General features: G+C 39.4%; 1 protein-coding gene across 1 annotated transcript; it reads right to left on the bottom strand.

Moving 5' to 3' along the window:
* Positions 1-37,525: 37,525 nt before the first annotated feature.
* Positions 37,526-113,504, bottom strand: ITGB3 (integrin subunit beta 3). The gene is made up of 15 exons (XM_032237339.1): positions 113,041-113,504; positions 97,489-97,574; positions 77,870-78,059; positions 75,236-75,488; positions 73,539-73,710; positions 72,177-72,338; positions 71,770-71,865; positions 71,412-71,501; positions 68,239-68,373; positions 64,489-64,918; positions 60,192-60,420; positions 48,537-48,637; positions 42,924-43,043; positions 40,286-40,452; positions 37,526-39,724 (listed from the first exon to the last, which is right to left on the bottom strand). The coding sequence occupies exons 1-15, from the start codon at positions 113,105-113,107 to the stop codon at positions 39,656-39,658; spliced, it is 2,367 nt and encodes a 788-aa protein (XP_032093230.1). The 5' UTR covers positions 113,108-113,504; the 3' UTR covers positions 37,526-39,655.
* Between the last annotated feature and the right edge of the window lie 30,675 nt (positions 113,505-144,179).

The following is a 144,179-nucleotide window of genomic DNA, read 5'->3' as shown; positions in this document are numbered from 1 at the left end:
GCTGTCCCTCCCACTCCTTCAGATCCGGCCAGTTCAATGCTGGGCAATGAATATGATAGAATAAAATCTGAAGTCTCTGACTACTTGTGGCTCATTGAAAGTCTCTGAAACACATTCCCATTAACACAATCCCGGTTGTAGTATTTTTTTTTTAAAGGATATTTGTTTTGATGCAGGAGCAGAATTAATATACCAATTCAAATAATACATTTAGGAAATAAAAAGGTGCCATATATGTTGCACATGTGTATGCAATTTTAAAACTCAAGACAATTATACTTATTAAAGTATAATTTTGTTTTGCATAATAAAGTAGCTGAATTTTTTTACAGATACAAAATTATTAACCTTCCATCTTTCTTGAGTGGGGTGTCCATTCTTCTGAATAAAGTTTTGTTACTTCCTCATCAGTAGTGATGTCCAATAAATTCTTCAAAAACAAAGTCCCAATGAAAACATCTTAGCTGGAGTGTAACAGAAACTACTATCCATTTCTGACAGCAAACTTTCAGCCAGAAATGGGAAGCGCAAACAGAAATACTTACAGCAAAATACTGTAATAGTTGCCACAGTTCTCTTGGCAAAAAGTTTCTGGGATTAGCAAGTTTGCTGGCAATATCCAAAAGGTTAGAAATTGAAATATGACAGTGTCGAACAGCTAGGACAATCAACAAGAGTGTAGAAAGTTTTAAGATTTCTGATCTTCCCCTGGCAACATAAAAGAGGTCTTATGTTTCGTGCCAAATAGTTAATAGGAGGGTCCAAGAGAGTTTGATGGAATTTGCTCTCTGGAGATGGATATGCAGCCCTCCATCACACTAGGTTCTCCCCCACTGCCTTGATCTTAGTAGTTGTGTGGAGAAGTTCCAATCTAATGATGTCATAGAATAGGACATGACCTATGTGATATAAATATCTCTCCAGTTGGTGGAGAAGGGAAAAAAAGTCTCTTAATCATTCATTAACATTAAAGGTCCCAAGCTGTGGAATAATGAATTGATTCAGAAGGATGAATTAGATTTATTTCAACCCTACTAACAACCAAGACACCAACAAATTCCTGTTTTAAGTTCTGTTTGAGAGCCTCCAGGAAGTAAATACTCATTTGTAGATAAAGTGATCTGTCTCATTATTCAAGTATTGTTCATATTAGAGGCAATCTTTTTGATATTTAGAAACACAGCCACATTTTTATCTCTGAATGTTGCTCCCACACACACACAATAGAAGGCATGGATATGAAACCATATGTATGAATCTACTTGTCCTAAAGCAATCAGAAATTATAATTCTGTAATGACAAAATAAGTAAGTATATATTACATTTCTCTTTTACATTTTTCTTTTACTAGTAACTTATGATACACTGGTCTTACTTTTTGGTACCTGAATGAGGGTACAATAGTAACGGAGAAAACAGGGTTTGATAGACACCTGACAAACAAGAGGAATAGTAAATTGGCAGAAAATATACATGGACATAATGTTTATTTATAGTATTTATCTACCACTTCATTCCAACCAGCTCCAAATGATGTGTATTGACAGCAGAACTAAAATAGCAAAACCCAGATCACAATGTTGCAATAGAGTAATGGTCCCGTTGGAGCAGGGCAAAATGTAACATTCTGCAGCCCTGTATTTACACCACTGTAGTATCCACTGGTGCCGCTGGAATTATGAAGGGGTACTATGAAGCTGTTGTAAAATCAGACACAATATTCTCAGCCCTCACTCAGGCAAACTACTCTTGGAGATCCTGCACCATATATTAGCAAGTTAGATTAAGGCTCTTTTGATAGATTCACAGCTGGTTGGGCAGCTATATTGGCCAAAGTTTTCAGCACCATGGAAAGGTCTCAATCTTTTACAGGCTGGATGTGTAGTATTTAATTCTCAGGACATTCCAGTCAGTGTGGCCATAGCTAGGAAGCTGAGAACTAAAACCTGATGTGCAGATTTGAGAATGTTGCTTTATCTATTCTTTATCCTTGGTAAATATGATTTACCATCAATCTTCACAATGAAGATTGTGAAATCTTAAAGGGTTAATCCTGCTTCTTTTCTTCTGCCTGGCACCTGCTGTTTTATTATGTTCCTATATAGCATGAGTATAGTATAGTATGAGACTAGGCTGAAGTTTCCATAACTAAAAATGAAGGAGGCATATAAGCAGCGAGGACAATAAGCAAGGAACATTGTCTAAAAGATTCCTCCAGGGAGACAGAAAAGGAGGAAACAAATTCTTAAAGAAAAAAGGGAGAGAAGAGATCCCTGAGCTAATCAAAATAAATTTGGGCCTAAACACTTGTTACACCCCTCCCCAGCCCCAGCTAATTAACAAAGCAATAACTTTTGGGGAATCATCTTTGAACTAGATCTCACAGTTTCCATCCCTCTTGCTAAAGTCTGGCAGCTAGTTGAGAAGGATAAGGTTAAGTGTGGCTCAATGTTTATAAGTATGTGAGAAAGAGCAAAAATGCATTGTAATCAGCCAAGTTTTGCTGTTACTTTAAATTTACTGGCTTTCCAAGTATTCCAAAGAACCTGATGTGCCTCAGTATTCAGTTGAAAATAGATATCCCTAATTATTTCCATATTGTTGACCAGGGCTCTGGATCTTTTTGCTCTAGTCACAGCTATTTGAACACCCAGGCAGCAAGCAAGGAGTGCTTGACAAGATCTGCATGCCTTAACAGGCTGTGAATGTGTGAATGCAACAGCAGCATGAAAGAATTGCTTCCTCAGCCAAAATGACCTCAGGAGAAAGCAGCCTGGCATCCATTTTTCTGGTTTCTAGACCATCACTACATCAAATTGGAACCAGTGATGGGTTTCAAATTTTTTTGGAACCTCTTCTGTAGGTGTGGCCTGATTTCCGGGTCCACTGGTGGAACCTCTTCTAACTGGTTCGGTAGATTTGACAAACTGGTTCTACCGAATAGGTGCGAAGTGGTAGGAACCCACCTCTGATTGGAACCTACAATGCACGCATTATGCATGAGATCCCCTTAGGTAAAACATTTACTACTTGAGCTTTCTACTAGATTCTTGAATTGTTCCAGCCAATAATGTGTTGTGTAATGTACATATGTTCTTATAAATATGTGTGCTTTGGAGTATGTGTGCATTCATCTATAGGTTTCCATAATTACCTTATGCCCCTCCCACTATTGGTAAATGCACTATTTATAAAAGGGTGAGGAATGAAAAATTCGTAATAGATATTAAGGCCGTACATATATACTAGAGTTCTCTGGCTTATATTGTTGCTTGTTGTTTGAATTGCTTCTGTGAAAGATTTAAAAAAGTATGGAGGTATTTTATCCTTTATAGGGTTTGAACTGTCAGTTCTCAGAACTCATTTCTGGACTTGCAGCTGATTTAATAGACAACACATTGCTCATCTGATGGCTGATTCTTCTCTTCATATTGTTTTCACTGCTAGGACTTGGTGACACAATCTTTAAGTTAAATCTTTTTTGGTTCTAACCAAAGTGATGGCATTCCTTTACTTTGAATAAGATCAGACCAGCAGGAGGAACAAGAGGGATGTCTTAGGAAACAAGCTTATAGCATGTAAGAGTAACTTTGCAATTCCTTGAGTTTGTTTATGGTTTATTTGACTCTAGGTCAGTGTTTCTCAACCTTGGCAACTTGAAGATGTCCGGACTTCAACTCCCAGAATTCCCCAGCCAGCATTCGCTGGCTAGGGAATTCTGGGAGTTGAAGTCCGGACATCTTCAAGTTGCCAAGGCTGAGAAACACTGCTCTAGGTAGTCCTTGACTTACAACCACAATGGATCCCAAATTTTCTGTTGCTAAGCAAAACAGTTGTTGAGTTTAGCCATTTTGTGGCTTTCTTATCATAGTTATTAAGTGAGCTGTTAAGCTAGTAACATAGCTGTTAAGGGAATCTGGCTTCCCCATTGAATTTGCTTATTAGAAAGTCACAGAAGGTGATCATTATGACCTCATACAACATTCAACCATCATAAATATGAACCAGTTGCCAAGCATCCACATTTTGATCAAGTTACCATGAGGCTGGTCATCAATGTAAAAATGGTCATAAGTCACTTTTTTCCAATGCTGTTGTACCTTGAAAAGATTACTAAATGAATGGTTGTAAGTCAAAGAGTAACTGTAATTGCAATTGAGTGAAGTGTCTGCTCTATTCCGTTGCATAAATAAAAATGCTGCAGAGGGCATTTTTTATATATATTTAAACTGGATATTTGAAATTGAAATAAAAAAGTGTAATCCTCTTTTACCTGAGATTTTTTTTGGAAAAAAATAACAAAGTTTTAGAATAAAAAAGTGGTAAAGATAATTTCAACTTGCTAATACACAGAGGACAATTAAGCAAACAGGGCTGAGCTGTGCCCAAAAAAGTGAGAGAACAAAGGCAGAGAAAGAGAGAGAACAAATTATAAGAATGAATGGAAGAAGAGATGCTTGAATAGAAATCCAAGGAGCCAGAATTAGAATAGAAAATGCAGCAGAAGACTTTAGTGCACTGTTTTAGCAAACAATAGTCAATGAAAAAGGTAATTTGAATATATCAAAATAAATCCTGCTTTAACTAGTGACTTAAATAATCTTGCACTAGAAATTACCGACTTTTCTTTTTTTTAAACAACTAGTTTATGCATGATACAATTTTGTTTGCTGAATTAATTTTAATTATATATACACACAGACGTATATGTATAGGTATATGTATAATTAAGACATGTGTGTGTTGTGTATATGTTTGTGTGTGTATATATATGTGTGTGTGTATATATATATATATATATATATATATATATATAGATAGATAGATAGATAGATAGATAGATAGATAGATAGATAGATAGATATAGATATAGATATAGATATAGATATAGATATAGATATAGATATAGATATAGATATAGATATAGATATAGATATAGATATAGATATAGATATATAGACATAGACATAGACATAGACATAGATATAGATATATAGACATAGACATAGACATAGACATAGATATAGATATAGATATAGATATATAGGTAGATGTAGATGTAGATGTAGATATAGATGTATATAGATGTATATAGATATAGATATAGATATAGATATAGATATAGATATATAGATATAGATATAGATATAGATATAGATATAGATATAGATATAGATATAGATATAGATATAGATATAGATATAGATATAGATATAGATATAGATATAGATATAGATATAGATATAGAGGCACAGTGGTTAGGGTGCAGCAATGCAGGCAAACTCTGCCCATTGCCAGGAACTCAATCCTGAATGGGTCAAAGTTGACTCAGCCTTCTATCCTTCCAAGGTTGATAAAATGAGGACCCAGATTTTTGAGGGCAATATGCTGACTCTGTAAACCACTTAGAGAAGGCTGTAAAGCTCTATGAAGCAGCTATAAGTCTGCTATTGCTACTGCTATTTTGGAAAAACTGTTCTTGCCTACATTAACTTAGAGAATAGTGGAACTTCGATTTCACTGTGTCCATAACCATTAACTCCATGGACAGCACCTAAAAGCCTTACATTGAGTGCGGAGTTAATTTTTTTTTTTTAAATAAGAATTTAAAGCAAATATGCATCAAATTAAAAACATTTAGGCATATGGGTTGGTTTAATTTTGGGCTATAGGACATAGATAGTCTTCAACATATGACTACAATGGTCCCCAAAATTTATGTTGCTAAGCAAGTCAGCTGTTAATTGAGTTTTGCCCCATTTTATGACCTTTCTTGCTACAGTTATAAAGTAGGATCACTGCACTTGTTAAATTAGTAACATGGTTGTTATGTGAACCTAGCTTCCCCATTGACTTTGCTTGTCAAAAGATCGCAAATGGTGATCGTGTGACCCCGGGACACTGTAACCATCATAAATATGAGCCAGTTGCCAAGCTTCCAAATTTTGATCTCCTGACCATGGGGATGCTGCAGTGGCGTGAAAAATGGTCATAGGTCATTATTTTCAGTGCTGTTGTAACTTTGAATTGCCACTAAGCAGATGATTGTAAGTCAAGGACTACCTGTACTCCTGTTTCCTCTTGGGCACTAACAGCTTGATCCTAGTTAGAGGCACATGTAGGGTCTCTTGCTTGGGCAGGGGGTTGGACTAGATGACCTGCAAGGTCCCTTCCAACTCTGTTAATGTGTTACTTCAAGTTTGCAAACCAATAAGGATCTTTAAAACACTAGAGTTGCCAGGCAGCAATAAAAAACAAATAAGCACATTAAAATGCTTTAGAAAGACACACACTTGCTGAATTTTATTCAGGTCTGCCAAGGAATCATCCACAACGAGTCACATAAAATAACCCTGGATCCCTCCCCAGCTTATTCCACTTTCAGGAGGAACTGACTCCCTTTCCTAACATCTTCGATTTAGAAATTTGCTCCCTCTGATTATATGGCCGGGCAAAGGATGCACATAATATCAGAGAAGCCTTGAGATTTCCTTATACTAGATTGGTTGGTGGAAATTCAGAAACTTCAGAAAACCCAACTTCTCTTAACACGTAGATCGACTAGTAATGTGTGGAAGCCAATCAACCTGAATTGTAGAAGTCTAAGATATTTCCTCTACGATGACAGGTTCTGTATGTTTGCCCTCTGCATTATCTGCAAGTAGAATATTTTGATCGGGTGTTATATTTTGATCAGGTGTGATATTTTGATCGGGTGTGATATTTTGTTCGAGTGTGATATTTTGATCAGGTGGGATATTTTGATCGAGTGGGATATTTTGATCGGGTGGGATATTTTGATCGGGTGGGATATTTTGATCGGGTGGGATATTTTGATCAGGAGTATCAGATATGTATTTTGTCTCCTCCATTAAGTCATCTTCAACTTTGGTGATTTCTATAATAGCAACATCTGACTTTTTCACCTCCAAGTTGTCAAACTCTTTAGTGTTGCATTCATAAAAGTCTAAAGAAGATGTAGTGCCAGGGTCCTTTTGGTCAGAAAAATCTGATTGCAAAATTTTCACTAATGTGACTTTTTGATCTTCATCTGCCTTTGCATTTTTCATGATACTCGGTCCTTTTCTGCAGATGTCAGTGAAATCACTATATGCAGCCGAACTTGACTGTCCTGAGAAGTATGGGGTTGTGGATTCAGATATGTCATCATCAAAATAGCTTTGGTACTTTCTTCTCCATCTAGAATCAGCACCGACAAGCCCAGTCACATCCTGAAAAGGCTTCCGTTCCAAGAGGGCATATTCACTCGGAAATACTGTCAGGAGAAATAGAGACTTTCAAAAGATAAGATATGATGGCATAATCATAATAATCAACTGTAGGAAAACAAAGGTATAGTTGGCATAATAATAATAATAATAATAATAATAATAATAATAATAATAATAATCAACTGTAGGAAAACAAAGCAAAAGAAGTACCAATAATAATAGGTTCCTTAGGTACAATCCCAAAAGAATTGGAGCACCACTTGAACATCATCAGAATTGATAAAACCACTATCAGTAAATGCAAGTTTACTTGGAACAGCTTATATCTGTGATGATACCTTTAATACAGTCAAATAATGATATCTGCCTATCCCCAAGTCTTTGGGAAGGACTTGATAAGTGCATAAAAATGTCAAATCCAGTCTAAACATCTGGCTGACTAATAATACCTCTAACTAAAACAGAAGAATTGAAATAAAGAATAACTGAGCATTTAGAACAGTACAAAAACAAACAGAATAAGGTTGCCTGCCTTGAAACCTATTCCAAAGAAACAGGTGTTAAAAGAAGCCAATACTATAATATCAAATATAAGTACCAGCTCACTGCAAGAAACAAATCAACTAATGTAGAGTGCAGCTGCTGTTGTAATTGAGCCCCTTGGGTGCAAAATCAATAAACAAGAGGGGAAAATGGAGAACAGTTTGCTACCAAAATGGCAGATCAGACTGGGAAATAAAATCAGCATGCTAAGATCAGATGTAGGTGAATTAGAACAGATGAAAGAAAGGAGATTCAAGGTCAAGAAGACCAAAGAATATCTAATCAAAAAATATAACCTAGAAACACAGAAGAATAAGAAAGCACTGGAAATAATAAAGCAGCAAATAACAGCTTTAGCCAAGAAGATTAGCAGATAAGCAGCTCAAATTGCATAATACAATCAAAATGTCAGTCTGTTTCTACCAATCCATCAATAGAAATACTGCAGTGAACCAGTCAATAGTGAAAAAAAGAAGCAGTGAAGTTTTGGGTGCAGCTATAAGGACAACCCAAAGAAACACAGTGAGAATTCAGGTAAAGGGGGTGGATAAGAATAAAAAAAGAAGCTGAAATAAATGAATTTGTAATAATAGCAGAAATGGTGGAGAGGAGAGCAAGGAAGATCAAGAATTGGTCAGCTTTGGGTGAAGGTGAACTGATCTACACCCACTTATTGCCAAGCAGTTTAAAGATATAGATATGGCAAGGAGTTGAAATTGAAGCAAAATGTTCCTTATAATTAAAGATCCAACAACAAAAGTAGCAGCACCAGGCAACTATAACCCACGTCTCTGCTTACCAGCAACTTTCATATGGCTAAATTATGTGGTAGCTGATGCAGTCCAACCTGAGCACAAAGGAACCCTCCCAAACAGCAGAGGAACAAGATAGTTTTGGAAAACTGAAAGAGAAGGAAGACCCGCTTGAAGGTAGTTTGGATTGAGTGCAATAAAGCATTCAACTCACGGACATAATCTTGGTAATTCAAATGCTTAAAATAACAGGAGTCAACAGAAACATCAGAAATTTTGTGCAAAGATCTACAGCACAATGGAAGACACCGTTGCTGGTCAGTGGTGATCGACTGGAAGAAGTTAACATCAAGAGAGGAATCTTTCAAGGAGACTCATTCTTATCACATTACTGTTTGTCAATCCACTGATTCCTGTGTCAACAATACTGAGCAAGGCAAGCCATGGCTTTAAATATCAAAACCTCCTTTACATGGGCAATCTTCTGAAATAGAATCATTGCTCAATGTCCTCTATATATTTACAGAAAATATATTGCAATCATGTTTGGACTGAACAAATATGCCACTCCCACCATCAAAAACTGAAGGAATCAAGAGGCCCTATGGAAATAACATTAAGAGTTTGGAGGAAGATTATCACTACAAAAATACCTGAGCATCCTTCAAGGTGACAACATCAAGTGCACTAAAGTCAAGAAGAAGGTTAGAAGTGAATACTTAATGAGAATGAAGGGAGGAAAAATCCAAACTCAGTGGATAAAATACCACTGAGGTAATTAACATTTAGGGAGTTCTAGTCATTAGATACACAGTTGGAATAGCAGACTGGATTGAAGCAGAACCAAAAGGGCTGAACGGAAGGTGAGAAAAATAATGACAAGGAATCATGGCTTTCATCCATGCAGCAATGTTGACAGATTTGTCTTATTAAAGAAAATAGGTGGGTGTGAAATGTTATAAGTGCACCAAACAGTTGAAGAAGAAAAGGGATATTAGAAGAAAATGTAAAGGACAGGAAAGAAGATACACTGAAACTAATATATAATGAAGGATTGCCAATTACTAAAAATAGCAAACTGGTTTATGAGAAAGACCAAAGAGGGTTACAATAAAAGGACCACATATTTAATCTTACATATACTGACAGCAGCAAGGATTATATTGGCCAAACACTGGAAAAATGAAAACACTCCACCAGACGAGGAAGTAATTCAAATTTTTTAGAATGTGCTGAAGTGGATAGGTTAACTTTTAAAATTAAAGATAAAGAAGACTCAGAATACAATCGGATATGGAACATTTTTTATGAATGGCTAGACACATTGGATAGGAATTAGTGGAAAAAAGACTATAAATGTCTGTATTAAAATACAGGTTTTTTCTCTAGTCTTTGTCTGTGTAACTGACATACACTGTATTAAAAATGCTTATAAATTACACACACAAAAAGAGAGAGAGAAAGAGAAAGAGAGAGACAGAGAGACAGACAGACAGAGACAGAGAGACAGAGAGAGAGAAAGACCAAATGAAGAGTAGCAAAGAAATGTGACAAGTGAAAGTATTATGTGGCCAGTACATTAAAAAAAAGCAGGCAAAGTAAATAACAATGATATCTGTAATGATTAAGAGCAGATAAGTTGATGAAAGAGAAAGAGGAGCTAATTCTGGCTGCAGAAGACCATGCTTTAAGAACAAATGTTTACAAAGGCAAAATTGAGATGGCAGCAATGCCACTTCTGGAAAGAAGCTGAAGAAACGGCAGTACCGCCTGACTACAAATAACAGTAGCAACAATGGTTCCTTGGAATATCTGCAAAAAGTTCAATTTGCCTGCAAGCAAGAACTGGTGAGACTATAAAGCAGACAAAGTAATAGAAAGAAAAGAAGCTAAAGTGATCTGGGACCTAGAATTCAAACAGGTAAGTACTGCTACACTAGACTTAACAAATATTTGTAGATTTGTAGATTTTATTAGTATTTGTAGGCCGCCCTTTTCCCTGAGGGGACTCAGGGCGGCTCACATAAAATCGGGGAAGGGGAATACAGACGTTAAGATAGAGACATATAATAAAATAGTAAGCAACATACATTCATCATTCGGGAGGGGTAACTATCCTTGTCCCCAGGCCTGACGGGCGAGCCAGTTCTTAAGGGCTGTGCGGAAGGCCTGGACGGTGGAGAGGGTGCGAATCTCTACGGGGAGCTCGTTCCAAAGGGTCGGGGCTACTACTGAGAAGGCCCTCCTCCTTGTAGTTGCCAGCCGACATTGGCTGGCCGATGGAATGCGGAGGAGGCCTAATCTATGTGATCTTATTGGTCGCAGGGATGTAATTGGCAGAAGGCGGTCTCTCAAGTATCCAGATCCACTGCCATGTAGGGCTTTATGGGTGACTAATAGCACCTTGAAGCGCATCCGGAGATCAACAGGTAGCCAGCGCAGCTCGCGGAGGATAGGTGTTATGCGGGTGAACCGAGGTGCACCCACAATCACTCGCGCGGCCGCGTTCTGTACTAGCTGAAGTCGCCGGATGCTCTTCAAGGGCAGCCCCATGTAGAGCACATTGCAGTATTCCAGCCTAGAGGTCACAAGGGCCCGGGTGACTGTTGTGAGAGCCTCCCGATTCAGGTAGGGTCGCAACTGGCGCACCAGGCGAACCTGGGCGAATGCCCCCCTGGTCACAGCCATTAAATGGTGGTCAAACGATAGCTGTGGATCCAGGAGGACTCCCAAGTTGCGAACCCTCTCTGAGGGGTATAAAATTTGACCCCCCAGCCTGAGAGATGGAATATTGGTCGAATTTTTGGGAGGGAAACACAACAGCCACTCGGTCTTTTCTGGGTTGAGCACAAGCTTGTTAACCCTCATCCAGTCCATAACAGCTTCAAGGCCTCGGTTCATCACGTCTGCCGCTTCATTGAGTTGGCACGGGGCGGACAGATACAATTGAGTATCGTCCGCATATTGATGGTATCTAATCCCGTGCCTGCGAATGATCTCTCCCAGCGGTTTCATGTAGATGTTGAATAGTAGGGGGGATAAGACCGAGCCCTGAGGCACCCCATAAGTTAGGGGCCTAGGGGACGATCTCTGCCCCCCCACTAACACCGACTGCGACCTGTCCGAGAGGTAGGAGGAGAACCACCGCAGCACGGTGCCTCCCACTCCCACCTCCCGCAGTCGTCGCAGAAGGATACCATGGTCGATGGTATCAAAAGCCGCTGAGAGGTCAAGGAGGACCAGGATGGAGGAATGTCCTCCATCTCTGGCTCTCCAGAGATCATCGATCAATGCGACCAAAGCGCATTGTATCAATAACAAACAAAGCAAAATGAAAAGCTGGAAAGTGGAGATAGTAATATCTGAAGACAGCAGAATAGGAGAGGAAGAAAATAACAAAGACCTGAAAAAAGAGGTGGCAAAAGAAAGCAAAGATAGTATCAATAAGCACTTTGCATGTAATCCCACAACACCTGGAGCACCACCTCATCACCATTGGCATTGACAAAATCCCCAGCAGTCAATTGCACAAGGTAGCTCCCTCTGGAACCATTCAACATCCTGTGATAGTACACTTCACACCATCAAGGAACATCTGCCTATCCCACGTCCTTATGAAAGACTGAATAGGTGGACAAAAATGCCAAACCAAGTCTAGTTGGCTGTGTGATAAACCACAATAATAATTTATTAAGTTGATATGCTGTTCAGTTCCCAATGACTCTGACCAATTTACAAATTCTTAAAAACCTTTAAAATTGAATTAAAACAACAACAAATCACGCCTTCCCCAAAGGAACAAAATGCGGAAAGCAGAAACCTGGATCTAGAGAAGAAAAGGGAAATCAATCATCCTCATCAAAGGCTTGGGTGAAGAACCCCCAAATACTGTATTGTAATGAGAATTCAATATATTTTTCAAAGATAGGGTTTTTTTTAAGGATTGGCCAGGATTGCAAAGGATTTTAAGGAAAGAAGACCTACAATAAAGAAAACATTTAAATATCAACTGTTGCTAAGAGAATTGACTTGCCAAGACGAGATATGACCAATTACTGTAAATCCTGTCCTGCTTATCAACCAAAAGGGGACAAAATAAAATTCAATGGCGATAATAACTTTTATTCCCAGCCCCTTTTCTAAAATACTCCTGGTTTTGAAGGCTTTGTCCCCAATCCAGTAAAGACAATGGATATATCCTAATTGTATGTGACTATGCAACTCTCTCTCCAGGAGCTTTTTCATTGTGGAGTATGCCAGCTAAAAGAATGGCAGAAGCATCAATTTGTCAAAAACCTTAGGAGGATAGGCATTCCTAAGGAAATTCTCACAGATCAAGGATCCAATTTTCAGTCAGCTCAGGTTAAATAACTTTACACTGATTCAAGGACAAAAGGGGTGCATATCAGCCCTTATCATCTGCAGGGAGATGGTCTAATAATTGAAAGAATATATCAGACCTTTCAGAAATATGTGGGTCAAGGTCTAAACAATTGAAAACCTTTTTTCCCTTTCAATCCAATATGGATTTGGCTACCATTTCTATTGCTTAGGTATAGGAAAATCCCACAAACACCCACTGGATTTAGCCTCTTGAAGTTACTCTACGGGAGGCAGCCTCAAAAGAGGTTAAAGAAGGCTGGTAGTCTTAAGAATTGAATATAATACAGGGGGGGGGGGGACAGACGGACGGACCAAGTTTTGTGCTGCATATCTAGACAATTTCCAAATCAAAACTTGGGAAGAAGACCTCCAATACTTGAAGTTAGTAATTGGCAGCCTAATAAAAGCCAATTTGACCATCAGTCTAGAGAAGTGCCATCTGGGGTATCAAGAAACCAAATACTGAGGATTCCTAGGTGGAAAGGGAGAGATAAAATCAGAACAAGGAAGGCTTAAAACCTTAGACCAAGTAGTAGCCTTCAAACAAACAAAGAAATCTGATCTTTCTTAGGGCTAGCAGGATATTACCAAAAGATTTTTTCCCTTATTTTTCTATAGTACTAGTTAAGGTGTATAGAAGAGCAGAGGGCTTAGCAATATTGCAGGCCCTTGTTCTACCTTCTTTCTCTCTATTTAAACCTTTCCCCCAGAATCAGCACATCATAAAGCTGTAATCTTGACACAAGTGTTAGAAATGTGCCTTTTGAAAATTTGCACCCACCAGAAATTTAGTACAACAGCCAAATGAAATTAGGCATTTTCCCTTCAGAAGCAGTGGATGGTCCAAAAGGGATAAAAAAAAAGTATAGCGGCCTATAGCAAGACAAAGCTATAATATAATATAAATAAAAAGACTTAATATAAAAATATAAAATTTAATGTAAATATAAAAATATAACATAACATAACATAATATAATATAACCAATTTTGTTGTATACATATGACAATAAAGGCTATACTATACTATACTATACTATACTATACTATACTATACTATACTATACTATACTATACTACATTACACTACACTACACTACACTACACTACACAACACTACACAACACAACACAACACAACACAACACAACACAATACAGACTTCTACATGCTATCCATTAACAGAAAAACAAGAAATCTCAGAGAGAGGAAATTTAAGAAAGCACAGGTTTAAGAAGGAATGTTTAATGTATTTTAGCAATAGTACCAAGCATAATACATAGATAATTTTAATATAGTAATAGGTAATAGTTGTAATAGTTGTAATATACTAATATGCTAAATAATAACAGTATAGAGTATAGTAATTGTCATAATTATTATAGTTACTATCATAGTTACTATGATAATTACATAGTAATAGTACAGAGATAGCAGCAGAACAGAATATAGGAAGCATTCATGTATCAAAGCATCATTTTTTATGTTTGTTTTTATAAAATCTCCCCAACCCATGTAGGAAAATGTTAAGAAACCACCTCTTGAAAGTTCAGTTCTTTTGTGTCTCTCTTGAGTCTGGGTCACTCTAATTGTGTACAGTTTAACAAAGAACCTATGACATTCTGAAAGACAATTTCTCTGTAAAAAAAACCTAGAGAGTTAGATTTAGGATAGAAGTTGCAAAGGTCAACATAGTATATTAATTCACTTGCAAGAACAAGATGGAACTGAGCACCAAGAACTGATTCCACAGATTGACTAAAAACCATCAGACAACTCACTTTCTTCTTCAGGACGCCTCTGTAGTTCCTTTACAGCCAGAAGAAATTCCTTGAAGTTCAAAAGCCTATTCTCTGCACAAAGAGAAGAAGGAATGTTGTCATCCCTAGCATTTGCTTATAGCTCTAATAGATTTCCGAGCATGATTAAAAATCCTACTTCAAGCTTTTGCAAACCTAAACCAACTGAGACCAGCATAACATAATTTACTCAGATTAACACTGGATGGTCTACCCTGAGATACTATTTTGATACCAGATTCCTCTTAGGCAGAATGATCTGAGAGGTGTCTGTGTGTCAAATGGAGATACTCACTATTAAGACGAGTGCATTTTAGTGCATCATGCATAGTTTCACAGGTCAAGTGGACTTCAAGGTTTTCCAGGACTAACCTCAGGTCATCAAGACAAACCATATCTTTCTTTATTTTCCTAAAAGCCCAGAGGGTATTCTGGAAGCCTGGAAGAAACACAGAAGAGAAAGACAGCAATGATTGATGCCTCCATGCATGAAGATGAAAGTCCTGAAATCATACGCTTTCAACCTTCTTTAAAATGAGGTGAATTAAATATAGGGTAGGTATGATGCATATAAAATCTGTAGATACATCATACCTATCCTATATCTAATTCATCTCATTCACAGAAGCATGAAGGATTTAGCAAGTGTTTGTCTGATTTTCATGAGGCAGTTAAGGGGAAGAAAGGGACTGCAATGATATTGTTGATAATGCCATGATCAGGCTGACAACTAGTGAAGAAAATTTCAAAGAGACTTCATACATTTGTGTATCTAATCTGTGTGAGAGAATGAGCTCTGCAGATTACAACTTCAACTCATAGCCAATAGCTTCTATCCTAAAGTGCCTTTCTAGCATGAGTAGCTCCCAAAGGAATACAGATTTGAAATGCATCCCAAGAGTTCAGCTTCTTGTTCAGCACTGCAGCAGAGGGCATGATGGATAGTTACTTCAGCTGAAAAGTAAAGGATGGGATAACTCCAGGAATCTGTGTTCCATCAACTTCTGAGGCAGAAAAGGGGAGGGGGGGGACTCCAGCTTCTATAGCAATTATTAGTTGCTGTAGCTAAGGGTGAAAATGGCATAGAGGGCAAGCCAAATGACTTCATCCAACTGTTGCCATGGACACTAGAGTGTAAAGTATGAGCTGGGGTGAACAAAAAAGAAATTCCATGGAGCTGCTACTGTGATTTGACTACTAGACAGATACAAATATAAGGCACATCAAAAGGCAGAAGAGAAAAATGAGAGAAAAAGCTTGCTTTGCTTTCAATTAATTCCTCATAAGTCAAGAGATGAAACATGAAATATGACTTTTATATGCAGGCTTCCTTCTCCCAATTGAATGTCAGAAATCTATAGAATACATTTTCAAAAATCTATAGAATAATTTAAGATGTGCAGAAACACTTATTCTTAATTTAGCTATGTCTAATATTAGAGAGTTGGGTGATTATTCCGTCACAAATGATATTAACTATGAAAGCAACCCAATATCAGAATGTAATTCATGTGACATACTTAACAAAATATAGCAGTCAATCAGAATTTCCTCTTTGCTCCTACTGAGGGAGAAACCAGTTTTTATTCTCATTCAGGTAAAAACATCAAATAATACCAATAGCAATAGCAGTTAGACTTATATACCGCTTCATAGGGCTTTCAGCCCTCTCTAAGCGGTTTACAGAGTCAGCATATTGCCCCCAACAACAATCCGGGTCCTCATTTTACCCACCTCGGAAGGATGGAAGGCTGAGTCAACCTTGAGCCGGTGAGATTTGAACCGCCGAACTGCAACTTAGCAGTCAGCTGAAATGGCTGCAGTACTGCACTCTAACCACTGCGCCACCTCGGCTCTAAAACTAATATGCACATTATCACAAGAATGATGTTTGTTTATATTTAAAAAATGAAAAGCAGCAGATATTTTTCAGATGATGTAAGTACAGAGAGAGAGAGAGAGAGAGAGAGAGAGAGAGAGAGAGAGAGAGAGAGAGAGAATTATGCTATACAGTAACAATGGTGTAAACATTTCCCTTGTTATTGCCTCAGTTTTTCTTCTCATACCTTCTGATTGAGAAAATGGTGAGGTTTTATTCACAACATCCAGAAATTCTGAAAAATTCACAGTCCCAAGTACTGTAAGAGAGAAAGAAGACTACAAGTGGGAGTGACATAAATACATTCAGATGAGCAAGTTGATAGACAGAGTAACATTTGGGTTTATAACAGGTGTACAATATATGACCATTCAAACTTGAGCCAGAATTTTGAGCATCTCAAGCCAACTTGCCCAATAGTTGTAGCCAACACTCTCTCCGGCAAAAAATAGCTGATGGACTAGTAATACCTACAAAGTAAACATAACAGGATAAAAGGAAGGCTAAATTGGGGGATCTATAGGATCATTATAAGGTTAGGCTTGCATGGAACTTCATAATAATATAAAAATGGAGTGTGGCTTCTGTTGCAATGTTGCATATATGCTTTTATCAGTTTGAATGCATGCATGCACACACACACACGCACACACCTGCTCTCTTTAGAAGCCACTGGCAAAATATAGAACATATATTGGATGACTTGGACATTTTCAGTCAGCATGGCTTCTCAATTGGGAAGGAGCATATCAAAGAGTGTATATGTACATATACAAAGTATACAAAAATTATAATGGCTGAACATCATATGCACAATCAAAATGTGATATATTTGGTTCTGACTCAATGGATTTTGTAATGCCTGACAACAGATGTGTTTCCACAATACAGTTAGCCATATCAAGTAAAGATGTATTTGACAATTTAGCACAACACGCTAATTTGGATTAATGTTAACCTTGTTTTGGTTCAAAATGTTCAGTGTACTCACTCAGATTGTTTGATTAGTTTATTATTCAGTTTGCAAATTTAAATACCATAATAGATTAATCCAGGCATCAAGTTAAGCATGTTGCAGAAGCAGTCCAAGGTACCAGGTAGCAGTTCTAACAATTCTACAGCAGGTTAAGTTATTTTCTTCTCCCCAGGCTGTAGTTTATTCAGTGATCTGAGTATACAGGAAATCAGGCTGCCATTTGCATGACCTCCATTGCACAGGGCTAAGTCAGACAAACGGAAATTGGTGCATACATTGACTTCCACATAATCTTCTAATTTCATGAGGATATCAGCTTTCCACAGATAGCATGCACTGTGCATTAAAAAACTGCTAAGAACACAAAACCCTCTAGATCACATACCATCCACGTTCATTAACTGAAGAGCACAATACATCTCATCTCTGGTCACTAGGATCTTGAGAGTGTGAAGTACAAATAGGAGTTTGCTGACAGGAACTCTGCCACACTTCAAGACATTGAAAACGGTGCAAGCTCTAGAGAGCCCTGAACACACTATACAATCTGAAAAGTAAAATACCATGCATTAATTATTCCCACAACTGGCTGAAATTGGATAGAAATGCAAAGCTACACAAAGAATGGACAATGGTCTGTTCTGAGTCTTGTGAAAGCCTCTTGCTCAGTAATAGTGCAGCTCTACAGTAGAGCAAGAGATGTGGACGTCTTGTGGGCGTATTTTTTGAGGGCAAAATAATATTTTTAAAGGCCTGTGGTAGCAGAGATGGTCCAGATCTCTGGACTCTGCAGATGGCAAGTATTTTTTCAGAAGAAAAGAGCCACAGAAAGAAACTTCTAGTTCAGTTTTCTCTGAAGACTTGATCAGACTGTGAGAGAATTAGTGATATATACAAGAGTGGCGACAGCTTTTGAAAGTTTTGGTAGTATGAATGAAAAGTGAAAAAAATATATGAGTGAAAGTAGAATCAATGCAGGAAAAACAAATATGTTTATGAAAACATATCAAAGATAGACTCATCTACTAACAGGAGTAATGGAACAGAACACAATGGAATGAAAATTGGCAGGAGAGAGATGTTTCTGGAAACCACATAAAACAGAGTAAACAGAATGAAGTTAAAGAGTGCCTCAAAAGTGTGTAGATTCAGAGCTCATTGATTGATTATTTTGGTATTTACTTTTTTTAATGCCACTTTAAACATTTTTTGTGCTGTTCACTGCCCCACCTTTTCTTTTTTTGCTGTAATTTTGCATGTTAACTTTTTATTTTTTGAAATTTAATTTATTTATTTTTTAAATACTTCCAGAAATGAGACAAGGAGAGAAGATTATCACTAGCACTAAGCACAAGTTATTTTAACTGAAGTCCAAATCAGTGAATTGATATAACGGTAAATTATACTGTACAGTACACCCACGTTCTAGGCATCTCCATCTCACTTTTCTCTTGGACCTCAAAAAATGTTTCTAGAATCCTGTCATAATTACAATTTCTCTGCTAAGTCTGTAGTCTACAGTGTTGACCATAACTGAAACACTCTTGCTCTCAAATGGTTCATGTTTTTAACAGCAGTATGTGTTATTCCTGTGTCCAGTCTAATTTATTCTGTTGTGAGGAAGTTTTACAAAGGAATGTGTGCAGGGTTTCAGTTTAGCAGTGCTTGAATGAAGAAATACTATGCAGGTCATTCATTGTCATGAACCTCTTCACAAACAAAGCAATGTTCAATTTAAAACTATACTTAATTATACATGAAGACTATACCCTACAGATAGTCCTTGACATACGACCATAGTGAGCCTAAAATTCCCAAGCTAAGCAAGACAGTTGTTGAGTTTTGCCTCATTTTGCAACCTTTGTTGCCACAGTTGTTCAGTGAATCCTGCAATTATTAAGTTAGTAACATGGTTAAGTGAATCTGGCTTCTCCATTGTCTTTGCTTGTCAGAGGTCATAAAAGGTGACCTCAGGACCATGGGGCACTGTAATCATCATAAATACAAGCCAATAGCCAAGTGCATGAATTTTAATCCTTTGGCCATAAGGATGCTGCAACAGTGAAAACGATGAAATACAGTCACAAGTCACTTTTTTGAGTGCCATTTTAACTTTGAACAATCATTAAATGAATGGTTGTAAGTCAAGGACCACCTGTCTAGCATTAATGGCAATTTAATATGAATCATTTAGCATAAAGGTATATTTAAAAAAATATTTAATAAGATGGACTGATTAGGATTTGTGTTTCAAATAATGAATTAACATATATATATATATATATAGATATAGGCACATCTGCCTAAGAGGCAATAGAGCACAGGTTCGATTCCCAGCAAGGGTATGGCTAGCTGATGAGAGCTAAATAGCTTGAAATAGATCTATACTAGTCTCCCTTTATTTATTTATCAGCATAAATATAACAAATGTAACAAAAAGGCAACAGTAAAAAATATTGGGTTTCTGTCTGGATGGTCTCTTGTGACGAGCTGAAGGACAGAGAATGGAAGTGTGACCTTCCTCCCATATTTGGGCATACCAGGTGTTGTGACTTTATATATATATATATACATACATACATACATACACACACACACACATATGTTAACATACACACACACACACACATACACACACACACACACACACACACACACACATATTAGGTGATAAACAAACAAAGCAAAAATTAAAAAGGAAATAATTGTAGCTTGCCGAGTTGTGCATAACACAGACTTCTTTGACTGAGGCAAGAGCAGATCACATGAATTACCTTCCCAGGTTGTATCCTTGATGAATGGGGCATTAATTTCTCTCCCCCTGTCATACACTGTTATGTGGACATTGTAGACAACATTAGGCTTCCTGCCAAAATATGGATAGAAATCTGATTACCATTATAACCTCTGCTTATCTTTGACTTCAACGCTGGTATATCTCCTAAATTTTAAAATGTTCACATCTAGAAGCAAGTCTCTATAGGAGTTTCTAAATTATGGTGATAGTTGGGGTAGTTGGCATTCCTGTCCTTAACATATACAATTGTAAAGTGAAATGTCATGTGGCCACATTTATTAGCAGCAGCAATCCCTACAGTCTCTACTGCTGTAATTAACTGAATGTCAGCAGTCACAATGTGAGGACCCACTCTGATCCTCCCTGATCCATGTTATTCTCAACTCATCCCTTTCAGCCCTGAAATTTGGTAAGATAAGGGACTGCCTCACCTTCCTCCCCATTATTTCTCTCCATTTGCCTATCTCCCCTCCTCTCCCACTCCCAGGAGATAGGCAGGTGGGAGTACTTGAAGTGGGCATGAGTTTCTACAGGCTGCCAAGCACTTGAATTTTGATCCCATGATTCTGCGGATAGTACAATGGCTGTGCAGGTGACTGGGTATAAATACCAGTCATTCAGTACTGTTGTAAATTTGAACAGTTGTTGAATGAAAATATATTGAATGTATCTGTAGCATCATAGTAGATGAACTTGTGATTGTATAAATGTCCTCATCTCTAACAGCTTTGATTGTTCTCATACTTGGTATTAAGAAACCCATCCATTGCTGCCTTTTTCTCTCTCTTTCTCTTCATCCTACTGTTTTTCACAAAAATTCCTGACAGGTTACAAAGTATGAAGAAATACACACCACAACTGAATAATGAATACGTGAATTAAATAAATTAAAATGTACACAATAAAAATAAACACCAGCATTGAAATTTAATAACGAAATAAATAATACGTAACAAATTACTTCCATTATAACCAGAGCTCAAAGCAAGATACTCTCTCTGGATGAGTTTGTTTTTTAAACGTTTCTGGAAAGCAATCAGCAGTAGGACCAGTCTAACTTCTGGATGAAGGATATAGAACTGGGGCCATGAATAAGGTCTTCTGGACTTGACTTCCATAATATGTAGAGGTGAGGGATCACCAAGAGATTTTCTGCAGTACATCACTTTTTGAACCATTTGTTCCTAACTTTAAAGACCCAAAGTAATAAATGTAGGTCATTAAGCCACAATCCGAACTCTGCCCTTTTTACTTGCATTGCAACATTGCACACAAATAAATAAGGGATAGAGTTTGCATTACAATGCCTTAACACTTGTCCCTTGCCCCTTTTGATTTGTATGCTCAATACCTCAGCTTTCATGTCCTTCCACTATGCTCAGATATAGGTACCTGTCAGATTTTGGAATAAGAAACATTGTGCAGAGTGCTGAAAAGAAGAAATAACCATCCTCACAAAAATAATGAATGCATGACAAGAAACATATCTACGGTATATTCATTTACTACACCTCAGTACTGTTTCACTCTTGCAAATCATCCTTATTAGAATTATATGCAGATACCATGACGTTTTCTCTCCTTCCTTACCTACTAGGTATTTCTTACTATTTCTTACCTGTCCATTCACACCTTTATAGTTTTGATTCCTGAGAGCTATTGATACATGCATGCACAATTCATTACAGAAAAATTCCAGGAATGGAAATGAGGGATCATAGAGCCTCAAAACTGGGAAAGCCAAAGCAGGAAGAGCAGAAAGAACATCACAGAGGACGAAAATAAAAGGAGGTAGAATGGAGCGTAGGCAGGGTGCCACTCACTTGCTCTTTTTCGCTGATGTGGATCGTGAGACTTGGCTGTAGAGAGAATAAAAATGATTATTGAGCTGCCCCTCACAATTCATCATTCAAGTACTTTTATGTAAACATGGAACAACAGGCCCAGAATAATTAGTGTACCACAACTATTAAAGGCTGGCTTTAAACTTGCTAGTAAGTCAAATGTTAATGTGTCTTTTGCCTTAGTATATTCTGGGAATTCAACTAATTTGGACTGTTTTTCTCCCCAGCATTTGTTGGTTGAGCAAATCATGGCATAGCTTGATGTGAAACTCCAACCAATACTTGAGATATGTGCCTTGTATGATTATAGATTTTGTTATGTGCCTAAAGATGTCTGACTAAGAGAACGAGTAATCCTGCAAATCACTTTAATTATGCAGATAAAAAACTATTTAGAATTACAGAAATGGCTTAGGAACAATTACAATATCAAGAAGCAGGACAGTGATTTGATTTCCTCCTTTTTTTCTGCTTACACCACTAATCTTGCAAAATATTGTGCAAAATCAGTTATGGAGAAAACATTAAAGAAGGGAAGGGAATTACCAACTAGAATGTCTTGAAAGAAAAAGAAAAAATAGATGTACATAAAATCCATTAATGAAATTGTAAAATACCTTTAAAGGAAGATTTTACACGGATGGAAATGTAAAAAGCAAACAACCCTCCATCCCCCACACACGTTACATTTACTCCCCATATTTAAGTATTCAACTGTTTCTCCTTTTGTCAAGGAAAAATCTGGAGCAGAAAAAGCATCAGGCAGTGGAAGGAGGAAAGAATGGATAAGTTGGCCCATTACAAGGATTTTTACCTGCCAGAAGAGCTGGTACTTTTTCTGCGTGAAGAGGACCGGCGAGCCTTTCTGGGAGCTTTGGTTGTAGGGATCTTGGAGACGGCCCTACTCTTCGCCTCTTTTTTCTTCTTCTCCACTGCAGTTAGTGGTTTCCTCATGAATGTTTCAAAGGAAGTGGTAATCTGATGGTGAAGACAGGAGGATTGAGATAATGCATGTTTCTTTATACAAAGTCAACACATAGTATAGTAGTACAAAGGAAAACTCTCATTGGCACTTGGCCAATAAAAGTTAAATTCCAGTTAAAGCATGGCATCCAAAGCTTGGAGTTAAATCTTCAAAAGGTTGATGCATGCATACACACAATTGGCTGGATTCACATCCGTGTAAGCTATGGTTTGCTTCATCTTTGCATGCAGGTGATGGAATGCTGTACAATCAGGCCAGAAACATATTAACAAGGGGGGATCAGAGCAGAAAAAATAAGCTATTCTGAAAAGCTAAGGGATAAGTTCTCAGCAAACATGTGGAAAACTCTTAAAAATATCACCGATGTGATTCCTTCCCAGGCTGAAGGAAAACAACAACTGGCATGCCAGTTTTACTGCAGGTTTGAAAAGAAACTACATATATACAGTGCATCGGAACTTCATGTTCCTTCTTATAGCAGTTTTGAGTCGGTACATTTTTATATACACTAGATAAAATAGTTCTTTAAATTGGGAATATTCCTCCCGCTTTTCCAAGGCTGTATCAGCACACCAATCTTTTGGCCCCCCTCAAGTAATGGAAGGCTGAACCTCACTCTACTCATCCTTATGAGAGGAGGTTGAAAGGAAGACTCAGAACAAATCAGACAAGGGTAAACAGCTGGAGACTTCAAGAATTCCTGTGATTAAAAATATGCATGAAAACCTAATGGGGGAAACTTACTTTTCAGGACAGCAGAATCAGTTTTAAGTTTTTGTTCACTTGTTATAAAAAAGCAGTTATTGGAGTTAGAAAACCAGACAATGAAAAGCTCTTTGAAGATAATTTATCCAAGGAATCTTTTTAGGAAGAGAATCACTTTACGCATGGATGAGAAAGTCTCACCTGAGTATCTTTATCTTTGGTTTGTGTGATTGTTTTGGGGATGACGACTTTTGGAGGGGCCGGCTTCCTAAGTGGTGTCAGGCGTCGCATGAGCATCTTATTACACTGTCCAATTCAAAATAAATGTCAGTTCCAAAGTGAAAAATGATATCAAAATGTATTCCATTGTTTAACATAGGAAGAAGTCTGCTACAGTACTTGATTTCAGTTTCTATGACACTCTCTGTCTCTACCTTTCCCATGATGGTTAATGTGTACTGAGGGTAAAGGCAACATTGCATTAATTATTTATTAAATGTATTATCCTTCCTTTTGTTCAGGAGCTCAAAACAACATACATTCAACCCATCCACCCCCCACTCCCCCGTTGCCCGTTTTCTCAGAGCAATTCTGCAAAGTCAATTGGGCTGATAAAGAATTCTGCCCAAAGTCACCCAGTAAGCATTCAGGACTTAAACTGCGATATTACCTAAAGCAGTGGTCTCCAATCTTGGCAACTTTAAGACCTGTGGACGTCAACTCCCAGAGTTCCTCAGGCAGGTTTGAAATTGGCCAATGTCACAGAAATATTACTAATAAACTGATGCCTTCCTATAAACCTTTTCATAGTAACATGTGAGAAAACATGGTACATGTTTTGGTACATCTCAACAAACTTGTTCCTGTATTTGTTTATGCTTAAACATATTCAAACATCTAAATCCTTTATGCAAAATACTTCCAATATTGCTCGCAGAGAACACAAGCAAAAGATGGGATGCTTTCTGGAGGCATCCAGTTGGTTATGGTGAGAAGGTCATTGGAGACTAAATTTAGGATGACTCTTTCAAAATTCTGAATTTTGAAAGAGTCATCCTAAATTTAGTCTCCAATGACCTTCTCACTACAACCAACTGGATATGTTTATGTAAACCTGAATGTTTTTGCAAGCCTATCCAGATAAGGATTAAATGAAAACAGCATTTAATTTAAGGTTCTTTTCACGTTTACCTAAATTTGCCCTAAAGTTCAGTATTGTTCATTGCAGTTGGTGTTCTTTGAGCATTCAGTCATATTTCAGAATCATGCTTTTTTCCCCCTTTGTTGACTGCACTGATCTTCTGGTTTGATTAATTGTAAGGACACTATGATGCCATTCATTGGTAGAGAATAGCAACCCTTAAAGCATATGTATTGATGATGTATGAACCTATGTACAGCAGTTAAAGACAATGAACTTGTCAGCAGAAAGCTGTGGAAGAGGGTGAGCTCCTGTTGTTACCCCAGTTCCTGCCTGGTTTGAAAACATGCAGATGTGAGTAGATAAATAGGTACCACTTCAGAGGGAAGATAACAATGTTCCATGGACCTTGGTGTATAAACCTGCTGGCCGCATGACCATGAAAATGTCTTCAGACAACACTGGCTCCTTCAGCTAAGAAATGGTGGTGAGCACTGCCCCTTGGAGTTTGACATGACTGGACTGGGGAAATCTTTACCTTTAACCTTATTGCAGAGATCATGATTCTCACCTGAACTGCTTTATCAGATGTTTGAGGCAGACTAATTCTGGGAAGCACTGGCCTATGGGAATTAAAAGAAGGCAGTCCATGAGATCATGACTTCTGTCCACTTTTTGTACAATAAATTGAACTCTTTCAAGAATAACTCCAATAAAGTAAGTAAATAGCTTGCTGAGAAAATCAATAGATGTTTCAGATTTCCAAGACTCAGAATACCCTTTTGAGGCATTCCTAATTAAGAATGCTGGGCAACTGGACCTAGTCACAATTTAATCTCCAGCAGGCTTGTAATAAATAGGCAATCCTCCATTCCCAATGTCTTTCTTTCCCCAAATTCACTCAAAAAACAGAGACACTGTGGACATAAAAGCAGAGCTACATGTTGGGAGGATGCAACAGCATCAGATCCATGAGATATGATGGGTTGAAATAGTATGGCTAGCCAATTGAGTTTCCATACTTTGAACCTGAATACCCCATCTGCCACTAGGTGTTGATGACAGGGGAGATACCTAGTCCAAAGCCCTGCTTTGATGGGGCCCTAGAGCTCTCCCCATTTCTAGCATTTACTTGAAGCCACTGGATAAGATCATCAAGCATCATGTGAAGCATTGTAGGTCTTTTTCTCAATGTCTACAGGGGTCTGAATAGAAAAGAAGCAGCTTTAACTTCAGCAAGGATTTGGATTTTAGGGAATCCTAGGTCCATCTTTTCTGGAGAGGTAAACAATTTTGGGTTCCTCCTAGACTTGTGACTCCTCTTTGAAGAGTTGGTGACATGACCAGAAAAAACTTTTGCACTTCATCTTGTGTGCCTATTGCTTTTTTCCTGGACTGGGAAGCTCTGCTCATGGTCAAACATGTTTTAATTACCCCGCTCTCCCCAAAGTGAATTATTGCAATGTGTTCTATATGGGCTGCCATTGAAGAGAATCCAGAAGTGCTTCTGGTTTGATGTTGCGGCAAGATTGGATTGGATGGAGTGGAACTCTGCGAACTCACGCTGAACCCTCCTGGCATCCTGCAGGTCCCGAAGAGTGGCAGCTCTCCAGCTGGACCCAGGGATTCCCTCCCAGCCAATGATGAAAAGGAGAGGCAGCCATTATGACTGCCGTGAAGCTGGGACAGCCAAAGAAACAAAGAATGTGCTGGAGCAGTGTAGATGAACAGTGATTGAGGGTGGGGTGATTTTTTTTTAAATCTAGAACCTATTCCCAAAGAAAATAAACACTGAAAAAAAGACTCTTTAAAATGATTGTCAAAGCAGTGAATAATTACAGAGAGAAAATTATAGATTCCCCCCCCCCCAAAAAAAGAAACTAAAGGGAGAGCACAAAATATTTTTAAAATAGAAGAATTGGATTTTTAAACTTTAGTAGCAATATTTTGGTAAGGCATTTTAAGATGCTGGAATTATTTGTCTGGATATTTGCAAAAAACTGAAATAAATATGTCAGATTTTGTGCAAGTTGAAATTTAAACTGAAGGCGACATCTACCGGTGAATGGAATATATACTAAACTCCTACAACCTTGGGAAGTACTGATAAGAGAATGGAAAAAGGTAGAAATAAATAACAACTGGAGGACTGCTGTGCTATCTACTATATCTATATCTATATACTATATTAGAGGTTTAACTGTGAGATTATGGAAAACATATAAAGAAAGCGACTTTTAAACACCAGTTGAAAATGACTGAACTTACAGAGTGGACTTAAGCAGACATTTGGAAATTTTCCTGGATTACCTAAATGGAACTAATTCACTAACTGTGGAACACAAAGAACTTTAACTATTGCATTCCCATAAGGAGCAACGCTAGGATTGAACAAACGGTTTCTAAGCTGGCTTTCTGAGGTCATAGACAATTGAGACTTTGGGGTGGTGACAAATTACTGACAGGCAATTAAGCAATATTTGGACCTATCAAAATAAGAGAAGATTTTGCATCAGGGGAGTTGAATGGATTTCAAAAAGAGATTGTGTTGATGCTCTAAAGTACTTATGATATGTTGATAAAGAACCACAGGGAGATAAAAGACAATGTACGACATTGTGGGGGAAATTAGAAAATGCTCAACAAGGGACAAGGAATAAAGAGCATCAAGCACATGAAATAGAAGAGATAATAGAAAGACCAGAGGAAAAGACAGAACAGATAAATCAACAAATAAAACAAGAAAAGAAGAAGACAATAAAGACTTATGAATCAAGCAAGGAATAATATATATTTATATGTAAACTATCTAACCTGCAACCGATTTTCATAATGAACAAGCAACTACATACTAAGGATGCTAACAAAGAACCAGCATCTTCAACCAACCCTTTGAAATATTATCATCTTAATTGACAAATGCTTGTATGCTGTCTCACATATAATCCACCTCTGCATAAGTACCTTCCCTTCCTTTCTTGTCCCAATTGAAATCCAAATCTTTCTATTGCATTTAATGAAATTAGTTGCTGCTCTTGAAAGTATGTATCTTATAATAAAATTAATTCATTTGAAAATGTGCTACTAGATTCCTTCTGATTTCTGGGCTTCACTGAGAAGCCAACTTAACTCAAAACTCATTTGTTTGCTTGCTTACTTGGTTTGTTGATAATAAATTCTGGGAATAGGAGTAGCGCTGTCATTTTTAGTACTAACAGATTTCCTTCTGGGTTTCAGTGATGAAGTTTCAGTGGCAGATAGATAAGACTCTTTCTCCTTAGTTATTTCTGAGAAAATCTTACTTCTCTCAATCTTCTTTATATCTTGGATTTTGCTGTCTCTTTTCTCAAACTGAGAGCTAATATTAAGAGAGGAACAAATCATTTTTCAGAAGGGGCAATAATAGAAAATACATAAAGAGAAATATAAATAAATATTAAATAAGTATCTTATGCTTTAAAATGTTCCTTCTCAAGTTGTTTTGCTATTCTTTTCAAAATGTTGAAAATGATGTTTGATGTGATTAACATGAAAGTGATTTAATATCATTCAATATTGAAGATGAATTTTTCACTCCATCCAGGAGTAATTATCTGAGAAAGAGTTTAAATATGATATATGCATCCATCTATTCATTTACTGCAGGCTTTCAAATTTAACTGTATTCTAGGACTGAGCTTTAAAAAAATAGTAAACAAAGAGCAATATTCTATCTGATTCCTGAAGGGAGGAGAAACACAAAAATTTACTTCAATAAATTTTCCTAAGCCAGAAGTGGGCAGCATGTTGTTCTACAAATTTTGTTGAATTATATCTCTCAGATTCCCTCCACGCTGGCTATATTGGCTAAAACAGTATGACTGAACTTCAACCGTATGTCCTACAAAACATACTTCATGTAGACAGTTCCAAACCTACTCCCTGCATTTCTATGTGCTAAACCAGGCTAATATTAAACTTAAGTCAGGTGGTTTTCTTTTGGTGGTTTAGTGTGTCGTGTGAATACAATCCTGGACTTCAGCTGAATTGCTTCAGTATATTAGACAAATGATTCAGGAACCAAGTTAAATATATTCTTAAAAAAAAATTCAATCTTTACTAAATCTTTACCAGAAAACACGAAGATGAATACTTAATGAAATATTTTGAAACAAAGTTAAGAAAGTTTGGATGAATACATTAAAATAGGAGGTTGCACTGAAAACTTGAGTTCAAGTTCTCCCTCAACTGTAGAAATTAATTCAGCAACTTTCTCTCAGCCAATCTGTTGTATTCCACATAGCTTCTAGAACACGGGTCAAACTCACAGAGTTACGCAGCATACAGTCATGTGACATTTTGCGACATTCCTTCCCTTCATGGAGCTAGGGTAGGCGTGGCCTGCACGTGATATATCTGGCCTGCGGGCCACCAGCTTGACACCCCTGTTCTAGAGCATGGTTGGCTGGGCAATTCTGGGAGTTGGAGTTAATACATCTTAGTCCATATATTTATGAGATTGATAAACACTTTTCTGGAGAAGAGGTGGGATATAAATCATATTACCTATCTCTCTCTTCCCTCTCTCCCCCCTCTCATCCATCCATCCATCATGGGAAAAACCCTGAAAATATAAGTAGGTAATCGCTTTTCAATATATCATCAACCAGCGTGGCAAGTGGGAAGACATTTGATTATTGAACCTGACTATCCTAAGTCCATGAGACAGCAGCAGAGAATTTAAAAAATCTTTAATTTTGCTTTTTGCTTGTTCCTCTGCTTGTATACCACATTGCTAATCTCAGGCTACTTCCGTTTGTTTCTGTTCTCGTTCTCAAGCACACATGCAAAGTTTTTACTTTCTGATTCTCTTTCTGACAGGGTATAGTCAAAAAGGCTTTGCTTTTTCCTATCAAGTATTTTCTTAATTTTATCCCCTTTCTTATAAAATCTCTTTTATTACCGTAACGATCAGTTAGATTTTCCCTCCAGGATTGCTCATATGCATCCACAAATGCCTTTTTTTTTTCTTAGCAACCAGATATTAAGGCTAAAATCTTAATTCTGCAATGCCAGAAGATTACTTACATATCAAATTTGGATTCTAGGGCAGTTGATTCATCCTGCTTTTCAGGAATAGAAATAGTCATGTAATCAATAAAAGAGGGTGTAGATGGGTGTTCTTTTTTCCTTATTTGTTCATCAGCAAAATATGTGAAATCGTGAGGCTCAATGTCCTTGAATTGTTCAGTGAGATATTGTAGTTTGCTACCTCCACGTAGATCACTTATATCTGAGGGCTTTCCCTCTTCATCTGGTTCACTCAGTTCTTGGAATTTGTCCTCATCAGTTTTTTCACTCAATTCCTCAAGCTGTGTCTCTTCACCCTGGTCGCTCAGTTCTTGAAGTTGGCTTTCTTCACCCTGGTCGCTCAGTTCTTGAAGTTGGCTTTCTTCACCCTGGTCGCTCAGTTCTTGAAGTTGGATTTCTTCACCCTGGTCGCTCAGTTCTTGAAGTTGGATTTCTTCTCCTGGCTCGCTCAGTTCTTGAAGTTGGATTTCTTCTCCCGGCTCGCTCAGTTCTTGAAGTTCTTTGTCCAGCTTGCTCAGTTCTTGAAGTTCTTTTTCTTCAGCCTCACTCAGTTTTTGAAGTTGGTTCTCTTCACTCAGTTGGCGTAGGTCTTGAGGTTGCCTCTCTTCCTCTTGCTCTGTTAGCTGTTGAGTTGTGCTACCTCTGAGTGACTCTTTGGGGCCTTGGTTTTCCTCAGTTTGTTCTTTTGGGCCTTGGAGACCGATGATCTCTTCAGCCTGCTCATTTATGTCTTCGACTGTGTTGTCATCAGGTTGTTCATCTGGGCCCTTGGGCATTATGTTTTCAGCCTGCACAATCTCATTTTTGGATTCTCTATGAGCAAATAAGCACAGCACAGGTACAGAAAAAAACATAATAAATAGATAACAACAAATCCTCTTATAGGAAATGCAAATAAATAAATAGGTACAAATAAATGAATTGATAAAAAAACATTTTAGAAATGCATAGGATGCTTCAGTTATCTTTTTAATTAATTATTAGATTATTTATTCATTCATTTAGAATAACAGCTCAACAGTTTTAACAACTCAAGGTGGCTTATACAATTAAGAAAAGGAAGGAAACAATCAAAACAAGACATAAATATTAACAAAGCTAGAGTACAATACCTTTGCAATTTAAAATGTTAAATACAAAGACAGATATACTGAAATTTAAGACCTGGGTTTTTAGAAAGAACAATTTGAACATTTTCTACAAATCGTTTGTTCCAGATTATGGGTCTTGAACTGAGAAGGCAGAATTAATTGCAGATATTCTCTCTCTCTCTCTCTCTCTCTCTCTCTCTCTCTCTCTCTCTCTCTCTCTCTCTCTCTCTCTCTCTCTCTCTCTCTCTCTCCCCATCCATCCATCCATCCATCCATCCATCCATCACACATAGTAGATATGTAACTATGTAGATATAAAATAGATGTCAAATATGACTCAATAGCAGTAAGTGTGAGAGGGATCTGGATGTCCTAGTGGACAACCACTTAAATACCCTTACTCAGCCAAGGGAATAGTATCAAGATCATGTGAAATGTTAGTACTACTTTATAATTCACTGATAAGACCACACTTGGAATACTCTGTCCAGTTCTGGTTACTACAATGCTAAACAGATGTTGGGACTCTAGAAAGATTGCAGAGAAGAGCAACAATGATGTTTTAGGGAACTGGAGGCTAAAGTGCATGATAAATGGTTGCAAGAGTGCAGGTATGTCTAAGCCTAATGAAGAGAAGGATTAGGAGTGACATAAATAGCAGTTTTCCATATTAGGGGGCTGTCACAGACTCTCCAAATCATCTGAGGGCAGGGCAAGAAGTAATCCCAGTGTTTCTGTCACATAACTTTCTCCTAGGGTTCTCTTCATATGGGCAGAAGAACTTGCTTCATCTGGCTCCAATCTTTAAATACAAGGAAGGATGGACATCTTTCCTGCAACACCTTCCTAGCAACTGTTCCCATGAAGAATAACTTCTAGTTAGTCAGCAACTTTCAGTCAATGAAAAAAAAATGATACAGATAGTGGCAAGCAATGTAGAGTACAACCATCTGTGTTGATTTATTCAGATCAGCTATAAAGTGACTTGAATCTTGGACTTCATTTGGCAAACCTAATTAAGAGTCTGTGCTTTGGAGAAACTTCTTAATCATCTGGGCAAAATCCACATTACCTGCCAAGTTCGTGCTCCATTTTTCAGGAATTGTAAGTGAGGTTCACTCTTTCCATAAGAGCACAGGTGCAAATGTCAAGAAGATTGCATAAAGATCCTTGCTGGAAGAGGAAAAAATAATAATGCTAATAACCAATTACACAGAACCATGCCCTCCCAGTTGAGGAAAAAAAGAGCATGAAAAGATGCCAAAGAGTGCCTTGCTCTTTTCCTAACCCCTTCCCTGTATGAATGACTCACTTATGATGCTGTAGGGACCAGCAGTACAGTTGGCAATGCCAGAGGACCTGGGATGAAATAGCCAGGCTGGGAGAAGTGGCAGCTAGAATCACAAACATAAAGGACAATAATTCAGAACTTCCATTTTTTCAGCTGAACCACAGGAACAGCTGAGGTTTTAGATCTGCGGAGGGGAGGGCTTCAGTTGTTTGGAGAGGGGGAAATGATTCTCAGGTGAATTAAAGAATCATCTCTTCCCTTTGCCAGGGTCTTCCACCTCTGCCTGGATAGCAGTTGTTGTAGGAGAAGTTCCAGCCTGATGATGTCACAGAGCAGCTGGTGATCCAAACAAAGATTACACTGTAGAAAACAACTCATCCCCACCCCAAAGGTGCAGGTTTCTGCCAAGATGCCGATTGTCATCCTAGGGAACAAAGCAGCACAGAGGAACCAAATAGGGCCCCCTCCGCTGGCTGACAAGGCCAGCATTGTTGCTCGATCCCACACATTAACACATGTGCCTATTCCAGCCAAAGACATTAGTGGGTCTTAAAACACATGAAAAGGCTTGGCACCAATGGAAACAAAACAGCTAGCAATGAAATTGTAATTTAATTAATTGTTCTCATTCTCAACATCTTTCAGGATCTTTGTAGTAGCAGTGGCAGAATAACTCCTAGCATTTAATTAACAAAGAATGTCATACTGGATGACTTTGAAGGGTGCAACCCGTGGAACTTTTGCCTGGATAGGCTTCTGGCAATTATCATTATCATAACTGTGACTAAAGTTCAGTAAAGGATAAACAGAGTAATATACATGTCATATGGATGTATGAATAACGGCAACATGGCATTTAAGAGATTTGGGCCAGAAAACAAAATATCTCTGCAACTGTGATTTGAATCTCCTCCTACAAGCTCCCCTCCCCCATCTGTCATGAAATTATACAGCAGACAACAGCAGTTTAGCTTTCTCTAGTTTAGGACTTACATATATACTACGACTAGGGATGTAGTATATATGTAAGTAGGGATGTGGTAGCTCAGTGGCTAAGACACTGAGCTTGTCGATCAGAAAGGTTGGAAGTTCAGCAGTTCGAATCCTTAGCGCCACATAACGGAGTGAGCTCCCATTACTTGGCCCAGCTTCTGCCAACCTAGCAACTTGAAAGCATGTAAAAATGCAAGTAGAAAAAAAAACACAGGAACCACCTTTGGTGGGAAGGTAACAGCGTTCCATGCATCTTCGGCATTTAGTCATGCCGGCCATATGACCACGGAGATGTCTTCGGACAGCGCTGACTCTTCGGCTTTGAAACTGAGATGAGCACTGCCCATTAGAGTCGGGAACAACTAACACATATGTGCAAGGGGAACCTTTACCGGTCATGTGCTAAGACTACAACACACATCAATCTCAACTAACAAACCTAGGAAAGATATAGGTTCCAACTTACATGAGGTCAATAGGTTGGGAAAACTCTGCATATATAGTCAGATGCTTTATGTATGTCAGTTCTTTAATTATTATATTTGTTTAAGTGCCCAAAACAAAACTACATGGTTCATTTCTGTAATATCCAATCAGCCTAGGTTTCCTTTATTCATCTCCAGCCGAAAGGGCATTGAACTGGGCATCCAAACCAGAATGTTATATTTTGGGCCCATTTATTGCCATGCATGTGTATAGCATGCCCCACCACTTACATTTTTGTTTAATATTGATCATGCAAGGTATACCTTCTATGTCCTGAATCTGATCTTTCAATGAGTTCTTTACCACTCACCTTTGTATTGCATTTTCATGTTACACAGACTGCTGTACTTCCAATGTTCTTAGGTTTTCCATTTTATAAACCCTGGTTATTGCTGGTATTCTACAAGTATGGTGTTGAAGACACTGCTCTACCTTTGACGTTTCCCATGTACTGTGTTAGCTGCCTATATTTCTGATGCAGTCCCGCAAAGGGCCTCTAGATGTCACTGTCCACCCAACACTAGACTTTTAAAAATCTACGGTATCTGGCTTCAGCTAAGCGCCTCAAGCTAACAAGTGGCTTGCTAAAAGACGACGTCTGAAATGCTAATGAAAAAAGGGCAGCATGTAGGAAATAAACTAAGTTTCATGTTGAGCTTCACTCACTTTATGACTGCCCTGGAGAACATGGGTTGTGCTTTCTGTGGAAGCAGTTCAGTTTTCTTTCTAGTTTTATATTACAGTACAGGGAAGTCACAGGAAAGGCAAACCAGTACATATACATACGATACATTCCTGTCACCTTTAATCATCACGCTGAAAGAAATGATTTGGCTGGAGTGCCATAGAGCAAGGAGAGAAGGAAAAAATAAATTGTATTTCATAAAACATCTTTTCCTAGACAGCTGTAACATGCAAAGGATTCCGCTCTCTTTCTGTAGCTGGCTGACTCCTCCATCTAAGCAATAATATGTGATTATTTTCTGATTTCAGCTAGGGGTCTCTCTCTTTCATCTAAAATATTTTTATAAATATATGCCATAAATAATTTTTTCAGTGTATGTGTGTGCGTGCATACATATGCATGCATGCATGCATACATACATACATACATACATACATACATACTGTACGTACAAACACACACACACACACACACACACTTACGGATTCAGGCTTTATTTCTCCTTTTCATCTAATACAGGCAAAGCAGTTAATCTTCTAGTGTAGAGGTCTCCAAACCTGGCAACTTTAAGACTTGTGGACTTCAAGTCCCAGAATTCCTCAGCCAGCCACATGGCCTGAGAATTCTGTGAGTTGAAGTCTACAAGTCTTAAAGTTGCCAAGTTTGGAGTCCCTTGTTTTAGAGGGATAATAGATGGGAAGAAGGCTAAATCGAGGCTCAATCCAGACAAGGCAGAGATATGTGTGGCTCATCTGTCCAACTCAGTAGTGTCCATTCTGTTGTGGAAGGGGGTACAAACAGGATGCTAACCCAAAATTAGAACCAGAAAATTAAGAGGCGTTGCTGAATGCATAAGCTGACCGTACCTGGACAAACGTAGCTCTAATAGCCATTATTCATGCTCTGGTAAAGAAATTAAGAACTCATCTTGGGAAAAATCTGAGTGCTATTTGGAGTTGGAGAGGGCACGGAGAGAGGGAGATGTAAGATGTTAACATACGCTTGAACAAATCCAGAGGTAGAAGGAAGCCTGAGAGACAAACTAATCCCATTCTGATTTTTTGTTGTTCTTAGTACAAGATGGAATATATAGAAACATGAAAAGTCCCCCCTCCTCTCCCCAGATTGATGTCTGCACTTAGTAGACCAGATCACAGGGATTCCAGAAATGCTGCCTTGTTGTTGTGGAATATGAGAGAATCTTGAAAGCTGCTCAATTTTTTCTCTGTCACATTTTATAGTAAACAAAATCAAGGCATTTTTAGAGTTTGTCTGCTTTGTCCAGTCCCTCCTTAACAGCTCAATCCCTACTGCACCACCCCTGATTCTCACTCCATCCCCAAGGTCAACCCTATGTTCCTTTACTGATAATCTCGCAGCTGGATTACTGTAATGAATTAGACAGGTAGCTCCTTTGGAAAATGATTTAAAAAGTTTAGCAGTTCACAATAGACAGATAGACCATTGGGTTTCACCAATCCAATAGTATTAGACCAATTCTTTGGCATCTGCATGGACCAGTTCTAGACCTAATTTAAAATATGTTTAGTCTATGATATACAAATAACCTGGGCACAGATCACTCAAAGGAACATCTCCTCAGATATTATCCTACTTTGACTCTGAAATGTTCAGCAGTGGCAATCAATCATTTATTATCGAATGGTTACCCAAAAAAAGGAGGGTTTTTTGGTGATGACACCACTAGGAACCTTAGAAGCAGGGGTGAAATTCAGCAGGTTCTGGAGAACCGGTAGAGGAAATTTTGAGTAGTTTGGAGAACTGGCAAATACCACCTCTGGCTGGCCCCAGCCTGGGGTAGGAATGGAGATTTTGCAATATCTTTTCCCCAGGAGTGGGGTGGGAATAGAGATTTTGCAGTATCCTCCCCCTGCCACGCCCACCAAGCCACACCCACAGAATTGGTAGTAAAAAAAATGAATTTCACCACTGCTTAGAAGTAAATGATTGCTGTTACTAATGATGATTTCATATTGAAAGTGCTGTTTGTATTATTTAAATAATTTCCTGCTATGATTTATATAGTTTTTATATTTTAACTGAACTAAAAGAGAACTTCTAACATTTTACAATAAAGCAAATAGAATAAAAATAATATTGAGAAAGATTAGTGAATTGAAATTCTTTATTTATGTATGCCACAGGCACTCTTTTACTTATACAAATGACCACATTGGCCTCACTTTTAAACCAACACTACTCAAAATAATTCTGCCCTTCATTTTGATCTCAGTTCAGGAAAAAGCAGCCTCACTTCTTGGCTGCTTTCCATTTCCTTTTCCTTTTTGTTAGGATTCCACAAATTTGAAAATGAGAATACATTGACTTTGGAATAATGGAACTAGAAGAATGACTGTGGGAAACCATAAAAGATATACCTCAAAGTTGGTTCAGTGCAAATCATTATTCCAGAGAAAATCTTTTTACAAAAATATTTTAGTATTTCTAGGAACAAATTTGTTTTCAACACTTATTAATAGGAGAATGAAATCTCATTTTTTTAAAATTACAGAAGCAGCTATTTCTCATGGAAAGGTGCTACTCTTCAGCCAGAGAGATCCATAGGTGCTACGTATATTTATAGAAAGTGTTAGAGCAGCAAAGTGCTAATGCAGTTGCAGAAAACAAAAGAGAACGGAAAAGCACATTTATATTATTCTGCTCCCGAGTTTCAATATGGCCATGAGTCTCTAGATCAGTGGTAGTCAACCTGGTCCCTATTGCCCACTAGTGGGCGTTCCAGCTTTCATGGTGGGTGGTAGGGACTTGCTGTAACTCTGCTTTATAAATTTTATAAAGTAAAGTTACTTCCCTACTTTATAAATCTCCATTACTGTGGAACCAGTGGGCAGTTAATTTTTTTTACTACTAACAGAGATACAAAAGTGGACGGTAGGTATAAAAAGGTTGGCTACCCCTGCTCTAGATGGAAAGAACTGCAAGATGAAAAGAGCTGTTGAAAGTCAGGCATGACAATACTTCATCCTATCAAATATCTTCCATGCTTTACCTGTGTTAGAGACTCTATGATATAAAAGATCCCAAGAATTTAGCCAGGTTGTTTCAGCAAGTCACCCCTGCTTCAGAAAACTTGAGGGAGAATTTTCTGGTCATCTAAGACCCTCATCTAGGTGAGCATTGATTCCCTGAGTGAACAGCAGGACCTGAGGAGAACATATCCCAATGCTTTGGGTGAAGCATTGTTAAGCAAGTGGCAAATCCTACCTAAAATGTCATTTACTGATGAGGAGATTTCTGACTTTACATGATGCATGGTATGAACCTATGTAGCTACCTTGCGTTGTACTGTTAGGCAGCAATGTTCAAAGGGCTCACTCTTGTTGGATAACAGACTTTTAGACTGGCATGCTGGTGATTAAATATGGGACCTCTGGTATGTAAAGCATGTGCTCTATGCCTGAGCTACATTTTCTTGCCAAACTTCCCCCATGAAGATCAAGTAGTTATGTGCTCATGCACTTAGGTGTTCATGTCCACACATTGCAGTAAGGATTTTAAAATTACAGTTTGTTGACTAGAATGATAGGCTGTAAGGTGTGAAAGGCCCTTTGGGCACCATCTAGTGCAACTCCTTATCCAGTGCTATTTCTATAGAAAAGACTAAATTACAGTAGCCCAGTTTATATACAATATCAATACAGTGAATTAATTTGTACATGATGCTAAACCAATAACAAAAATTCCACATTGGAACTTACCATGTGTGAACCCTACCAAGATATTAATGTTATGTGAAATATTATCTAGGAGGTTATTATTATATTATCTATAATCTGAGCCAGAAACTTAAAAATATGTGGTCAGCATGCAAAGGGATTAATGCCGAGTTCTTTTTTTTTTCATTAGAGAAAGCAAATCATCTATAAACACTAGGAACTCTTTCCTTCTAAAAATTAAAAGCAAGGAATTTATTATATCATAGTCTTGGGATAAGTGTAACAAAAAGAATAGTCTTAACAATATTGGAACTCTGCTGTAATATGTAAAACATTGGATTTGAAAATGTATTTTTCTCTAAGCCTCCAGTAGAACATGCCTTATTACTGAATTAATTTGGAAGTTCAGGTTTGCAATTGCATTGACAGAAAAATAGAACTGGACAGGTTCCTAAGCCTCACAAGGAACTCCCTTTCCTGTACTCCAGGGGTGTCAAAATTTGGCACTGTGGGCTGGTCCTGTGCCCCCTGCTGCCTTTTTTGGCTGGCAGAGTGCTGCAGGAGGCATCTGTCCTATCTTCCCACTCCCCTTGCCGGTCCATGGAAGAGAACTACAATGCTGATCCGGCCCTCGAAGAAATCCAGTTTGACACCCTGCTGTACTCCCTTCCCCTAAACTGTTTATTAGGAGCAGGGATTTTTGAAGGAAATCCTGCTTCCTTGCATGTTCTGTGTTAGACAGCAGTGTGCAAAATGTAATGAAGGATTTTCAGCACACTGCTCCCTTGGCCAACCCAACCCGTGTCTTGTATGTTTGGAAAGGTAAAGGAAAGGGGCAGTAGCAACAGCACAAGCAACCAGCTGAACTCCTGGAAACTTTGCTTGGATGAAGGACTTTGGGTTCAACTTGCAATGGACTTAGATATCATGAAGCTCCTCTACCCCAAATTTCACTAGTCCATGTGTAAGTTAGATTATAAAGCTCAATAATCATGACCCCTGATTTTGTTCAGATAGAAGCTTATCTTAACCCTGGATTTATGCAGTGCTGCTCATACTGAAGAGCAAGTCCTGCTTTCTTCTTCAGTATATGAGTCCAGGCTGTAACCTTGGGCAAGCTGAGGTAAAAAAAAAAGAGAGTCTTTGAAGAATCACAGTGCAGATACTTTCTTGTGACAGCAGAACAGTGAAGGCTCTTGAGCAATGGCTGTTTTTGTTTGTTTGTTTAAAAAAAAAAACTCTCTCACACCCATAACAGAGGCAGTTCTGTAAACATGAGTGGAGAAGACCTTGGAAGACTATAATCTCATGAATTCCCACGGTATGTAATGTTGGTAAAGGTGGAGGTAGCTCCTTTGTACAGGGGATTGTTGGCCTAAAAGACAAAACAGATACAAGTTGGAAAATATATACTTGGCAACTGATTTAACAGTTGCAAAGTCATCCTAGTAACTTAAAATAGGATTCTTTAACACGGTGAGGCGATTCCTGGTGCTCTCAAAAGCCATAACTCCAGAATTATTTAAGAGGTTGCAACAGGCATATAGGCCTATGGTGAAATTGTATATCTCCTAGAAAGATGTAAAAGAAAAGTTATTGCTCCATCGTGTGTGTGTGTGTGTGTCTGTGTGTGTGTTTTCATAATCACTTCTGTGCAACCATTAACCAATAAAGCAAAGGAAAGGACAGGAAATGCTGATGCAATGATATTCAGGCAACAGTTTTTCCCCCCAACAACATACTATTGAGAGAATGCTAACAACACACCCTTAAGGTGCAATAAAACTGATATATATTGCAGTATGGATGATTCAGAATGAGCAATAGGCTGCTATGTCAGGGAAATAAAACAATAAGTCATTGCAACCTCCCCTCCTCTTAGGATGAAGCAAAATAGTTACTTTTTGTCCCCTTACACTCTTCTGGTATTTCTTACCGTGTCCCATCTAGCCCTGGCACGCTCTTCTTCGAATTTGGCAAATTCTCGCCTGTCGTGGATGGTAATAAGCAGTTTCCAGATGAGCAAAGCAGCCAAGCCAATAAGTAAGATGGCTCCAGTTACAGAAAGGAGAACTACTAAGACATCAGGTCCCTTGGGACAATCTGTAGAAAACATTTGTATCATAAAACAGAATTGCAAGCCATGAATTACCCCTCTGATTGTTAAATTCTTGTCTTGACTTCACCTAAAGGCATAAATCCATGCATTTGATCAAGCTGCTATGCCAAAGGAAATCCTGACTAAGGAGCAGCTATCAAATATTACTCTTGAACTTTATGAGCGTATAACTCAGAGGTCTTCAAACTTGACTACTTTAAGACTTGTGGACTTCAACTCCAGAGCTCTGCTGGCTGGAGAATTCTGGGAGTTGAAGTCCACAAGTCTTAAAGTTTCCAAGTTTGGGGACTCATGAGAAACTACCAGAAGACTTATTCTGCAAGCATCTTTTGGAGCGCATGTTCTCTAATTCTGCGCCATGAAAGCCTGAACACATAATTGTTATAGAGGGAAAGACGGATGTTCTGTAGCAAAAATGAACCATTTATAAAAACTCTTTTATGCTCGGCTTCCATGTCAGACCTTCCTTCATGCTAAGTGGTGGCTAATAGGCATAAATAACTCATCAGTGGCTTTCAAATGACTGCACAATTATTCAGGAATTAGTCTGATGTATGATTTAAATATTTCAGTTCTTTTTTTACAAAATGTTATTCTAGAGCCATCTGCTCTTCAGCCTAAAGGGACCATTATAGTTTGACAAAAAGAAAGCATATCTTTGATCTGATCCTCTAAACATAGTTGGAGAAAATATCCAATTTTGATATTAGCAAACTCTTTCTGACAGCAAAGTCAATACAACAATAGAAAAAAATATATGTCCAAGATGAGAGCAGCAATACTTCCTGTGAGAATTTAAAGCGGAATTAGGGAAAGCAATTACTTTTAATGACCCAGGAAGGTTACAGCTTACATCCTATCAAACAAGTTTTGAGAAATCAATTTCTTCCATCATTTCATTTCCAGAAATTTTTCTAGTTTCTGAAATACCTCCAACCCTCCTGACTGCATTATTCTTTTTAATATTGACTCAAGGGGAAGAGATGTGTGGCAGCTTTTGTGGTTTCCCCATGTGGTATTAGCTGGATTCAAATTGCTGTCCGAGGAGTTCTGGCTAAGCTCCTTCAAAATCTGCCCAAGACTCCATCGTTGTCAATCTTCTAAGTGCAGTGTGAGTCATCGGCCAAGCTAATACCCTGTGGTGAGGGTATATCATTTATTGCATGCTTTTGGCAACTAATGAGAGCTTTATCACCCTCTTTGGGTTTAGAACACACTCTTTGAAGGTTTCTAGTGTTCCCTTCATGCTCACAAGCACGCAGAAAGAGATATTGTCTTATTAGAGTTTATGGCAGAGTCAGTGTCTGTGGTCCTGTTTGCTCATCTCGCAGCAAGCAGAGACAGGGTTCGCATTTAGTCACTTAAGTCAAATATCAAAGCAGACAAATCCAGCAGCTGGCTTAAAAGAATATTTCCATCTATGAATGATGGATGATGTTTTTTAGTTCTGAACTGAAAGTTGCCAGATTGAATCACTGCTCTTTAGTCAGAATTATATTCATGTTGAACTAAAATAATGTTGCAATAAGAAATACCGAATCCTGCCATCATTATGAATTATTGAAATCAGACATATGCGTAGGTGAATTTTGTTTAAAGCATCTGATAATTCCAATTTTTTTTTTCAATATGAGTTCAGGTTGGGGAATGAGTTTGCCTTACTGTCTTTGATCTACCTTGCTGTTCTAGGCTAGGGGGAAATAGAATCTTCCAGAAAATTTCTAGCAATGATTGATTGGGCACAAGTTATGATGATTAGATCTGTCTCCTCCTAATCCTTTTGTTCTGTATATGTTAATCCATGAACCATTCCTATATTGCTTTCACATGATTATGTACCATGTCAAAAAAAAAAAAGTAATCTGAATGGAAAATTGCGAGTTTACTAATTTCTACTGAGAAATTAGTAAGGATCTTTCCTCCCTGCCTTTTGAAAGAAAAAGGTGGGGAAAAACTCATTTTATAAAGAAATAACTGCCCATTTTTAGATGACTATCTTTTTCATCTCTAAAAATCTCTGAAGTCCCTGCTCCAGTGAAAATGGGGATGCGTCTGGTGAAAGTTGGGACTGGAAAAAGGAAGATAGGATGTCAACTAGCTCTTATCTTATTATAATATGAACCATTTTCAGTTTTTGTATTCATGTTGAGCTTGTACAATTATGTCCATAATTAGTTTTAAAGATGTTTAATATAATGAAAACCAAGATACTTCATCCCATGTCTCAGTTTTAATCTACATTTTTCCAAATTGTTATTGTTATATTGTTATAACATATATTATTCTCAAATAAAGTACCTCTAAGCATGAATTTAAGAATCTTACTTGTCACTATAATCATCTCTCTCATACATTCCAAATTAATATGGGATCAGTTCTGGCACTTTTCATCCTGCAAAGTATCAACTGGTCATCCAAAGTGAAGATTTATTTTAATGGCCCTTAGCCCTCTCACCTGGTTCCTCAATAACATAGAGGATAGATTTGCCACTGGAGTCCTCATAATATTGGAAGTACACTACACAATCATTCTCATCCTTGTATGTACAATTCACAGCATCTTTCCCCTTGTCTCCTGCAGAAGAAGACAAAGGAAAGAACATTTAGTTCCCTGACACTATTCAAGAAATTGTTAACATTTAGATCTAGAAATGTCAGTAGGGGTGTTAAAGAAACAGGGTGACTCTGACACATCTCAGAATCTATGTAAAGACTGTCTTGCCAGACAGGTGTCCATTATCATTGATCCATGTGGCACATCACATTTTGTATCTGCTATTCTCAAAAGAAGTGTGAAAATATAGAAGCATTTCTTTTAAACCCATTCTCGAGTTGCAGATCTTCAGCCATCATTCACTTCTCCCAAAGCGATGGGCCCATTAGGATGCTTCACCTGTAGGCCAATTAAATCCAAATATATTCCTGGGTGCTATTGGAATAGTCGACATGATTGGTACTAACATCAAAGTTCCAGTTTTGCTGCAAAATATGCAGCTGACTTAATAGAATCAGCCTGAATTTTCTTCTGTTCTGCAAACCCAGGATAGCTTTCTGGTTTTCCAATAAGCAGATTAAAAATGAAAGAAATTAAGAGTAGAGCAAAATTCTCAGGAAATTATATTCATTATATAGTCTACTTCCCAGCACCAATAATTGTGGATACTTCACCAACATCCTTTCATCCTTATACAGTAATATTTTCTGTTTTCTCAATAATTCTGGCCTTACTCTGGGTAGATAGAGTAAGACATTATTAAGAAACTTTCAGTATGTGAGCAGTGATATATCCGAAGAAGAAGAAAATCATGCAAATCTACCACAAGCAAAATGTTACACCATTATTTACTCAACCCAGGAATATGTTCAGAACATAAACATTTCACCCTTTGTGGGGTTATTTTATTCTTGATTGCTGCAGCACTGTGGCCTAATTCATGACCTTTTAAAGCCTTTCTTGACTAATTACATGTAGCTGAAGGCAACTAATTGACTGCTTCCAACAGGCAGTTAAAATGCCTGTAAATTTACTTCTTGAAACAGCCTCCTTTTCTTTTAATCTTTATAAGCTAATTTGTATTATTTTATTTTAGTAGGCTTCTCGGGCATTTTCTTGTAGACTAGACCATTACCAGTTGGTTTCAGGCTGGATTCTAGCATGGAAATTGCTGGTGTTGTCTTAATGAATAACCTTTTGTTGGAAGATAACAACAAATGTATTTGGATGGGTGCCAGTTTCATTTCCAGCCTCCTACGTACTTCCCTGGTATCTAGTCACTGGATTTTAGAGATTTAGAGATTTTAGAGATTTATTAATATTTGTAGGCCGCCCTTTTCCCTGAGGGGACTCAGGGCGGCTCACATAAAATCGGGGAAGGGGAGATACAGACATTAAGATAAGACATATAATAAAATAATAAACAACATACATTCATCATTCGGGAGGGGAATTATCCTTGTCCCCAGGCCTGACGGGCGAGCCAGTTCTTCAAGGCTGTGCGGAAGGCCTGGACGGTGGCGAGGGTGCGAATCTCTACGGGGAGCTCGTTCCAAAGGGTCGGGGCTACTACTGAGAAGGCCCTCCTCCTTGTAGTTGCCAGCCGACACTGGCTGGCCGATGGTATACGGAGGAGGCCTAATCTATGTGATCTTATTGGTCGCAGGGATGTAATTGGCAGAAGGCGGTCTCTCAAGTATCCAGATCGACTGCCATGTAGGGCTTTATGGGTGACTAATAGCACCTTGAAGCGCATCCGGAGATCGACAGGTAGCCAGCGCAGCTCGCGGAGGATAGGTGTTATGCGGGTGAACCGAGGTGCACCCACAATCACTCGCGCGGCCGCATTCTGTACTAGCTGAAGTCGCCGGATGCTCTTCAAGGGCAGCCCCATGTAGAGCACGTTGCAGTATTCCAGCCTAGAGGTCACAAGGGCCCGGGTGACTGTTGTGAGAGCCTCCCGATTCAGGTAGGGTCGCAACTGGCGCACCAGGCGAACCTGGGCGAATGCCCCCCTGGTCACAGCCATTAAATGGTGGTCAAACGATAGCTGTGAGTCCAGGAGGACTCCCAAGTTGCGAACCCTCTCTGAGGGGTGTAGAATTTGACCCCCCAGCCTGAGTGATGGAATATTGGTTGAATCTCTGGGAGGGAAACACAACAGCCACTCGGTCTTTTCTGGGTTGAGCACGAGCTTGTTAACCCTCATCCAGTCCATAACAGCTTCGAGGCCGCGGTTCATCACGTCTGCCGCTTCATTGAGTTGGCACGGGGCGGACAGATACAGTTGAGTATCGTCCGCATATTGATGGTATCTAATCCCGTGCCTGCGAATGATCTCACCCAGCGGTTTCATGTAGATGTTGAATAGTAGGGGGGATAAGACCGAGCCCTGAGGCACCCCATAAGTTAGGGGCCTAGGGGACGATCTCTGCCCCCCCACTAACACCGACTGCGACCTGTCCGAGAGGTAGGAGGAGAACCACCGCAACATGGCGCCTCCCACTCCCACCTCCCGCAGTCGTCGCAGAAGGATACCATGGTCGATGGTATCGAAAGCCGCTGAGAGGTCGAGGAGAACCAGGATGGAGGAATGTCCTCCATCTCTGGCCCTCCAGAGATCATCGGTCAATGCGACCAAAGCGGTTTCTGTGCTGTAACCGGGTCTGAAGCCTGACTGGAAGGGGTCTAGATAGGTGGTTCTGGTTTCTGGCTGCTGCTCTTTAATGCCAAGACAGCCTGTAATAAACCCTATTCACAACTTAATTATGGAAGGGAGCAACTTTGATATGTTCCACCAAGATTTGTTTGTTGGGCATGGGGAGTTGGGATATTCTTCTCTGAAATGTGCCCACCTAGTTTTGGGTATGGCATCAGTCACCGGTGGGCTTCAAAGTTTTTAGCAAGAGGTTCTCTGCTCAGTTGCTGGGTGGGCGTGGCCATGATAGGTGTGGCCTAGTTGGCTTCCTGCACCACAGAGGGGAGGGATTCCCCTCCCTTGGCTCCAGAGGCTTTCCTCGAGCCTCGAGGGCAAAAACAGCCTCCCGGGCTTCGGAGGCCCTCTGGAGGCCAGAAACAGGCCTGTTTCCAGCCTTCCCAAATTTCTGGTAGGTCCGTTTTTCACCTTCCCCGAGCCTTTGTGCACACCCTGCACTTACCTGCATCCAAAATGGGCCACATGGGGATTCCTGGGAGGGGAGGAGTGGGTGGGGCCAGCCAGGATTGGGATTTAGGGGTTCTCCGAACTGCACAGAATCTTAGCTAGAGGTTCTCCCAAATCACTGCGGACCCACAGCAGCCTACCCCTGGCATCAGCCATTGTCAACTTGAGGGGCAGACCAGACAGGAAACACAGTCAGATGAGCTAATTATATTTTATTGTAAAGCTATATTAACAGAATCTTGCAAGACCGAAAGTACATTCCCCCCCCCCTGCACATGGAATGTGAATTTAACTGAGCACGGAGAAAAGCCTTTATTGATTGTTTCATGGCAATGGCAGTGAAACTAAATATTTCTTCACCCTTATTGTTTTCACATATTACTGGCTGGTGACCTCATTTAAGTGACCAACTTATCAATAGGGAGGGAGGGAGCAGGAAGCACCTACAAAGCTATTATGAATGCCTATTCCAGGCATTATCCAGATAAAGTTTCTCTGAGAGTTAGGCAGCCTACTAATCAATTAAATAAATAAATAAATTGGGGAGCCATCTCTCCCAGGCAACTCTGTCCATCTCATGAGGTTGCACAGAGTTGGCATGATCTGGTTCCCCCTCTGACCTAGGAAGCATGCCTACTTTGCTGTGGCATCTGAATTTTGGAATGAGCTTCACCCAGGGTTCTAATAGTCCTGAATCTTTTGGCCTTCAGAATTACTATAAGGACCTGGATTTCCTGTGTATTTGGGCCAGGATGCTAGATGAAACTGTTCTGCAACATGTGTTCATATTTTTATTGTTGGCCTCAATTAGGGGCTTATGTTTTTCACTTTTCTGGTTTGGGATAGGTTATCACTGTAGTTATTCTTTCTTTAAAAAAAGAAGTATCTTTTGTATGTCACCCAGAGCCGCAAATTATGAGAAAAGCAACTTTATAAATCTTTTGATTCTTTTTTTTAAAAAAATAACTCCTGTGACATTTGCTTGGTTTACAGTAATCACTGGTACTATGTATTATGTTATCTTTCTGGCTAGGTTCTGGAGGTGGGAACAGATGGAATAGTGACTCTTAAACTAGCTATGAAGTCCGAAGATAAAAGACTACAAGATCCTTTATTTAATTTTTTAAAAATCCTTATTTCTGATGCAATTTAACATCTATAGGGGTAAATCGATGTGACATCACTGTTCTATTTTTTCCCCTTAATTATGAACAAGAAAGGAAGATATGCTGGTGAAAGTTTTCCAATATTAAAAAAAAGAAATAGTAGTTGCCAAAAACAAGCTACATATGCAAAATGCGCCTCCTTCACGAAAAAGACAAACCTCCTTCCCTATTACATAAAAAAGCAACGGGAAAGAGCTCTGCTGAGATAGTTTGTCTATTTATAGGTGTCTCCTTCAAAATAGAGTTCTTGCTTGAATTCTTGTGTTAAAATCTTAATTGTCTATAATGATGAATACTCTGACATTGACTGCTTCCAGTCCAGATTGCAAGGACCAGAAGTCTAATATCCTATAATTTGGAAATGGAATTAGACAGACAGACAGACAGACACACACACACACACACACACACACACACAGAGAGAGAGAGAGAGAGAGAGAGAGAGAGATGTCTAATTCCGTGTCTCTCTCTGTGTGTGTGTGTGTGTGTGTGTGTTTGTGTGTGTAGATATAGATATAGATATAATCTTCATAAAGCCCTGAATAGGTTTGGTTTCTTGTTTGGGTAAATGGTGCTGAAACTCTGTTCAACACCACAGGAAGTCCTCAGCATACAATCACAACTGAGGCAAAACTTCCATTATTAAGCAATGTGATTTTTAAGTGAGTCCTCCTGTGACCATGCCTGATTTTACAAACCTTTTTTGCCATGGTGGTTAAACTAATAATTTGGTTGTTAAGAAGGTCTGGCTCCCATCCCCGCATTGACTTTGCTTGTAGGAAGCTAGCTGGGAAAATAAAAAATAGCAATCATGGGATCTTGGGATATCGTGACTCTATAAATACATGCCACTTGCCAAGCACCTGAATTATGATCATGTGGCCATGGGGATGCTGTGTCAGTTGTAAGTCCAAAGGCAGGTCGTAACTCACTTTTTTCGGCCTCATTGTAACTTTGCACAGTCGCTAAACAAATGATTGTAAGTCAAGGACTTTCTATATCTCAAGCAGGCAATATTCACAGCTTAACCTTGGCTTTGTCATTGGAGATCTAAATGCTCTCCATGATACAAGTGCCTTCCTTTAACTTAGCAACTGAATCATCTGGAAAGTCAGAAAAGGGAGGAGGAGGAGGAGGAGGAGGAGGAGGGTGGGAGGAGGAGGGTGGGAGGAAGAGGAAAGGAATTTAGAAGAAAACAACAATAGTTTTTCCACAAAAAAAAAACCTGCCATAGTTTTTACATACCAAGTTCCTGCACCAACTCAATCTCATCCCGGCAATTGTGGTTGCAGGTGTCTTGTTCTATCAGGATCCCTCTCTCAAACTTCTTGCATTCCACACATTCCCTGTGCAGAAGAAAGAGTCATGAGCAAGGAGAATGGGGAGCAATAGTGATTATTGTTGCCATGTTCCGTCCCTATAAAACCAGGAATTTGATGTCTTCTCTCTAGTCTAGGTCTTCTTCTGCTCTCACAACTCTATGATGTCTCGCTCTGCTACCTGTTAGTTTCCTGGTTGCATATAACTAGATGAGGCATGCATTTTATTTTATTGAGGATGCACTCTTTATTTGAAAGACTTGCTACCTAATCACACTTGGTTAAAGAACATTTCAAAAGAACATAAGAAATCTGTGTATTACATCTCAATAGCAGTTACCACAATTTCCCTCTTTCTCAGTTTTAGTTAGATGTAGCTACAGTACAGTTAAGTTATTACTTCTAAATGTGCACCATATATATTATTTCAAATTGTTGCTGCTGTTGTTCCATGAGTCCTAGGCTCTTGGTTAGAATCATTGAAAGTAACCCAACTGAAAAAGTTGTGATATCTAATGCAATAGTTACAGCAATTAAAATACAGTAGAGTTCCTGCCATACTTGACTTACTTGCCTCATGTTAGTGCTTTTTTTAAATGAGATAGCATCTATTTAGTTTTATCATTGAAAAACCTATGAGAGAAGCAGTGCATTGAAATGAAGATGCAAAATACAATAACCACATAGAGAATGGCTACCAAGTTCAAAAAAGAATTACAGCACAGGACACTCAGAACTAGAAGCTCTGAACCACTTCAAAGAGAGGAACTGTTCCATTTAGATTGACAAGTGAGTTGCAACTTTTTAAAATTCTTGAACAATTTGCACTATTGGACTGGGATGGTGAAATGCCATCATTCCTGAAGAATGAAGAACAACAAAGGAAAACAATATCCATTGGTTAAGCTCAGATTTTTTTTTTACTTAATACTGTATACTGACATTGTTATCTCACTTTCCCCTGAACCAGGCATGAAATCCTCTTATCTTTGCTACCAGTTCGGAACCTTCTGGGCACGCACAGAACGTCCATGGTGACGTCTGGGCAGGTGACTAAAGCCTCCCACCGTCGCCGCTACCGGTTCGCCTGAACTAGGGTGAACCAGCAGAATATCATTTCTGCCCCCAATTCATAAACACCAGTGACAAAATAAATGAGCTTATGGGGAAAAAATAGGATAAATTATAGGAGAATGAGAATTATAGCAAATATAATGAAAAGATCTGGGTCAGGGTGTCACGTTCTGAGCATGTGCTGAAATAAAGAATTCAAGCGGGAAGCACTCGACACCTGATTGGCTGGTCATTTGACAGCTCCTGTATAAAAAGGGAGCTGTCCAAACGAGCAGTGAGCATTCCTGTCTAAGAGCCGGTTCTGAAGTTAGCCTGTATTTGTTAGGGAATAAAATTTGTTAGCCTTTTATTCCCGTCTCCGCCTTAGTTCTTCTGGCTACCCACGGTCCTTTGGTATACACCACTGGTGACGGTGGGATTTGCCAACTGAGGTGTGAGTAGCTGAAGTCACTTGCTGAGTCACTAGAACCGCGCTTCCCTTATAACCCTGCTGCGAAGAGACGTCGCTGAATTCACTGACAGGAATGGCCACGTTAAACTTCGCGCCATTCAACTATGGCTCCGAAACGTGGGAGTCATATACCGCCCGTTTTGAATGTTTCCTGGTCACCCACGACCTCACCGAGCTGACGGATGAAAGGAAATGCGCATTTTTCCTGTCAGTATGCGGCTCAGACGTGTTCCACACTGCCAGGGCTCTCACAGCCCCTGAACCTCTCAAGGCCGTGCCATGGCCTGTCCTGATGGCAAAGCTGACGAGCCATTACGCCCCGTCTCCGTCCAAGATAGCCCGCCGACATGCATTCCATCCACGCAGCCAAGCCGAGGGAGAGTCAGTCAGCGCCTATGTTGCCGCCCTGAGATCGGCCGCCCTCCACTGCGAATTCCGTTATCTCGACGAGGCCCTCCTCGACCGCCTGGTGTGTGGCCTCAGAGACCTCAAACTGCAAAAGCGGTTGTTGACGAAGGCAGACCTCTCCTTCCAATCCGCATTCGATGAGGTTCGGGCTTCCGAAATGGCCACGGCATCCCTAGCTACCATTGCGAAGAGCCGGTCTACTCCAATCGCACAGCCCGCCAATACATTCAATACAGCTGCCGGCCTACTGGATACGGAGAGCGATGAATCGGACGCCGAAGGGCAAGAGGAGGACATCAACCGCCTTTATGAGGCAAACAGAAAGAGCTTACCACCGCGGAAGGGCGACCCTAGATCTGCATGTAGTGGTTGCGGAGGCAACCATGAGAGAGCTGAGTGCAGATTTAGGCAAGCCCTCTGCCAGCGGTGTGACAGAAAGGGCCACATCGCTCGGGTGTGCCGAGCTGCGCAGCCCATGTCCTCCTCAGAGTTTCAGGCCGATCGGTCCTGACAACCGCGGAACCGGACGGAGGGCCCGAAGAAACCTAGGATGGACTGCCAGGCCATCCTCCGGAATGCCAATCAGGGCCTCTCATGCCACAATCTGCAGAAAAAGATTCAGCTGACTGTCAACACTGAAGGGAGGCCCTGCGAAATGGAGCTGGACACCGGCTCCACTACATCCATTGTGTCCTGGAGCACGATTAAACGCCTTTTGCCCCAGCTGTCAAAGCGCCAACTACAAGACTGTAACCTTACATTACAGGACTATCAGGGCAACCTGGTTCCAGTGATTGGCACCCGCAGGGTCAGAGTGCAGTTTAAGAGGTTCGATGGCTGGTTACCCCTCATCATAGTCGAGGGCCGGTTGCCCAGCCTTCTTGGCCTCGACTGGTTCCAGTCCCTCGGCCTTCAGATCAGCGGCATCAACCACCTAAGCACGTCGGCCCTAGACTGCCTAGTCAACGAGTTCCCTGCCGTGTTTGATGGCACCCTTGGCAAATACACTGGCATGCCCGTGTCGTTCAACCTCGACCCATCCGTGCAACCGGTGCGAATGAAGCCACGCCGAGTACCCATCGCGCTCAAGCCGAAAGTGGACGCCGAGCTAGATAAGCTCATGGCTCAGGGCGTCCTGGAGCCAGTGGACCATGCACGATGGGAAACACCCATCGTGTTGCCAATCAAACCAGATGGCAGCGTGAGAATTTGCGCAGACTACCGCTGCTCTATCAACCGCGCTCTGCCCTCCAACGCGTACCCGGTGCCAGTGGTTCAGCATCTTCTCCACACCTTGGGCGAAGGATCTATCTTCACAAAGCTAGACCTCGCCCAAGCCTACCAACAGCTAGTGGTGGACGATGAGGCAGCTGAGGCGCAAACGATCGTCATGCACCAGGGCGCATTCCGATGCCGCAGATTACAGTTTGGGGTCAGCATCGCCCCAGGACTTTTCCAGAGTTTGATGGAGTGGCTGCTGCAAGGACTCCGAGGCGTCGTCCCTTATTTTGACGACGTCCTCGTATCCGCAGCCTCCCTCGACGAACTCATGGCCCGCCTGCGGGAGGTTCTCAGCAAATTCCAACAAGTGGGACTCAAGGTCAAAAGAGACAAGTGCCAGATCGCAGTGCCCCAGATAGAATTCCTAGGGTTCCTCATTGATGGTAGTGGCATTCACCCCACGGCTGCCAAGACCAAAGCCATTGTGGAAGCCCCTGCACCTACCAATAGAGCTGAATTACAGGCCTTTTTAGGCCTACTAAACTTTTATGCTGTGTTCCTGCCGCATAAGGCGTCTGTAGCTGAGCCACTTCACCACCTCCTTGACTCAGGTATGGCCTGGATTTGGGGCCGCCGGGAAGCCTCCGCATTCCTGGCGGTTAAACACCTCCTCGTCTCCAACGACGTCCTCGTCCAATATAGCGAGCACTTGCCCCTCGTGCTCGCTTGCGATGCTTCACCCTACAGGGTAGGCGCTGTCCTCTGCCACCAGCTACCCAGTGGGGCAGAGGTGCCCATAGCCTTTTTCTCCTGTACCCTATCTGCCTCCGAACGCAATTACGCCCAAATCGATAAGGAGGCTCTTGCTATTGTAGCCGGAGTACGGCGTTTTCACCATTACTTATACGGCCGGCCATTTATGATTGTCACCGACCACAAGCCGCTGCTCGGTTTGCTGGCCGGCGACCGCCCTGCCCCACAAGTTCTCTCTCCGCGGATGACACGCTGGTTTGTCTTCCTTGCCTCCTATGAGTACCAGCTGCACCATCGCCCAGGGAAGCAGATCGTCCATGCCGACGCACTCAGCCATTGCCCCCTGCCAGAGGCCCCTGAAGACTCTGCTGCTGTCGCCCCAGTATTCCTGATTGACGACCTCAACTTGCCAACTTCTGCCGCCGACATCGCCCGGTTGTCCGCAAGGGATCAGGTAATTTCCTGGGTGCTAGACTGGGTTAGGTGAGGGTGGCCAAAAGACCCCGTGGAGCCTGTTTTCCTGCCCTTCAAGTCTCGCCTGGCAGAGCTGTCCATTCAGCGCGGCTGCCTGCTCTGGGGCCACCGAGTAGTGGTGCCGGCCTCATTGAGGACTACCGTCCTGCAGCAACTACATCACGCCCACCCCGGCATTGTCCGGATGAAGGCCCTGGGCCGTAGCTATGTGTGGTGGCCTAAGCTTGACCAGGACATAGCAGCCCATGTCGCGGGGTGTCCACAATGCCAGGGCACCCAGGCTTTGCCTCCCAAAGCTGAGCCCCGTACATGGGAACCCCATCCACATCCTGGTCCCGGGTGCACGTCGATTTCACGGGCCCCATTCAGGGCCGCATGCTTTTCATCGCTGTGGACGCCTTCTCGAAATGGGTTGAGGTCATCCACATGCCATCCACCACTGCCGACGCACTTGTCGTGACCCTCCGCCACCTCTTTGCCACTCATGGCCTTCCCGACGTGCTGGTGTCTGATAACAGTTAACGTCTGCCAAATTTGAGGCGTTCCTGGCTGCCCAGGGTATCCGACACGCTCTCACCTCCCCCTTCCACCCGGCTAGCAATGGCTTGGCGGAGCGTGCTGTGTGCTCCGTCAAAGAAGCCCTTGCCAAAATGGATCACCTTCCCTGGCAAGAACGCATAGACACGTTCCTGCTGGCCCACCATTCAACCCCCTCCCCGGACTCCAATACCAGCCCGGCGGAGCTACTCATGGGTCACCGGTTGCAAACAACCCTTGACCGCCTGCACCCAGCCTACTCCAGCCCAACCCCCTTAGATTCCCATGGGGGTACCCGCTCCTTCGGCCAGGGGGAGGCAGTGTATGCCCGGAATTACGGAGGGCATCCCTTGTGGCTACTGGGCATTGTGGTTGACCAGACCGGGCCCTGCTCCTACAGGGTCAGGCTCGACGACGGCAGAACTTGGAGACGCCACTGCGACCAGCTGCGGAGCAGACACCAGCCGCCAACCGACCAGCAGCCACCAACCGATCCACAACTTCGAGCAAGCGACGCGGGGCCCAGAAGCGAGGAAGCCGCGAGACAACATACAGCCAGTGCCCCAAACCAAAGCGGCGACTTACTTGGTGGGCCGGCACCATCCTTGGCTCGTCGACGACCCGAGCAATCGCCATCCTGCGAAGAAGAGTCCTCGGCCGGGCATCCAGGCTCTCCAGGCAGCACCGAAGGGCCTTGCACGTCCAGCCGAATCAGGCGTCATCCAGCGTATTTGCAAGACTACGCATGCACGAGCTTAGGGGGAAGGAGTGTCACGTTCTGAGCATGCGCTGAAATAAAGAATTCAAGCGGGAAGCACTCGACACCTGATTGGCTGGTCATTTGACAGCTCCTGTATAAAAAGGGAGCTGTCCAAACGAGCAGTGCGCATTCCTGTCTAAGAGCCGGTTCTGAAGTTAGCCTGTATTTGTTAGGGAATAAAATTTGTTAGCCTTTTATTCCCGTCTCCGCCTCAGTTCTTCTGGCTACCCACGGTCCTTTGGTATACACCACAGGGAAATCTAGGTTGGGAATTTAAAAAAGTAAGCAATAAAGAATGAAAAGAGTTATTCCCCATTGTCTCTTCTGGTACACAAAGATGGCAATTCATGTTCCTGAAATGAGAAAATTTCAGAATAAAATAACTCTAGATGCTGCACTTGAACAGCATCAAACTACAGGTAGTCAAATTTCAAATATTAATGTGGGGTAAATGCCATAATAAATTTGCATTAACGAACAGGTGGTCCTCATTTAACATATGCCATCTTTAGTGATCCTGCAAAGTTAGGATGCTGCTTAAAAAGTAATTTTACAGCTGGTCATTGGACAACTGCAGCACCTCTATGGAGCTATGAATACTGTTTGTGCTCTTCACAGATGGCTTCTGACCAGCAGAGTCAATGGAGAAGCATAAGCCATGTTCATGGGATGTCTCACTTAATAACTGTGAGTGATTTGCTTAATCATTGTGGCAGAAGTGAGGTCATAAGTCCTTTATGATTATGTTTGGAGACTACATGTATGCACTTGCCTGTCTTCTATGATGCCAAATTCACCATAGTAATCTGAGAGAAATGACTTGGCTTCCCAGAAGAGTCTATTAAAAAAAAATCGTATGACTTTTAAATGTCCTGCTCTACCATTGAAATTGTTTGTTTCCTGAGGAAATAAACGACTATATACTTTCTTTTATTGAAGCATGCAGATGACATATGGAACAGGAAGTGATATGTTATCAGGTTTGGTTAAGACATGGGCTACAGTCAGACTCAAGGTCATATAAATAGAAACCTGAGCAGAAAAGGAAGGGGAAAGAAGAAGCAGAAGAAACTCTGATTGACTCTTAAAATTATTTCCAACTTTGAACAGGAACAATAATACAAAATCTTCATGAGTAGAGGCACTAAAAACTATGCTGACTCCAGTTGTAATTGCAACAAAATCATTCTAAAAATGTTGTACCAACAAGAAATAAACAATTGGCAACATTCAGCAACCAATGATTATTAACGCTGTGAATCAGCATGCAGGATAAGGTTTCCTATCAATTAAAAAGAGCAGATAATAGCCCAGTGCAATCCAGTGGGTGTTATGTACTCGGAGTTACGACACTGCCCAAGAGTGTGCTGGCCAGGAGATGGTGCTGATTGGCTAAGCCGCGCAAACCGCTTGGCGGGAGAATGCTGTATTGCCATTGGTTGCCCCATCTGACAGCTGCTATATAAAGAACTGTCAGATGGGAATTCTTTGTTGCCGGTTCCGGAGTTGCCTTGCTGTTAGTGCGTTTCTGCTAGACAATAAATGGTTGTTGTTTCATAACCTGTCTCACCTCAGTTCCTACCTGCCTGGTTCTCCGAATAGACCAGTGGGGAACGTAACATAGGGCAGATAAACATGGAACAGGAAACAGAACAGAAAATAATGAGCATTCAGATTCATCCAGAGGATAAGCAGACATTAAAAAAAATGAATACATGCCTACAAGTGCTCACAAGATAATGATTCTGATTCAGAAGGCATAATTAAGGGATGGGAAAACCCACAGTAAGAATCAGGTGATGTGATCAGACTCCATTTCTCATACAATTTGACTGCCAGCTCAAGTCTTATGAAAGGGCAGTAGACGTGGTAGTAAAGCACTGGAGGCACCAATGGATTACTTGAAGAACAGATCTGCATGCAAGGGACAATAAAGGCTAGGAGGCAATCCTAACAAAGATAACAAGAGCTGCAGGTTACTAGTGTGCCTACTGAAGCACTGCTGCAGCCACATGACCAGCAATCAAGTCGATTTATGTTTAAGTTACAGCTGACACATGTAACATACAGATTTAAACTTTCTTAATTTAAACATCCAATCTTGAAGATCCTATAGTTACCACCAGGAAAGGTTCTGTATCATACAACGAGCAAAATTACAGCGAGAGATTTTTATTCCTGATAATGATTTCATTTATTCAAACAATCTCCTCCCCCCCCCACACACACTTTGGTCAATAAAAGTAACAAAATGAGGAGAGATATAGGCTGCCACTGCTCACCTGTTCCCAGCCCCTTCATTAGCACCAGGACAGCCCAGCTGCCTATCAAGCAGCAGAGACCCGAGAAGGGAGGGGACAAAAGTTTTCTATTTTAGAGCTTGATAGTCCCAGCCACAGAATGAGCAGGCAGAATAAACAGATTGTTTAAACAGAATAAACAGAAACCAAAAAGCCCAGGAATAAAAGTAAACTATCCCAGCAATAAGTAAATAGAAAAAAAATGACCCAAACAATAAAGACTCTGATGGAGCACAAATAGAAAATGTGTGTATGTGTGTGTGTGAGAGAGGGGGGGGGGCTGTCCTCCATGTGGACAAAGTAATTGCAGATTGTATTATTGTAGGACAGTTCCAGCACTTCATATCTTTCTTTGCTTTCAGCAGAACTTCTTATTTCCATATGTAGCAAGACAGTGTAAGGATTACAAAAAAAAATACCGTTTAACCTATTTAACCTAACATTGTTAATCCACATTAACTTACTCTAAATTGTGGGTTCAACACTAAATGTGTTGAAGCAAAGATAGAAAAAAAACTTTTTGCCAGCTGTAATTATATGACCTTACATCACACCCCCAAAAAACCCTTACGTTTGTCCTTTATTTTGATCATTTAACCTGTACTGTAGCATTATTACCACAATGCACATTCTTTCATATTCATGTGAAAAATATGGAAATAGAATTGTCTTTTAAAAATGAATTTACTTACATTGTCTGAGTTTAGATATTTTTATTAGAATATGCATTTTGTTTTATTTTTTCTTGCTTTTGTTCCAGAATTTTCTTTCAAGAAGCACAATTATAAACAGTTTAAAATTTTGATTCTTTCAGATTTGCCCCCTTTTTGGTTTTTTTCCCTTTATTTTTTGCCAAGAAAACACGATCACCATGGATGTTATGCATGTGAAAAGAACACAAAAATAATGCACTACCTGCTCAGAATCTTCTTAAGTAAAACAAAAAACTATTTAAGAAATTGATTTACTGCTAGGAAAAAACTACTGTAAAAAACAATTGGCACAGAACTTTTTCAGACAAGTCAGAAAAAATTCCCAGCCCTATTTTAGTACCTCACTATAGAAAATGAGTTATGGATGATACAGGCAGTTTTACTGTTATATAGTCATTTTGCAGTGAGATGGACAGCAAAAATATGTAATATCAAATTAACAAACAATTAAAATATTTTACCAGAAACCTGAGAAAGACATTTCAGTTAATTCTACAAAGAGGAGATACTGACTTGTGAATGTTATGAATGGGATTTAGACAATTTACCTGAGTGGTCATTAATAATGTCATCACAGGCTAGGAATTTGATTAAGATTGTTAAGACTTTGGAAGGCTCCTGGGATATGATCTAACCTGATTTGAGCAGATAAAAAACAATTCAGAGCGTGCATTCCAATTTGTTCTTGCTCTTCACAAATATTGACATTCACAAGCATGGCCAGATCCCCAATGATTTGGAAATAGGAGCCATTGTTTTAAAAAGATCTGAGGGATGACTCTACAGACTTTATTCCCATTGGCCTTTTCAAGTATAGACAGAGCGTGTCACTCCAGGCCCTCATACTATCAATTTAGGGAGAGGCGTGAACATAATCTTTCAGCAGAACAGTTTTAAAAGTTTTAAGTCTCTGCAACTGATCATCACTTATTATGCATTTAACCCACAGCTCACTATTGCCACATTTACAGGAAGAGCAAGAGGTATAGAATGAAGGAAGTGTTGTGTCATTGCAATGCAAAGCCTGCTTTTTTCGCACGCATGGTTGCGCCTATGTATGAAAAGGTTTGACTTGCAGCCTGATTGTGCAACATTCCTTTCCTCATTTTGACAAAAGCAGCAAGATCCTACAGATTCCATGTGTCAATACAGTATATTCTTGAAAATGAGGCGCAATCTTCAAAAACATTTATCGACTGCCATTTTAACTTATAATAGTTATCCTAGGAAGGTACCTGATCTTATTAAATGCTGATATTACCAATGGGAGGGTACCTCAGTGTCCCTGATTCTGAAAATTGCCAAATGATCAGAAAGAGGTTTTCTGTGCTCATTTCAGCAGCACATACACTAAAATAAGAAATACACATCTCATCAGACTTGTACGTTTGTAGCTACAGCTGATGTGATAATTTGAATTTCAAGGAATTTTGCTGGCTATGTATCATCATCCCTTATATCATTGCCATTGGATTTCTCCCTTCCTGAATTTGAATTGTCAGTGGAAAGGGGTGGGGGGAGAAAGTGAGGAAGGTTTGACTATATTGTGCGCTCATTGAGTTCGAAAACCCAAACCATTAGTACTTCTAAATATCCTGAATTTCAGACCCTGTGTTAGAGAAACAGGGCATAACTAAATATATAATGCATCTGAAAGCTTGGGACTATTTGAGAACAAACTTGTGCCGAACTTAATCTTTGTTTCATGTATGGTAATCCTTGGGGCCATTTTCTAAGGGTTATAGGCAATATCACAGGCAGCCTTCTTAGTGTTCTTTGCTGTTGAGAGGACCAAGGTAATTTGGTCAGAATTCCAAAGTTTCAAAGCGTTTTCGAAATTTAGTTAAGATAACTAATTTTAAAATTAGGTCAGGAATAGTCACCTTTTGGGCCTGAATAAAAATCAATTTCTTTCCTGAGGAATGCATTCTGTCATCTGCACCTCTATAACTGTCTGGTTTGGTTCTGCAACCCAACAAGACGGACACAGACTTCAGAGGATAATTAGAACTGCAGAAAAAACAATTACTACCCACCTACCTTCTATTGAGGATCTGTACACTGCATGAGTCAAAAAGAGGGCCATGAAAATAGTTACAATAGCAGTTATAGCAGTTAGACATATACCGCTTCATAGGGCTTTCAGCCCTCTCTAAGCGGTTTACAGAGTCAGCATATCGCCCCACACAGTCTGGGTCCTCATTTCACCCACCTCGGAAGGATGGAAGGCTGAGTCAACCCTGAGCCGGTGAGATTTGAACCGCCGAACTGCCGAACTAGCAGTCAGCTGAAGTGGCCTGCAGTACTGCACCCTAACCACTGCGCCACCTCGGCTCTTACAGAGCCCTCGCATCATGGACATAAATTGTTTCAACTTCTACCCTCAAAGCGATACTATAGAGTACTACACACCAAGACAACTAGACACAAGAAGAGTTTTTTTTCCAAACTCTACTAAACAAATAATTCTCTCACCACTGTCAAACTATTCACTAAGGCTGCATTACTATTACTATTAGTCTTCTCATCATTCCTATCACCCATCTCCTTCCAGTTATAACTGCAGGACTGTAACTTTGTTGCTTGTATCCTTATGATTTATATTGATATTGATTGTTTCCTGATTGCTTATTTATGACTATCATTAAGTGTTGTACCTTATGATTCTTGATGAATGTATCTTGTCTTTTTATGTACATTGAGAGCATATGCACCGAAGACAAATTCCTTGTGTGTCCAATCCCACTTGGCCAATAAAGAATTCTATTCTATTACCTAGGATTATACCTGATACCATTACCTATGATTATGAGTAATTGGTAAGTCCTAAGGCTCAAACCCTAATAACTGGTTTCTTTCTCATGAAACTAAATCAGAATTTGGCACTCACTTTTTGATGGTGCAGGCATCAGGACAGGTTGGGCACTTCTCACAGGTATCTCCGTAAGAGCCAGGCTGAGTACAGACACATTTCCCACAGGAGCAATATCCACGGCCTTGTCCACTGCATATCATCCCATTGCTGGACATGCAGGTGTCTGTCCGAGTTGTACAGTTGCAATACGTTCCCGTCCAGTCAGGGTTGCAGGCACAGTCTCCACAGACGCATTTCCCATGTCCTACAGGCAAACAATCATATGAAAATGGGTCTGTATTGTAGGCCATGGATGGGACGGGATACTTCTCAGAAAGCTTTATTTTTTAATGCCAAGATCTCAATTTTAGCATTAAAGGAGTCAATTCCCTTCTACTTCCCAATCTTTCTCCTCAATAACATGTGGAAAAAAATATATAAAAGTTAAACAGGATAACATACTGGAGATCATTGACTGAGTTTAGGGAAGTGGTTATTATTTACTGATCCTTTTTTTTCTCATACAAATGTTAGTAACCAGAAAAGTTTCTTATTTTTATTACTTTATTATAGACAATTTCTCCCTATTTTCTCCAAAGAACTCCAAAGGATTCTGCCAAAGGTTGGCTTCAAAGTCTTTCAGGATTCCTTTCAGACATTCCAAGCAGGGCTGACCAAGTTTCCCAGGGCTCTGGAGAAAGACATTTCACCAACTCCTCTTCATTTTATGCAGTTAGAGCTGAATCATATCTCAAGTTGCAGTACTGCATGTTGGTGTGTGTGTGTATGTATGTACACACACACACAATTAATTAAAAACACAACAAGGCTGAAAAGTCAGATTCTCAAGTATGTAAGGGAGGCCGTCTTGCCTATCTCATTTTTGACTCACCAGCTTCTACCCACCAAAACGTCTGTAATGGTACAACAGAATCACTTATTTTAACAGTTCTGATATCATCCCAGAAAAGTTGAGATATAATTGTCAATTTAACCATTGTAGATAGTGCAAAATTGTGTCTCTAGAAGAGTGTTTCTCAATCTCCTCAGCAATTTTAAAATGTGGGGACTTCAAATCCCAGAATTCATCAGCCAGCTCTAGGATAGGGGAAGGCAATGAAGTGTCTGTGTTTAATAGTAGCCAAATAGCTAGGACTTGCCCTTGCATGCACTTTGTTCAGCTGTGCACTGACCCTTTGAAACTACTGAAGCAGTGAAGTCATTAGAATAGGAACATTATTGCATTAGGAGAGGAATGCTTAGAGGCCTCTACAAAAAGTTGCCATTAAAATAACCAGCGGAAGTATTTTTTTTCTATAGTGTTATTGATCTAACTAGTAATACAAATTCATGAACGGCGGGAGGAAGGGAGGAAGAGGCAGGCAGATAGGCAGGCAAATAGCCACACAGACAGCAGCTCCCTCTGAAGAGGACGAATGATCATGAAGAAATTTAATGAGAAATTCCAGTGAATCATGGGGAAAATGAGCTGAATGAGCAGTTGGCTAGAACAAAATCTCTAGCAATACCAGGAAAATGTATACAATATGAGGAACATTTTGTGAGTTTGTCACATAGCTAAGAAATAATTACTTGTCTGGAATAAACCAAGACACAACAGCTTCATCAAAAGATATTGAAGTGGAGGGTTGGAAAGTAGAATAGCAACAATAGAAAAGGTTCTCGGAACAGTTACAGATGTCCAATTAGATTTTGGATTTTCCTGCTAAACTCCACATCTCAGAATCAGATTTGCAAGCCATTTCATCTGACTTGCTCTCATACACAAGATTAATTATAGCCCCATGTCACAAAGAAATGTAATGTAGTAGGGAAATATTTCCCAGTTGGGGAACATCTTTATCTGGACGACAGATTGCTCTTAAAGTATAGAGTAACACCAGGGCCACTAAGGGATATGGCAAAACCATTCAGAATTCACATTCAGATTTGAGCAAACTCCACTAGTTTTCTGATGTTGTATAGTTTGATAATGAAACATCTGCAGGAAAATAACCAAGATCTGAGAGCATTAAGAACCCCACATTCATTTTTGGTCATATTTCTAAGACAGCTATTGCCCCTTAGCATTTTTCTCAGAACAAGTTAGAAATAGTTGCACAAAGGATTCTTAAGGAAAGCAAGCACCTTCCTTCTTTTTGTAGTACCAAGCTGCAATCCTGAGATTACTATGTATAAAACTGTGCCCTCCAGCTGTGTCCTGGCTGTTTATTATTAAGCAGAAGAAGCCATGGGTGTGTTCTTCAAGTGAAAAATTAGGCCCAAATGACTTTGCAGCCCAGATCAATTCTAACTGTTCCAGTAGCCACTGAACAGACTTAACAGAAAAAAAACCCAGTATAATAAGTTTCTGGGAAAAAAACCCACAATGATTAAGTTGTGTGATGTGCACCTGGCTAGCCTATTTTAGCAATGTTTGAGGAACATCCTGACATCTCACATTGCACAATAGTTGTATTTTATAGCACGTACAGAAACTTCCATGAAATAGAAGGAGTTGTTGTTCTAGACACAAGCATGTACCCACTTCCTATAATCAAATCACAGCAATTGTTTCGTTTAACACTGAGTCACACACACAAAGCAGTCATGAGTTCCAAACAGATAGCTGCTTCTCACACTTTCCCCCTCTTTCATGAAAGCAAATTGAGTCCTCTCTGGATCACCAAGTTAATGGTTATATTGTAGGAAACAATGTTTAACTGTTTTTTTTTTTCTTAAGCAGCAAGTTGCTTTTGGAGGCATACAAACACAAATGCTTTTTGCTAACTCCTACTATACTAAGGTTGTGATTTAATTAGTTCCTAAGGAACAGATTTTTCCGTTCTATTCCAAACAATTTGGTAAAGCACAAGTTTGACAAATTATATGTGTTTAGTTATTCCAACTTGCTTTGGCAAACATAAATAACTTCGCATCTGTATGTTTATAATCCCAATGATAATTAAATATCTGAGTTATCCTTTAGCCAGAAGGAGAATGAATAATCTGTGATATATTTACACTCCTGCACTTGCTCACAGCCTAGACAAAAATAGAGAAATAAAAAGATAACACCTTCTATTATTTTTCAAACCACATATGATTATGCCATAAAACACTTGAAATATACCCCAGAATGAGGCCCTTTAGATCTCCAAATGTTGTTGAATTATCCCTCTCAGCCATTGTTATGAATTGGTTATGTGAGCTGCTGAGGATGCTATGAGAGACTGCTATTCCTTAATAAAAATGTAAAAGCCTAGGTATTGGAAAGGTGTACCAAATACTAAATATTCCTTATCCCTACATACATATGTGCAATGGCATGATATACATGCAAAAAGAATGCATTGTAATAGAGCAACATGTTTTTTGTTATTTGCCTCCTTTCAAACTCCTTGAAGATGTTTTTGATCCTATTTATGATTATTAATTATGAAGTGTTTTCTAAAGAATTTACATTTTTGCAGATATGTTTTGAGAACACTGCAGTTTCCCACACTTTAAGCACATGCATCATTTTTTCAGTGTCAGTTCTAATCAAAAGAACTTTACAAGGGCTCCTTCCTTCCCTCTCTCCCTCCCTTCCCTTCTTGTAGGGGAAGAGAATTATAAAGAGGAATGATGGGACAATAGAAGGAAGGATGGAAATCATGATATTTTCTTTCTTTGCTCTTTGCCTTTTTTCATTTATCTTATCTCACCTTTAAATATAAATTGTTATATTTAAATATTATACAGGTAGTGCTTGACTTTGTTTAGTGATCATTCGGAGTTACAATATCGTTGAAAAAAATGACTTATGATTGTTTTTCACAGTTATGACCATTGCAGCATTCCCATGATCATGTGATCAAAATTCAGAGGCTTGGCAACTGGTTCATATTTATGACCACTGCTGTATCGCAATGTCATGCGACCTTCTGACAAGCAAGCCAGTGGGAAAGCCAGATTTACTTAACAACCAGGTTGCTAACTTATCAACTGCAGTGATTCACTTAACAAGTATAGCAAGGAAGATCATAAAATGAGGCAAAATTCACTTAACAAATGTCTTATTTAACAGCAGAAATTTTGGGCTTGAGGACTACCTGTATTGTTATACTAGTATTGTCCGGCCTGCAACCACCTTTTCTTTTGGATCTTTGGCCTGCCACACCTCGCACTCTGATTTAATTTTGGATGCTATTTGGAACCCTCACAAGTATTGTATTTAAACATTGTAGTGTTGTTTTTTTAAGACAGAAAGAGGACTCTCTGGGAAAAATCATTCTTCTTTGCAGGTATGTACAGCTCTTAGAAGCCCATCCCACTCCCTCATGCTACTCACCTGAGCATAGTTCCCCTTTGAAGCGAACACAGGAAAAGTCATCACATTCACAATATTTGCCCGATATCCTGCCAAAGTCACTGCTGTAGCAAACACATTGGCCACAGATGCATTCTCCGCGCTGGTTGCAAAGCGGTTGCCCCTGACTGGGGCTGCAATTGTCCTGCTGGGATGGGCCATAGTCTTCCTCTGAGCACTCACAGAGGGAACCCAGCCGGCCTGGGTAGCAACGGCACATCCCACATTCAAAGGTGCCATTCCCATTGCTACAGATCTTGCTATAAGGTTTGGCAAACTTCTGGCAAGCACAGTCACAGTTAAAGTTCAACAGAACCGTCAGGCTGTCTTCAAAGCCCACTGGCTTAATGGTGAAAGAGGTCTGCCGGTCCTTTGGGCAGCCACGGATCTTCGCTTCAACGCTGAAGCTCACCTGGGAAGAGGTTTAAGAGAAAGAATTACTCAGGTTAAGGAAATATCCTTAAATATGTCGCATTCAGTTTAGATCTATACACAGAGAAAGAGATAGAAAAACCAATCAGAATGATGTATAATTTTTTGAATGGAGTTACTGGTTGCAAAATCAGCATGGGAATAGTTTCCTTGTAAGGCTAATGTACCTGCAGCAGGTAATAGAATATATCAGCTTGGATGATCTGTACCTACAAAGTAATTTAATGAGAGACCACTCACAAAAAATCCAGGGCTGCGTGCTATGCAGAAAAGGTCAGAAATAACAACGAAACCTTGAGAAACCAATTGTACATGATTGCAAACAAAACTATATGGATATCTTGTCTTTAGGTTTGTCTTTAATTAACCTATTACTAATAAAAAGGGGAAGATATATTCATTAATTTCAGGAGGAAAATTTGTGGATGGAAGAAAAGTGTTTAACTGTTGTTCATCTTCACATCCCTTCCTCAAATCAAGTTCAACTTCTTTTTACCACCACCACCCCACCCCGCAAAGTTGGTCTCCAAGGTCCAAAATAAGCCAGGCTGAGATAATGAGGAAATTATCTTAAGTGTAAGGTTGTGTAGTGGACAGCAAAAAACTAAAACAAAAAACTATTAAGTATTTCTAAACATATAGTAACCATTGATTTATTTTATTTTGTAATTTCATTATTAAATTTAGACACCATCCATCTCACTATCCAAGTGGCTCTGGGTTGCTTACAAATACAAACAATAAAATCAATTAAAAGTGACTTAATTAAAAGCAAAATTAAAATTGAGTAAAGAAAAACATAAAAACAGAGTTAAAAAGGTTAAGTTTAACATCGTTAAAAGGTGGAGGGAGCATCCTCAGGTCAGCAACCAAGCCCTAGTTAGCCTGCTATCCTTTAGTTCTTGCATCAATTGAGAGAGCCAAAGTCATCATGTTCTTCCAAAATTCTTCAATCACAACTGCCTATACATATCTCATCTGCCTACTGGGCGGGATGGATCAATGTAATTGGGACAACCCAGTTTCTCAAGTAATTTGGTCCCATGCCATGAAGGGGTTTAAATTCAATATTTTTAATAGGACCTGGAACCAAACTGGTAATCAATGTAGCACATAAGGTAAAGATAAAGGTTCCCCTTGCACATATGTGCTAGTCATTCCCGATTCTAGGGGGTGGTGCTCATCTCCGTTTCAAAGCTGAAGAGCCAGCACTGTCTGAAGACGTCTTTGTGGTCATGTGACTGCATGACTAAATGCCAAAGGTGCACAGAACACTGTTACCTTCCCACCAAAAGTGGACCCTATTTTTCTACTTGCATTTTTACATGCTTTCAAACTGCTAGGTTGGCAGAAGCTGAGACAAGTAATGGGAGCTCACTCCATTATGTGGCACTAGGGATTCAAACTGCCAAACTGCCGACCCTTCTGATCAACAAGCTCAGTGCCTTAGCCACTGAGCCACCGCGTCATTATAGGTACAATCTTCAGAATGTGCAAAATTGGTAGTGTGCCCATATTCTGAACTAGCTGCAGCTTCCAGATCGGTTCTATGTAGAAAGCCTTGCAGTAGTCCATGTGGGAAATGACCAGGATATGAATGATTGAGAGAAGGACCTTCTAGCCATGATTGTCACATGATTGTTATATTACGTGTGGTGGCTAATATGAAATTGTTGCTTTTCTTCTGTTATGGCTACTTTCTGCTACTGCAGAGACAATGTACAAAATTTCTGAATTTGCAGAAAGACATTTTCTTCTCACTATCTACCCAAGCAATCTTTTTCTCTCACTTTGTGTTTCACAGGTCTACTAAGGCAAAAGCCCCATACCAAAGGAGAGACTAAGATGCTACTGACACAGGTGGATGCCTTTTATGTAATATAATTCAACCTCCCCAACAGGAAGAGGTTGGATTCTTAAAATGTGCATTCACACTGGGAAGAAGAGAGAACGTGTCTAGGAATTTAAGGTTCATATAGCTCATTCAAACAACAAATGCTTATTAATTTTAGCTTTGACCATTATACAGACAAGAGTATTTGTGAAAATAGATTATTTGGCTGCCCATGTCAAAATGGACATGGTGGGCAATACCATGCATAGAAGGCAGCTTAAAGTAGCCAACAGGAGTTAGGCAAATTGCAGGTGGCCATTGGTGCATTCCCAACCTCATTGTCAACGAAACACCTTACATTCTCTCTCCAATAACAATTGTGTCAAGAGAAGAGAGAAATTGCTTTAAAGCTAAAATAGCAGCATATTACTTTAAGCTGCTTTGAGTGTGAGGGAGAGGAGTTGAAGGCAATGTCTTGAAAAAGCATTACATAAAAATGGTTCCTAAGCCTGAATTTTGTACTGCACCTAGGAACATGTGAGGATGAGCTCTCACAAACAAATATTCAACGAATGTTTTGAACTGCCCAGATTCAAGGTCCATTTTGTGTACAACCTTTCCAGAAATATATTGTGGGTCCAATTATGCTACTCTCAAATCTCTGAGTTGTGTGTCTTCTTGCAAAACTTCAGAAATGTCAAAGTGTTATTGATTCTTTATAAACAGGTTGTTCATAAAGAAGGAAGGAAGCAGGTTTATTGCAATTGTTACAATAAAAAAATGTACTGTCCTATAATTGAAGTCGTTTTGACCCATGATTCCTTGGCACTTATCTCTATTTTTTGCTTCTTCCTTGTGGTTGGCTATTTTGTGTGACTGCGGGGGCTGAAGTGGTGTTTCTTGTTATAGCAATACATTAGAGAGACACATTTGCTGCCCGAATGCAGATACTAAAAAAATACAAATTTTGTGTTGATATTTTTTTTTGCTACAATGCAGAGAGCAACTTTAAAAAGGGACAGCTTTTTGACCAGAAAATCTACCTATCCATTGCAGAAATTTAGGTTTCTAAATTTAATTAAAATTTATTAAGGTTAATCATAGCTGAGCTTTTTAAAACAATTATGGCCCCTTTTTCAAGAAGACATTTGCTAAAATAGGACTGATATCAAGTGGTCATTTCCAGATTGTTAACTCAGGAAACAGAGACAAAAACCCAGCTTGATAATGGAAAGATGTATATTCTATTCAGGAAATGTTCCTTTAAATACCTTGGAGCAAAACTTACAATAAATGTTTCTCAGAGCTCTTGTGGGGTTAATATTTAACCCTATAGCATGCTTACGGTACCAGTAGTAGAGTATGACATTCCTCTTAAAAGTGATGGAAATCACCATCTTAATTGTAGCTTTAATTGCAACTCTATACAACTATTTTTGCCTTAATATAGTGCACCCATAACTCACTGTATCGCCGATCTTGAGTCCAACACAAGACTTAACTCCAGGAATGACTTCATTATTAAGGCAGGTGGCATTAAATGAGAGGGACAATTCCTCTGGGAGATTACGGACTTCTAGTTCAACCTTGGAACGGATTTTCTGAGGAAGGACATAAAGATACAATCAGCCTCTATCCAGTTGCAGACCTCATCTAAAAACCCAACTAATCTTCCCAATTTAAATTTGACAGGCTCCAACTCTTTTTTTTAATAATCATGGTTCCAGTATCTCCTTCAATATACTTAAATTAGTTAGTTGATGTAGATAAGTTGGTAAGAGTGGTTCAATTGAGCTTAAGCGGGGGGGGGGGGATTTAATAGCATTCCATGGCAGAGGGAGCTAATGGGAAAAGCAATTAAATATGGATGGGAGTTTCTAAAATAAGGCAGTATAACAAGTCCAGTGAGAAAAATATTAGGGGCAGTAGAAAAAGCCTGGTATGGTAAATAATAGAAAACAAGAGGGGCATCTAAGTAGCTCAGACCTTTAGACATGGACTTGGGGAAATTAAAGCTCAGCAGGATGTTGGCAAAGGAGGCTAAGAATAATAAAAAGAGCTTCTTCGATATACTCACAAGAAAAGAATTAGTGCAACAGCTGCTCTGTAAAGATGGCAAAATGCTAACAAAGAGCGAAGAAAAGGCAGAGCTACTCAACTACTATTTTGGTTCAGTGAAAAACATCTTGGAATAGAAGTTGTTTACACACTGAAAATGTGTCAGCAATGTAACGTTGCTGAAACAAAAAAGGCAACTGCAGTTTAAGGCTGCATTAACAGAAGGAGTATTTCCAAATTACAGGAGACAATAGCTTTCCCTTAATCTATGGCAATCAGATTCTCAATACAGTGTTCCATTCTGAATAGATGAAGAGGGATTAAGACCAGGGGAATGATTAGGTAGCATATGTGGCAAGGAAAGCCAAATGGCATGTGTACCATCTTTTTAATACAAATGACATGACACCTACTTGCAGTCAGAGAGAATAACACGACTGACACAATCACATTATTGTCATTTTTTGCCCATCGTGGCTAATAGCAGAGCCTTATGATTCAGACAAACTAGAGTGGATGAAGTGAAAAGCACTAAGGGATTGTCAGGGGTCTAAGAACTAAGTCTCATGAAAAGAGATGGAAATAAATGGGGATGTATAACCAGGGGTGGACTGCTGGGAGCTTGCAGGGGTTCGGGAGAACCTGTAGCTAAGATTCTGTGCAGAGAACCCCCAAATCCCACTCCTGGATGGCCCTGCCCACTCCGCCATGCCCCTCCCAAGAGTCCCCACGTAGAGCCCATTTTGGATGCAGGTAAGTGCAGGGTACGCACGGAGGTTCAGGAAGGGTGAAAAATGGGCCTACCGGAAGTTTGGGATGGCTGGAAACTGGCTTGTTTCAGGCCTCCAGTGGGCCTCTGGAGCCTGGGAAGCTCATTTTCACCCTCTCAGAGGCTTGAGGAAAACCTCCAGAGCCAGGGGAGGGCAAAAATCCTTCCCCACTGTGGTGCAGGAGGCTGACTAGGCCACAACCACACAGCAAGCGGGCAGAGAACTCCTTGCTAAAATTTTTGAAGCCCACCCGTGTGGATAACCTTGAAACAAGAAGGCTGAGGAGATATATGATAAAATTCTTCAAAGGCCTTAAAGGATTTCAATAAAGAACATTGAAAAGTCTGCTCAGGGCATAGAACAATGAATAATAGATTTATATTACCGGGGATGCAGATTATATCTGAATGTAAGGAAAACCTTTCTACCAATAAAAATAGTTCAGCATGGACCAATGATCCAAAGATGTGCTGGATTGCTCTTTGCTAGATATGTTGAAATAGATTGCTAGTTATCTGCTTAGGATGCTTTGAATTCCTGTACTAAGTAGGAAGTGGATTTATTACCTAAATGGCTCCTTTCAGTTCTATGTTCTTATGAAATCAAGGATCGGATTGCTCAGCCATAAAGTTCCTAATGTAGATTTCTGTAAGTATCTATCAACTGACCACCAGAAATAGGAATCTTAACTATTAAAAGAAACTGTTCAGTGATTCAGTCAGCATAAAAAAAACAAAAAAACAGTTTCATGTAGTGTTAAGGCATCGGGAAACTGTCAGTTCTAGTCCTGCTATAGGCACAAAGCCAGCTGGGTGATCTTGTACCAGTCACACACACACACACACACACACACACACACACACACTCACTCAACCTAGGAAGAAGGCAATGGCAAACCACTTCAGAAATCTTGCCAAAAAAAAACTGCATAGACATGCCAGGCCATTGTCAGGGGTCCAAATGGATTCAAAGGCACCCTCCAAAACAGGAGATGGATTCAATGCTAGTAGAAAAGATAAGAAATACTAAGGACAACTTTCCTATGGAAGTTTTAATGTGAAACTGGGATTTTATACTATCTGCATTTATGTATTTAGAATCAGATCTTCCTACCTAAATGTATATCCATCCTACTGCCATACTCAAAAGAAGGCAGTGCCAGAGGTTTTAAATGGAAGAAAAATAGTCCAATATCCATCTCAGATATTGGTAACATAATTTTATTTTAGCAAATAAATTTAAGAAAGCCACAATACAGGAAGGGAATATGCATTGGCAGGGGAGGGGGGCAACGCAAAATAAAACCCCTCAAGTGCAATGATTTATAAATTACTTTGTCTGGCTTTTCTTTTAAAAAATGCCTGCATTACAAATAAAATTACTAGAGTTCTTTAGAAATTAACTCCCTATTTGTATCTCCATTCATTCCCTAAATTAGAAGGCTTTGTGTTATATCTCTGGTACGTGACAAATGTTAGTCAAGCAGAGGGCTGGGAAGTACAAGCTGTTGCTTTAATTATCTAGTTATGGATAAGAACATATTTGGATGAAGTCAAAAAAGTCAAAATGGAATCTATGACCGTGTGATCAAAGTTACGTTCTTTCTCATGTATGTCACAATTACAACATTCATTAAATAAGCAGGGTTTCAAATATATAGTTATGCTCCTACCCCATAGGCATTTTTTACAACCCCCCCCCCCCCAGTTTGCTATTTTAACATCTACAGAAGTTACCTTTTGCGTCTAGTGTCAGGCAAATCCTGATAATAACTCAGTGAAACTTTTAGATATTCTTATTCATAGACTCACCCCATAGGAATCTAAAATAAGCTGTAAAACATTGCTTGAGTCCTTTGTCAAGGTCCCTACAGTAGTGCCTGGAAGCAGCTCACTGTAGTTCTGAAAAGAAAACAGCAGATATTTCCCTTAAATGGACAAATACAAGCTAAGAAAATTGGGATACAGGTTTTCTATGTCAGACTGGTTTTTTTAAAAGGGGGTTAAAAGGGAGCCAACACTACCCTCTTCTTATCTCTTGTCCTTTGATTTCTTTTTTCTAATAAAGAACAGCCAAAAGGGAAACAGCAACTCAAACAAACTTTTCCTTGTTTCTTTTACTTTCCAGTCCCACAATATCCCATAATGTGGGATCAATGTTTCTTCTTACCTGGTAAAGGCCAACTATGTTCTGAGTCACTGCAAAAATCAAGTTAATGTTTTTCTGTGAGAGTTTATCTGTCAACAGACCAAGGGATGGGTAATCCTTGGGAAGAAAAATCAAGAGAATCAAATGAGTAATCTGCTTGCATATCATTGCATAGGAAAAAAAATAATAGCTTGGAATTGGTTGAATACAGAAATATGCCACTTACTAGCTATTTTATGTACTGTATTTTATGTATTATGTACCCTAATTAAAATATTGGTATCTCAGCTTTCTTCCAAATCTTCAAGACATTTATAGTAAACCTAAAGTTTATGGAATTCCAGCCAAATGTATCATCCGCTATAATGGGACATTTTTTGTAGCTATATTAATTCCAATCTCGTGGCTATGAAATGAAATACCCTCACCAGTGTGGTAGAAGCTTCATAATAGTTATTGCTGTTCATGTGACATTTCCCATCATTGGGTATTACAATTCCAGCCAATCTCCCATCTAAAGCAATGTGTGTCTTGGCATCTGTAGTGAAGACCAACAAGTGGGAAGCATCAGGTCTCCAGCCAATTTTGTCCTGTAAGAAAATAACCTCCATGATATGTTCAAAACAAAAACAAAACCTCATAAAGAAGTCCACAAAGATATTCACAGCACCAATCCGAGGAAATTAGTTAATTCTTTAAGACTGAAATATAAATGGTGGAAAAGAAGTGGTGTATAGGGCTGACTAATGCCTTTTTTGAAAAAAAATCATTATTAGGCTCAATAGTAAAAATCAGTACAGATCATATAATAAAACAAAATGTAAAAGGTTACAATGCAAAATAGCAACATAGATACATATTACTAATACTACTTTATAAAACCCTAGTAAGATCACACCTGGAATGCTACAACCAATGTTGGTCACCATACTACCAAAAAGATGTTGAGACCTAGGAAAAAGTACTGAGAGGAGCAACTAAGATGATCAAAGGCCTGAAGACTAAAACATATGAAGAACATCTGCGGGATTTGTGTTTGGCTAGTCTAAAAAAAAAAAATAGAGGTGACATGATAGCAGTATTCCAGTATTTGAAGGGCTGCCATAAAGAAGAGGGGGTCAAATTATTTTACAAAGCACCAGAGGGCAGGACAAGAAAAAATAGTTGGAAACTAACCAAAGAGAGAAGGAACCTGGAATTAAAGAGACACTTCCTAACAGTGAGGACAATTAACCAGTGGAAAAGCTTGCCTTCAGAAATAGTGGACACTCCATCACTGGAGTTTTTAAGAAGAAACTAGACAGCCACATCTGAAATAGTAAAGGCTCTCCTGCTTGAGCAGGAGCCTAGACTAGAAGACCGCTAAGGTTTCTCTTTCTGTTCTGGTTCTGGTCCTGGTTCTGGTTCTGTCCTGTTTCTGTTCTGTTCTATTTCTGTTCCTATTCCTATTCTATATAAATAGTGGGAGAAAAGAAGAAGAAGAGACTCATCCAACAGATCACCCACTCCCATATTTGAGAGAGGGGAAAAATCTCCAAGTATTTAAAGGCAAGGAAGGCTAATTGACTCTTGGGGTTGGGGATGTTCCTTCTATCCCTTCAATGACTATATATGACAACCTAAATATGGTTGACTTCTGAAAACATAGAGTTGACCAAAATCTAAGAGACAAAATGTCTCTCATCTCCAAAGGGGAATCCAGCCCATACATCTTTGCCCACTTAATTGGCACCAGAGAAATGATTCTTGAAGAAACTCTGAATTCCCCCATAATAGAGATTTCTTCTTACATCACAGACAACTGCTTGGATGATGGCATCAAATCCTCCTTCAGGTGCATCTCGATTCTTAGACACGTTTTGTTTCTTCACTTCCTCATTGAAACGCTTGACCTCATCTGTGAGAGCTAGGACATGCTTGTAACCAAACATTGGTAGGCAGTGATCATTTGGTGGTTTCAAGCTAAAATATATTAAGTATATTAAGCTTAGAAAAGGGAACAAGAAACTGAAAACCCAAGAAAATCCACAGAATTTAGCACAGCCATTGACCTCACATTACACACCCTCCCAGTTAAACAACCCAATCAATTTGTCATGAGCTCAATTAAAGGGTCCTTAACCCAGCTCTTCCCCTCTCTCACAGTAGTTCCCAAAAGCACATGGTAGTGCCCTCATCAGACACATTAGTTGTTTATTCCCATGAGAGTCAAAAATAAATTGAAATAGCTAAGGAAGAACCCAGCTACTACTTACTCCTAGAGTTATTTTGCTTATATAACACCACTACTTGGTGAGCCAATGTTGTTCCAGGTATAACTAAAAGGCCTGGTTGACACCTTTACAGCCCTTCAATGTTTGAGACTGGGTTACTTGAAGGATCATCTCATCCTTGTTGTTTCTGTCTGTCTGATCCAGTCTGGAAGGATGGGCATGCTTTGGATGCCATTGGCTAAGGAATGTTGGTTGATAGGATCCAGAAGATGTCCCTTTCTGTTATAGTGCCCACCTTATGAAAACTTCTCCGACTGGAGACAAGAAGGCCCCAAACTCTCCTGGCTTTTCATAAGGCTCTGAATATCGGTGTCAGGGCCCACTCCACTCCATAATTAGGAAAGAAGACTAAGAGACTCCATGGGTTGGAAATCCAAAGTACTTTTACTAATTATAAATGGTAAGCGAGCAGTAGTGAAGCAAGATCTGAATAATATGGCGCGAAAGCAATTGATATATAGGCAAACCCGTTCCCCCCCCTTAGGATCAAAGCTCCAGTCCAATCATAAGTCCTTCAAATGTCAGGTGTGAGATAACTTCAAAAAGACAGGCCGAAGATGGAATGTGTAGGCCGTTGATGCAGGCGGGAAATACGTACGCATGCGTAATCCCACCGACTGGTACATCCTAGAACATTCCTCCAGCACATCAATTAAATCCCTCCCACATACACGCCCCCCCCTCCCCGTTTCATGGCAGCTGAAGCAACAGCAAAGCAGAAGCTGACAATCGGGTTCTCTGACTGGATCTAGATTCCTGAGCATATGAAGGAATCCATCTCCTAGCTGCATAGACTATGAGGTTTTCCTTGGCTGCTATGCCTTTTTAATTTTGGATTTGTTGTTGTAATTGTTACTTGTTAAGATGGGCAGTTACACAAATGGATGAAATGAAATAAAATAATACTCATAAAATTCCCTAGGTTTTACCTGATATTAAGAAAGAAATATTTCATTCTGCCTGCACATATTTAAGATAAAGAGGAAATAGGAATACACATTTAGCAATCTTTAGAACTACAGATTATAAATTTTAGCTTTAGAGATAGAGGATGAGAGGTGTTTGAGATGCTTCTAGGTTACAACACCCTTCATCTCTGATTTTTGGCCAAGTTGGCCGAAGGTGACGGGAGCTAACTTCAATTGCAGTTGGGGAAATCAGGCTTGTTTAACAAAGATAGAATCATCAGAGTTTCTTCTGACTAGAGAACTTACTCATAGCATGGGTTTTTGATGGCCTCTGGAGGAGAAATGTACATGTAAGGGGACAGGGGTTTGTCCACAAAAGCTCCAAAGCCAATCCTCAGGTTGCTGGTCACTTTGCGCATTTCCAGGGCAAGCTTGGTACCTAAGTTCTGGATATTACGGAGGTCATCCTTCATGGAGTTCGACAAATCCATTAGATAGTAGATGTCCACGGGATAATCTTCCACCTGGCGCACTTGTATTGAGAAAGTTTGGGGGTCATCTGAAATAGTAAAATTGGATAAGGAGTGAAGGACTAAAGATGAGGGGTGTTTTTCCAAAAATTCCAAACTAGCCTATTCTTTCCAAATGTTTGATTTACTAAGTTACATTGTTACAGACGCATGACTATCATAAACTACAGACATATCAGTCTGACCTCAATACCAGGAAAGATTCTGGAAAAGATAATCAAGCAACGAATCAGCGAACACCTAGAAGCAAACAAAGTAATAGCCAAAAGCCAACATGGGCTTGTCAAAAACAGATCATGCCAGACTAATCTTATTGCATTCTTTGACAAAGTGACAAAATTAGTGGACCAGAGGAATGCCGTTGATATAGTTTACTTGGACTTCAGTAAGGCATTTGATAAGGTAGACCATAACCTACTACTGGATAAAGTAGAAGAATGTGTGTTGGACAGCATCACCACCAGATGGATTCGTAACTGGCTGACCAACCACACCCAACATGTAGTCCTCAATGGTACTGCATCTATATGGAGGGAAGTATGCAGTGGAGTACCCCAATGTCCTGTTTTAGGCCCAGTACTCTTCAACATCTTCATCAATGATTTAGATGAGCGAATAAATGGGGAACTCATCAGATTTTCAGATGACACCAAGCTGGCAGGAATAGCCAACACTTCAGAAGATAGGCTTAAGATATAGAAGGATCTTGACAAACTTGAACATTGGGCACTATCTAATAAAATGAAATTCAATGGTGAAAAGAGTAAGGTTCTACATTTAGGCAAGAAAAATGAAACGCACAGGTATAATATAGATGGTACCTTGCTCAATAGTAGTAACTGTTAGAGAAATCTTGGAGTCCTAGTGGACAACCATATGAGCCAGCAGTGTGCAGCAGCTGTCAAAAAAGCCAACACAGTTCTAGGCTACATAAACAGAGGGATAGAATCAAGATAACGTGAAGTGTTAATACCACTTTATAATGCCTTGGTAAGGCCACACTTGGAATACTGCATTCAGTTTTGGTCGCCATGATGTACAAAAGATGTGGGAGACTCTAGAAAGAGTGCAGAGAAGAGCAACAAAGATGATCAGGGGACTGGAGACTAAAACATATGAAGAATGGTTGCAGGAACTGGATATGTCTAGTTTAATGAAAAGAAGGACTAGGGGAGTCATGATAGCAGTGTTCCAATATCTCAGGGGTTGCCATAAAGAAGTGGGAATCAAACTATTCTCCAAGGCACCTAAGGGTAGAACAAGAAGCAATGGGTGGAAACTGATCAAGGAGAGAAACAACTTAGAAATGATGAGAAATTTCCTGACAGTTAGAACAATTAATCAGTGGAACAGCTTGCCTCAAGAAGTTGTGAATGCCCCAACACTGGAAGTCTTTAAGAAGATGTTGGATAGCCATTTGTCTGAAATGGTATAGGGTTTCCTGCCTAGCCAGGGGGTTGGCCTAGAAGACCTCCAAGGTCCCTTCCAACTCTGCTATTGTATTGTATTGTAACCTAATATATACCATTCTTTTTCTCCTGACTGATATTTCTAGACATACGAGATCAATATCCCAAATAACAGCAAAACAATGTGATCATTAAGCACAAGCACATCTGTAGTCATCTCTTTTGGTCACTGCTGGACTGCTGCTATCTTTACTTTTTAATAAAAACCAATAAGTGAAAAGTTAATATGAAACAGTACAAATTCACATTATTATTTCTTATTACAGCCATCAACTCCAGATGATCTAAGCAGCTTACAATATTCAAATATATAATTACAAATAAAATATATATAACAAAAAAGGCAGCAATATTTATTTCCAAGAATGGTTCTAAACACCAAATAGGCCTTATATTCATGAAAAATAAAAATAATGGGTGGCTGCTGCCAAATGCTTTGCCAGGAAATATACCCACGTTCTTAACAACAACAACAACAACAACAACAACAAGCTTTTTTAAACCTGCTTTTTATCCCAAAATCTAAAGGGTAGTAGGCCTTTCTAGTAAATGAAATTTGAAAGATTGGATATGCCCAAAATGGTGACCATTTTGTGAACTGTAGCTGCTGTTTGTCCTCAGATTCTCAGTATGCCCACAAGATCTCAAAAATTGACTACCATTGCCGGAAGGTAATACAGTATGTCGATTCTGAATAGGTAGCTAATAGTCAAGTCAACGTGGCTCTGAAGCTATCATAGGCTAGCTCTAAAACTATCAAGCTATCATCATATTGTCTCAGACTATTGGACCGCGTTTGCAGCATTACCAGTTCAATTGAAGCAGTCCTTCAACCTTTTATGTAGATGCTTTCTTCTTTATTTCTTACTGTTTCTCTATAAATGGTGAGGAATGAACCCAAGGCTTTCTGTGGGTAAATCAAGTAGTATATCTGGTTTTACCTGGACGTAGGAAGAGTTCAATCTTCTGTGGAGTCATTTGAGTGATGTCACTTCCTGATCCTTTGGCACTGAGAGGTCTAGCCTCCAGTATGGAGGTCTCGCTGCGTGGATACTCTATAAAATCTTGTGTGCAGCCATTCTGATATAGATTTTCTATCAAGTCACAGCGAGAGAAAGCTTTTGGCATATTCTGTTGGAGGAAGAACAGAAAGAACAATAAGTTTTTGGAATGGGGAGTTCTCAAACTCCAATCTAATTATGTTGTTGCTAAAATTAAATTAAATTAAATTAAACCTGTCAGCTTCTAAGGTCCAATTCAAAGTGTTGAATTTAAAGCCCTTTATAGCAAGGGTCCAGGATATCTGAGGAACCATCTTCTCCCAATGGGATCGGTCTGCCCCATTCACTCTGGCAGAAGAGGTCTACTGGAGGTCCCATAAGCCAAGGAATTTTGACTGCTGGAGCCTAGGAGAAGAGCCTTTTCTGCCTTGACCTCTGACCTTTGGAATATCTTGCCACTGGAAGTGAGAGTTGCCCCTTTTCTTCTGGCCTTCAGGAAAAGCCTTAAAACCTGGCTATACCACCTGCCATGGGACCCTAAAGGAATAGCTCTTGACTAGAGGTAGTTGATGCAGTAACAATAAAGACATCACCACTGCTCCATTCCAAACCCATGATTTTTTAGATTGCTCTTAATTGCTGAGAGCTGTTTCAAACTGTGAGTAAGGAGCACACAGACACACTGACTGACTGACTGACTGACTGACTGACTGAATGAATGAAAGAAAGAAAGAAAGAAAGAAAGAAAGAAAGAAAGAAAGAAACCTAAAAAGGGGCAATATTTAACTTCAACAAGAAATTATAGACCAATATCCCTATTGAATGGTGAATTATAAATTGTTTATAATGTCTTAAGCAAACAGATTGCAAATCATTCTGAAGAATGTATTAATGAAGATCAATGTGTATATCAACCCCGAAGTTGGTTGAACTGAGACCATTTTTTATTTTCCTGCTTCAGTGCTGACACATACTAGAGCTGAGGCAGTGGTGAGCTTCAAATTTTTTAAATTTGTTTATTTTGATTTTTGAAGTTTTAAATGGAAATATAAGTGTCAAAGTTCCAAGTAACACCCCCAATGAAAGAAGACCCCGAGGCTTGAAGTCAGTCTGTGTCTCAACTATCTTTCATCTATTGATATCATCTTCAGGATGGTATCTATTCTCCCTCCTTCCCTCTAAATGTCCAGTTCCTTCTGCTGACTCATCCATTGGTCTTCCTTGTCCTGCCCCAATTCTGGAATTTCTCTCCCCTACAGAGGTACAGATTTTTGGTTGACTTTCCATTGGGGACTTTTTAACAAAAAAAAAATAGAGGCATCTGCCTTACAATGAACTTTATGAACCCTAGTTACCCAGGCTGATTATGACAAGCATTTAGCTTAGCATGAATTCCTCCAGAAATATAAAATAAAAGTGGAATTTGAACCAAGCAGTCCACATACAGCATATTATAATATATACCATCTGTTTAATCAGGGTGGAGAATAATTATATTAGTAATGTAGACATTTATAATTTTGTAGTTAGGTTTATATCATAGGCTGAGAGATAAATTTGATAAGATCTACAGATAGCTCTAAATAAGTAATATAACAACACTTTTGCTTAATTGGTGTCCAGGATATGGACAGAACTGATGTCAGAATGTAAAGCTAATGATAAGACTGGAATAAACGTTGTTACGAAAAAAAATCAGGTGCTCAGGCATAAAAATGTGCCACTCAAACACTATACTTTTCCACACACACTAAAAAAAATTAGAGGGAACATTGACCCCCTGTCACTCTGATCCAGGTGAATGCCCCTGACTCCCAGTGAAAGCAATGTTGTTATGCCTAATCCTCCACCACTCCTTGTAATCCCCCCTCCCATTTTCTCAGGCACTAAATGTGGCAGCCCTGAATGTCCAACAGAAAAGATGGCTTCCAGGGCTGACAATAAGGCACAATGAAAGCACATAAGAAAATGGATGTAAAAAAAAACTTGAAAAGTTTTATAGATGTAATGCTGGTTTTGGAAAATACTTTAAAGGGATTGAATTATTAATGAGAAAATTAAAATAATTTCTTGAATTAGCTGGTTTTAAACAGAAGATGGTAACAAAAATATGAAATTGTAAGATCTAGCAGAACTGGTGAACGAAACATTTTAAGACTGAGAAAATGTAAAATATTTGGTTATTAATTTGACAAATATAAATTATATGTTGTTCCAAAATATGTTAAAATATGAAATGAAATTTTAAAAGTTATATTAAGAAAGGAAAAATTAGAATTGTCATTATTGGGAAGAATTTCTATGATTAAAAACTTCTCTAGAACGTTATTTTTGTTTTAGACAACATTTGTTTTGACAATTATTGTACCATTTAAATAATGGCAGAAATGTATGTATGTATGTATGTATGTATGTATATATGTAGGTAAAAAGAGTGATTTTTACTTAAGGTGTTATAACATGCTAATGAAAGAAGAAATTTAGTGATATCTGATTTGTTGTTTAATCTATACAAGGTGATGCTGAGAAATAGAAGATTATTGGAGTTAGAAAGAGACAATTTGATGTTTGAATGGCAGAATTATTTGTGTTATGCTAAAGTTAATGTAGTTTCTAAAGATCACTTTGTTAGACATGCCATATTGAGAAAATGGAACAGATATAAATCCAAAAAGTGGTTTCATTACAGGAAGCATATTATAGAAAATTAAAATTAAATATAGTTATTTTATGATAACATATTAATATTTTCATAAGGAGATATCAAATAAAATCAGGAAAAGATCTGACGATAAGAAGAATATACATGTGAATACTTTTCTTAGGTACTATTATGAGAAAGATTTAAAGAAGATAAAAAGAACTTTTGGTTTTGAATATTATAACAATGTATTTGAAACTGAATTGTCTATAAATGATGAATATGTTATTGCTAAGTGAATGCTGTTCTAATTTTCAAAAGATCATTTTCTGTACTAGACATTCAGTCCCAATAATTTACACTGGGATGAAAAGGCAACCAACTTAATTTCAACCTTAATTAAGAGAATTTTCTTTAATTAAGGAGAACATTTGGAATAGAAATTGAGAGAGAGACTTGAGAATACTTGTAACATAATAATTATATTCATTTGTGCATTTAATGTGGTTCTAAAACACCTTCTCACACTTGATATGGAGCACAGTGCAAAGTTGTTATTCAGCCAGTTCTGACAGGTTCTGGAGAACCGATAGCAGAAATTTTGAGTAGTTCAGAGAACTGATGAATAGGCTGGCCCCGCCCTTGCTGCCTCCCAGCCTCTCATCTGATCTTTTGTTGTCCTGAACAGGAGAACAGAGCTGGAAAGCAGGTTAGTGGGGTAGGGAGGGAATGGGGATTTTGCAGTATCCTTCCCCTGCCATGCCCACAAAGCCACACCACACCCACAAAGCCATCCCCACAGAACCGGTAGTAAAAAAAATTGAATCCCACCTCTGGCACAGTGGTTCATGTGGTTAGGCTGCTGGGTTGGAGATTAGCAAGCCCACATTTGAAACCCAAGTGCTGTTACGTGGCAGAGATAACTCCTGTCACTAGTTTCGGCTCCTTGATAGGGACATAAAAGGCATTCCACGGGCATTCCACAGGTAATGGTGATGTCACCGGCTAATCTTTTAGCTAACCTTAAATGGTACTTCTGATACAAATGGGTATAACCAGATAATCCTTAACTTATGATTGCAGCTGGAACCGGAATTTTAGTCGAAAGTTATGACTTGTTGTAAATCAAGGCATCCATATAACTGGACCCAATTTTACAATTGTTTTTATGTTGTTCATTAAGTGAATCATACAATTACAAGTCCAAATCCATTCTCCTGAATGTATGTTTTCTTCACAATGTTTGGTCATGTGATCATATAATGCTGCAACCAGTCATAAATGTGACCTTGTTGCCAAGTGTCTAAAATATGGTCATATGACTATGGGGAGCGGGGAAGGAATGACATTTTACAACAGCCAAAAATGCTTTATGGGCTGTAAAGCACCTTTTCCCAAAGTCATTGTAATTCCAAACAGCTGTTGAATAACCAGACACAGAGGTTGTATTCAGCCAGTTCTGACTGGTTCTGACAAACCAGTAGTGGACATTTTGAGTAGTTCAGAGAACCGGCAAATGCTACCTCATCTATTCGCTGTCTCCCAAATCCCAGCTGATTGTAGTCCCAGCTGATTGGCCGGGTCTTCTTCTGTTGCCCTGGTCAGGAGAACAGAGCTGGAAAGCAGGTTAGTGAGGTGGAGGGGGAATGGGGATTTTACAGTATCCTTCCCCCAGGAGTGGAGAGGGAATGGGGATTTTTCAGTATTCTTCTGCTGCCATGCCCACCAGGCCAAGCCACACCCACAAAACCTGTAGTAAACATTTTTTTGAATCCCACCACTGACAGATGTAAGTCAAGGACTATCCATATCTTTCAAATGTGTTTCACAACTTTATCCATTCTGAATATAGGATATAAAATAATAAGGGTTGTAGTTAATGGTGGGATACAGACAGTTTGCACCACTTCGGGACAACTGGTTATTAACCTTCTGTGAAGCTTGGTGAACTGGTTGTTGGAAGAAACCACTAGGGCAGAGAACTGGTTGTTAAATTATTTGAATCTCATCACTATGGTCCAACATATATGGAAAATACCATTGTCCAATCCACACTGTAAAGCAAATTCAGGAAAATGAGAACTAAGCAGTCTTTGTGTATCTTCGTAGCACATTTTGAAATAAATAATCTTTGTAGGAGGAATTTCCAACTATTATCAATATTGAGTTCATGAGTATAGATTCTTTTGGAATGATTTAAAATTCTTCTTTCCAGGTTTCTTACGATAGCATGAATGGAAAAGCCAGTATTAGAAAATAATTCACACATTAATTTGATTAAAACCAAATTTGATTTTGAGATTAAAAATGGCCATTTCTGCAAGTATAAAACCATAAAAAGGTGAAATTTAGGATTGGTTGAAAGGTATTCAAATGCAAAATTCTGTCTGCATCATCACATGTGTCTCTGTGCTCTAGTTATAAAGGCAAAACTCTCCAAAAAGGGATCATAAGCATGTTGTAACTCCCTCCCCCACTCCCACCCTTTTTTGGCAGCCATTAATAAACTGTACTGACTTGCTGCATCCTATTAACCTCTGAAAAACTGCCAGGAAATTTTGCTTTTTTTTAGAGGCAAAATTCCCTAAACCTGTATATAGCAGTGCTTAGTCACCATTCCAAAAAGCTGGCTGGAAACAAAAAATGTCTCTCCCAAAGACTTATCATTTCCTCCAGCACACGAGAGAGAGAACACAAGACCAAAAAAGGAATAAGCATCAGAATGTAGCAAGGCAGATACTATGGAAAGGAAAGCAGAAAAGCAGAGGAGATGGAAAGGAAATACAGAATCATCCTGAGACTTAGAGATATTGGTGTGGGTCTATAGGAAAAAAAGAGAAGATCATTCAGGTTTTGAATGGTATTTTTTTAAAAAAATAGACTTACACTAAAATAGGTTTTGAATCACCATATTTAGTTTTTAAAGAAAGAAACATCTTGGTATATTTCATAGATTCACTTGAGCTCTAGGAACTGAGGGAGCTCAAAGCACGGAAAATGAGCCAGACTGAATTAAGGTGGGGACGTTCCTTCTTTCCCCACACTGATCCCTCCAGGCAAAATTGCAGCATCTTGATCAAGATTTCTGTTAGGGGATGGGAGGAGGCAGAGTTTACTCTTATCTTTCCTCATAAATTCATGTAGACAATGGTTGTGGGTGTGAACCGAGTGTGAACTCTATCCTAGCCATATTTGTGACTGTTCAGCAAAGGTTGGGCAACCACCTGGCATTCCTTCATTCAGAAAATATTATTCTTTTACTCTACCTGAGGATAGGTAGTCCTTGACTTACAATAGTTCATTTAGCGACCGTTTCAATTTACAACAGCACTAAAAAAAGTAACATGACCATTTTCCAACATTTTGACCATTATAGCATCCTCTTCATCAAAATTCAGGTGTTTGGGCAGCTGACTCACATTTATGATGGTTGTAGTTTCACGTGATCACCTTTTGCAAACCTCTGACAAGCAAAGTCAATGGGGAAGCCAGATTCATTTTACAACATGTCAATAACTTAACAGCTGCAGTGATTCACTTAACAATTATGGTGAGAAAGGCCATAAAATGTAGCAAAATTCACTTAATAATTGTCTCACTTAGCATCAGAAAATTTGGGCTCAATTGTGGTCGTAAGTTGAGGATGACCTGTATTGGGATATTGACTGCCTGTCCCTTCTTAAAGGGCAGAGCTTTGTATTTTATGAGTGGCCTCCAAGGATTGTTAGCCCATAGGCTAGGGCCATAATAGCAAACCTATGGCATGCTCTCTGTGGGTATGCGTGCCATTGTCAACTGCTCTTCTGGGTTCCATTGTGCGCATGCCCGCCGGACCAGCTGCTCTCTTTCAGATTCTTTCCCATGCATGTGCGCTGGCCAGGTGATCTTCATGTGAAGACCAGCTGTCCAGTGTGCATGCACACGCCGGAACATGAAAGAGCAGCTGGCCACTGCGTGCATGTGCAACAGCGGCTGTTTTCTGGGGTTTGGTGCTCCAGCACATGAGTGCTCACATATGCACAAACGTGCACTCCAGTTTTGGCAATCAGTGCTGAAAGGGTTAACCATCACTGGGCCAGGGAATTGCAATAGATCTCAGAAGAGAGCAGTGGGAATTCAAGTCTATTATTGTCAAGAAAACTATATTTCCATGTCCATAAAGCATTAGGAGCCAAGTTTAAATTGAAAATAAGTTCAGGATAAAGAACGAGAATTCTGGAACATGGGCCAAATATTGCTCCTGAAGAATTCTATTAAGGAATATATTAAATACACATTTTACATAAATTATGGACGTATTTACAAAGATCCTTCATTTTGAGAGTGTTTATGGTCTCCTGACTGGAAAAATGACATTTGCTATGACTAGGAGTGGTTGCAACCTAGTGTTTTGTTTCTTTTTTTTTAATAGAAATTTTATTAAACATTATGATTGAAAACATAACAATGAATTCAAACTAAAAGAATGAAAAGAAAAAAACTGCACAAAATAAAAATAGAAAAGAAAAAAGAAAATAGTAAAGAAAAAAAGGAAATGCATAAAATGACTTCTTCATTACATCAATATAAACAGTTGACCATGTGACCATGGGGTGCTGCAATGGCTGCAACTTTGGACATTGTTCATGTCCATTTTTAGCACCACTGTAATTTCAGTCATTGAATGAATAGTTGTAAATTGAGGATTATCTGTAATCATAATATCTCATATACAGAATTATATACGGTAGATCATAAGAATGATCTTGCCTTGCCCTTGAAATCTTTCTGTTTTTTCCCCAGCAATTCTTCAGTCTTTTTTTCCCCATGAAAAGAACTCCATTAAAGCGGAAAAGATGAAATAGCGCTACAGTGCTTCCCTGACTGATTGCTGTCAGAACTGGACTTCTGGATACAATCCTGGAAATGTGATGGATGAAGTAAGATTTAACCCAGAACCCTTTTAATGTATAGCCAAATTTCTGCTAACTGTAACTCTACTGTATCAGCTTCTCTTCCCACACAAGATATAAAATTTTATTTTTTTTGTATAAACGTATTTTGGCATTTGAAGTTTATGAGTGAGATGGATGGTCTCTAAATTTGACAAATAAAAATATGTTTGGGTGATTCCATACACAAAAGTTTTAACTGGATTACTGTGTTTTATTCTAGACTGTTTATCCTGGCAAATAGTAAACCAAATACTACTAAAGCAATTTTTCCAATTTCTGAGTTCTCGCATCTATTCATATCACTGTTTTATAGTCTTTTTGTGGGAAAATGCTGTAAGGAGAACTTGTGAACAATCTTAGTTCTCACCTTGATCTGGAGAGGGGTTGTAAAATTGATTCAATGTATCAATTTTTTTTTGTGTCATGGCTGTTGGCTCTGCTGTCTTCAATCTGTAATTGCTTCTCTGGTTTCTCACAAAATTTCAGAGCTCCAGGAACTGAGAGAAAGTCATCTCACCTGAGTGGCAGTTTGGAACCTTCAAATAGACACTGGGTTCACTCATTTCCTCTCTTAATCACTTCTGGAAATGGCTTGTTAACTGGTTTACAGACATTAAGAACCCGCAGAAGGACAAATTTCATTATACTGGGTTATTTTCCTTCAAGCTTCAGTGAAAGAAGCTCTATGTAAGTTTAAGAACTTAAAGAAAAAATACCCGGTACTCAGTAATAAGCAGCAAAAGGTTGGTTAGAACATTGATTTTGGAAAGTTACAAATAGACCAATGAGTCATATGGACTGAAGATAAGATTTTGAAACTATTTAAATCTAAGAATAAGAATATCTTTCCATTGGAAAATGTGGAGATTTGAAGGCTAATCACTAGAGGCAACAAGAAAGAACTAAAGAGTGTAATAAAGGAGAAGAGAACTATTAATACAGAATGGAAAAAAATATTTTAACTCTGGAAAAATGAAAAGATACTTGAGAACACTGTACTCAGAACTTTCTTTTAAGAGAGAGGTGTCAAACTCAAGGCCTGGGGGGCAGTTTTGGCCCATGGAGTGCTTAGAAGTGGCCCGCAGGGCCACCCTGGAAACAGCAAAGGACCCGCCCATAGTGCCTCTGGTAGAAGATTGTAGGGGGCAGCCAAAAAGGAAGCTTGAGGTGGCTGTGGCCCTCCCAAGTTCCTTTTTCACTGGCAAAGAGTTGCAGGAAGCCGTTGCAGCCAAAAATGGAGCTCAGGAACCCATTTTCACTAGCAGAGCACTTGGACCACCACGGGTGCCCCCGACACAAGGGATGTCCCGCTGGCCATACCCACCCTGGCCCTCCAAAGTCAAACACAATCGAAATGCAGCCCTCAATGAAATTGAGTTTGATCATCTGCTCCTGTAAAATGGGTTTTAAAAGGAGATAAACGAGGATACAACTGAGAATCAGACTGTTTTGGATATGGATTTTAAAATGAGTATGTAGATTTCAACACAGAAGATTTACTTGCACATTTTTTTTTATTTTGCACTTACAAAAGTGATGCATTATACTTAATGATGGGATTCCTGGGAATAGATAACTTTTGGGACATTGCTTAAAAGGAATAAACATCAAAGGCAAAAAGAAGGAATATAAAGTAGTCTTATTCAACCACTATTATTTTTCCCCTAGTAGCATTTAATGAGCTGGTCTTAACAGTGACTGAATGGCAAGGCTTTAAAAAAAAATTTTATAGACAAGATATGAAAAGAAGAGATTTTTTCTTGTTGTTGTATTTTTACAGAAAATGATAAACTGGTGTTGAAACTAAAAGAAAGGGTTAATCATGCAAAGGAGTTTCTGAGAAGAGATGAAGAGAACATGATAAGAAGTTAACTTGTGGGAAGGGCTATTAAAGATTGAGATTTTCAATATGTTGTTTCTAATACCTAGCTCTAATGCAATTTTTCTTTAAGTTTGAATGAAGTTTTAAAGACTTATTTATAGATATGAGATAAGATATAGAAAGAATGGGTTTTCTCTTGTTCTGGAGAAAATGATAAGTTACTGTGTAAAATAAAGGAATATGAAATTGATTTAGAGATCTTTATATGTATGTTTGTGTGCATGTATATGTGTGTTTGTTTGTGTGTGTGTGTGTGTCTTTCAATGGACTTTTAGTGATTAAGATTGATTGATGAGGGCTTTTTTGTTAATAGATAAAAGACAAGATATGGGATGAAGACAACTTTGGCTGAAAGGTAATAAGTTACTGAAATTGTTTGTGAATGACTGAAGGGAGAAGATATCTATTTTCTTTATATTTTTCCCTTTCCTTTTTTCCCTCTCCACACATTTTAATTTTCTATTTTAAACTTTAATAAAATATTGCCATAGTTTGTACATATATTTAACAAAACCACAATTACTGTATATGAATCTAAACTTCATATGCCAATAGACCTTTTTAATATGAATCTTAGTAATTTGATTCACATAGCACCTTAATCCCAAATCAAGCAAACCACATTTCGTTTAGCATGATCTGTGAATCCAACCATCAAGAGTGTTTCTGCATAATTATTTACAAATATGTTTTTCAGGACACTTAATTCCAACTATAAATATGTTGCTTTTACATAGGGGAGAGATTGTTATGATTGGTGGTCAAAACACTAAACATATTGATTGATTGACAAGAAAAATAAAATCATAAATGCTAGAATATCCTATAGAGAAACACACCAAGAGAACTTCTGAGGAAGTCTACTGACATTAGTGGTTCAAGCACTTCTACAATTGCTATCTCATTATTTTGTAAAGCATAGATTTTCAAACAATAGACTGCTGTTTCCTATACATTTTTAGGTCTCAATTGCAAAAATACCTTAGCATATCAGATGAGTTTCTGCATAGATTAGCCACAAAGTGCATTGTGGGACTTGACTACGGCTCTTCATAAATTGAAAATGCAACAGAACATGCTTTGGGTACTTCCAGACAAAAGGTTTCTAATATCATTGCATTATTTCCTTTTTAATAGTTATTTTTTAATGGTAAAAGAAAATGGAAGGCGTCTCAGGGAACTACAGGAGAATTACAAATGGAAAAACAACATGGTCAACTTCCTCTGTAAAACCCTGTGAGCAAGAGCAGACAATTACACAGGAAAATTATCATCTGGAAACACTTTTGTGCAACTGAACATTGCAAACAAAGCTATTCAGAGATAAATAGCCCATTTCTTTTCTGCCACGAAGGAACATGCTTGCAAGGAAATTGAGTGTTCCCAGATATCTCATGAAATCCAGAATTCATTGTCACATTCTTATGACTTAGTTTGCTCAGATCAATTGTAGTTGGAAAGTTCTCCAGGAGAGAATTTATTTTTCTGTGGTCTCTGTCCTAGTATGAGCATGGCCTTTGGAAAAAGAGGTAATTCCCCATTGTTCATCATTTTAATAGGCCTTCCTCAGAAACCAGATTTGTTCCCAGAATTCAAAATTTAGACTGGGATCTTGTAAATTATCCCATTGTTATTCCCATATTTATTGTTTTTGTTGTTTTTAATAACATTTGAGAAAATGTGCATTGTAAAATGAAAAAGAGAGCAGAAAGCCCTGTTCATCTGCTCATTCTTCCTTTCAAATGTTGGCAGTAGTATTTTTCATTGGAGTGATTCTATTAGGAAAAAAATATGGAAACAAGGAAGAGTCCAAGTCTGAAATAAGTCAGGAGGATAGAGGACACAATGAAGGGAAAAATCTCATTTGTTAAATTAAAGCAACATGTTAGGAAACTGCTTGGCTAATAGGTTTTGCACTCGAAGGGCCTGGTTTTTGGCAAGAAGCAGGAGATGCCTCTGTTGATTATTACATCTCTTCAGTGAACTATGTCTCGGGGCACAGCCAGAAGAATATTGCCATGTTTGGAAGCTTTCTCAGAGGTAAAACAATTCTGTAGCCATAGCTGCTGTGTTGGAAGATGAGAAACTGAAACCGTTGGCAGAGTAGGCAGAACTGTTGATGTAATGGCCTGAGCTAGTCAACTTTTGTTTTAAAAAAAGAACTTCACCAACGTGTTATATAGAAAACTGGCAAGTAATTCTGGCATTAAGCCGTGTGGTCCAGCCATCACAAACCCACAAATATCTCCTCATGGGAACAACAGCCAGGATGTCTCACAAGCTCTATTAAACCCATGAGTTGCTCAAATTCAAATTTATTTATAACAGCCATGAACAATAAATAATAAATTATTTAGGACTGTAATAAATAAACTTGAAATTATTCAGGATATTGAATTTAAAAAATACCATATCCTTCTATATATGGTATATGTATGTGTTTATGAGAAAAACAATATTCATTATAGAGTCTAATAATAATTGAAAATACAGAAACTAAAATAAATCCAAATAAAATACTATTATAAGAAGTTCTAATCCTAAATATTATGGCATATCATACAAATGGTAGCATAGAACTGGGCAATGTCAGGGGATATTTTCGAATCGTCTGAGAGTAAGAGCATTAAATCACACTCCCTACCTGGAAATCTCTTTGAAATAGGATACATAAGGACCTGTGTAGAGTTATATAGGTAATAGTTATTCTATTCTATTGAACTATTACCACATGAACATAATCAAAGATGCACATTAAAACATCCAAGGATTTCTAAAAGCATTATACCTTGCTAAAATGCTAGCCTTATAAAATTTTAAAATTGGAAAGGATGATGAACAAGAGGCTGCAGAGGACCCTTTGGAAGCAAATAATAAATATTGTGGTATGATAATTTACTTAGGCCTGTTTGGAGATCTGTATCTCAGATTTGTTGCCTAAGGGCAGTCCTAGCATTATTAAACTCTAATGTACATAGACTTTCCATAAAGAAGTTCAGCAACCAAATTTTACCTAGGGCTTTTAAAGCCATAAATGTTTAAAATGATCACTAAATATTAAAGGGGCCAAACTTATACAGAATAAAATTTACTTTAGTTAGAAGTTAAGAAGAAAAAAGCATGCCCTGGTACCATAGACACTATGCCTGTTTCTAATTATTTGAATAATATTTGAAACCATCAAAATGGGTCCAATAAACATATTTTGAGTTGTTTTGATAATACTGAGCTTTGCAGGGTAACAAATTTGGGAGCTGTAGAGAAAACTGTGGGATTCTCTTGGAAGACCTTGCAGGCTGCAGGAACATAATATCTTTTGAATGGTAAAATTTTACAATAACTGTACAATTAAAAAAAAAAGAGCATTCCAATGTAAGGAAGTATGAAATTACACACCAAGGTACTTAAAGATATGCATCTGTTCCATTGGAATTCCATTTATGATAAAGTCAGGCAAAAATGATGACTGGTTTTTTTAATAATTTGTTAATACTTTTTGTACTCTGTAGAATAAAGCTAATGCTCTAATTGCTTTTCTTACTTCCACCTATGAAGTAGACATAATAAGAACATTATTGGTATACAATAGTTGTAGGATGGCGGGCTGGAACAGTGTGTGCTTGAATTCTTTGATTTAGACATAAATTGAAGAGTAATAGGATTAATATACAACTTTGTTTAATACATATTGAAACTCCTTATATAGATATCCTCCAGGGACACATCTAATTTCCAGAGAAGTCTTGAAATTGACTAGCTAAACACAAACAGCTTTTCACTTTTCAGACTGTCCCACAGTCTCTTCTTTGGTATTAAATCAAAAGCTGATTTAAAATCAACAAGGGTGCCTTGATGGGGCGCAGAAACTTTTTTGCCAGTTGGTAAAGAACCAAAAAATGAATCCAGCCTGGTTTTAGCAACAATATTTTTTATTTCATACCCAATCCACGAAATATAAAACTGAGGTAAACTTCTCAGTTTACTTCAGACTAATATTACAGAAGAATCTCCCCTCTACACTTTTTAGTTAATCCCTTGTATATATCTTCCCTTCACTTTACCAATCCCTGACTATAGAAAGAATTCTTGACTTGTGAAAAATGTGTCTATGGATTAGGATTTCACAAGACTGCTTCTCACACAGGTGGAGAATCACCTCAAGGTTGCATCCCTGGAATTAAACAGATTCTCTTCTTCAAGCAGTCAATCAGCACTTGGAATGGTGATATTAGTATATAATTTGAAGATGGTTGACCACTTCAACATGAGTGGTACCAATCCTCATCCTTACTTTGAGGAGACATTGGATGGATAACTTTCTAGAAATTATAGTATGTCTAAAAACTGAAGGATCCTCAAGGTAGGCTATTATAAAATAGGTGGCTGTGGTAAAATAATATGTTATGATTATGTAGAAAGCGCAACAATTTAGAAACAGAATATTCTGGAAACTCCTAACATGTTCTTTTCTTTCCTCTGGATCACACTGAGCTGACTGTTCCTGGGGGTTAATCTAGAGATTATTCAAAAATTAATCCTCTGAATTGTTACGGTATTTCAGACATGGTCTGACCTTTTCATATGGAACAATAGATCTGGATCATCATGAACCAATTTCATTGATTTCCAGAAAACATCAAGTTCAATACCATAACAGTGTTTGTGGACTATTGATATACACTCACACTCCTCTGATTGCAAAGAACTTCCAGGGGCATGCTTTTGAATAATATTCTGCTTCTGAATATTTATTTTTATAAATTACTACTTGCACTCTATTTTAATAGAGTGCAAGTAGTAATTTATAAAAATAAATAATTGACTGGATCTTTCGTATAAGGAAGGGACTATTGTTTCAAGGTGTGTTGTTGTTTTTTATAATGAACTGAGTTAATGAGTTTCCCAAGAAACTGTGCTGTCAGGAAAAAAACAAATAAGAGAGAACTTCAATATGAAAATGTTAAAATTATCATTTTAGGATGCTGATATGTTGATTTTAAACTATAGTAGTATATAATTTGTATATTTATTTATATATACACATATGTACAAAGTTAAATTTATTTATGTATATGAAGTTAAACCACCAAAATGCACATGCATAAAGCACAAGAAACCAGTTTTAAATAAGAATTCCATTATATCAATGGCAAACACCTTACACATAGAATGCTGATGGCTTGGAACCAAGTAAATACATTTTTGTTTAATTATTACATCTTTGTCTAAAGATGAAACAATGCATCTCTACATTTAATTTAACAAAAGCCCAAAGAAGAGTAGCTAATTCAGAGAAAGATGTAATAATTAAGCAAAAAATGTGTCTGATGAGTCCCAAAACAGCAATCTTCTATATGTAAGGCAAACATATAGCCATTGTGTTATTACATCACTCCTTCTAAAGGAAGTTCCAAAAGACATTGAGAGCCTAGTGAATATTGATTTGCTTGAGGTGGCATTCCTACTTCTAGGAAATAGCCAGTGATCATAGTCTGTAACAAAAAGTGTGTATCACCAAAATGGATGGACATTCAAAGTGACCAGTGTTGGGTTCCTACTGGTTCAGACCAGTTTAGCCCAACCGGTAGTGGTTTGGTGGCCTGGGGTGCTGGAACCAGCAGCGACACAGGCCTGCCAAGCTGCCGAACCTGTTCTCCAGGTGGCACCATAGGTGGTACCATCTTGTTTTTCAGTTTTGCGCATGTGCAGTACAATTTTTATTGTACTAAGCATGTCCGTGCAGTGCACACGAAGCACCCATGAGCAAACCAGCAGTAGTGGCTCCCGGAACCCACCCCTGAAGAGGACATAAGGGAAGGTAGAAGAGTAATTTAAAATTTCAGCAGGAAAATGCCCCTGGAAGTTCTTTGCAATCAGAGGAGTGTGAGTGCAGAGCAACAGCATCCATTCCTGCTTCCTTGTTCACTCCATCAATTAGGCAGCAGGACAGTAAAGATTTATTTATTTATTAAATGTATATGTTGCCTATCTCACTAGCCAGAGGATTAGTGGATTAGATGACAGACAGACATGGATAGAGATATGCCTCAATATAGCCATGGATGCTAGTTGTGCTGAGCATTTCGAGTAGAGATGGGGAATGATGGCCCCTTTATGACTTGTGGACTTCAACTCCCAGAATTCCCAAGCCACAATTCTGGGAGTTGAAGTCCACAAGTCATAAAAGGATCATCGTTCCCCACCCTGATTTAGAGGATGGTGTGATCAGGGAAAGAGTCCAGGTAATACTGGTGCTTCAAAACAAAGATGATGAGCTTCCAATTTTATATCTTTTCCAACTAAACCCAAGAAAGAGATTAAAATTCTAAAACTGTTGGTGAGATGAATGTAATGGCCTGATTTTTCAGTATCTTAGGACCCACAAGGTATAGACAGAGAATTAAGGTTTATTCTGAGTACCGTTTTTGTTTCTCATTCTGCTATTCTGCCTAAGAGATGGCTAGTTGCAGGTCATATTTCCAGGCTGAGAAAACTCATGCACTATCTTGCTTTCATGATAGGCCAGGACAAGAAATAGACAGTGGGATAGTATTTTATTTTCCCATGTATAATAACAGAATTTTAAAAGCATGACGAAGGTTTTCTTTCTCATCTTACACTAAACAAAATCAAGATGAGGTTATTTTGAGCTTCTTTTTCTCATTTTCTCTCATTTGGACTTTGAATTACTTTCCAAGGTCCCTTCAATGATTCTTTCATGACTTCCCCAAGTCACTTCTAAATTCCTTTACATATGCTCTTGGACATGATTCAGCTTGTAGCAAAAACTTCAGATCTGCTGCAAGTCTGAGAGATGGTAGCTTGGACTGAGCTTTTGTCTGGAAAACTCCTATCTTTTAGGTAGACTTCTAATTAATGATGCCACATACTCCTCACTGCATATTTAGTTTACATATTGGCACCCTCCATCCACATGTAAATTTCAATTCACTTCCACATTTATTATTCAGAAATCTATAGTTTTAAGATTAAATTGCGAGGTTTCCAGGATAGATAGCAGTACATTTCAAATGTATGGAATCTACCAATTGTACTTATTAATATAAAATTACTGGGTCTTCTTCCTTTATCAATATATCAGCAAGCACGGATACTGCTCTCTTTAGAAATCTCCATGTAATCTTGTCTTCAAGGAGTTTTGAAGATTTTCTAGAGTTATGGGACCATAGACTTTCTTTATTTGGATTATCATTTAGTAACTTATCAAGCCTTACACCAGGAGATAGAACCAGAAAATGCACATATTCACAGAAAGGAAAATTATATGGTAAATACCAAGGTTGCCTGATTACTTCTCAGTGATGAGCAAACACTAAGAAATGCAATGTTTGCCTCCCAAATGATACCAAACAGCTCCTTGGGGTTCACTAGTGGCATCTAAAATTGCCCATGTTTCTGGCCTGCTCATAAAGAATGAATGCATTTTAGGGGTCATTATGTACGATTCTTTTAATATCTCACTAGTGGGATATGCTTGCCAAGTGCTCTTCCAACTCTGTGTTCTGTACAATATCATTGTGATTTTATTCCATGGTGTTTAATCTTGGGTCAAAAACAAAAATAAAGCTACTTGGTGAAGCAACTTACAATTATCCAAGCAATAAAGAAACTTTAAGTGAGAAGACATGTTTTTTTAAACAGAATGAAAAGGCTTTAGAAAAATGGGTAGAGGGGCATTTTGCTTCTCTTTTAAAATCTTCTCCTATTCCTGGTGGATTGGAGCCAAAAGGCCTTGCTTCTTGGGATTTAACAGCTATGGAAAAGCATTCTTTAAATACTTCAAGAGGACTCCATTGTTAATTGGATTTTCATGATTTAAAATGAATTCTTCAGATTATTTTTTACATGTAACCTTTCACCCTCCTTTACCATGTATTTCTAAAAGTTACTCAACCATAATCCTTTTACTGCAAACTACAAGACAGTTGCAACTAATTTGTTATACATTTTTTCCAGTGTAGACTTTCTGTAATATTCTGTCAATACTGCAGCTTGTTAAATTGACACGATGTAAGGAAAAGGAAGGAAAAATCTGGATGCTTGGGTGATTTGAACATTTTGTTTGTGAAATACTTTAATCAAAAGAGCAAGAAGATTGGTAAGTGGAACAAAGACCAGGAATGTCTGTACACAAGCACACAAATATATGAATGTATGTACAGTAAGCATGGCTGAAATAATATTTTACTGCTTTAACTGAAAAATAAGGACAGATGCTGGTAAAATGGTACAATATAGAAATATTAGCTAATGACCGGTGGTGGAAGGTCACTATATATAACAACTGAGCTTATTAATGGAAAGGAAAGTGACTAGGCTCTACATGTAAATGTATTTATTTATCAAATTTATGTAGCTATCCATCTCGCAAGTATAGTCTAAGTGATCCACATTAATCAAAACAATTAGAATTCATCTTGAAATCAGCAAAAAAAGAAGAAACATGCATACAATGTTATTTTAATGCATGCATTAAAAATTCAAATATAATAAAACCATTTCATGGGGGCCCTTTTCCCAAAAGGATCCTCAAATCTCTTGGAAAAACGACATCTTAATACAAATCTAATTTGATCTTGAGGGCGAGTGATGCCCCAAACTATGAGTGCCTTGTCAGAAAAGGCATGCATCCCGAGTCCCATCAAATGGAATTCCTTAGCAGATGGGACATGTAACATCCTCTTTCCACCTGATAGGATTAGTATATATAATCAGGAAGAAGCTGTCCCTCAAATATGTTGGCTCTGGGGTGATGTAGAGCTTTAAATGTCAAAAACAGCATCTTGAATTGCACTCAACAGCAAACTGGCAACCAATGCAGTTCACAGATATATGCCACTTTAGGGGCACCCATAACGGTCTGCTCTGCTGCATTTTGTACCAGTTGAACCTTACAGATACTCTTCAAGGGCAACCCCATTTAGAGTGCATTACAATAGTCCATCCAAGTAGTGACCTGGGCATGAATAAGTATTAGCAAAGACTACTAATTATGGTTGATTCAGAACCAATATTGATGAAATACATTCTTCCACAAACTCTACAAGCATATGAAATAAAAGCTTTCTGAGATGTCAGTTTCTTGTCCTTAGAAATACTGCCAAAGGCCTTATATGGTAACTCTCCAACAGCATTTGAATATTTTAATCTGCCCAATGTTTTTATCTGGCTTCTCTTTCCTGTGCGTTTATCTGTTCCTCTGTTTCTTAAATATACAATTAGCTACACAGTTGGTCAGCAGATTGAGCTACAGGTGGTTGAATCTGGGCATGCTTCCATATAAGGTTTTTATTGTGCAACAACCTGCCTGAAACTTATACTTTTATCAGAGGTCTAGATGGTGCAATATTTCACCAGTAACTCTCTCATATTTCCCCACTCTTTCTTTGGCTTTTTTTCCCCATAAAAGAATCTAAGGCAAAGGCAATAAGACAGCATTTTTCAAACTTGGCTACACTCTACTTTGTTACTGGTAGCATCAGAACATCTAGGGTAGAATTCAAAGCTCTTGTGTCTGTTTTCCTCTGTTTACAAAAAAACAAAAACAAAAAAGCAAACTTGCATTTGAAGTGTCCTTTAAGTATTTCATGACAAGTGATTATTATGGGTTCCACCACAAAACCGCGCTCGACTAAACCGCGTCCGACTAAACCACGTAGCTGACGTCATCAACAGGGCGACAACAGCGTGGAGACAGAAGCACGCTGTAAACCCTAAACCTAAAATTAACCCCTAAACCTAACCCCCCTAAACCTAATCCTAAACCTAACCCTTAACCTAACCCTAAACCTAATCCTAACCCTTAACCTAACCCTAAACCTAACCCTAACCCTTAACCTAACCCTAAACCTAACCCTAACCCTTAACCTAACCCTAAAGCTAACCCTAAACCTAACCCTTACCTTAAGTTGAATCGTCTTGCTTTCAAAGCGCTATTTAAAGCGCCCTTCTTTCTCCGCGCTGGCTATTGTCGCCCTGTTGATGACGTCAGCGATGCGGTTTAATCGGGCGCGGCTTAGTCGAGCGTGGTTTTGATGGGTCATGATTATTATGCTATAGTATAGACTTAGTTTTGACTCACCACCTGGGAGCACCAACCACAATGTGGATTTACAGTCAGGCACTGTTGACATGAATTTGCTCCTCTTGTGGTACAGATATTGTTACCTGAAATACAACAGACAAAAATTGTTCCATAGACCTTAAAAGCATTTCCTTAGTAACAACAAAGCAGCTGACATAAACAGCTCTTCATTGGTTTTGGCATTCTTTGAAATTTACTGACATTTTTTTTATTGTCTGCCCTAATTACACCTTCAACCATTTGCCATTTGATTTTCAAAGGCTGTTTTTTTAAAAAAAAAATTCTGATACCTACACAGCCAATATACTATATAGTGTAATATACAGTGTTTGTACTTCACAGCTGTTTTTTTCCATGTGACCAGTGGAGATTTATTAACTCTGCTTGCTGTTGGTTCTAAATACTTTTGCACATTTAAACGAACATAAACAGGAAATATGCAGACCATTATGCAATCTGTGCTCTGAGTAAGCGGACAGAATCCAGAGAGACAAACCTGGAAAATTTTGCAGTGCTTGTTTTTAAAGTAAGGGGAAGAGTCTATTTATACAGCTCAATTGGAAAAAAAAATGACAAATTCAAAAAGCTAATATCTAATTCTATTTCTGAGCAGATTTCTTCTTTGGAAAGTGGAATGAATCTCTTAAATTCAACAAACGCAGCTTCGTATCTGTATCAAAATGTGTACAAGTTTTTCTGAAAGAGGGTGCTATTTAATATAATTATTTTTAAACAAGTGGATGTATGATAGCAGGAGAAAAGAAGCCCAGTGCTATTTTGCTCAGTGACATCAGTCTAGGCATAAAATAAGCAATATAGAATGCACTGCTAGAATAATTTTTGTTAGATATTGGTGAGTAATTGGTCAAAATCTCCAATTGCCAAATACTAAATAGAAAAATGTGCCCCAAATATTAATTTTTGATCCAATACAAAAATATCCAGTTGAATCTATATAATATGCTTAAATCAGACACTGTTTTCCACTGCTCCACTCCTCCATTTTACAAGACTGATATAGGAAAAATATGAAAGGGTTAAAGGCAAAAATGCTAAATACTGCTTTTGGAAGATTTACACAGAACTTCAGAATAGCTAATGCCTGCATTCCTTAAGGAATTATCAGCAATATCTTTACAGCAATGCAAAAGAAATGAAATGTATTAACATTGTTAACCTCTCTTAGTTAAAGAACATAGTTAAATATAAAGAGAAATGGTTTTATATACTAAATGGTTTGAAATCTATGTTTACCCTAAGTACACAATTACAATATGTAATTAAAATGACATATACATTTACATATACACATACATACACACACACACACACACACACACAGACAAACACAAACACACAAACACACATACATAATTATACAGGGAACATATGCCTTCGAGTCAGTTATGACTCCTGACAACTATTTGGAAAAGTCTATCCAATTTTCTAGGCAGCATTTTCAGAAGTGGTTTATTGTTGCATTTTTTCGTTGGACTGAGAAGAGTGATTGGCTGTCACTCAGTTGGCTTTCATATCTCCTAGTTTTCAGTCCTTGTCTTTAACCACAGTACCAAACTTGCTATCAGCAGCGACATTGCCAAATCGCAAATGAACTGTGCTTGTATAATTCTCTGCTAACAAGAATGAATGGAAGAGTGGGTTTCTTCTTTGTATGAATGCCAAATCAAGGAAATGATGATGTCACTCTGGAAGTTGCCACACTCTCAAAGAAAATAAAAGTAGACCAAATGTGCTGCCTCAAATAATTGGAAGCTGTCCAGGATGTTATGGCAGACAGGTGATAGGATACAGAACTGTGTACATTGGCTAGGAGCAGAAGACCGAACAGATCCTATTTTGGACTGTGAGTGGAATCTGCATTTCCTGGTTCCTCTTTTTGTAGCTTTAATTTTAAATGTGTGGTAGTATTAAAACTAAACAAAGCCTAGTGTGCAATGTTGCCCTCACCACCTGATTTCTATTTGTGCAAAAAGAACTTGGAGGTTATTCAGCTTCTGTTTTAAATAGAGCTGGTCTCTGCATTGTAACTAGCCTACTGCTCTCTAGTTCCCTTTGTACTTTGCTATTGTGAAGGCTGAACTGCATAGATGATGGATGGATAGGTAGGTAGGTAGGTAGGTAGGTAGGTGGTGCAACCAGCTTTTGCACAGTGCATGGCAGTAAAAAACAAGTGCTGCTTGAAATGTGTTGGTGGCCTGACAACAGCTAAAACAAAATCACTTCCTTTTTCAGGAACTCCAGGTATCAATGCTCTTCTATCTGTATTGCCCAAGAGACAAATACAACCTGAATCTAATAAAATCTGCACATACAACCTTCTATCTGCCGCTACAACATAATGTTCGAAAAAGCTGGTATGATTCTCTCATACCCATCAGGCTGTTCTTCATCTAATACAGTGAAAAATTTGCAAAGCTAGAAGCAGACTGTCCTCACCCCAAAGAGCTTACTATAAAAATAGCAAGACAAGACATGACCAAACCCTCTAATCAGCCTTCTTTCACATAGCAAGAAGTCTATGTAGATAAATCCCACTTCTTGCAAAAAGTATTTACACTGTCACATTTGAGTTCGGGTCCTCATATGTTATTTTTGATAGAGAAAAATAACATTCACAAGAGCAGACTAAATTGTTTTGAAAATCCTTTGAAGTCACTCTGGTCAGCTCCAGAGTGCTTTACAAAGAAGCATCATTAAATACATTCTGAATATATTTATAACTGCTGCAAAGGCGATCAAATGTTCTATTTATTTATTTATACACCCCCATAGAGTGATTCTGCGCATGTTTAAATATTACAATATAAAAATAAAGTTAAAAATAAGAATAAAAATTTAAAGGTGGGGAAGGGGTTTCAGGGCGCTAACCAGCCCCATGGCTGCATGCATCCCTTGAAAGCCCAAGCAAGTTGACATAATCAGGTCTTTAGGCATTTGTAAGAGGCCAGGAAAATGGGGGCCTGCCTCACCACTGGGGGCAGAATGTTCCAAAGGTGGGGGCAATGGCAGGAAAGACTCTCTTCCTACACTCAGCCAGTCAGAATTGTTCAACTGACCAGGTCTGCAACATACCTGACTGACTGAGTGGGATGGGCTGATGTAATGGAGTGAACATGGCTCCACAGGTAAATTGGCTCTGTGCAATGTAGTGCTTTAAAGATCACAACCAACACTTTGCATTGGACACAGAAGCAAACCGGCACATAATGCAGCTTGTGCAACAGAGGTGTTACATGTGCTGTCTTTTGGGTGCGTAGGATTGCTTGTGTAGCTGTAATCTGCAGTAGCTTTCAGGTACTTTTCACGGGTAGCTCCGTTTAGAGTGCCTTTTGTATTTTCTCTTTCTTCTTTTCCCTTTCATTTATTTATTCTTGTCGCTTTTATTTTATTCTTTTTCCTTACATTTTTATTCTGTAATTTAAAAAAAAAAAATTTTTTTAAAGTAGCAGCAGTTCCCCATAAAAGCATGCCAAGCTGTGTGACTCCAGCAACCTCTGCAGCATTAGTTCCGAGGTTAGATGAAAAACTAGTGCACCATCACCTTACAGAGAGAGAGAAAAATTTCTTCGAACAGGAATCAAATTTAAAGGCCTGAGAGGTCAGCCCTGCAAAAAATTCAGATGGTAGCTTTCTACACCTCTTTGCTCCCATTAGTGGTTTTATGTGAATTATTGCAGGAACTTTTGCATAACACATTATTGTCACCAGTGGACACTACCTACAATGATGAGCAACACAAGTTTCAGTCAACTTTAATGTGGGAGGAAGGTAGCCTTCCATTTAGAATTGCTGTAGCCCCTTCTGCAGCTCTATAATTTGTTCTCCTCCTAGTGCACCCCCTCTAATAACCACATTGGTTTGCTGATTCACAGGCTGCGGCTTTTGTAGCTCCTAAAAGCTCTGAGAAACTGTTGATTAACCTTCCTGGGTTATTATTAACTCGATGGTGGCTTGTGTATAGGAGCTGCCTTCCCTGTTCTCGCTGGAATGTTTTTGTCTTTGTGGGTTGGCAAAAAAGTTGGTCATCAGTTTCGGCAAAGTCCTCTCCCTGCCCCCAGGGAGTAACTTTTTGCCCATAGCTTGGGAGATGACAAATGGTTGAGGGTCTTTATATCTTATCAGAAGATAAGGAGCAAGCTTCTTTTTATACTTCACAGAACAAGTTTGCTAACAGGAAGCCATTTATACATAGGAGTGAGGACATATTTGATAGTCATTCACAGCATGGGCACCTCATGATTAGATTACTGCAATGCATTCTACATGGGAATGTCCTTGAAGACCATCTGGAAGCTACAGCTGGTTCAAAATAAATGGTAATTGGCACTTCTTGTTTTGCTCAGTGTCACTATTGCTACTTGAACCACAATGGTTGCCAGTTAGCTTCCAGGTGCAACTCAAGATGCTGGTTGTTACTTTTTCCCTCTGTTATTAAAGCCATTTGTGACTTAAGAACCTGGTTATCTGAAAGACAATCTTACTCTCATTGTTGCTGCTTGCCTGGTATATGCAGGCAGGTAGTGTGTCCCTTCTATTAAATGTCTTACAGGACTGAGCAAATATGTTTTCTATGCCATGGACCTCGCTCTCTGGAACAGCATTACTCAGATGTAGACTAGGTAGTTTATCCCAGGGTTCTGTAGTTATTTAAATCTGACTAAGTTAGATATCCTAATTTTACTACAGGGGAGATTATTAGAAATCTATTCATCTATATCCATCTTCCCAAGCAGTGGTCTCCAACCTCGGCAACTTTAAGACTTGTGGACTTCAACTCCCAAAGTTCCTCAGCCAGCTTTGCTGGCTGAAGAACTCTGGGAATTGAAGTCCACAGGTCTTAAAGTTGCCAAGGTTGGAGACCACTGTTCCCCAGGAATTGTCACCAAAAAGCAATATTCTTGTAGTTAGCTTGTGAGCTATCATGGCCTTTTATTTCCTGCTGCTGTAATACATTGTAGGATGCAATATCTTGGTGCAGTTGTATCACCTTCTAACATTTAGTTCCTTTCTTAGGATGTAAATTCTCTGAGGGCATGAAATTAAACTTATTTATGCTTTGTTCATTGCTAGACACAAATATAAACATTTGTACAATATAAATATACTTAATGGTAATTACATGTTATGCCAAAATTGCACAATGTCAATAGCACTTAGACATGTTCAAACTGGGCATATATTGCAATCATGCAAATACGACTGTGAAAATGAAATAAAACAAGTGACATACGTGAAATAAGACATATGCCATGTGAATTATTAAAAAAAGAAAAAGGTCAATATAACACGTATGACTATTTATGGTCAGTTCATATCCTTCTCTATAAGCAGTACATACGTCTAAGTGCTATTGACATTGTGCAATTTTGGCATAATATGTAATTTGACATTTGGGTTGACCAATTCAAGTAATTTTAAGGAGAAGGATTAAATCCCTACTAAAAATTGTGATTCAATTCACACATCATATTAGGCCAAAGTGAGGGGGAGGGCAGCAGCATCCTTTTCTTGGTACAAGGATGATAGGGCCAAAACTTCCCCAAAAGGAAAAATAATGGGTATTGGCAAGAAATAAAATAGATATTTCAAATCCCAAATCTCTAGAAAAAAATGAAACTGTATTTGGAATGTGGGCTCAATGTGCTATGAATTTTAGGTAGTCCTCAAGATGACAGAAAGTGCTTATGTCCGCATTGGGCTATTATATAATTTATTTAGTATTGGCTTACTACATTGTGTGACTGTAGCCACAGTGATTTGCAAAATCTTGGTTATAACTTGGTGTGGTATGTGAATTTAGCCAGTGGTGGCTTAGTCAATAAGCATGATATGTGAACCAGACTATGACTCTGGTTTAAATTAATCTTTCTCAGAAATGCTGTCAACAGACATTTTTTTGTAAGAGCGATAAATCAGATGAACACCTACCTGACACTGTGAGAGAGCAGGCTGCCCAGAAAATGGCCAACATCTGTACTGCTGTTGTCCTGTCTCTTTAAACCTTCTACCCAGCCGACATAGCAACTATGGCTATAAAAGCTGTGCTGAGAGACAGCAGGATGTTGTGGTGGTGTGTGGAGGAAAAAGAAGAGGGAAGGAGGTATTGTGTTCATGTGTGCAAGTAAAACTGCTGGCAAGATAATTTTGTATAGAACTCACAAAGAATAAGTGTAGTAGGACTCCCAAGGAAGAGGAGGAGCAACGGGATGTTGTTGTTTGTGTTTGGAGCCCACTGAATTGGGTACACTGAAAAGGATCTGTGATAAAGTGGTGGTAGTGGTAGGATATACAAAACCAGGTGAGGTATTGAAAATTGGGTGGGATAACAACACAGGGTAAACTACCACACAAATGAATGTTCTGTTCCATGAACAGAAAACAAACGCTAGCTGCAAAAAGAAAGGAGTTTGGCCCTCACAGGGCCAGACTTTGCAGGAAATACCATAGCTAACATCAGGGGTGGGTTTCTCGCCCCGTTCCAACCAGTTTGGTTGGAACGGGGCCGGCGGCGTCCTCGTGCACGCGCGCGGCGCACGCATGCGTACTAGCGTCTATGCGATGCTCCAGCTGCTCCTGGAGGATCGCGCAGGCGCTGTATGAAGCGCAGAACTCGTCAAAACCGGGTAAGGAGCGCGGGCGGGCGGGTGGGCCAGTCGCTGTTCCCGGAAGTTACTTACTTCCGGGTTCACCGACCAACCGGTTCGCAGGGACCACCGCGAACCGGTTGAAACCCACCCCTGCCTAACATCCTGCAAAAATCAAAGCCTAAACCAGGAGTCAGCAACTTTAAACACTCAAAGAGCCACAAAGGTCCTAACTGGAAGCCCCCCATTCAATTCTGGAGCTGACCAGAAGTCCAGTTCTCCCACCATAGAGCCCCCGCCAGCATGGTGTCCTTTTTCCTCTACCTGTCCTAACTGAAAGCCCTATCAATTGTGGAGCTGACTGGCAACAGGGAGCTGCAGAGGGATAAAGAGCCACATGCAGCTCCAGAGCCACAGGTTGCCCCTGGCCTAACCAAACAGACATGGAAAAGTTAGAAAAGACATTATTCCTTAGATGAGACCACTACTTTGGTTAGATATGGGTATCCATGCTACACCTGTAATTAAGCCAAAGAAAAAGATAGCCTGGCTAAAAACGGGACTAGGCTCAGGTATTGGCCAATAGCACAGAAATGTTAAAACAAGAGCAAGAAGAAAGTTTGACTATTTTAAAAAAAGGAAAAGGATAGCTTTGGAGGGAGACAGAAAGGAAAGATAGACAAGAACAAAAGTTGATTGGGGACTGGTAGCCTTAATGGGATCCAGTCATCTCTAAAGTTTTTCAGAATGTCTAGTGAGGGGAAGTGGTCCCAAAGATTTTTTTAAAATCCCTAAATTGTCTGAGAAAGAAGACATAGAAGCTTATTGTACCATGTTTGAAAGATTTGCTATCTCTTGTAAGAGATAGTGAGAGTGAATGGGTAGCCAGATTAGCCTCATGTTTAATGGAAAAGGCTTTGAGTGCTTACAGTCACCTTCCAGCAAGAAAAGTAATGGATTATTCCCATGTAGAGGTTTGATGTAACCCCTTATACAGAGAGAGGTTTAGGAGCTACACCTACAACAAACATGAAGGAATTTATGAACTGGGGACAAGACTGGTAGACTTAGGAGGGAAATGATTGAGGCCTGTGATAGAGGAAGTAATTTTAGAACAATTTCTTCTTTCTGCTAAAGTGGCATTTGGAGTATAAGATCACAACCCAAAATGGGTCAAAGGATTGGCTGAGGACTACATGTCAGTAAAAAGGTCAGAGGATGTTAGAAAGGAAGATAGAGAAGGAGAAAGGATAATAAGAAAGCCTGTCCAAAGAGATAGGAACTCTAAGGAGATAGAAGCGTAAAGGTGAAGAGAGTAAAGAAGCCTTTTGTTCCTGCCCAAATGAAAAGAAAACATTGGGAAGTCAGAAACTCATAGTGATAGCAATAGCATTTAGACTTATATACCACTTTGCAGTGGTAAAACTGTAAACCCTTTCTAAGTGTTTTACCGAGTCAGTATATTGCCCCCAACAATTTGGGTCTTCATTTTACCCACCTCGGAAGGATGAAAGGCTGAGTCAACCTTGAGCCTGTTGGGATATGAACTGCCAAATTGCAGGCAGCCAACAGTCAGCAGACGTAGCCTGCAGTCCTGCACTGTAACCAATACACCACTGCGACTCATATTGGAATTAGCCCATGGAAATCCATAGTCTGGATGTATTGGTAGAGATGGGACAACATCAGTTGTGAGGTTCAGCCAGTTTGCCCCATTCCGGGAGAACTGGTTGTTAAGTTTCTGAGCAGTTTGGTGAACTGGTTATTGGAGGAAATCATTAGGGCAGAGAACCGGTTGTTAAATTATTTGAATCCCACCACTGGACAATCTTGGCCAGATTTAATTGGCTGCTGGCCAGGGATCTGTAATGAAATGGTCCATTACTGCAGATTCTGCTCCTTGTGTCAATTGCTAAAACCAAAAGGAACACAATAAAGTTCCTTTGAATAGAAAGGTCCTTTTTCTAAAATAGATGTGGACATCGTAGACCCTTTGCCATGATCTATTAAAGTGAAGAATATATCCTAGTTGTCTGTGATTATGCAACTTGGTATCCTGAATGGGTTCAATTAAGGAATGTGGCACCCAAAAGAATATCAGAAGTGCTAGTAAAGATCTTTAGTAGGGTAGAATAACAAATGAAATTCTCATGGATCCGATTTCCAATTAATGCTGCTTAAATATTTATATTCAGACCTAGAAATAAAAAGGGTGCATTGTAGTCTTTATCATCTACAGATTGTTACAGAAAGGATGAACCAGACCCTAAAAGCTGTAGATTAGTAGGATATTTTCAAAAGTTCATACTCACTTCTTTACTGTAGCTGAAGCCCCCATAGACTAACAAGAAAGATAGAACCCTCCAAGATAAAGTGGTCTAAATTATGCCAGGAGCCATTATGTAGGAAATCGATATTGAAAGGGCTGGATTTCCCCCCAACTCTTTTTGTTTGTTTGTTTGTTTAGCAGATAACAGATTATCAGAGTTGGAACAGACCTTATAGGTGATCTAGTTCAACCCCTTGCTCAAGCAGGAGACCCTACACCATTTCTGACAAATGGCAGTCCAATCTCTTCTTGAAAGTCTCAAGTGATGAAGTTCCCACAACTTCCAAGGACAAGCCGTTCCATTGGTTGATTGTTCTCACTGTCAGAAAGTTCCTCATTATTTCTAGGTTGAATCTCTCCTTGGTCAGTTTCCATCCATTATTCCTTGTCTGACCTTCAGGTGTTTGGGAAAATAACTTGACCCCTTCCTCTCTGTGGCAGCCCCTCAAATATTGGAACACTGCTATCATGTCTCCCCTGGTCCTTTTCTTCACTAGACAAGCCATGCCCAGTTCCTGTAACTGTTGTTCATATGTTTTAGTCTCCAGTCCCCTAATCATCTTCGTTGCTCTTCTCTGCACTCTTTCTAGAGTCTCAACATGTTTTTTTTTATAGTGTGGGGACCAAAACTGGATGCAATATTCTAGGCGTGGTCTTACTAGGGCTTTATAGAGTATTATTAGTACCTCACTTGATCTTACATAGGCTCAAGCCCAGTACTTATCCAAAACCATGAAGGGGTGGACTATCCTGTGATCTACCTCTCAAAGATACTCCTACAAAAGGACAAAAGGACAGCACCATTGAATAAGAAGCCTATGCACTAAAATGGGCAATCGATGCTTTTCCTGTCGATTTGTGGGTTCTGGGATTCACTGGAATAACCAAACAACAACTGCTCATCTGGCTGGAACAAATGAAAGATACAAATTCATGTACCAGTTAGTTAACACTACAACTGTGCCATTTATTTAACATTGCAACTGTGTCTTTTCAATATTTTAGATAGAGTGGAACAGCAAAATGTTATTGCCGATTCCCTACTGCAGTATGAGAAAGACACAGAAATGGCATTAGTCTCATAAAAAGAAAAAAAATGAATATGTGCTGCTGTTGTCCTGTCTCTTTAAGCTCTCTCTCCAGCCAGCACAGATTCTGAGACTATAAATCTGTGTTGAGAGGCAACTGCTGCAATGGAGTTGGTGTGTAAGAGTTAGAAGAGGGAAGGAGATATATAGGAAAGGAAGGCAAGCAGGCTGAAGCAGCTAGAAAAAGATCCTTTTTTTCTAGCAGCATTCACAAGGAGTAGGAGAAGTAGGACTCACAAGGACTAAGTGGAGTAGCAATAGTAGCAGTGGGCAAGAATGGAGTAGGGTTGAGTAGTGCACAATAGACTGAAGATGCTTGTATGCATGTGTTGTTGAGGGAACTGTGCTATTGACTAGTGCTTCGAGCCCATTGAATTGAGTATACTGAAAAGAATCCAGGACAGACAGATCCAATATCTCTTTGGAAGGCATGTTATAGGGATTTGTGGCCATTATGGGACATGTATCACAACATAGAGATAAAATGGCAATTTAAAGGGGTTCGATGGCTCAGAGGTTAAAGTTGGAAAACTTGACAGCCTGGGTTCAAGACGTGAGTGCCGTGTGATGGGGTGAGCTCTTGTTATTTGCCTCAGCTCCTGCCAACTTAGCAGTTCAAAAGCATCCAAATGCAAGTAGATTCAGTATATCCAGTGGGCATTCTGGAATTTATAGCCCAACGCATTTGGAAGTGGTTGCTGCAAACAGTTTCTCCATTATCTGAAAAAAGGCCATTTGAATCTATTTACATATTATTGTGCAATTCTCATTCTGCTAATCTGTGAGTGAAAATGCAACTAGGCAGAGTATTGGAGCTTCCTACCAAAAATAACCAGAAATCCTAATGAGGCATTTACAGCAAATATACAGAACACAGAGAGAAAATTTACCCCCCTGTGAGCAGCCCCTTGTCCAGCAGAAGTCACTTAAACAGAACAGGGATGTGATCAGTGTAGTGAAAATATGTTTATTTTGTATTTGAAAACATTACTCTGGGGAGAGCCAGATCAAGGGACATGGAATGCTTATTTAAACAACTTTATAAAACTGCCTAATGCATCCAACTCTGGGCAGCTTATAATAAAAGCTTCTTTTAAAAAAATGAGGGGGCCAAACCAGATAAAAAGAACCAAAGGCAAGCCTGATTCTGCAAAAAACATCACCTAGTGAGAATGTCTATAGGGATTCTCAATCATCTGGATCATGGATGAAGAAGCTTCTTGAAGCTTCAAAGAAAAACCAAAAAGTCCATTTGCCTCTTGAAAAAGCACCAATTAGAAGAATATTTTATCCTATGGCCTGGGGAAGAGAGCCAGAACTTCAAATTTTCTTAAAAGATGACAGGGTCAGGGCCACACAAATTCCCAGGATTATGCAACTGTAGAAGGCAGATGCTTCTCCAGAGGCGTGCTTCCTGGGATCCTTTAGATATTGTTTCAAGGAACATGCTCCTTTGCTGGATCTGCCAGTGGACAACGATAATGGGAGAAAGTGGATTCCTTGAGTAACCACATCCTACACACGAAGGGTTTTATAGGTCACCACCAGCATCTCAAATTGCACACAGAAACTCACAAGTAACCATTACAGCTCAGGAAGTATAAGTGTCGCATAAGGCTCATTCTGAACCAATCACAGATTCCAAATGGTTTTCAAAGGCAACCCTTTGTAGATGCATTGAAAAAGTCTAAATGTGAAGTGTTTAAGGTATGAGTGTCTGAGAGAAGGGATTCCCAGTCCAGGAGGAACAAAACTGGTACAATAGGTGAATCTGGATTAAGGAGTCACAGCCTCTTTAAACAGGAGCAGGTAATCAAGGAGAACTCTAAAATTGTATATCAGTTCTGTGCAACACCAGATCTTGGGAGAGCTAAAAATTCATAGCTTCTCCATTGTGTAAAATCAAATTAAAGCCTGTCCCTCTCTGCCTAGATCTTCAAAGTCTCAAAGCAGTGGGACATGGTATTACCAATTTTACTTGATCAGCTCAGGGTTGAGATGTATGGCTGAGTATCATCAGCATACCAACGAAATAGACATTGTGCTGGCTATTGATCTCCTTTAACAGTTTTATATAGATGTTAAAACAGAGGTAAGAGTTTCAAGCCCTAGTACAACCCATGAGTAAAGTCCAAAGGCTTGACATCTCCCTCTCCCCAAACCACTAATACCAACTGGAATTTACTTAAGAGAAAGGAAAGCCACCCAACCCTACTCCTGGTTCCAACTCCTTATCCCCAGTCAATGGTACTGAAAGCAGCTGAGATATCAAGGAAATCCAGGTCGCATCAATCCCTACATCCCAATGTCCTTAGAAATTGTCCATAAGCACCATCAGTGCTCCCTGTATACTATGTTCTGGCCTGAAAACTTACTGAACTTATAGGTAAGCTTTCTTCAGCTCATATAGACCAAGCTACTAGTTCCCAAATGATTTCCCCCATTCCTTGCCAGTCAAACTTAATGCACTCATTGGTCTCTTCCACATGACCAAATCAGTGTAATATTGATCTCCTTGAGCCAAGAGAAAAATATGCTGGCATGAATTGTATTACCCTTACTTCCCATCCCTGTTGCCAGATAACATTAACAAGGTCAATAAACAGTTCTAACTATTGCAAAGGATTAATAGATTCCACTGGACTCATTTTTCCTCCCACCAAACATTCCATCTGCAGGAACACCAATATCTAACATAGATTGGGCAAATGTGGAAAGATTCATCAAGTGATAACTTTAGTCATTTGATTAACAAGGACAGAGAAGAGAGGATGAAGCAGAAAGGAATCATAATGGTATTTTAAGATGGTGGAACTTTTCTCCCATGTCTCTTACCTATTAGGCTATTTCTGAAGATGGGTATAGCAATTTTCTGAAAGAATGTTAAATAGCCTGACCCACAAATAACAGGTGTACAGAGTGCGTAGGATGCAGCAGGAGGAACAATCAATGAAAAGCTAGTCATCTATCGCCACCAAGGGAAGGGCGGTGCTGTCAACAAGTGACTAGGAATGATGTCCACTTCCCCCTCACTAGGGGGAGAGATGGAGAGAGAGGGAGGGAGGGAGAGAGAGAGAGAATCTGCATTTTGCTGATTCTTAGACAGCAATCCTAACAATTTTCAGCACTCTAACTGCCTCCTCAGAGATAATTAACAATAATACAAGGATTAAAAAGAGCAGCCATAAAAATCCCTTTGTTGGCAGAAGCAACAGAAAACCTGAAATGAATCCAATGATGACAGAGCTAGTAGCATAACAATGGGCACCATCCAACTTTCTTTCTTAATTTCAAGTGATATTCTGGTAGTACAAGTCTTGCATTCTTTCAAAGCAACAATAACCCTGTGTTTTAAAAAACCGGTCCAAAGCAGTAAAGATTTGTTTATAAAGGGTTAACATAAACCCTGACAAGGGATATGGAAAGTAATGAACAGGCATGACATGGGCAAAGGCCTATGTGGAATCCAACTGTTGGCCTGTCTTGCTGTACAGTAATGGGCTGTGTGAAAATAGCCTTGGGTAAACAGGAGGAAGAGCTGCAGTCTAGAGCAGGGGTCTCCAACCCTGGCAATTTTAAGCCTTGAGGATTTCTGAGCCTGGAGCTGGCTGGGGAATTCTGGGAGTTGAAGTCCTACAGGCTTAAAGTTGCCAAGGTTGGAGAGCCCTGGTTTAGAGAACAGTCTGAGAACAGAAATCTGAATCCAAAAGAGGGATGGGTATGAAAACATCATCTCAGATTGTACCCTCCCTAGTTTTCTGGACAGTAAAAATAAGTGAGGGGTGTTTGTGTGCTTTCAGGTTTGCAAGATTCCGTCAAGGTAACTTTACAAAGAAGGTAGTGTTAATACTGGTACTTCTTGTCTGGACTACCTCAAAGGGCTGACATCTGCAGCTTCACATGAGAGGCCAGAGAGAATTGTGCTAAGCAACCAGACATAGGGGGTCATGCCTGAAGGTATAGCAGATAGGTTCCAAACTTTAACAGCACCATATACCAAATGATGTAAAATATGCCAGAATGTATCTGTAGAATAAGAAGTAAAACATGACTTGAAAATCAGAAGAGCTAAAAACAACTTTGTTTGTTTAGGCATGGACTGAATATGAGTCCATGCCTAAGGTGACTTTTAGAAATAGTGACTTTTTTTTGCATCTCTCTGTGTGTGTGTGTTTGTGTGTGTTTGAGAGAGATTTAATCTATTATGTTGTCACTTTTTTCTTCCTATAATGCTTCTGGTTTTATTATATATGACCACTGACTCTGACTGTGGACTAGGGGAGAAATATAAATCTCTCCTTCCTGTGGCTCCTCTCTGTGACTTTTTATACACACACATTTATTTAATTTTCCTGAAGGCATTATGTCCCTTCCCGTTTGTTCATTTCCATGACTTGATGTAGCACCAACTAGGAAAGTGAAGTAGAAGGGAAGTCAATAGGTAGATGAAATGGATGTTTTGGATTGAAATCTGAATACAAGAAGAGTTTGGAAGGCCATGACATCGAGTGCATTTCTGCAAGCAACATAAATCATTGGGATTTCTGTTTCCAGTCCCAAAAACTTGATGGTGTGGATTGCATGGTTTTGGACTTAATTGTTGTGTGAACCTAACCAATTGTGGTTACTCTGGAGATTAAACCCTAATATGGTTTGAATAAAACTAAGGGAACTTAAAAGTCACATTATGTCCATACTTGTAGAGTAGAATGTACTATTTTCGTATCTGTCTGTCTGCAAGAATAGACACAATAACTCTATTAATTACTGTCCTCCACCAAGCCCAAGTCTGGACAGGCCAATCCTGTATTTTATTTTATTTTTTAAAAAACCTTCATGGCTAAGTGGGGGGGGGGGTCAGTCTGGAAAATGGAAACTTATTCAGAGCTGCTCCAATAGTTAAAAAAACTAGGATCAGAATAATGTAGAAAAAAAGCTAGCAACCTCCTTTAGAGGATGGGAGTTTCCCACCCTGCCATCTATGCCTATCTCTGGGTGGGGCAGCATTCTAGTTTGAATGATGGAGCAAGGGAAGAGAGACTTTTCCAAGCTTCGGGGTTTGAGTTGGTTATTGTATATTATCAAATTTGAGATAGGAAGAACCAGGTATAGAGTTTACTTGGAAACAAACTTGTCCTGCTATATTTTAAAATCCATGTTTGAAAGGCAGGCTTTGTTTCCAAAGGTTAAAAATAACACCCCCCCCCTCCCCTCCTTCAATATAGGAAAGCAATCGTCGGCACACACCGACCAGAACGTTAAGGCCACTGACCTCAAAACAAGCTTCCTTTTGAGTACTGTAGTGTATGAAAGCATAAAATTGCACCGCGCCTCAAGCTGTCCTGGAAAGCGGGGGGGGGGGGGGAGTAACGCCTGAGCGGGTTTTCATTAAGTTTTGAACTTCCCTTTCGCAGCCAGCAAACGGGTAGGAAAGAGACCTTCCCCGTTTTCTTTCAACCGGGTGAGGGGTGGGAAAGCGCTCGGCAGCTGAATCGTGGAGGGGAGGCGACGGTTCTTCCCAACTTACCGCAGACTCCGGCGGCGACCAGAAGCAGACTAAAGACCAGAAGCGCAGGGGAGGCAAACTTGCCCATCCTGGTCTCAACTTAACAAATCTGCCAAGCGGAGCGGAGCAGTCTGTTCCCGAAAGGTCCGCCCCGAAGATCAGCCAAGTTGTAAGCAAACTGTATCGCCGAGGGATCCGAAGATCGGGCAGATGCGGCCACAGAGAGGAAACAACTGTCAGATGGGAGTCACGGAATGCTCCCTCCGGTCGCCGAGGTCGCAGCTTCGTAGGATCCTTTTCTCCACCCCTCCCAGAAAGACGGGGGAGGGGGGCTTGGCAGGGGAGGAGACGACCTCTGCCAGCCACTGCTGTACACCCTTTATCCCTGGCAAAGATTTCCTCCCCCAGTGCCTAAATTCATTGGCCACCTCCGCCCCCCCTTTTTTTGTGGCGGAATGAACCCTGAACCTCTCTATTCCTCCTGCGTATAATTCTCTTACAGTAGTGGAGCTACTATAAGAAAACTACGTGAATCAAACGTGAGAAAAACACCCCCCTCCTTTTAACCTACTTGACCCTCTGAGTTTAATGACAAATTTAAAGAAACAGCAGCAATCATCCCATTCAAACTGGCGCCAATTCCTAACCGCAAACTATTTCTTTACTTCCTTCTTCTTTTTTTGAGGACCGGTTCCTTGACCATTGTCACAATTGATTCGGAAATGGGAACTGTAGTCCTTGGGGGTGGGGTCGAGGAAGAAGTTGAGAGAGGCTAGGGCATTTTCCTCCCAATCCAACCCCTCCATTCAGCTACCTGCCTGGAGAAAGCAGAGTATACCTTAGTCAAGCAAGTTATACCTTGGACTTGTCCACCTCGGCATCATCTCCCATCATCCCCTACAAATTTACAAATGCAAAAAATCTCATAGAAGTGTATAGTCCTTTGAGAAATAGTTACTTAAATGCTCTTCTCTTAAACTGATTTTAGATGGGTTATTTTGTATATCCACCTAGAGTTTTGCATAGCTTTCTCAAAATTTTGATTTATCAAAGAATTTGTATAGCAATCATTGCTCTAGAGATAATTACAGAACAAGAAGTATCATACAAATTCAGAGATTTGAGATGATTGAATAAGGTTTACTTTTTTTTTACAAAGCATAGAATAAGTAAGGTGGTATGTATAACATTACAACATGCTTTAAAGATTGCATTCTGCAGTTCTAATTTAGAAAAACTGAATTCTATTATCAATATAATCATATAAACTAAATCAAATATAAACCAATTATACAATTTTATTGGCTTCTTCTGGTTGTGTTAAACATGGGAAACAACTTTATCCCCTCCTTCTGATATTTCAGCAGACATTCCTCACAACTTTCCAAGTCAAGGCAAAGGGACTAGACGTTAACCAAGACTGAAGAAATTTAACTTGGAACTTAGACAAGGGTGTGTGAGAGGGGACTAATATTTCATTATTTTCTGGATGATGTCCGCCTGAATATTTTTAGCCTACAAAATGTTCATCTGAATGCCTTATCTCTGGAGAACAGAATGCAAGTAAAAATCCCTGATTGCTTGCTACCTACTTAATTAAATAAGATACACTCAATGCACTATCAAAAGAAGGAATAATGAGATGGGAAAATGGCATGTCTGGAATCTTTTGGTAAAGGACTTCAAAACAGACGGAAAGCTCTTGAGCTTCTTTAATGTACATGCGGATAAGTTTCTCAGTCACATGTAGCCTGCCTTGATCTCATTTGGTCTCTTTTGTCTTGCTGCCCTCTTGCGTGCAAAAATAAAATCCTCATAGTCAGGCAAAGACCTTTTCCTAGCTTCTTTTTAAACACACAACTGATACTGAGGAAAATTGAATTGGATGTGGGTGTTCTAACACTTCCAGTTCTAATTCCCAACCTGAACATGTTGGCAGGTATTCCAAAATCATATCACTTGACTGCTTATAGTGGACCAAGTTCCAAGCAATAAAAGTTTTTTTTATTCAACCTATTTACACTCTTATAAGTATCTCTATACACTACTAATATACTCTTCTATACTGTATCTTTGGCAACAAGATCCATCTAAGGCAGGGGTGAAATTCAACAGGTTCTGGAGAACCAGTAGCAGAAATTTTGAGTAGTTCAGAGAACTGGCAAATACCACCTCTGGCTGGCCCCAGAGTGGGGTGGGAATGGAGATTTTGCAGTATCCTTCCCCTGCCATGCCCACCAAGCCATGCCCGCAGAAACTGTAGTAAAAAAAATTGAATCTCATCTCTGATCTAAGGGCTTCAAAATAGAAGTCCCCTTGGGAGTGGAAGGGCTACTTGAGAGTTTCAATGTTCCTTGTGAGCAGGACCATTTGGAATACAGTGGATTAATTACAGTTGAGCCTTAAATGGGCTCTGGCTATGGAGGCATGCATGAGAATTTCTATTACGGACTCAGGGAGAAGCTAAATAAATAGATTTATTGGAGAACTATAAATTTTGGATATGACTCCTTCCTTGAGGGCATTTGTTTCTTCAGAACTTCTTTTCTACCTCAGCACCCTGTTAAAAGTGAAACTAAGACTATTGCCTGCTGGCCCAACAGGATTCTCGCTGCTCCATTATTTAGCATAATTTTCAACTATACATTCTAAATGTGTCCACACCAGTATTAGATACATTGGAGTACACTTTGCAATATAATTACCCAGTATAACAATTTGTCCATGCAGAATGAGGTTTGAATGAGTTTTAGTCCAATGCATAGGAGATTCACCAGGTGAGAAAAGGATGATCTTTAGCTTTAAAAAAAAAAGATTTCAGGATCATTTCAACTAATCCCAGAAGCTCTGAAGGATCACTTTCTCCCACTTTCAATATTGAATTATGAGGTCCTCTTCAGAGGAGCTGTTGCAGATGTGAAGGGTGGGGACACAATTATTAGAGGCAAAGTTGTGTTAGCGGTGACATAATCATTGTAGTATTCCTTTCCTAGAAGATGCCTTCCTGCAGTATTCATGCTAGGCACTTTGGCACTAAAATGTTATTTTAAAACAGTTTAATGTTTTAAAAATATCAATATATACTCTTCTGAACATTATCTGCATACTTGGACACTGTTTCCATTTACTAAGAACTACTTATGCAAAAAAAAAACCATTTATGTCCCATATAATTTTATGGTATTAAGAATTTTATATTGTAAGACTATAAGAAGAACTCTGTGGATCCTGGATCAGATTACAAACAATCTATTCTGTTTCTATAATGGTCACATTTGTTTCTGGGAAGCTCAAGAGCAACATGTAGATATGACAGCACACAGTGTGGTTCCTCTTCTGCAACTATTGATCTACCGCAGTGGTTCCCAAACTTTTTCAGTCCACCGCCCCTTTGGTGCTACAAACTGATCCTCAGTGCCCTCCCATCCAGTGGTGGAGTTCAATTTTTTTTACTACTGGTTCTGTGGGCGTGGCGGGGGGTCATATGACTTGGTGGTTTGCATGAAGGAAGGGAGATAGTAACAGTAAAATTCAAAACTGTAACAATTAATTGCACATTTATTCAAAATCCAATTTAAAAACCTTTTTAGTTAATGTTAATTCAACAAAATTGTTGAACATGATCCAGTGATACCAGGTTTTCAAAGTCTGATAGTCATTTATCAAGAACCTAAGTAACAAGTAACTTAGTAAACTCAGTAAAATTTAGTAACTACTTCACTGTTCAGTAAATTCTTAATGTGATGGATGGGCTTGATGAAGTGATAACAGAAAAAAATGTCTTTTCAAAGAAAGTGGCAATCAGCTATTTCCCAAACTGTAGGCAAAACTACAGGATCTGGGACCTGGAGGATCCTCGTTTTTAAAAACCTGGTTACAGGCAGAGGAAGAGCTCAAGACTCTGATCCAAGCCACAGGGGGGACTTGTGGTACCCAAAACTAGAGCCCCTGATTTCTAGATTTAAACCTTAAATATTGAAATGGCCCATTTCTTCCCAACTTCCAATGAAACCATTCCATTTACTGTCATGCAAATCTCCCTTGTGGGTATGACGGATTCCTTCCCCCCATGTATTTCCCACCCGCCTCCTCAGCTTCCCTGCTGTATTTATGATTGGCATGGCACTCTTCTCTCTGGGGCCAGGGAGCAGCCCGAGCACTGGCGCAGGCTGGCAGAGAAAGAGAGGCAGCCCATCCTCTGCCTCCTCTTGAAAGAGACTCGGCAGCCCTCCAGGACCCTCCTCTCTCTCTCTCTCTCTCTCCCCCCCCCGGGCTTAGGAACCCACCTCTCTGCTCTCCCACTTCCGGGCTACAAAGCAGACAGGAGGCCCATACACTCAGGCTTTGGTGCCTCAACTCGCTGAAGGAAGCTTGACTCCTACGGCAACCCTGGATCGCTTTTTTCAATCCGGGTTTTTAAAAAATAAATAAATCAGGGAGGCGGGGCACAAAACGGAATAGCCAGGCAAAGCTCTTGCTTTGTGGGTAAGGATTTCGAGAGGAGCTCCCAAGTGGGGAGAAGGAGCCTTGGGAAAGAAACAAGTTGGCTTCTCTGCTTTGCTTTTAAATGCACCCATAGGTGTGCGTTTCTCCGTTTCCTTCCCTATCGCTGGTATGAGACTCTTGTTGGAGGCTGGATAGCCTTTCTGGGGCTTGTTATTTACAGACAACACACTATATCCCCTTCTATGGCCCTGTTATTCCAAGTAGAGTCTTGCGCCCTGCAAGGGGGCCACCTCCAGCACTCCTCTGCTACCTTCCTTGCCTCTTAGCACCCCCTGCCACCCCCCTTGCCTCTTAGCACCCCCCTAAGTCATCCCCCCCCCCAATGGGCAGTACTGCCTACTTTGGGAACCACTGGTCTACCCGAATACTACTCTGATTTACTCATATTAATCAGTTGTGCTATTATATTGCAACGGTTGTATGCTCTAGGGTAAAAATAGTCCAAGAAATAATTTTCTTAGGTAGCATTCTATAAGCATAATAGATAAATAAAACAAAAATGATCACCTAAAAAGGTAGTGCTAGTTTAGGAAAAGTGCCTGAACCTCATTCTAATCAGAAGCACTATTTGGGGAAAACACATTTTATGACGCATAAGAAATGAGGGTAAACTCTTTGCATAATGTATTTATAATCTACGGTGAATTTGGATGCAAGAATTCTCAAATTAGCTTCCCACCCTTTCCAGCTTTACAGCAAGAAAAAATACTTGCAACTACCCATTAGAGATTATAGTAATAATGTATACTGAAACTAGACCAGGCTACGGAAAAAGATTTTTTTTTAAAGACTGGAAAAAGGCTGATCAAGTGATCTTTGATCCCTCTCAACGCACAGTCTGAGAAAGAAACTTCTTAGGTTCGAAGCCCATACAGGGTCTTTCCCTTTAAAACTGTAAGGAGAGGAGAGGTATTCTTTGCTAATCTCAGGGAGAACAGTTGTCAACTGGAGATGCAGCTGATAAGCTTAGTGATTAGATACAGCGAAAGAATGGATTTACACACAGCACCTCAGGAGCTCTTTGGAAAAAAGATTTATATGTGTTTGGTAATGCTAGTGCATCATATCAGCACATGAACTCTTTGTAGTGAAGTGGTTTTCTTCTGGATAGAGGAGGACTGTTAGCAGACTGGCAGCTCTCTGCCTGTAGTGGTGGATGAAGGTGGTGCTTAGGATCAGTTCGGGGTGGAGTTTTTTTTTCCTGCAAGTTGTTTTTATCATGCTGCTTAGAGACTTTACTGTACAATGCAACATGCATCTCCAGAGATTCCAGCCTGTTTGACAGCACATGCTCCCAGCTGCTTGGAAATCTGACGTTTGGAATTGTCCTGCTTCTCTTAAAGATTGGATGGCATGGTGTTGGTGGAACTGCTTCCTTGTCCTTTTTCAGCTGTCTACCTTCTTGTGCTGACAGTGCCTTTGTGCAAGAAGATCAAGAAGCAGGAGACAGCCTTGCTGACTACTGAGGAGTCCTTATATCATTTAGGGTCACTCAGCAAAAGAAAGCTCACTGTTCTCATTTTTCTGGAACTTCCACTGGATTGAAATACAGAATGAATGGGAGCTTATTTAACCAAACACTGTTGGAAGAAGGTATGTTTTCCAATCGATCCCAAGATCTGGGGATTCTGATTGGCTGCTGCAATGGGACAGGAACGATGGTGGCCAGCGATGGAGGAGCGTCCATCCTGCTCCCAGATGAAAGGAGCCTCTTCATCACCCGAGTGGTCCAGATTGCTGTTCTTTGTGTCCTCTCATTGACTGTCATCTTTGGGGTGTTCTTTTTAGGCTGCAACCTGCTCATCAAATCAGAGAGCATGATCAACTTTTTGGTCAAAGACCGCCGGCCATCCAAAGATGTTGGCATTGCAATCATGGGACTCTACTGAGCAAAGATTGTGGAGCATGTCTCAGTGGGTGACTCAAGTAATAGCTTTCTCACTGCAAGTATAGGATGCGAATATTGTTGTGGCTAGAGGAAGGGGAACCTGGGGTGGCATGTTATTAGATGGAGTTACAAAAAAGAAAGGGGGTGGGTGGGAAGGAGGGAGGGAGGGAAAGAGAAGGGAGGAGAGAAAGTAAAAAAATCTATGTATATTACAGATGTAAGAGAGGAGAAGAAAGAAATATTCTTATAGCGAGTTTTCTGCAAATTTTAAATTTCTGCCTGTAGAAATGTCATATTGTTTGCATGACTAGTCTATGTATAAAGATAAATAAGTGAAGGTGTCCAAGTCTTTTACATTGTTTCCCTTGGACATCAGCTTATAAGGACATAAATGACGGGAAATAAGCTTTTGTTTTATGAGCTGGACATTCTTATCTAAATACAAAATTTAAAGTCAAGACCTTTCAAGACAAAGACACTCTAAGTTCCTCAAAGTGATAAGTAATGTGATGTTTTGTTTTGTCTGCTCAGTTGGTGCTTTCATGGAAAGCTTTTACTGAACCAACATACATTTCTCATTTATGGAAATCATAGGAGGATTCAAATATTGTTTCCTTTTAAATGTAATTCACCTCTACCTTCATTTTTCTTATCTCAGAAATCTACAAGGGACATTATTGCCTTTGATCGATAATGCTAGGAACTGCATGTTTGGTAGCATCCATAGTTAAAAAGCATGTGTTTTAAAAAACATTATGGTACAAGATCTTTTTCAGATACAATGTGATGTTAGTTCCTTGCAATAAGGCAAAGGTGGTTGTGAGGATATTTAGTATAAAACAATATGTGTTTTTAAAAGCAGCTGGTTTTTTTTGGTATTTCACTCTTTAAACATTTTATTATTTATTGCCCTAATGAACTTTTAAGAAAGGTTTTCCTCTGCTTTTTAAAATGAAACACCAGATAGCTCAGTTAACAGGCTAATAATCAGAAATGCAAAAAGTATCTCAAAGTAAAGAGATAAAGAAAGACTCAACTTAATTTTCTGCAGATTTAAAACACTGTTTTAGGCTATGACTGAACATAACAAATTAAGCCATCTTGGTCTCTTTTTATATTGCCATCTACTTGTTGTTGGATGGGGAAAAATCATTATATGTTTTGGCTCTTCTGTTACATAATTGTGGGGATAGAAGGGGGGAAAAAGGAGTGAAGGAACTAAGCCTTTGCCAAACAGAAATAGAGTGCTGCAGAATTGTGAGATATACTGAAAATGTACTTACAATTAGATATATGTTTACATCTCACTACATAAAAAAATGGCACCTAATTTGAAGAAAGAGCGCCTATTGATGCATATATTACACTTTTGGAATTCTCTTTTTCATAAGGTAAAGGTAAAGGTTGCCCTCATACATATATGCTAGTCATTCCCAATAAAACTCCTTAAAATGAGGAATTATCACATTTACATTTTTTAAAGTACTTGCATATTGCCCTTTGTCCAAGAAGCTTGAAAGAACATAATTCACCGTAGCCTTAAAACTCTTGTAAAGGATTCACAAAGGAAAAACAATTTAACTAAACTCACTTTGTGAACTTAAAGTGAAGATTTACTCCTTAAAAGTCAGATTGAAAACTTCATTCAGCTATGATGAACAAACTCATTTCTTTAGACATCCCTTCTTAAGCAGAAATTTGCATATTTATATCTCATTTTTGGAAAAAAAAAATATAAATCCATTTTAGTATACAATCAGCTGGACCCTACATTGTCTTGTATTTATTTTATTTTACAGTATTGTCTGACATTTCTGATCCAACATTGTTTTGAGACAGATTTTATTTCATTTCCCTTTATTTTTTATACATTCACAATGAATTGAACAGTCTTATAACTTCTCACTTTTACTCTGAATTCCTAAACACATAAATTATGGTCCATGAGACTTATCTCTAAGGAGGCATGTATAGTATTGTGTTGTAAGGCAAATCTCAGTTCAACTATCCAACAAATTGACTGTGAAACCTCAGTACTGCTCTTAGGAAGAAAAGTAATGGGTATATAACCATTTGATGAAATTGAATTGAATTGTCTTCTATTTGAAGAAAATAATTTTATTTCCCAGTATTATTAATGTGCCACATACACACCACCCTACTTGACCATATCTTCTGATTATACAATTTCCTTCCATGTTATCCACCTCAAGTATGATTGCACAAGTCTCATGGCCTCACTAGAATTGTTAAATTCATTCTTGAAATCATCAGGGTAAGTGGCCAGTACTCTGGTTATTGAGATATTAATATTAACATTATCCCAAGCTCACTAATTAAACTATTCCCAAGTCCTATTTTCTCTATCAAGGCTCTTCTGAACTGCATGCTACACTTCTAATTTCTAACCAAGGGTGAAAAACTGAACTTCTAGGAGATCTAAAATATTTATTCTACCCCAGGAGCTTCATCAAAGGTTGATACTGAACTAAAATTTCAGAAGGCAAGTATTATTCAAAGGTAGAAGCTATTCATAAGAAGCAGTCATATTAACAGTTTGTATTAAATTTAAATTGTGTCAATTCTCATTAGAGCTAGCCTTACTCAGACAATACCTGCTCATTATCAGCATTGCTCAGATCCCAGGTCTACTGTCTATTTTGTGAACGCAAAGAGTAAATGTGTAGGGTGAACACCACTCCAACCTATCATGCAATTTTACTAATTTAATCTCAGATATTTTCATTTTGGGCTGAGGAACCAAAGTTTCCTCAGGTAGAATTTTGGAGTACAAGATCTAAACTTTTCCCTAAAGAATTAGTGTGGCATCCTTCTTCATTTAACATATGAATAAACTGAGGAATCAAGAGCATAAGATAAAGTGCTGGCCAACAGTTTAGATAACTGAGATCTGCACTTGTCTCAAGTGATGTGTTATTGGCCAGAAATTTGATAGGACAGTAGAAAAACTAAATTGATATAATTGAAATTAAGATTGGATCAAAATTGAATGTTAACAAATTGAAATATTTTGTATGACTTCCTTGAGACAAGCTTGATTCTTAATGATTTTATGAACAGTTCCATGTAACATTCTTGGTAACAATATAGAAAGACTTATCATTTTCTTCTTCAGGGACATTTTTCCATTTCCTACACAAGTGTTTAGCCAGGTATTTTCCTGATAGCTTCCAATCCAGTTGAAAACCAAACCACACTTAACTTTTTCCAGAATTTAATAACATTTTTATCCTGTTGCCTAAATGGTTACAACTGATGGCAATCTCTGCACAGTCCAGGCTATGAAGAACTACCCAGTTAGAGAATGAAGTTTCCATAGAAAGTTATTTAATTGATTAAAAGTCAGAAGTTTCTCCTGTGATATATTAGATCACATATTAGAAACTGATGCTTCTTATAGTATTGTGCTCATAATTGCGTGATCACATTCAGCCATTAGAAGGTATAATGCCATCCAGATGTATCCACAGGAAGGGGTTAAAAGAAAACCAAGATGACAGCCCTAACCATGTAACTAAAGTCCCCTCCCTTTTTGTGTGTGTCTGTGTATGTTGTTACACACATAAAAATGAATTGTGCTTTAATTGCATAATTGTAGCCAATTTTGTGGCACCTCTGCAGACTATATGTAGTTCTGGCTATATCAGAACTACAAGCAGAGCAATTGTTAAAAAAAAAAGATGCTTTTGAGATCTCATTGTATGGAGAGAAAAAAAGCCCCACCATAATCACACAGAGCCAGCTCTAGTTTGGGTTCTCATTCAGATCACTTTTCCAGGGAACATATTCTCCCAGGTATTTTATAACTCCAAAACCCTTACCAAAATAGGGGTCTAGAGCCCCACTTAGACAGGGTACAGTGAGAAATCTGTTCAAAGCCATAATATATATTAGGAATAAAGCTATGACTGAGAATTAGACAAGGTTGCCTTTCCCCCATAAGTGGCTATTTTAATACACATGGAATCAGTGTAACTTAACGTAACATCTAATTTTGCTTCCAATATCAGATATTTGGGATAGAATAGATGGTTTTAATAAAGGGAGAACCCAAAAAAGCCAATGTATCCAAGATTCTTCTGCCATGGAAAAAAAAGTGCTTACTTCTAATGAAACTCTAGGGTTTCTTTTACACTCATAGCAAACTATGATATTATATTGCAATATTATACAAGATATCTTATATGTAAATCTTATACAAAGAAAAAAGTGATTAGAAATATATTGTCAGGGGGCTAATTTCAAAAACAAGAAAGGACAATATTCAACTAATAAGAGGAGCTTTTTTTTTCTACTTAGGGTCTCTTTTTATTAAACCAGAAAAAGATATTACTATCAAACTGGACTGGAGCAAATAGATGACAGGGTAATAAATGCAAGAGGACATCTGTAATTCTTAGCTAGTTAACAGCAGGGATTATAAATTCAGGCTTGTCATGTTGCATTTATAGTTTGAAAACAAAGGAAAGAGGCACCAGAGAAAAAACAGTAGCCAAATTGACAATCATTCCATAAAACACATGAGGCTTTTCACATCAGTGTCATTCACTTATAGTAGTTTATACTACAGTAGTTTATAGTAATCTGAATTTCATGTTCAGAAAAGTTAAATTTGGATATATAAATAATGTATCTCCAACATGTCTGATCATTTATTTTACATTATATTGCATTTTCTCCCACTTTGCAATGTTTCTCCAGAGAGGGGGAGAGGGGGAGGAAGGGGGAGATGGTGGAAGAGGAAGAGAGAGATGCTGGGAAGGACTTGTTAAAACAGACAAGCAGTTCACAATTAGAATCTGTGGTTTGTTTCTATTTTTCCACATAATTCTTTCTTTAGCAAACATTTAAAATGGTGAATAACTAAACAAACAAAATTCTTTAAAATAATGGTGGGGGGGGGGACTTTTAAAAAATCATCTATAGCCGGCGGAATCAGTGTAGAGGTTACCTAGAGATGATACCTAGCGATAACTAGACGATATATGTATGTTTTCAAGGATTTGTGAAAAATATTTGTATTTATGTATTTTGTGTTTCCCTAAAGGTTCTCATCACTCATTTGAACATTTTAATTATAATGCTGTAGACAACAAAAGCTGAATTGTTTTGCTAAACACTACTTTCTGTGTTCATTCCGTTGTTGACCCACAAACCTTCGCATTTGATTGTATCCTTTAACTGTCAAAGATCTGTTTGTTTTGCTATGGTTTCAGCTGCTTTTAAATTGTTTTGTAGCTGTACAATCTTATAAAAATAGTATGGTGATTCCTCAGTTCCCTATGAGTGGTCATTGTCAACTTCTGCATGGAACATGTCATTTGATGCTAGTTGGAATACCAGTCAAAGCAAAAGTTCTAAATATTTTGTTTCCTTTCAACACTTTTTCCTGACCAGCAACATGGTTTTTTAAAATCATTAAATTGTCTACTACAATGGTTCTCAATCTCAACTTTTTTTTTTTTTACCACTGATATCTTTAAATACCTTTTTTGGCAATGGACCATGGCCACATACTCCCCCAAAACCTAATACAAGATTTAAACCATACAATTTCTTCAAGCTTTCACAGACCCCCTATGATGACATTGCAGCCCCTGAAGGGTCCACAGACCACAGGTTGTGAACCATTGGTCCACTGTATTCCTCTCAAATGTTACCAGGAACCAGCCAATCCACGTCCCTATCAAAGCTACACCTTCACTGTTCATTGCATTTAGACTTCCAGAGAGAAACAAGCACTGATGGAATTCCTGGGTGAGATAGTTAGGTTCATTGGAGGGCAAAACTTCTGAATAATGTTCTATCAGCACTACAATCATTTCGTATAAATGTGCAATTTCTCAGTTTCAAAGAAGTCTGCCCATCAAGATTACCTCTTCTGATTCAAAGATCATGAACCTTAAGAAGGGAGTGCAGGGCCTGAAAAATTTTCATCTACAGTTTCCATCTGAACAGTGGATTGTGTAAGCACATAGGTTATCTGGCTACAATTTTCTTCACTATAGTAAGAAGCATGTTCTTTCTCTTTAAGCTGCACCTTCAATATTCCAAGGAAGTATCCTACATGGAGAATAGAGAGCAAAATCCCATGATTTTATGGGATTGGATGGGAAACTTTTGCCTATCCAACTTCTCTCCTCTGAGGCCAACTCTTTTTTCCCAATGCCCAGCTTTAAGAAAGAAATGGATTGCCAACCTTGTTGAATATAATCTTGCAGCATTGCCAAAACACTGATTTGCCTTTTGCTTCTCCTTGGGGGAAAAAGCATAGCTCAACTTCCTTTTCCTTCTGTTACCATACCCCAGATAGCAATAGGGTGAAGTGAGGAGAGAGAAGAAAGAGAGGTAGGCAGGTGACCCTTCACAAGAACAAATTTTGTGTCTGAGCAGGATTTATAGTCAGAGGAGTCCATGACTTCGTGTACAAAAGAATTTCTCTTCTCTTCTTTCTCTTCCCTTCCCTTCCCTTGCCTTGCCTTCCCTTGCCTCACCTCGCCTCCCCACTCCACTCCATTCCACTCAACTCTAGCTTTCCTTTTCAAAAAACCTTTTGCTTAGAACATTTTTTTTTCATTTGGACAAAATCTAAAAGCACCAGGAAACTGTCATCTCTCTCATTACATGATTATTTTGGCCCTGGCGGACGTGCAGAAGACAAGAGTCTTCAAACCAAATGCAATACTTTCAGAACTGATTGCTGTTCCATGAGATAGAATAGAAAGGACCAAAAAAATCCCTGAAGCAAAAAATAAAAAAAAAATAAAAGAATGAGCAAGTCATGCAAACAAAATAGCAACTTGTGGACACCTGGTGGTAAATTCCTGACAGTTCGTAAAATAAAATTGGAACCATATAGAAGAGAGGAACAAGCCTCTTATATTTATCAGCAAAGATAGTTTGGTATATGTCTATGGAGATTCTCAGTCTAATTGGCTCCCATCTCCCACAGAGCCCTCAAAACAATGAGAAAGAGATTTTCAGGGTCAGTCAAAAACAGGCATACAAATTGAACCTAGATTCTTTAATGGTTAGCTTTGGCCAAACAGGTTACAAATCAACAAAGACTAAAGAATTTCAGAGGCATCAGAATAACCTATGTTGCAAATCTGTTTTACACCTACAAAATGGTTGGAAAAATCACCATTATTGCAGCATTAGATTCAGATTTCAGATTTAGTTTATTTGTATGCCGCCCTTCTCCGGGAGGGACTCAGGATGGCGAACAACTCAGAAGGGGAAAAGGGGACAAAGACACAATACACGTAGTTAAAATACACAAGAGTCATACAGCCATACAAGTCGAGAGGGGAGGGGAACTCATCAACCCCAGGCCTGCCGGCACAGCCAGGTTTTGACAGCTTTCCGGAAGGCCTGGAGAGAGGTGAGGGTCCGAATCTCCGCGGGGAGTTCATTCCAAAGGGCCAGAGCTGCTACAGAGAAGGCCCTCCCCCAGATGGCATTGGCTGGTAGACGGAACCCGGAGGAGGCCGACCCTGTGCGATCTAACGGGTCTATGGGAGGTAATTGGCAGAGATGCAGGCAAAATTGCAGCTGTAGCACAATGAAAATGCAGTCACAGGAAGCCATAGCATGTGCATATATATCTAAATCTGTTTTATTAAATAAGGCAAGACATCAAATTCCATAACAAAACCAAGATATGAAGGGGATGACAAAGAATGAGGTGGCTGGATGAAGTCTCCGAAGCAGTAGGCTTGAGCTTAAATGGACTCCAGAGTATGGTACAGGACAGGAAGGCCTAGAGGAACGTTGTCCATGAGGTCATGGATATACATACATACATACATACATACATATATACACACATGTGTTTTATTTGTGCTGATAAATAAATAAAGGGAGACTAGTATAGATCTATTTCAAGCTATTTAGCTCGCATCAGTTAGCCATACCCTTACTGGGATTCGAACCTGTGCTGTATTACATCTTAGGCAGATGTCTTAGCCATTAAGCCACAGGTCCTCCTCCTTATCAGCTGAAGCCAGGGAAGAAGGTATATATTTAGTGTCACAACCCCTGGTATGCCCCAATTATGGGAGGAAGCTAACTGCTTCCATTATATACATATACATATACATATACATATACATATACATATACATATACATATACATATACATATACATATACATATACATATACATATACATATACATATACATACATACACACACACACACACACACACACATATAATTATTGTTAATATAGCTGCAAATAAATGGACCATCAAACAAATCAAGCTAAAGTTCTCCTTGGAGGAACAAACAACAAGGCTCAAATTGTCATACTTTGGACACATAGTGCAAGGATCTTCTCCCCTCTGGAGAAGACTCTAATGCTGGGAAAGAAAAGAGAAGAGGATGACCAGAACAAGATGGCTGGCACTAGAGATACATTGGAAGACTTGAAAAATCAGGTTAGGCATAGCTCATCTAGTATCTGGTTGCTAAAATTCAACAACAACTTGATGAAAATGATCAATCAATCAATCAATCATGTACCTTCGTTTATTTTCATATTGGTGAAAATCAGTTACTTTGAATTATATTGCAAAGGAAAAGTCTTGCAAAGATAAATCCTATCCTCCCCCACTTCCTGTTCTTACTGTCCCTTTCTCATTGCATGAAAAATCCACTGGGTGCCATGTTTGTAGAATTAAGGCAAGAATATAGGCAAACCCTGATGAGAGCTAATGAGTGATTAATTAGCTCCTTCGGAGAAGAGTTATTTTCAGTAAACAAGTCTGAAGAAAGCTGCATAGAGAGCGATCAGCTGGCAAAGGGGAAGAGATGAGATCAAGAGGTGATTACTTTAACTGCAAAAAATAAACGATAAAGGTGTATGTGGACTTATAGCTATAAAAAGTCCAGTCGTTCCTTTTTCTCAGTCAACATACTCAACATCATGTGCTGACTCTACGCAGTTACATACCACCAGGTCTGTATTGAAGGGATTTTTTTCACAGCTTCCCCAAAACTGAAGCTGCCACATTCTTTCACATTGCTTTTTTCTTTCTTCTTTCAAACCAAAGTAAATTAAAAAAAATCACACTGGTGCAATTTGGGTAAATATCATCCATATGGATTGAGAGGCTCATCCACCACTGATCTTTTTCATCTCTTTCCTATGTGGCTGAAAGAGCAGTGAAAACCAAAACGGGCATTGAGAGAATGCTAGAGAGTCCCTATTTTTTATAGGACCCTCTGGGATTTTGTCTCAAATTCTCAGTGGGCTGTATAAGACTGGGTTTCTTTAAAGCTATCACTAACCTCTTGAAGTTTGCTTGCTGGAATAAACAGACACATTTTCCACACTATCTCCTTCCTAAATTAAATATTATATGGGAGCAAAGTTGGATTATCTGTAGGATGGCTTAGGAGTGACCCACAAAATGCAGAGTTTCCTTAAATTTGTATTTTATCACCCAGCGCAACTAGATTAAAAAGAAGGAGCTGGCAACACTACCGCTTTCACAAATTTCACAACTTGCTTTGCATGATTTGCATGTGACAAAAAGTATACTATGGCCTAAAATAAGAAAATGAAAAGTGAAAGACCATAGCTCTTTCTACCCACTCTTAGTTATGTAGACTGGTTATTTAATTAAGAAAGGCCTGAAAATAGGCTTATTATTTCTAGAATTTTGATGACTTAGCCACCTGACAGCAAGTTTTCCGAAGTCATCAGATATTTTGTGAAATTAGTATGCCAATTCTATTTTTCAGTGGGTAAAAGAAAAATCTAGACAAATCTAACTTCCTTCTATAGCTGTTCATGTAAAAAAAGGTATGCTTTGGGTCTTTCTATATATGTGTGTGAGTGAGACTAGCACAGATAATACAAGTTCGTTTCCTTTTTTCAAAGCCTTGTGAAGAGGGAATTCTGTTTTTTAAAAAGAAAATGAAATATTTTCCAATTTTTATTCTAAAATGATACATAAAAACTGTGAAAGAACTAGTTGGAATTAGAAATGAAAGAAAACCAAATCCAGAAACACATGAAAGAACAGAAAATATTATTTTCATTATATTTTCATGGATTTCAAGTCCATGAAAATAATAAGTGATAAAAAAAATACAGACACAGAAGTAATTGAAATTACTGATAGCACTCTAACATTATTTCAGATTCAGAAAATGAAACCGATTAAGCAACACTTGTCAATAAGATTATTTTAAGCCTTCTTTCCCACCTCCCACCTTTTCTTAGCTTTTTCTGAAAATTAAATGTTTTCTGGGTTTGTTTTAACTTTTTGTACACCAAATTCTCCTAAATAGGCAAAATTGAACAGATGTACATCACCTGTAGATTAAGCTTAGATTTGTAATAAACAATTAGAACATTTTAAAATTAGTTCAAATAATAAGTTTATAATTATTTTTGAATAACAATACACTTAGACTAAGAGCCAGTTTGGTCTGGTGGTTAAGGTCTTCCCATGAGTTCAAATCCCACCTTAGCCATGAAAGCCAGCTGGGCGTCTTTGGGTCAGTCTCTCTCTCTTAGCCCAACTCACCTTATATATTGTTATTGTGGGAAAATAAGAGGAGGAAAGAGTGTTGGATATGTTCACCTTGAGTAAATAATAATGAAGATGGGATACAAATAAATAAATAAATACTTTACAGGGTTATATAACAAACAGACTTGTATTTCAAAGTTGCATTTCTACATGGTCTCTACATACTATTTTTTTTTTTAACATTGCTAGGTATTTCCGAAGAATGCAGTTTACTTCAACATTTCTTATTTTTTTTAAAAGAGGAACATTCCCCTGAGTTCAATGATGTTGACACGTTGGAAAAAGTGCAAAGAAGAGCAACTATTCAATTCATTGTCTTGTCAACACTATGGACATGGTTTGCCATCTTCTGTTTTTTTTTTAACTTCCCAGTCTTGACTGTGTTTTTGGGATTTCCTGGTGGTCTCCCTTATAGGTCTGATCCCATTAAGCTTTTTGAGGTTAACCAAGATAAACCATGTGTGGCTAAAATTCTCAAGAGCTGAAATCCAAGGAAACAATTGAATTCTTGAAATCTTGTTGGGTTTCTTCTGAAATAATATCATTAGAGGTTGGATGAAGAAAAACATGCTGATTAGAAAAAGAATTATTGGTTGATGAAAAGGCAGATCCAGCAACAGCGAACTTGTGGGGAAAATGTGTGAGAGAAATTTAATAAATACATACTTTTCTTGGCTTCCTTTGGCTACGTAATGCTACTTGTCAAGCTGGCAGCATTTTGCTGTGCTCTGCTCTCTAGATTGCACAGAGAGACTCAGATGTATTCACAATAAAAGTTTTTAAATAATATATAAGAAGATACTAATTTTGGAAGAGTCATATGTTAAATTATCTCAGCACAAGGATGGCTTTAAGAGAGGAAGAAGCTTCATCCTGGAAATAAACCAAGGCAAAATGCACCCTTAACAAACTGTCATGCATATATATTGTTCCTGTAATTGCTATTACAATCACTTCAACTCCTCCTCGCCTATTATCCAGAAAACACAACATACCGGGAAACTAGATAACAACATAACACTACCCTGCTGGGTTGTCATATACCTCTTTCCAAAGGTGGGTTCCTACCGATTTAGATTGGTTCAGCGGAATAGGTAGTAACTTGGCCTGCCACTCCCTGAACTGGTTCTCTCAGCTGCGCCATGGGCATTGCCATCTTGTTTTTTCTTTGTACTGCACAAGTGTGTGTAGTGTGTGTGCATGTGAAGCGTGTCCCTGAACAAACCAGCAGTAGCAGCAGCTGGAACCCACCCCTGCCTCTTTCCCCTATCAGTGATTCTAGAAATCATCAGTTAACTAGATGGATTCGCAGTTGGCTGCCCAATCACATATAATGTGTGCAGTGGTGGGATCCTGCCAGTTTAACAACCAATTCGGTGATCACATGTTTCACATGTGTGTTCAGTTTTAAGAAAATTTACCTTTCATGTTACTGCTGGAAAGTAACACAGCTGAGGCGCGACAATCCACTCTGCAGTGTGATTCAGCTGAGAAGATATAGGTCAATGAAGTACAGGGGCAGGCGGGCAGGCAGGCTGGCCCACCTCATCGGAGTGAATCAGTTCACTCCCAGCTGATCGTCAGAGCCACCAGTTCACCCGAACCAGTACGAACCGGTAGAATCCCACCCTTCAATGTGTAGTTGTCAATGAAACTAGTCCTGTATGGACAGAAGCATGCAAGGGATACTTCAAGGTTCAGTCTTGGGCCTAGGACTCTTCAACTTTTTTATAAATGATCTAAATGAGGGGATAGAAGGAGAACTCGTCAAATTTGCAAATGACAGCAAACATAGCATAGGTGATACCTGGTTCAACAGCAGTAACTGTGAGAGAGATTTAGATGTCCTAGTGTTCTGCAACTGCCAAAAAAACCAATGCAATCATAGGCTGTATCAACAGAGGGATAGTGTCAAGACAACAAGAAGTGCTGCTTTACACTATTCTGGTGAAACCCCAGTTCTGGTCTCCAGTTCTGGTCAGCCAATACAAAAAATGTGAGAAAGAAAAGGCAGAGAAGAGCAACAAAGATGATAAAGGGCCCTTTGTATGGTAAACAGTTGAGGGAGCTAAGTATATCTAGCCTACCAAAGAGAAGGATTAGGGATAACATGATAACTGTCTTCCAGTACTTGAGAGGCTGTCACAAAGAGGGCAGGACAAGAAGTCATGGGTGGGAGCTTATTAAAGAGAAACCCAACCTAGAAGTAAGGAGGGAATTTCCGATAGTGAGAACAATGATCAATGAAATAGTTTGCCTCCTGTTATGGATGCTCCACCACTGGAGGTTTTCAAAAATAGACTGGACAATTATTTGGCTGGGATGGTATAAGGTTCCTGCCTTGAGCATGGGGTTGGACTAAAAGACCTCCAAAGTCCCTTTCACCCTATAATTCTATGATTCTGCCTTGCAGGCTGTCATAACTATTAAGCTACATATAGAGTGTTGAAAACCACACACTAAAATCTAATCCAGGCTGATGGGGCTCGTAGGAAGGGCCTCAATTAAAACTAAGTGGTAGAAATAACCATGGGAGGCTTTGATCATATGGTTCTGTCCATCACATTGTCTCTCAACCTCATCAAATTCACCGATTTTTAAGAATGATATCTACACTCAAAACAAAGCAAAAACCAGAAAGGCCGTAGTCACAGCTATACAGGCTACTAAACTATTTTTATAGGGAAGGTTTTATTTGCATCCAGAGAATTTGTTTTTTAACAATCTTTGCCGACACTGTTTATTCTCCGGCTAAAACACTAAAAAGGCAAGAAGAACTTGTTTTTGCAAAATATGTGGAATAGGGTATGCACATTTCGCTTTATGTTTTGTTTTCTAGGAAGAGTTATAATGAATCATCAGGGAGCAACTCCTCCATGTCGACTTTTGGGAGCAGCCATATGATAAATTGGTAGATGTAACAGTAATCACAACCTGCATGGCTTGAGGAAGATGAGAGCTCTGCCAGAGGTTCAATCATAATGGACAGGTCTCAACAGAGGAATGAAAAGTGTCTCTCTCATAAACAATGTAGTGAGACTTAATTTATGGAAACCCATACTGGATCAGTCATTGCCTGGATCAGGAATGTCAACTGGCACCCGACGGGCCGGATGCGTCATGGGCATGTCGCGTCCACTCCCACTCCATGAACGAAAAAAACATGGCAAAAAGTCATGTGATGGCAACGTGACGCTGTGAGTTTGACACCCGTTGCCTTGGTCAACAAGGACCATGCTAAGTGTTGAATTTCCTGTACATACAGTGAAAAATGGGCTCCAAGATACAGGACTGATCAGCTGTAGGACTACTGGAAGAAAAGTTGCAAATATACCAAGACTGACACCAATATATTTCTTTATTGGGGAGAATATTTGCAGCTCAGGTTGAAACGAGGGGTTCTTGGAGCATTCTGAACTTGGTTGTTCTTATGTAGTTATTTCATTATCCAAACTAAGTAACATCATAAACTGGTAAGGAGTGGGGTTTGCTCTTAGTTTATATCAGGGGTGGGTTTCTCGCCCCGTTCCAACCGGTTCGGTTGGAATGGGGCCGGCAGCGTCCTCGTGCACGCGCGCGGCGCACGCATGCATACTACTGTCTGTGCGATGTTCCAGCTGCTCCTGGAGGATCGCGCAGACGCTGTATGCATCCTGCGCATGCGTGGAAGCGCAGAACTCGTCAAAACCGGGTAAGGAGCGCTGGTGGGTGGGTGGGCCCTTCGCCGTTCCCGGAAGTTACTTACTTCCGGGTTCGCCGACCAACTGGTTCGCAGGGACCGCCGTGAACCAGTTGAAACCCACCCCTGGTTTATATTTATATCTATGGCTTGCCTTATCAGTGTTAATGGAAGTGTTGTTCTAGGCGCCTCAATGACAGTTGGTTGCACCATTTACTGTTAGATTGTTTTCTTAATTGGGGTATTGTTTACTTTTTGATTGATTATCTCTTAATCTTGGAGATAATCTATGCTCATCTGGATATTGATTTTGGTGTTTTTGTTTCCTTTTTGGCTTATTGATTGTGTCTCTTGCATACTGGAGGTTTTAAGAAGAGATTGGGTAACTTTTTTCTGAAATGATATAGGATTTCCTGCTTGACCAGGGGGTTGGACTAGAAGACTGCCAAGGTCCCTTCCAACTTGGTTATTTTATTAGTATATAGATATGTTTATGCCTATGTGCTTACTGATGGCTAATTTGTCAGCGTGTCTGGGTTCTAGAAATCAGTTAGCATTTTTGGACTTAGCCTGGCTTAGGCTGATCACCATTTCCCTGCTGAAACTATGGTTTTGTCTGTCCATATGTGGTGAAATTAGAGTTTCCATCACATATTCTGATTGATTTTTGGTGTTCATGAAATGCATTTTGCTAATCTTCTGTCCTATTTGTCCTATGTAGGAACTGTTGCAGTCATTATATCGTAGGTTGCAGATGAGTCATGCTGTTTCTTCTGGAGCTATTGGGTCTTTTGGATTGCTTAGAATGTCTTGGATATTTTAGTTGGCTTGTGGGCTACACTGATTCCATGTGTTTCTGATATGTTTTTTTATGTACGGCATTCTTATTCTTTTTGCAAATTGTGCTGATTATACTACACTGGGTTGAGTGGTCAGACATTTTTTGATGAAATTGCATGGATATCCATTTGATTGTACAGATGATGTTTCCTTTTTCTGTTGTTCAGGGTTGCTGCAGTGTGTTGGTGATCATCTAAATAGCGTTCTTAACAGCTTTCCATGTGGAAGGTTGGATTGTTGCTTTGGTAGTAGAGCACCTGATTGGTGTGGGTGACTTTTTGGTGAATGTGTGTTTCAAGTTTGCCATGGTAGTCTCTGCTGATCAGGATATCCAGGAATGGTAGTGCTCAGAGAGCAACAAGGACCCTTCAAATAATGATCCTGTTCTTAAAAATCAAGTCCAATGCAATAAAATGAGAATTTCTGAAAATAAAATATACCAGTTTTGGGAACAAGAACACCCACAATTAGAAACAACAGAACAGAGGCTAGCAGCTCAATGTTATTTTATAAAGAAGTATTCAGAGCAGTAGAATTAGAAGAACTGCAAAGATCTACCCAGGGCAAAGAAATCAAAGCTTGCCAGAAATAGTTTAGATTGTAGAGTTAAACCAGGAGAGTTGGCAGCAAAGAAGACTAGCATAGATAATGAATTGTTTTCTTTCGAAAATCGGGTTCCTTCTCCTGTGCCTTCCCCTGAGAAAGAAAAAAGCTCTCTACAGGTAGACTTCGGCTTATGACCAGTTGTTCAAGAACCTCTCAGAATTATGATGATCTCGTAAAGAGCACCTTATGGCTTGTAAAGCATTTCTGGCCATAGGTAACATTCTGTTCCCCTTTCCCCCCAAGTCATATGAGCATAATCTGTGGGTTTGGTGATAAATTTATATTTATGATCATTTGGTAAATGCTTTGGAAATATGTGATCGCCGTTTGCAATTTTTTCTGCTGGATTCTCCCAAAAAAGTCAATGGGGAAGGCAGTAGGGAAGGTTGCAAACTGCTGTTATTTGCCAAGAAGGCTCTCTTTGTGTTGTCTCTGGGGACTGGCTGAAGGAGCTGCTTGCCAAGGGCAGCTAAGGGCAACTGGAGGGTTGTAGAGATGTTCCCACACCTTGTCAAAGGGGTTCTCTTCCATGCATGGGGGGGGGGGAGAAATCAAGCTGAATCCTAAATATCTGAGCCCTATTCCTGCATCCCACCAAAGCCATTTCCTTCTGCACACAGAGGGGGGCTGGATTCCTTTAGCAGGCAGCTCTTTCTGTCAATTCTGAAGATGAGGGGAGGCAAAATCCAAGCAGAGAGCAACATGGTAAGTAAAGGTGTGTGTGTGGGTGAGTTAGACAGGTATGGAAGGCCCTGGGAGGCCCAGTGCAGACCACACCTGATTATTTCTTCCTCAGAGGTTAGAAATCCTTCTTGGATTTCAGCAGGGAGGATTATACTCCTTACCTACAACTTTCTCCACTATACTAGAGGGTCCCAAACCTTTCTGGCTTCATGGATCAGTAGTAGCAGTGAGGGGGGAGGGATGTATTTATCCATGCAACCAAGTTCCTGCTCAGGCACAAATGACCCTTCATACGCTCACCCACTGCTTGTGCAGCTCAATTTCTAATGGGCCACAGCCCAGGACAGGTCCACAGCCTGGAGCTTTACTACCTGCACAACTGCTTAACAATCCCAATTGGCAATGCCGGATTGTGGTCATTCACCAAATCAGTTACATGAGCAGTCCTATAATTTCTTGCTTAATGACCACATTGGCTACAGAGAAGGCATGCCTCCAAGGTCCTATCAGTTGACATGGAAGTGTTCCAGTGGTGGGTTTCAAAATTTTTTAGAACCTCTTCTGTGGGTGTGGCCTGCTTTGTGGGAGTGGCTTGTCGGCCATGTGACTGGGTGGGAGTAGCTTGCTTGCCATGTGACTGGGTGGGAGTGGCTTGCTGGCCATGTGACTGGATGGGCATGGCCAACTTGTAAAATGTGGTGAAACTCACTTAACAACGCTCTTGCTTAGCAACCAAAATGTTGGCTCAGAAACTCTGGCATTTGAAGCATGCAAGTCTTAAAGCTGTCAAGTTACAAGACCCTTGCACCCCTAACCCTTTAGAAAAAAAACCCAGGGGTGTTCAAACTTGACAGCTTTAAGTCTTGTGGATTTCAATTCCCAGAATTCCTCCTCTCGCTCTTCATCTTGATGTGCAGACAGGCGGGGGGAGGGAGCTGGAACCAGTTCTAAATGGCACTGTAGATTTGTGGAACCTCTTCTATAGAAGAGGTTAGAACTGGCAGGAACCCACCCCTGAAGTGTTCCCACAAATAACCTGTCCTGTCCATGTCAAGGTTTAACAATAATAACCAGCACCCAGAAAACAACTAGGAGCCAGTGCAATTCATGTAACAGCGGTACAACTAAGGCAGACCATGGGGTGATCAGAATGCATATGCTGCTGCATTCTGGACCAACTGCAGATTCCAGATGGTCTCCAAAGGGAGCTTCATTTGGAGAATGTTACAGAAATGTAACCTATCAGACCCAGCATAATACTACTTCATATATGGTTTCTGCCATTAATTCAGTAAGCAATCTTAGGAACTTCAATAATGCTGTTGAGCTATCATTTTGAAGAGGAATGAGAAGAAACTGTTTGTGTTGTGAATTACATTACCCTGTGGATTAGAATATACATTGTTAAGCATCTTTATATTTACTATAGGAGTGTAAAAGTTGTGTCATTCAATTCTGTTCACCAATTCCCACAGGCTTTTTATCTCACATGGAAATCTGCCCGTCTCTGCTGTACAATTCTAGGCCCTAAGGAGAAATAGTTACAAAATGGCTGAAGACGGAATAAAAAGGATAAAATGTATTTTTTTTTATTATTCAGGTGCAAATGTTTAAAAGCCAGTTACCATGGTAATCCAGTTTGGCTCATAATTACCATAGCAATTATAATTCATAGAATGTTGTTTAAGGATACAAATGCAGCAACCCAGCTGTAAATTTCATCTAACGGCGAATAACTATATTTTAATATATTAAAGTTTCATAATCAGTTCTCAAGTGTCATGGCCTTCAGAGGGTTGAATGTTTCAAGCATAATTACCTAGAACAGTTTGACCTGTTACATCAAGATGTTACAAAATGACTTGTCCCAGAATCAAGTTTTTTTTTAAAAAAAAAAAAAAGCTCAGCAAATTTCCATGTGATAGCGAGAATTTTTTTTAAAAAAATTCTATTCCATAGACTCTCCAACACAAGAGAGACCTTTCCAGAATTTGTAGAACTGATTTATAGGACCAATCTTAGTCTCTCGCTGGGTGTTCAGCTCTTGAAATAGTCCCACCTTGCACTTTGGACCAACCTATTAGTGTGTCCCCTTCCTTGTGGAGATGTCTCTGCTTCCCATTAATTATATATGGGAAATATACCTAAACACACTTATCATTCAGGGGTGAAATCAACTTACCTTTGCTACTGGTTTGCAAATGTGATCGTGCGCATGCGCAGAACGTAAAAAAATGGGACGTGATGATGTCCAGGTGGATGGGCAGAGCCTCCTGCCGCCACCGCTACTGATTTACCCAAACCGGATAGAACCGGCTGAATTGCACCACTTCTATTATTCCTTTTTAGGTTTGAAACCTAAGCAGTTTTCAAAGCAGGATCAGATCTAGCTAACACTTGGATGGAATACATTAGGGAACAGCTGTGCTGTAAACTAGACTGGAAAATAAAGCAAATTTCCTCATTGGGGATAATGGATGCTGTTCCTTTACTACTGCCAAGAATCTATCCAAACCTCCCTAGATTTACCAGAATATATTCATTGTTCAATACAGTGGAACATTTACTTCTTTTTAAAGTGCCCATAACTTCCTTTTGTTTTCTTATCAATATGGATCAACATCTGGATACAATACAATACAATAGCAGAGTTGGAAGGGACCTTGGAGATTTTCTAGTCCAACCCCTATACCATTCCAGACAAATGGCTATCCAGCATCTTCTTAAAGACTTCCAGTGTTGGGGCATTCACAACTTCTGGAGGCAAGCTATTCCACTGATTAATTGTTCTAACTGTCAGGAAATTTCTCCTCAGTTCTAAGTTGCTTCTCTCCTTGATTAGTTTCCACCCATTGCTTCTTGTTCTACCCTCAGTTGCCTTGGAGAATAGTTTGACTCCCTCTTCTTTGTGGCAACCCCCGAGATATTGGAACACTGCTATCATGTCTTCCCTAGTCCTTCTTTTCATTAAGCCAGACATACCCAGTTCCTGCAACCGTTCCTCGTATATTTTAGCCTCCAGTCCCCTAATCATCTTTGTTGTCTTCTCTGCACTCTTTCTAGAGTCTCCGCATCTTTTCTACATCGTGGCGACCAAAACTGAATGCAGTATTACCTGTGCATTTCATTTTTCTTACCTAAATGTAGAACCTTTCTCTTTCTTACAATAATTATGACTTCTTGGATACAGAAGTCTGCAATCTGCAATGAAGTTAGACTTTCATGAAGTGATGAAGCTTCCCAAGTGGCAAAAGAAGTGGTGGAATTTTTTTCAAGTTACATGGTGTTTTGGGTCTTAGTCACTCTGGATTCATGTGTTGACTGAGGTATGAGTAGCATTGCCAAAACTCTGACACCTGGCTTGTGTTTTGTGGTGATTGTGAGATTGCAATTATGTGAATGTAAGTCTGGCTGAAAACTTCAATATTGCATCAGGAGATAAATTGGAAGTATAGTGGAGGGCATAATAATCACTCTTTCACTGCAAGAGAGACTGGCAATCTCATTCTGATGTCCCCTAACTGGATTAATTTACTCATACCTTATGCTTCAATGGTCACATTGCTGGCACATTGGACCTCAAGATGTTAATGGCCAATACCATGTCTATAAGTAACAATATTTCATCCATTTATAATTTGGTGGTAAATGAATATACAAATTTGGAGTGTGTTACTGTGATCTATTTGGTCAAAGATGGTAACCTCCCTCTCTCAGAGAACTGCTGTTCTGCATTTTAGGTCTTTAGCCTTCAGTAGCAGAGTGGTGGCACTGATCTTTAAAGATTCTCTATTAGTGGCCAAGGTCTCCACTTCTGAGGGTGTGAATGTCTGTAGTTAAGGCCAGATGGATGGTCTTTGGAGCAGGGGTGATATTTAGCCAGTTCTGACAGGTTCTGGAGAACAGGTAGTGGAAATTTTAAGTAGTTCGGAAAAACAGCAAATAGGCTGCCCCTGCCCCCTGCCTCCCAGTCTCCCCGCTGATCTTCTTTTGTTGCCCTGAACAGGAGAACCGAGCTGGAAAGCAGATTAGTGGGGTGGGGAGGGAATGGGGATTTTGCAGTAACTTTCCCCTGCCATGCCCACCAAGCCACGCCCATCAAGCCACACCAAGCCCACCAAGCCACGCAAATAGAACCAGTAGTAAAAAAAATTGGAATCCCACCGCTGCTTTGGAATCTTCTAGTGTACCAGTTTCCCCATTGCCTGGCAGAATACCTCCCAACCTGCCTGATCTAATCTGAGATAGTTCTGAGGTGCCTCAATTTATGGTCTTTAATCTCCATGCCTTGGGAGCCTGGTTAAAAATTCTCAGAATTTCAAAGCCTTTGTGGTAACTGTGGGCATATCTTAAGTAATTTCAAACTCAATTCATATAGGCAGTCAAACAGATTAGACCTCTTTGTTGCCTTGCAGCAATTGTATCGCTGGCATTGTCAATCAATTTCTGTTCCTTATTTGTTTGTTTGCTTTTTTGGTTTGAATTTATTGACTGCTCAACTTCAATGAAATCCAGTTCTGACTATTTACTACTATGACTACTTATATGGAGTAATTGGACAAAGTGCAATAGTTCGGCTAAAGAGATTTATGGCATCAGTTTGATTATCTATAATCTTATGGGCAGTTCATTTGAGTGTTTGGTTGCCTACTGTTAACAGGAGAACACATGGGCCCTGTATAAGACTGCTTCTGTGTCGCTTCTTTCTGTATGTTGCTCCCAGGTGGTAATTTGATCTGTCAAAGGACTCTTAAAGAAGCAACACTAGAGTACCAGAGAAAGTTGACAAAAAGAGAGCCAAGCTCAGGTTCAAGTGTATACTATAAGGATAAGAGTGGTGAAACACAATTACATCTCTCTTACTGCAATAGGCAAGCAGCCTTGTTTAGGGTAGCCAACTCCCTGTTGAGGCACAGATAGCAGATGATGTGGTGGAATTGAGTCAAAAGGGGGCTGGGTTTAGAATCTTGTGGGATTGACAGCCTATAGCTTTGTCTCACCACATTCTATATGTGGTGTAGAAATATAGCCTCCAAGGCGATATTAGAAACTGCAGAAGTCTAACATGTCAGCTTTCAGTTAAACCAGAAGGACTCTAGGAACCGTGGAGTTTAATCCAGATTTTTCTTAGGGGGAAGTGGGTAGCATAAGAGTCTTTCCCTTTTGGACAAGTCCTTTGATGGCTATGTACCCATCACCCTAAGTCTAAAATGGCAGATCTAATGGGATGAGACAGCTCATAGAACAGGAGGAATGTAATTAGGCTTCAATTAGCGACATCGTTCTTCCAGATAATTGGGGGGGGAAATAAGAGTAGACACCCACTCTGAATCCCCTGCTTCAGGCACCCTTGTCTCTACCCAGGCTTTCTGTCTGGCTGTATAAGAATCATTTTAGGGGCAGAGGCACACAGTGTCACAAACAGACCTCTTGAAAGGCCTATTTCTTTCACCAAAGTTTTAGATGATCTGCTCTACTTCTAAAAGTGATACAAAGCAGACATGTTGAATCATGTTGCCTTCTCTGTTGCCAATCAACCAATATTTCCAGTAACTTTGGAGATTACAGAAGAGCCTAGCGCATGTACTAAACTAAAGCATCTGTGGACAACTAAGTGTACAGATCAAGTTTGCAAGACAATGTGAAATGCTTTGATAAGGGCAAATTATATATTTTCTTAATTGTCAGCTAATAACAGAAAAGAAAGAAAAGGAAAAAAATTAATAGCAAAGACTGCAGTTGCAGTCATGAAAATGAATGAAATAAAATGAAATAAAATCTGCTTTCATTTCTTCCCCTTTTATTTGCCAGGAAGTGATGCCATGATCTTAGTTTTTTTTTTTAATTTTGATTTTCAAACCAACTTTTGTTCTCTCCTCTTTCAATATTATCAAGAGGATCCTTAGTTCCTCTTCACTTTCAGCCATTAGAGTGATACCGTTTCCAAATCTGCAATTGTTGATATTTCTCCTGGCAATCTTAATTCCAACTTGTGATTCATCCTGCCTGGCATTTTATATGATATATTCTGCATATAAGATAAATAAGCAGGATGACAATGCACATCCTTGTCCTGTTGCTTTCTCTATTTTGAACCCATCAGTTCAGAGGTAGTATTCAGCCAGTTCTGACAGGTACTGGAGAACCAGTAGCAGAAGTTTTGAGTAGTTCAGAGAACCAGCAAATACCACCTCTGGGTGGCCCTGCCCCCCATCTATTTGCTGCCTCCTGAGTCCCAGATGATTGGGTGGGTCTTCTTTTGTTGTTCTACACAGGAGAATGGAGCTGGAAAGCAGGTTGGTGCGGTAGGGAGGGAATGGGGATTTTGCAGTATCCTTCCCCTGCCATGCCCACCATTCTACCACTGAATCAGTTGTTTCATGTCTGGTTCTTGGCCTACATACAGGTTTTTTAGGAGACAGGTAAGATGGTCTGGTACTCCCATCTCTTAAAGAACTTGCCACAGTTTGTTGGGATCTACACAATCATAGGCTTTAGTGTAGTCAATGAGGCAGATGTTTTTCAGGAACTCCCTTGTTTTCTCTATAATCCAGCAAATGTTGGAAATTTGATCTTTAGTTCCTCTGTGTCTTCAAAAACTGGTAATTCTTTATTCACATATTGCTAAAGTCTAGCTTGTAGGATTTTGAGTGTCACCTTGCTGGTATGTGAAACAAGTGCAATTGTATGGTAAGATATTGTATTATTGCACTATTTGTGATTCCTATTGCTCTTGAGACATCTGATAAGGGTGACCCAGGAAGCTTGGAAGCATCCTTGGGTTCTCAGGCTGGAAGACTAGAAATTGGCAACCTAGCTTGAATGCATGTTGTAAACAGATCTCCCCCCTCTGTTTCATCACTTTTGCAGTATTGAGTTTCCTCTTTTCCTAAATCTGAAAAAGCATCCCACTTTCAGCTACAATATATTTGCATCAGAGATGGGCTCTTATCGGTTTGGACCGGTTTGGCCGAGTAGGTAGTAACTCGGCCGGCCACACACGCGAACCAGTTCTATTGTCAGTGGCTCCTTCTTTATTTTTTCTTCTGTGCATGTGCAGAACATTCTCATTGTGGAAATGTAATTTGGTGTGTGTGTGATTGAAGCAAGCACGCATGTGCAAAAGCTTTTGTGCGCTGAACTGGCAGTAATGCCGGTAGCAAAGTACCCCTGACTTACACAGGTGCTCTTTTTTTCCCTCTCTTCCTTGCATCGGTGTCATTCTTCTTCCAGAACCTGGGAATCGGTCTATTTCTAGAAATTGGGAAATATTTATACAACTGACCTTTTCTATGTGACCTTTCTTTGGGTTGATTCACCATTGATCTTCTGCCAGAGTTCCTAACTTGGTACATTAGTTCCTCCCACTCTTCTTTTAAACTTTTTGATCAATTTCCCACCATCACAATAATTCACACACTTGTATGGAGCTAGCAATGGAAAGCATAATATGAAAAGAAAAGAGTCAATAGCAATGATACAGTCTATAATATGTAGGTGTGTAAGTAATTTATTGATCCAAGACTAAATGTCACCCTCATTCTCCTCCTGTTCTCAAAATTTTGAGAAAATTATATTATAGGCAACATGGATTGATTTGCAACTTATCTGGTTGGCTTGTTAAACACACAACCAGCCTGCAAAGCATTTTGAGATCCTAGAGCATTCCTCTCTGTTAAATATTAATGAGCCATGTAAATTAGGCTCAGCAGTTCAGCACCTTCTTGGAGGCCAGCAACAGCCTGCTGCCTCCTGATTGGCCGGGACGCAGCAGGAGCTGTTGCCGGCCGAAGTTACTCTTTGATTGGACCGGGACTTGACAGCAGTTGCTGCCCAAGTCCCGGGTTCCTATTGGTTGAACAGTTAGTATAAATACCTTGGCGCGCACCGCGCCCCTTGGAATCGCTGTCTTAAGTTGTTTGTTAATAAAGCAGTTAGTTGTTCATCCTGGTTGTCGCGTCCCTCCTTCAGTCTTCAAAACTGGCGACGAGGGTGGGATCGGCGATTCCGTGACGCTAGGGTGAAGAGAGAGAGAGAGGAGTAGTTAGCTGCCGCCGCTCAAAGCCGGCAACGAACACTGCTCCGAAGAAGAAAGATTTTTTTTTTCCATTCCCTCCATCCGTCTCTCATCCACCAAGATGATTCTGCGCTTCCTCCGTTCGCCCCCTTTGGTTCTGCCGGAGAATCCTGGGAGGGCTTTATGGAGAGGTTTGAGTGCTACTTGATAGCATCAAAAAACCAGGCTCAAACCGAGGAAGAAAAGTGCAGCTTCTTCCTCTCCTGCTGCGAACCCTCAATGTTCGCCTCCGCAAGAGCCCTGGCCGCCCCGAGGCCAGCATACAAGCTGGGGTGGGCAGAACTGATGGCAAGATTAAAAAATCACTACG

The sequence above is a fragment of the Thamnophis elegans genome, chromosome Z (assembly GCF_009769535.1).
Source record: "Thamnophis elegans isolate rThaEle1 chromosome Z, rThaEle1.pri, whole genome shotgun sequence".
Taxonomy (NCBI): domain Eukaryota; kingdom Metazoa; phylum Chordata; class Lepidosauria; order Squamata; family Colubridae; genus Thamnophis; species Thamnophis elegans.
The sequence above is the reverse complement of the archived record's forward strand: the minus strand, read 5'-3'. Positions and strand labels throughout refer to the sequence as shown.

Bases quoted from the DNA above. Each gene is read 5' to 3' on its own strand.
- ITGB3 (XM_032237339.1), bottom strand. From the start codon at position 113,107: ATGGGCAAGTTTGCCTCCCCTGCGCTTCTGGTCTTTAGTCTGCTTCTG. The intron at 97,575-113,040 runs GTAAGTTGGGAA...GTTGTATTTCAG, and splicing joins GGTCGCCGCCGGAGTCTGCG to GTAACAATATCTGTACCACA. The intron at 40,453-42,923 runs GTGAGAGGGCTA...TGTTTTCTACAG, and splicing joins CTATGTTATTGAGGAACCAG to ATTGTCCCAAGGGACCTGAT.